Genomic DNA, 144,179 nt, shown 5'->3' with positions numbered 1-144,179 from the left:
ATACTACATTATCTGAAGAGCTACAGAACAGTTCTGGATTTACTGCAAGCAAAACATTTTACCAGTACTTAAATAACAATTACGGTTTTAGACTTTTCAGATGATGTAAAAAATAAAAAATAAAAATGTTTGTAAAAATCTTTTTTTTTTTATATATATATACATGTGTATATATAGATTATAGACAGTTGGTTTTCCCATTTGAATGGTTTTACACTAGTAATTTTGGGGCCCTTTATAGCTTGTTGTTCGGTGTGAGCCAAGGCTCCGTGTTGAAGGCCATACCTTTGCCTATTATGATTTACTTTTATAAATTGTTACTATACTTGGATGGAAAGTTGTCTCATTGGCACTCATACCACATCTTCCATATCTAATGACAAATATGTGTCATCTCTGCTATCGTTCACTGAAATATCGTCATTTGAGCTTTATGGACCAGCAACAGGTTGTAATTGAGGTTGGATTGATCGGTCCGACATCTCTGTTGGATCAGGATTCGTTACTATCAGAGCACCATCTACGTTTTTATCAGAAAAAGAAGGAATGGATTTGTATTTATATGGAACACGATGTTGACGTTATTGCTGAGAACGTAGTAAGATCGCGGTATGAACGTAGTATAATCGTGGTGAGAACGTGCTATATTCCAAGTAGAAGCGTGGTAAGATCGTGTTGCAGTCGGATAACTCGTTGTTGGGCGTAGTGAGAACGTGATTAGCGTAGAAGGATCTTGATAAGCGTAGTGAGGTCTCAGAATAAGTGCGGTGAGAATGTGGTGTAATCGTAGCGGGATCGTTGCAGAAGCGTAATGAGGACGTAGTAGCATCGTGAAAGCAACGAAAATTTACATTTGCATGCCGCTCATTCCACGACCTCACCACGATCTGAATTTAATTTAGATCGCGATGAGCGTGGTGCGATCGTGGTCTAGTGGGACTGGGGCTTAAACTGTTGGGACCAAAACTCCCAAAATCAATCCAAACCTTCCTTTTGTGGTCATAAACCTTGTGTTTAGATTTCATAGATTTCTATTTACTTAAACTAAAGTTATAGTGCGAAAACCAACGTGTCTTCGGACGACGACGACGACGACGCCAATGTCATACCAATATATGAACGCAAAAACTGTTTGCGGTCGTATATAAAAGGGGTGCAAACTTGGCAACGTTTAAAGTAGTTTATGCATTAACCATATATGTATATATATATATAGCCTCAGAAGGTGATTGGGTCTATGTCCCCTTTTTAGTCCGCCTCTGTCAAATTGGTCAATATCATAGGGGGATCCAGGGTAAAATTTGGTTGATTATATATAGGGAATCACTGAAGCATGACTGGAGCGGGCCCCCCTTAGGTCAGTCAGCGCACCCCCCCCCCCCCCCCCCCCCTTTTAAAAGTTCTGGATCCGCCACTGAATATCCATTTTCAGGTTTTTTGGTTGTTTTTGAAATAACATATTTATTTAGCGAATGTCCCAACTCCCTGCTCTGTTATATGTGTTGTAAAAAATAGAAATTTATAGAAAAGGATAGTTTTTGTAATGAATGAAATTGTATTCTTGCATCAAAATAATCAATTTTTACTAATAAGAATTTTAATATACTGAAATATAATTTACATCTGTGACATTCTCTTGTATATTTAACGGAAAAGCAAATATTCGATTGCCATTGATTATCATTGATACAATCAGCTATGTTTACCTGATAATAAATTTAAAAATAACCTTTTCTGACGAAGAATTGATTTTCTTAAAGTGTACGACATCATCTAATTTACTTCCTCATTTAAAATGGAGAAGTTCAGGAATTCTTTTAGAAGAAAAAAGAAGAAAAATAAGCAGAAAGATGATAATAATTACGGAATAGAAACCGCAGGGTTGGTATATGCACTTACAGGAGTTGAAATTATTGACAAAATGCATTGTGTTTACTTTCGGTTTTGTTAACCTGTAGCAATGTTGTTAATTTATCCAAATGCATTTTAACGTATACGATTGTACGTGCAACTTTAAATAATAAACTTATGACACATAGATATGTCTCTCCTGTATGTAAACCGCTATCCAAAAGCTTAATAGTTTACCATGGCTGTGTGAGAGTACAAGGCCTAATATTAATCTCCCTTGAAATGAGCTACTTGCCATACAACTGCATGCAAAATATCATTGACTTTATCATAAGCGGTCCCCCTTAAACTGACCTAATGACAAAGTTTAACATTTATACCATGACTAACAGGCCCGGACGAAAGCAAGGCAAAAACATTAGTGCTTCCCTACATCATTGGTCAAATGTCATCCATTCACATAATACTATATACCCGATTTGATTATCCATTTTATGCAAATTTTCATTACCCAAATTTATTTTTGGCTATTAGATTGCAGTGTTATTTCTTCCCTCTTCTTCTCATTTTATACATAAGGGAGCAACCATTTAACATCAAGGGGGAGGGGTATAGTTTTTTGTCTAAGTCATATTTTTTTTTTTTAAGTTTTCCAACGCTTTCAATCAAATCCTTTTTTCAAAATTCAACACTATGAGATATGGGGGGGGGGGGGGGGGAGGGGGCAGAACAATTTTTGAACAGTGCAAAACAGTTAATATATTTACACGTCTGCATTTCTTGTGGGATATTTTTTAAAAGTTCAAAGAACAAATAGTATACAAACAAGGAGGAACCTGGTGTTCAGCGATTGTCGTTTTTGATGTGGTTCATAAATGTTTTCTCGTTTCTCTTTTTTTTTTTAATATAAATTAAACCGTTTGTTTTCCAGTTTGAATGGTTTTACACTAGTCATTGTTAGGCCCTGTATAGCTTGCTGTTCGGTGTGTTGAAGACCTGTAATGGTTTACTTTTACAAATTGTCATTTGCAACTAATCACATCTACTTATATCTAAGGGCATCACAAGCTTTGGTGAGATTTTAACCAACAAGTTTGGAGTATAGATTTGTGCAACCACCTACGAGGAACATTGGAACGCTCTGAGATGAATTTTTTTTTAAAGTAGCAATATTTTTACAAGCCATGTTTATGTTTTAAACAAATGCTTTCGAACTGGTGATTATTTCAACCATGTATAGTATGTGTATAACAAACAGTCTCCTCGAAAGCAGATTGAAGCTAAAGTTGTTTTTAGCTAACTTAGTGAGCTTTTCTCATCACTTGGCGTCCGTCGACTGTCGTCGTCGACGACCGTTGTCCGTTAACTTTTACAAAAAATTTCTACTCTAAAACTACTGGGCCGAATTAAACCAAACTTGGCCTAAATCATCCTTAGAATATCCAGTTTAAAAATGTATCCGACGACCCCGCCAATCATCCAAGATGGTCACCATGGCTAAAAATAGAACATTGGGGTAAACTGCAGTTTTTTGAATATATCTCTGAGACTAAAGCCTTTAGAGCAAATATGAAAAGCGGTTTTGTACTTCCAGTTCTATTTGACCTGAAACTTTCAGACGCACCAGACAACCCGTTGTTGAGTTGCTGCCTCTAAATTGGTAATTTTCAGCAACTCTGAATCGGTAATTTTCAGAAACTCTGAATTGGTAATTTTAAGGACATTTTACAGTGTTTAGTCATAATTTTTTTTATATTATAACAGATAGAGATAACTGTAAACAGCAAACTTGTTCAGCAAAGGAAGCTCTACAAATAAGTGAGCATGACCAAAATTATCATTTGACCCAATCAATTTTTCATAAATATTTGTAAGTGCAGTTCTTGTGATATATCTCTGAAAATAAATCTTATGGGCCAATTAAATCTGACGTGGGATAACATGTTCATCAGGTCAAGATAAATCTGCCCAGATATTTTTTCAGACGCATCCGTAACTCTTTGTTGGGTTGCTGCCTCTGAATTGGTAAATTTAAGGAAATATTGCAGTTTTGGGTTTATATCTTGAATATTATATTAGATAGAGATAAACTATAAACAGCAAAATTGTTCAGCAAAGTAAGCTCTACAAATAAGTTAGCATGACAAAAATTATCAATTGACCCCTTCAGGAGTTTTACCCTTTAAAGTCTGCTTTTTACAATTTTTCGTAATTTTTTGTAATCTTTTAATAATTATAGACAGATAACTTTAAAAAGCAAGAGTGTTCAGTAAAATAAGATCTACAAATAAGAAAGCTTGACCAAAATTGTCAATTGACCCCATAGAAACACAAAAAGAGATAATTTTGTCAAGAATTGTATTTTTGTCTTTGATATTGTAGAGTGTCCTTTGTGTTTAATATGCACCGCAGCACATAGTCCAAGGTGAGCGACACGGGCTCTTGAGAATCTCCAGTTTCTTTTTCATGTTCTGTGCTTAAGTTCTTTCATTGCAAAAATACGTTTTCCCGTGCTAAAAGAATGCATACATGTAGCATATTGCAAAACAATACAAAAAAGTTTCTTTGTATACCAAGTAATGACAGAAATTGCTGTTTAATTCACGTGTTTGACTCTTTTCAGTTGTGTTTCCACTGAAGTTCGAGTTGTTGTGACAGGGGCAGAAGCTCAATCGAGAGTCAGTGAACTGAAGGCATGTGCAAAGAAACTAAAGAATAAATTAAAGAAAGATGGATCGGGGAAAAGGAGTCCTGTCAATGATTACAGAGATGAGTACAGTAGTTTACGTCAACAAATGGAGCAAGTTAAGCAGGTAAAATATATCATCTTTGTGTGCAACTAACCACGTAATTACAAGAATTTGACAATTGCCTTCTAGATGTTCTTGAATGTAACTAGTGCTAAGCTTTATTTGATAGACACCGCACGTTATGTTTCTAAGATCTTCTTCATCAAGAAGTGAAAAATCATCTAAAATATTATCAGGCTCTTTCCAAATTGTTTTACGCCTCTCCAAATTTTCTTCTTCTACCCTCTGTTTCAGTGTATTTACTCTTTTAGACAGATAGAGCATTTTTGCTGTCAATGCTTCTTCATTATCACATCCTTTTTAAGCAAGAAAATTTCAATCATTATACTAGTACATGTATATAGTTTTATAACAATGTTTTAATCAAATATAACAAAAACGGTGATGTGATTTCCAATGAGACAACAATTCACAAGTTTACCAAATAAAAAAAATACCACAGTATGGAGCATTGTCTCATTGGCACGGCACTCATACCACATCTTCCTATATCTATATACAAAAGAACAATAGTTTTATATTATCATGTGGTATTATTTTTCCTTTGTCTTATAAATTTTGTTTAAATTGCTTGTTTGTTTAATTTGCTATCTATTGAATAGTTAGGGAAAAGTGATTAATACTTTTTAGAGAAGGATTTTTTTTACATACATTTTCTTAAAAATAATTTTGTTTAACTAATTGGAAAAAGGCAGCTCTCTCAGTGTGAATTTCCTAGTGAAAAAAATGTCTTTAAAATATCGCAAATTCTTTTTGATCACTATTTATGATTTGATTATAATCATATACTAATCACAGTTACCACTACGAGCTATCTTAATAGTAAGAGTGTTTACCTGGAGACAACGGCGGCAAATATTTATTTGATATTCCACATACAATGCAAACATAATCTCCGATATATGGAACTTGTTTATTTGGTAAAACATGGCTCAGATACTTCCATCTCTTGATTCTTGCATTAGCAGACTCTACTACCCATCGGACCTAGAATGAGAAAAAGAGTCATTTAGACCTATTTTTCTAAAGCATGTAAAGTAAAGGTTTGGTTAGCTTGCTTGCTTTGTTTATATAGCTATCTGCTCAAACATTGTAATAAAGTTTTACTATTGCAATTAAAAGATAGGTAGGGTTTCAGCTTCAAACATTTATAAAAAAAGCAAGAAAGCCAACCAAACCTTTTCACTACATGCATTGAGAAAACAGCTCTAAACAAAATGTCTGAAATTCATTACTGGTTGCAAATAAAACTCTGTATGGCAATATTAATTATGTTATATAAATGGTCACTTTTGCGAAATGTAACAGCAATACCATGTAGGTTTAATAATATTAAAAAGAAAATAATTAAAAAAAAAAAAAAAATGCAGCCGCGAACCCTATCTGTTTAAAGCATAGCATCTCCAGCCTAACGCTGTAACCGCTATTCCACGTCGTCAAACGTATATGGATAGGAAAATAAGTGGTATATAAATTAAACTTGGTACTGAAGCTAGTCGTCTGCTTTTGTTTGACATTTCCTTTTTTGTGTTTAATAATATGAGTAAAGATGTATTACTGCTTTAGTGTAGTGAATAAATCTATTTTTAAGACGGTTTTCGTAGAATAAATTCGCCTTTAATCGAAAGTTGCCCTATTTTTTATTCATAACAAAGCTGACCAAGCCGGGCTTAAAAAATACATTTCAAAATCCTTTTCAAGTATACAATAACGTTAGAATTAAGTCCCAATTAATTTATTATTTACTAGTTATTTTTATTTTCCATTAATTTGTCCTGTTTGAATAAAAACAGTTGTTACGACGGGGAAAAAAACTCTGTCGGCAGTCGACAAATCTACGGAACTTTTTATTCCACTTTTTGCTTTTTATTTTAAATTCGTAAATTAATTTTGACTTACCTTAATACGTAATCTCCAAGAAAAACATACTTCAGTTGCACGATTTACATAATGGTTTACAGTCTATGTCAGAGAAAGTAAAAAAAATATCGAATATGTCACCGTCCGGCAAATGCCTGTACATCCATGTTTCTGCTTGGAAGAAGTGCAAAAAACATGCGCAATGTAATTTCAAAACACACACAAGAAAAACAGAAATATGATGAAATGTATTCAAAATATTATAAAAAGCTGAACTATATACATTGTTTCTATTTTAATGTAAGTTCGTGGTAAATGTATTAGACATTTCGCCACATAATCTATCGTACCTCAGAAATGACAGTGTCGAATCCGGATTTGCTTGTTTGCAAAAGTTTATTTTTCGATGTGGCCGCAGGCCTCGACCACGCTAAATATTGTTGCAAACGATTTCAAATTGTCAAACAATGAAAATGAGATACGAATTACTTTGGTCGAGGCCTGCGGCCAATGCGAAATTGGACAAAGAAGTGTGAAATTCGTCGAGAATTTTGATGTTTTGAGCGTTTCGGTTCGATGTCGGGTGTTACGTCACATTAGTGACGTCATCAAAAAAAATTTTTTTCAAATAATAACAAGCAACAATATTGGTAGATATGTTTTAGCTATAAAGGATCAACCTGGTTAATATTTATTTTTTTGTTATTTCATAGGGCCAATATATGCACTTCGTGGCCATACTCCTTTGCTTTCGCAAATTTTTTGTTCTTCCCTCGCCGGGATCGAACCCATGCTTCTGAGATATCGTGACACCAAATCGACAGACCTTACAAAATAGCCATCCAATTGTACCAAACTTATGGAAATAAATTAGTCCTTTAAGTCTAGCAAAACTATGTAGATGACGAACCCAATAAAGCCACTGAACTTGATGATAAGAGTATATGAACTTATTTCAACACTTGTGATTTATGCATATATTTTATCAGCTAATGATTGTATGTAATTTTGATATACAAAATTATAAGCCTGGTATCTTTTAAATATTTGTTTTAGACTAATATGAGACAGAATCTTCTTCCAAATGCTTTTACCGCCTTTCTATACTTACAGCAAAATGCATTGAGTGTGTAGGTAAAGGTAATATCTTCGACTAGCTTTATGCTAAGTATACTACCATCTCTTTTCGGAGAAAGATAGATTATCTGTCGAACTAGTCTACTCCTAAACGATTGGAGTAAAACTAACCTAATAAAAACTTCACGGTTCAGCTAGCAAACAAGCTAGTCAAACATTTATTAACCTTTACCTACACACTCAATGCAATTTACTGTAAAAGTCTTTCCTGTGTTCATGCATATTGCTGTCTAATGACCTTTTTCGAGTGTATAGCCACAATATCCTTTTATGCATTCAGCTTATTGTTTTCTTTTAATAAATTTGTCCTCCTCTACCAGTGTTTCCAATGTCCAGATGATGATGACCATGGGAGAGTTGATGAAGATGCTGGAGGATTCAAAAGACCGAGGTAAGGAAAAGTCCATTTGATTTAAAATGATATAGTTTGGTTATTTTTAACTAAAAAGACTATGCTGATCCTCAATTTTAAGAAAACAAATACTGTGATCAAGCAGATGGCAAAACAAACTGTTCTGAATCCAGATTCGAAAAATGTTAGCAAAGTACAATTTACGAATAAGAAAATTGTGTATGATTTCTAATTACACAAGTGTTCGCCAAAGACAAAATGACATATATAAAGGCAAATTTATGTCACCATACGGTTTTAGCAAATGAGCAAACCTTATACTGTAAATTTAAATATATAAAGCTTCGACAAGGCAAACAGTTCATACGATTTTATTTTCATTTTTTATTGCTATTTATTCACAGAACAAATTCTCCTACACATGCTGCAACAGTCCACAATAACGAACGTGAACCTATAGCGGATTATACATACAGTGAGAGACGGAATAATGAAAGGTATTTAGATATAGGAAGATGTGGTGTGAGTGCCAATGAGACAACTCTCCATCAAAATAACAATTTAAAAATTAAACCATTATAGGTTAAAGTACGGCCTTCAACAGCCTTATTTACTTATTAACATTTGTAAGGGATATATGCATAGAGAGCTATAAACGTCAACAAGACTGCGATCTAGTGACGACAAAAAACAACAACAGATGACATCTTGAGAGCAACTTTAGTCTTTTTATTAAAACTATAATATTTATTTGCATGTGGCTATACAAAATGTTGAGCTATCATATATCGTTAAGAGTCTCTAAATTTTTACATCAACTATAAACAGAAACAGTTTTTATTCTTAAAAAATAAACAAATTCCCAAAATGAAAAGTGAATTTTATTTATGACATAGGACACCTATTGAGGAATATGTAGGTTCTAGTAACTTTGAATACACGTATTGGATAAACACCGACTTGGAAATGATATCAACTTTAAAAATACCGATTATTAGTTTACTTGTCAGAAAAATACATTTAATTAAAAGAACGACAAAGTATCATTTACATTGTCAAAACGGTCATGTTGTATCAAGGTTTGGAACTCATTCTCACGATCAAGATCAGCTTTAAAAAAAATGAAAAGGTTAACAACTATATTATTTTAGGTGGTCTGGTCTCGTGATAACATTCTGTCTTGCGTGTTGAATTCCTGGGCGAGTAATACCAAAGACATTAATGTTGACAGAAATGGTTTAGAAAAATAGACTTATAAATGAAGTAAACCAAACCGTACAAATGTGACTGGGTAAGGCTACATGCTTCCTTTGAACATCCAGTCAGACTAAACCAATATTAACATGTTATTTACTATATATACCTGAAAAGCATCAATCTGCTTCAACAAAAAATTTTTTTTCTGGAATACAAATTAAGTGTTTCAACTCCTTAATATAACAATGAATTTGAAATGTATGATACAAAAGACAAACATTATATATATAATTTTCAGAGTAGACACCTCACGTGTACCATTTCACCGTTCACACAGTGTTGATGACAGAAAGACAAGGAAACTAGAGTAAGAATAAATAAATAAACACAAATAATACAAGCCTACGAGAAATTGCTTCCTCAATTATTGGGAAAAGGTGAATTATATACATTTAATAATCCATTTCTCAAGTTTTTTTCCTATTATTTAAATACATTGAGATATAAAACTATAGCGAGACAGAAATAATCCGAAATGGCACTTATTCTTCGCCTTACGAGAATAAGAGATAATACAATATTTTTCATATTTTAAAACCGATACGATTCTATACATTATACAAAATAAGTGGCGTAAGTAGTTAACTGAAACATTAGATATGTCCGCAAGCATCTTTCGTTTTAAACAATTTCGGGAAAGATTGATTATAACTTAGATATAGCATATAACATTTCGAACGTTAATATTACGAACGTATAAAACTAATTGCGAATGTATCAAACCATCACTACTATAGTGTCAAACAATACGAAGATACGATTGAGATATCAGTAATTATAATAATAATAATAATAATAATTTATTTTATTTAAGTGTCACATACTTGTCTACAGATTGTTTATACAGTTTATATAATATACATTGCACAATAATAAAATAAGACATATACCCAGCCTAGAAAGGCTTATGAGACACTATATATACAAATATATATCTATTTAACAAATACAAAATAAAAACATAATAAAATGTTAAAAATGTTTAAAATTATCCGGATATTACACATCATAAAAAAAATATATTAACATAAGTAGTTAAAAAAACAAAACAAAAAAAAACAAAAAAACAAAAAAACAAAAAAAAACAAAAAAACATATCTTTTAAAGATAGATATGACAAAATTAAGTATGACGTAAAAAATAAATAAATGATATGTGATAATTATAGTATAACTAATCGCCGTATTTGAATATAAAAAATAAGACAACGCGTGACCGAACGACGCATGGATTAAACGAGTGCGCAGCACGAGTTTAATCCATAGCGGCGTTCGGTCACAAGTTGTCTTATTTTTGATATTCAAATACGGCGATTAGTTATACTTTTTATTACATTGTCAAATTGGTTTTTTTTTTATGAAATTAATGTATAAAAATGTAAGGAACTATATGGTTTTCCTACGCATGTTTTGTTTCGACGTTATCGACGTCTTGACAACGCCTATTGTTGTATGACGTCAGAGAGTGAAATAACCACGTTTATTTCACATGTGAAATTATCGGATTTATCTAACTGGGAAATCAATGTAATTCATTGCAAACAATGTAATAAAAGAATATATTTTAAAGAGGTTATACAAACAGATTGCGAAGAATAAAACGAAGTAATCTTGTTTTATTAAAACCCTCTCAGTAAAATAGTCAATAAAAGAATATGATTGAAAAGAATTAAAAAAAAAATAATAATTAAAAAATAACTGTTACTTTGACTTTTACAGAAATATACAATCATGAATTAAAAAATAAATAAATTAAATATAACTTTGACTTTTACGAAAATATACAATTAAGACTGTAGATTACTTTTCAGAGCGCGACGTCTTCTTATCATATTATGCACCAAGATAGATAACTCGTATTGTAATTCAGCATTTTGAATTAAAAATACAAATTGATTAAAATCAGACTTTGTACAAAAAGAATTATCCATGACCATAGCTCTGTGAAACAAATTAAACCTTAAGTCACTGTAAATGTCACAATTAATCAAAAAGTGTATTTCATCTTCTACAGAATTATTACAAAATGGACAAATTCTTTCTCCTAACGGTATTGGTGGTTTCGTATAACGACCCGTCTCGACAGACAGAGGTAAAGTTCCACATCTAAGTTTACATAAATTACTTCGTAAGTGGCGTGGCATTGCGTTAGTAACATAGTGTTCAGGTTGAAGGTCCTTCTTATAACGTCTTTATAGCCTCAATTTGTTTCCATTCACATTCGAATTGTCATTCCAAAGTTTGGTAAACCACAACTGTTCGTCTAGTATTCGTAATTTACTTTTAATCACTTTAAAAAATAGTTCTTTGCTAATTCCGGGCTGCATTAAGTGTTCTACAGACATGTTGCGAAATAACTTAATCACATTACAGTTCCAGGATCTACGTTTTCGTTTCGACCATAAATGTATCTTATAGAAAGTACGAGAATTATCTGAATTTTCAAGTTTATAAAAGAATCTCAAAACTTCCAGTCTTTGTTTAGCATGACATGACAGCCATCCTAAATCACCCTGTACTGCCGTATTGCTAGTCAATTTAGTCACTCCAAGGAATATTTTACTAGCCCTATTTTGTACGTTATTAATGAGTCTTTGTTCAGTAAGTCCCCATATCGATGCACCATATAACAATATTGGTTGTACCAAACTTTCATACAGTTTTGTGAACACTTGATATGTCATACCACCATAAGCGTAAAATTTCACAGTCAAACAGCTCAAAGCTCGGCTGGCAGATTTAGAAAGTTCTTTGACGGTTTTATTCCATGTTACATGTTCACTGAACCAAATGCCTAAATATTTGTATGAATCTACATATACTAAACTATGATTTCCACAGAAAAAAATGAAAGTAGAACGTTCAACAGAGCTAGGCCTAAAATGTATGACATTTGATTTACTACAATTAATACTTAATCTCCATTTATGGCACCATGCATTAACACAATCAAGCATACATTGTAAACTTGCCTCACTTGGACCTAGTAAGACGATATCGTCTGCATATAGTAAGATGCTTACATTTATACTATCAATATCAATACCCTTATTCAAAGACTTAATTTCTGTAGCTAAATCATTGATATACAAAGCAAAAAGTGTCGGAGAAATCAGACACCCTTGTTTCACACCACATGAAACCGGAAACATTGACGTAAAGACGTTGTTAACACGTACAGAACATGTTGTGTTGTCATACAAAGATTTAACAGCATTCAAGATTTTTCCGTTAACACCAAACGTTTGTTATTTAAACCATAAACAGTCCCGATTCACATTGTCGAACGCCTTCTTCGGGTCAATAAAGCAGGCAAAAGTTGACAGGCGTGACAATTTACGGTCATTGATGATAGAGTACAGACTATATATTTGATCTAGGCAGCTTCGCTTTCTACGAAATCCACATTGTTCATCAACCAATACACCCGAATCTTCAATCCAATCTCCAAATCTAGAATTAAGAATGTCACAGTAAACTTTACATGGCACCGACAAAAGTGTTATCCCACGATATGACAAAGGAAGCCGAACGTCTGTACTATTTGGTTTCACTATTGGATTTATAATTCCTTGTTTCCACTCAAGTGGCGAAACACCGTTTTCAAAACAAAAAATTATAATATTTTGTAACATATCGATACAGGTTTTGTTTTTTAGAACTTCTGCTGGGATATTGTCTATGCCAGCTGCCTTTCTTAATTTTAATCTGCTCACCGCTTTCTCAACTTCGCAACGAGTGATAGGTACGTTTAAACAAGATGTATCAACGTGTTCCGGGTCTGATGAAATTACCCCCTTCTTTATTCTGTCTAGGTGACATTCATCATATAACATGCTGTCAGTTTGATCGTTGAACAATGTTTGATAGTCCGTTTTCCACTTTTGTAATGCACGTTCTTTGTCCGTAGTAACTTCGCCATTATCATCAATAACCTCCCACGGTATCTGATCCCGCCTGTCATTTGAAATTCCAATTTTGCCAATTTGTTTCCAAAAATCTCGAGAATTCGGTTTTTCAAGTTCAGTCATCAAATCCATTTGAAGTTTATTTTGATAAGTTCGTTTTGCTTTCCGTAAATGTTTGTCAAAATCGTTTCGGGCAGCACAATACTCTTGTTTTAATTTACGTTTAATCTTTGTGTGGTCACTACATTTAAGCCATAACTTTTCCTTTTTGCTTGCTGCGTCCCACTTCTGTTGTAGTAAGTCACTCCAATAAGGCTTTAAGAAAGTCTTTGCCTTACTTTGCTTCGATTTACATTCATATTTGATAGGACTGGTTACAGTAAGGCCGGCTAGATCCATTTCGTTCATTAAAAAGTTAGTGAAGGAACCATATGCTTCGTTGATACATCTATTTGATGAAAGTTCATTTTCAATACGGTTGACAGTTTCGCTGATTCTTTTAACACAATCTTCCGAATTCAAGAATTCTGTTGTTAACCTTGACGTATCATATCTTTTATTTCCCTTGAATTGAGTTTCAAATGCTGGTTCATCATTCGGACGTTTGTTCATAACAGCTAATTTCCATTCAAGAATCGAATGATCCGGTGTTTTATCTGGCACGTCCATGTTGTACCGGTCGATCAGGTCGGATATCATATTCACTTTAAAATCGCTCTCTGAAGGTATAGATTCATGCGGTACCATAACATAATCCACAACAGACTTTCCTTTCTTTGAAACGCATGTATAATTGTTTTCGTTTCCTATACGGCCGTTCAAAACACAAAAATTACTATCGACTAAGAAATCCACAAACAAATCTCCATAGTGATTCTCGGTTTTATCGATTACCTCACGAGAAGGGATGCGATCAACACCTTCAATAAAGTCAGTATTATATCCGATACGTGAGTTGAAGTCGCCAGATATACACACAGTTCCTTCATTTTGATACATATAAACCTGATAGAGAAGGTCGGCAAAAAAGGTTTCTGGATCACACCGTCTTGAAGAACCTTCCGGTGGTAAATAACAGACACACAAACAGAAACATAAAGTTGATCCCTTTTCTTGTAATTTAATCCATAGAATATCCTCTTTTGAACAATCTAGCAAAGTCACATCAAAAAATTTATATACGCTATCTTTGATAAGAAAACATACACCGCCTGAGCCTCTCTTAGCATTGCGATGCAACAACGAACGGTTATTCCCTACAAATCTATATCCAGGTACGCTTATGGTATCATAATTTCTTAAGAATGTTTCACATAAAGCTATAACATCATAATCGCCACATAGAAGAACGCTTTTCCTAAACGCTGAATTATCATTGTCATATATAGACCACCCATTTACATTCCAAGAACTTAGATGAAGAAATTCCTATTTTCCGTCGGTTCCGTCACGCTGATTACGTACGATTTTAGATCCAACCACTCTATATTTATCGGACTTTCCAATTTCTTTGAGAATCGTGCGGAGATTATTTTGCTGAGAGCGCACCTCCCATGGGATATCGTTTTCTATGTAAACACTGCTGAATGATTTATTTCCCTTTAATTTGGATTTTGCCTTCATTATGGACTTCTTGTCTTCTAAAGATTGTACCTTTGCAATAATCAATCCAGGTTTTGAATCACGTGACACTTTGCGCTCAGCCTTCAAAAACTTGATGTTCGACAGTTTTAATCCATCTCTTATTAAGGAATTTACTTTGTTTAATGTACATTGTGGATTATTCTCTTCGTTTTTGCCATGGGGCAAACCTTTAATAACAATATTGAGTTTCTTTTCATCATTTACTGACCGTTGTTTAACTACTGAGGCGTACGATTGTTCCATACTGTTAACTTTTCCCTCCAGCACATTGACTTGATCTTTAAAGCTGGATAGTGTACCGTTAATCTCCTTCTTTGCCTGACTGACTTCATGTTTCACCTTTTGTTCTATGAGCTGTGCTAAGTCTTTAGACATGTTCTTTTCCAAAGTATCAATGCGTTCTGTTAGTGAAATATGCATAGTATTCATACTTTGTGTCAGACTGTATACTAAATGTTGTAAATCACTCATATCTGTATTACTACAAACTTTAGTACCTATAGAATGACTATCGTCTGATCTCAACTTTTTGACACTTTCTTTATTAGAAGAATCTGAGTCTAGTGGTCTCTTCAGACTAGCACCTTTATTAAAGTTACTTACAAGCTCTGAAGTATTCGCTGCAGTTTCAATTTCTGCTGTGGTAACTTTGTTGATTTTTGGTGTCATAACGGACTCAACATAGTACTCTGCGGACTCGGTACACAATGGATCGAACTCAATAATGGCTAATCCTTCCATATTTTGGTATATTTAGGTGTAGAATGTATCAGTAATCACAAATATCACAGATGAAAACAAAATTGTTCACTTAAATCCAAGCAAAACTTGAAAAATATACGAATTTTATCAGTACAAAAAATATGCGACTATTCAAATTGGCGCATGCGTATATATTATCTATAATTAGGTAGTTTTTTAATAATTTATACAGAACATAAAAAAAATATTCATTTGATATGACATTTTCTATAATTAGTATTTATTTTTACATTATTAGTTATAGAATGCAAGAAGAATTAAAAGTACGAGAACAGGCTAATGAAAAGTAAGTTGTTAATTCAAATAAGCAAAGTATAAAAAAAGAAGATGTGGTTTTAATTCAAATAAGCGAAACTGTTTAACAAAACATGTTTCTGATGGATCATCAAATGAATAAGTAATATATATATAACTTCGACTGATGCATGTTTTAGACATTCCACCACAGTTTTAGTGGCAAACATTTTGATTTAAAGCAATAACATGTTTGAAATTGTGTTGTATCATACTACGTAACACACTACGCTATTTCAACTTATATAGATATAGGAAGATGTGGTATGAATGCCAATGAGACAACTCTCCATCCAAATAACAATTTATAAAAGTAAACCATTATAATTATAGGTCAAGGTACGGCCTTCAACACAGAGCATTGGCTCACACTGAACAACAAGCTATAAAGGGCACAAAAATTACTAGTGTAAAACCATTCAAACAGGAAAACCATTATACATTTTTTTTGTAAATACACAGACATCTTTTGATTATGTTTTCAGACTCCAACGTGATATACAATATTATAAGGATCAATTACAGCAATATAAAGACGATCTTAAAAGGAGCCAAAGGTATGTATAGGACCAAGCTGTCTGTTAATGGACTTAATCTCGGTACTTCTGAAGATACCTATTTCCTATGTATTAAATGAACATGAAAGAATTTTGTGATTCCCGACATTGTAATTATTTATGGAAAAAAGTCTTGAATTCTGATATTTTCTATTTTGATAGTTTGAATTTTGAATGTTTAACTAATGCTGATAAAATCCTACGTTCAAATTGTTTTTAAATATATTTTTCATTTCAACAAACGGATATATACATACTTTTCTTATATTTTTCGTAAATCGTAAATATACTCCTCAATTTACAACACCAGATTTCTGTGGGCGAGTGACTTCTTTAAATATATTTTCAAGGGAAATATGAAAAGGAAGATTTTGTATGGTTGTCAATGAGACAACTCTAAACAAGAGACACAGACAACTATATGTCACCGTACGGCCTTCAAACAATGAGCAAAATCAGAAATGTTTTGCAGAGATATTTTGCCTTATCTTCATATGAATAATGGAGAATACTGTGGGACTGAGAGTTCTAAAATTTGAACAAATGAATGCCAGAATTAAATCAATCAATCAATTATTTAAATAAAACAAATTAATCACCCTCATTTTAAAAGAGATTTTTAGTTCTTCATAAAGGAGAAGATGCGATCTGAAGTCGGTTTCACAAAATACCATTAAGATTGATCTTAAGTATTATGCTGTGCTCACACGTAATTCGAATTCGATTCGCATTAACTCATTCGAATTAATTTAATTCGCATTCGAAACGTTTTATGTCCTAATTCAATTCTAATTCGAATTGCAATGCGCGTCAAATTCGCTTTACTGTCCAAACGACGTTAACTTTTAATTCGTATTAACAAATTAACAAAAGCGTATATCTAATGCGAATTGTATACTTCGAATTAGCTAATTCGAATCAATTCGAATTAAAAAAGAAGAGTGTGTGAAAATGATTAGCGAATTCGATTCGCATTCGATTCGATTTCAATTCGAATTAAATGTACGTGTGAACGAAGCATTAGTTTAGTTAATTGTTCATTTCTTATGATCAATCATAGTCATAAGTTTTAAACAAACTTTAATGTCCTACTGTTTATGACCCCTAATGATATTACTAGTCCATTTAAAAAAAATGAAACTAGTCAAGTTGATGCATAAAGAAACATAAGAAAAGATAAATAGACCGTACACATAAACAGCATCAATACTTGTTCTGGTAATTGAGTTTTAAAGATTATCCATTAACAACAAAGTAAAAATATTTTTATATTTGAAACTTTCAGAGACCTGGATACAGAAATGAAAGCAAGAGAAGAGGCACAAAATAGGTACTGTGAACATTATGTATGTCGAATATATATATATATATATATATGGTCTCTTCTAAATAAAGGGAACAATTTTGAGTTGAAATTTTTACGAAATTTTCTCCAAAACAAAATCATACAATGAAAGGAAAATAAAAGGAATATGATAAACTGCAATCAATCTTAAGTATATTGGAGGAAATAAAGAGAATCAATCAAACAATCAATCATACAGCCCTCAACGACAGTCTCTAGATTGTGAAAAGATAATAGAACTACCTAAGATGCCTTTTAACGCCTTTGATTGACACAAACAGAACAGTACGGATAATGGTCAATACGATGCAAAATGAGAATCCTGGTCACATCATTGTTACTATAGATGTTCGTTAAATCACCTTCTTTCAATTTATAATCATTATAGGTTGAGTGAAATGATGGGAAAACAGCTGAAAAATAACAACCCGGCAATTACAGACCTAAGTGATCCAGATAGACCATTAAGTCTAGTAGAGAAATTTTCTAATGTATATGATAATGAATGGACGGACACAATTGAAGAAATAGAGCAAGTGACAGGAAATGAGAGAGAAGCAACAAAAATACTCCTTACTGTTGTAAGAGTAAGTATTAATTGAAGTCTGGAGCTGGCATGTCAGTTAACTGCTAGTAGTCTGTTGTTATTTATGTATTATTGTCATTTTGTTTATTTTCTTTGGTTACATCTTCTGACATCAAACTCGGACTTCTCTTGAACTGAATTTTAATGTGCGTATTGTTATGCGTTTACTTTTCTACATTGGTTAGAGGTATAGGGGGAGGGTTGAAATCTCACAAACATGTTTAACCCCGCCGCATTTTTGCGCCTGTCCCAAATTAGGAGCCTCTGGCCTATGTTAGTCTTGTTTTATCTTGATTTTAGTTTCTTGTGTACAATTTGGAAATAAGTATGGCGTTCATTATCACTGAACTAGTATATATTTGTTTAGGGGCCAGCTGAAGGACGCCTCCGGGTGCGGGAATTTATCGCTACATTGAAGACCTGTTGGTGACCTTCTGCTGTTAATTTTTTATTTGTCGGGTTGTTGTCTCTTTTACACATTCCCCATTTCCATTCTCAATTTTATCACTTCATTGATTACAACTTTTTGGACATAATATATTTTGGCAGTCTATTCAAAACAATATGTTCTCGTTTGAACATTTATTTCGCTTGATTTTAGTGTAAAAGAGAGTCGAAAGATTACAAAGGGACATTTAAATGCGAAAACAATCTGACAACGCCATGGCAAAAAACGCACAACGATGATAAGATGATAAGACAACTACGGTTCACTATAAAACACACTTTTGTAACAGAAAGAGGATATGCAGACTTAGAAGTTGGGTATAAAAAATATGAAATGTGGAATTCTGACATAATTGTATTTGTTGTAGAATTAATTACTCATGTTGGAAGATCTGTGCGTATATGATGGTAGTTGCTTCAATTGTACAATGTATATAGTAGCTGTAGCCTTTTAATTATATATATATATTTTGACATTGGGTTTTCATAGTTGGTTGATTGTTTAGCGGCCAATTACAAATATTTTTAAAACACATTAGTTCTTATCGTTTGGTTTTACAAATGTACCAGTTGTTCATCCGTGAACGTCTTAGGAGGACAGTAACTGTTGTTGGTTTGTACGATGAAGCATCGATGATACATTTTGTGAGAAAACTTATTTTGACACGGACTCTTTATGCAAAAAATAGCTGCAGCAATGATCCCTCAAGAATTTTCCTAGATAAAAGAAATTGTAATGCCGTAAAAATCTTATGTATACATGTTTCCAGCTGTCTTTCGTTACATTATTATTTTCCTCTAATTGGTCAATTCTATGACATTGTATTACATTGTAGGAAACATACTTAGAATGCTACGATCTGCGACACAAAGGAAATTATGCGCTGGAACTAAAAAACAGAAGTGCTACTGTGCAAATAAAGGTGAGATATGAAAGCACAATGATTTCGTTATGATCATGTCTGAAATTCAATCAGATTAAAAGAGGAATATCGCGAAACCTTTTAAGGGCATCATTGCAAAACAACTTCAGACTTTTAACATAAATCAGTGTAATCTGTCGCGATTCTACAATAATATCATTAGTACTTTTGACATTCGTGTTTTTGCATTTGTCCTTAATCTTTTGTTATTAGTCCTTTTTTATATGCTCTTTTGACATTATAATGTCTCTCGGTCAACGAAGGGAGACATTATAGTTTGCTTTAATTGTGTTCTCTTCTTGTACAGTCTATACATTTCTAGTTTCTGACATTATATTATGATATTTGACATGATCGAAAGATAAATACCAGTTTGTGGCATATCGCAATGTTCAAAGTCGAATTTGGGTGGCGTCAATTTAACTGTTCTTGATTTATGAAGATGGTGTTCCGTAGACACATTCTCCGTTCATGTTTTTACAAGTTTGAAAAATTAGAAGTCACTGAAATAAATCGTTTATGTTTATTAGGTTATTATAAATAAGATTTTTATTTCAGGTCAATGAAATAGCAGATGAATATAAAATTCAACTGAAAAAAATGAAATCAAATCAGTTACAGTTTCTAAAAGAGGTAAATTACACGTATTACATTTCCAATTTAAATTTTCAATTCATCATATATTATCTAAATACATTTCCTATCAATCAAATTTATCAACTTGTATAAAAAAAAACAGCAAGATATCTAAAAAAAAAAAAAAAAAAGAAAAAAAGAAAAAAAAAGGTATTACGACTATGTAAGATGTGTTGGCTTTGTATTATAGTACGTCATCATAGTATAGTAAAATCGAAATTCTTTTAGGTTTAACAAGCTTTTGTAAGTAAACAAACAAAGAAGGAGATGGCAATACAATTCAAACATATAAAAATGATAACATTTTCAAATGCCTATCTTATATTTCCAGTTTTTAAATTATGACATTATTTTAGAAAAAAAAATAATTAGTTACTAAATGGATAAAATTTACATGAGTTATTTCTAAATAATGTAATCTTTTGTAAACATTTTAGTATTTACACCCGTGGTTAACATTGTACTGATTATACATACGGTTACATTTAACTTTTTACTGATTACATTTGTGGTTAACATTTTACTGATTACACTTGTGGTTAACATTTTACTCATTACACTTGTGGTTGACATTTTACTGATTACACTTGTGGTTAACATTTTACTGATTACATTTGTGGTTAACATTTTACTGATTACATAATGCGGTTAACATTTTACTGATTCCTTATCTGTTACATTTTTCTATGTTACTGGTTACATATATATGTGGTTACCATTTTAAAGATTACATCTTCGGTTAACATTTACTGATTGCGGTTACAGTGTACTGATTACATTTGCGGTTAACATTTTTTATGATTACACCCGTGGTTAACATTTTTTAAAATGATCATAAAGTCATTTGCGATTAGATTTTACTGATTACATCTTCGATTACATTTTATTGATTTCATCCTTGGTTTACATTTAACTGATTACAGGGCATTATCCAGAAAATCGCCAAGAGCGTTGATGGTAAAGTACTGTCATGTATTTCTCAATCAAAGAAACAGTACTTGGAGAAATGCCTAGAGTTGTGTTGGATCATGGTTTGTCATTCTCCGCCTATTCACCTTGATTGGGAGTATAAAGGTCATTCATTTGACCTTCAGATTTTAAGACCATTCACAGAGTCAGGAGATGTCGTTGATTACATAATTTGGCCCGTGATGTTTTTACATAAAGATGGTCCGTTGTTATGCAAGGGAGTAGCACAGGGTCGCAGCAGTAGCAATGGAAATAAACAAAGTCGAAGTCGTAGCAATGAACATTATCAGGGCCGAAGTAGTAGCCAAAAAAATAATCAGGGACGAAGTAGTAGTAGCCAGCATACCCAATTTTAGTACATTCAATTTGTTTTAATATTTGTATATAAACCTGTAGGTACATTCCAGCTGCATGGGTTGGTAAACACCATATGGCAAAATACTCGATTAAAGTATAATACTTTATTTCTGAGATTTTAATCACGTGACTTACCATTTTTAATATTTCAATTCCATTAACCTACCCTTGTGTCGTTTGTATTCAATATTCGGAAAGTCAATTATTTTTCCGTCATATTAAAAAAAAAAGTTTCACGTGTTCTTCATAAGTTCCTGTGGCGGATATTTTAGAACATTTTGTGTAACTTTGTGAAATTTTTTACAACAATTGAATGTTGGCGAAATGGGAAACAGCCAAACGTCTGATTAAAACATATGTTGGCCTAATCGATAAGAAAATGGGACATAAAAGTTAAATAACTCGAAAATTCAACCACGATATGCAGACGAATAAGAACAATTTGGTAATTTTGTATTTTGTAAAATTACACATCAGATTAAGAATAAAAAAGACCTAAAGTATACGAAAGAGGTGGTACGCCATGGTTAAAAAAGAAAACAAAACAAACAATAGTATACAAAACAAAGAAAAGACTATTTGTAAGCAAAACGAACCCCGCCATTATTAAAAATGACATGTGACAACTGAACTCCCTAAGTAAGATCAAAGTTATAGCTGGCCGTTTGTCAGTCCCTTTTTAAATCTCAAGAGTAGAGAAGCTTTTACAAAAGGCACATTACAAAGGACTATTAGTATTAAAACAATTAAAAGATCGATTGTAAATGCAGAACACTTTATTTGACTGCAGGCAAACTTTTAGATTGATTCAAACATGTTGGCATCCTTTCGTAATAATTTTACCCCTCTTCAGCGAATAATATATAACATTCCGGTCTAGTCACGAAACCAAGCCAGCAAGTCATATGATAAATAAGGCTGACTTTTTCCGTGGACTCTTGTTAGCTGGTGATAAATTGAAGAACGATGCTTTAGACCAATCATTCCTTCGTATAAGTAATATGTCATTCATGCCGGTGGTTGTTTTCATGTGTTGTGAAATAGTCGTTTCAAGTATCATTTGCCCGTAAATGACGTCCTCGAGTATGTGTGATTTTGTCTGTAAAGAACTTGATTTTTTGGCGTTTTGTGCAATATACAATTTAAAAATACCGTTGAAAGTTCATCATCCATTTAAAATTTACATAGAACATCGTTTTGCACTTAGCGCAGGGAGATGAATGAGTTTCTCCATTCTCACCTTGAGATTCTCTTTTCTCACTTGAGATTCTCCTTTCTCATCTCGAGATTCCCCTTTCTTGTCTTATTTTTGGTAATCTTCCTGTGTTATTCAGGAGGTTTGAATACAAATATTTTTTCTGTTTTGAATTACGATATATGTTAACGTAGAACACCGCGGGTCGATCAATAGACGAGTCAATCATCGGCAATAATAATAGAAACGGAAAACTCCGACAACCCAATATCAAGATGTATCATCGTTGTTCAAGCAAACAATCTTCTGCAAAGACAGGAAATTTGACTTTCTTTTCGATGTCGAGGATATAATGTCAAGTATTGATAGATATATAGGTTCTAACAATGCCTGACACGATGAAAGAAAAACTTTTTCAATATAGGAAGCTTTTGACAAAAATTTTGTTATTGCTTTGTGTCATACTCGCCGATCTTTATAAACTGGATGATGGAATGAACTTTTAAAGGTGTTTTCATACTTTTTGTAGTTATTAAATATAATGTACATTTCATCGGGGAATTATGATGTTTTGTTAAAATTGGACCAGACTTAATGTATTGTTGTTTGTGTATCGTGTATTCAGTGCATTTGTAGAAAATTGTAGCCAAGTAATTTTAAAATTGTTAAAATATGTACTATATTAAATGATTATTAAAAGCAATTTAACCAACAATCATTATTCGTTTAAACCATTAAACAATGTTACCTTTAACAGATCTTCACAGGAACTGAAACCTAATGGGAAGACATGAAAAAAACCTGTTAAATAGTAAGGAAAAGGTGAAAGTCGTAGTATACATTGAACATTATTTTACAACCAGTTGTTTTTGTCCTTATTTTGTAGCTTACTATGCTGTATTGTTGAAGGTCATACAGTGACCCACACTAGTTACTTTCCGTGGGGAAAATTTGTTTGATTATATAGGGAATCACTGACGCATGACTGGAGCGGTCCCCCTTAGGCCAGTCGTCCCCCCCCCCGGGGGCCCTTATGAAAAGTTCTTGATCCGCCACTGAGAAGAAGAACCGAGCACTGTCAATTTTCACACGTATCATTGGTTAGACTTGATATATATTTTATTATGTTTCACGCAAATGATTAAAAATCATCGAAGAAAGTAAGTTTTACAAACGCAGTACTAATTTGAGCAGATAGACCTCCATTATAAACTCGGGGTTAAAATCCTCAATGTTTCTTTAACACTCATCTTCTGCCATTTTAACTTTTGTATTTGATTCTATTTGAATTTTCATTGTATTTTCTATGAACAAAAAAGTAATTCCATCATTCTTCATGACACATATTTACACAATCATTAATATTGTACATCAACAATGTTCTAGAAACCACAAGACAAATCAAATTTATTTATCACTGAGGAAGTCAAATCGGGATCTGAAGACTTCCCCGGTATTTTTCTCCTTAGCTTCAACAACCAATTCCGTGCCACCAAACTCGATTCTGACCTGAATATTGTTCCCGGATGTGACTTCCGAACTTATGTTGATCATCATTTCTCCAAGAAGTTTACAGCTATCGTCAATGACATGTTTTGGATCTTTCATGTTTGAAGTGTAAACACGAACTCTATTGTTCTGACCTTTGGCACTGAAAGGCATAGAATGTTCATCGCCTTCATTGATTGGTTGACCCTTTTCTACAAATTTGTGAAATACGTCACGACACAACACTGCACTACCTGACGCAAACCGCAATTCTTCGGGATCGCCTTTAGTAAACAGTCTGCTAATGCCTATTCCGTACGTCATGCGACTAACCCGAACAGATATAAGTTTCGGGCGATGTCCGAACAGGACGGCACCTTTCAGAACCGCCAGACCAGCATCTTGAGGCACGATGATCTTATGCTTTGGAAATCGCGCTTTGATTGTTTCCTGAACGATCGGGGACTCGGAAAATCCCCCAACTAACAAGAAGATATTTGTATCTTTAGCAACTGGTTGATTTAATATTTCTCTGATGTGTTCAACCAGATGTTCGAGAGGATCCCTAAAGAAACCCTTCAATAATTCTGAGTCAATTTTAAGCTTGTCAGCAGTTTGGGAAACACGGCTCATATACATCGATTGTTCAATCGCTTCTTTGAGAGTCTTCCCCTTCAACACAGTATACGTTTCAATAAGTGCCGATGGCAGTTTAATATATGTATTTTTGCTCATGCCTTCTTTAACTGTTCTCTTTTTTACTTCGAACTCTCTTCCCATATCGAAATGGTCCGAGGCATTTCTTTTCTGAAATTCGGCATATACGTCTTCTTCAACTATATCTATTAATAGTTGTTCAAACGCTTGGTCGACTTTGATGCCTCCCCACGCGCCGCCGCTCGCACTGTGGAGTTCCTTCAAAGTACCGTCTTCTGCAACCTGGTGAATTGTTATATCAGCAGTACCCCCTGTGAACAAACAGTTAACAATGAATCGTCAAAATATACATATTAAGTTTAATTTCCATATATATCGTACCAAGGAACACTTCATTGTCGAATCAGTTGTAAAGTCTACAGATTGCATGCCTTTTGGTAAACAGAAAATAATAACTCAACTAGATCATTGCAGATGTACACTCGGTATTTAGTCTATTAAACATTTATATCATTAAAAATAAAGTAACAAGAGCAATGCATTAGTCAATGATTATATTTTGTTGAAGAATTGTTTTTGAAAAAAATATTTTAACATGTTAACAATGAAAACTAGATATCATTGAGATGGGAGCCATCTCTTTGGGCCCCGCTGTCAATAACGTGGGGTAAATAAGTTGTATGGATAATCTGATATGAAGCATTATTTGAAGTTATTACATAGTCTCACGTGTGATTTTAATCTAAGATTTTTAGTTAAAACTGATAAATATTCTCAACTTACTTCCATAGTATAATAGTGATATGACTGCATGATGTGAACTCATTGTTGGCTACTCTAAGGTGACTGCTGGATATATGGATTGATGTTTGAACAATATGTTTAAAGGATCTGCCCAATTGATATTTGTCACATATTTTTAGAATTATGCCTTCAATATATTATGACCCACAAAGTATAAAGTATGAAATATTAACGGTTCTCGAGAGGTAGAGCGGACACAATTTGTTAAGAACAACGAACGGATGGACAGACCGACGGACTGACCTTTGACCTAGGATGCATACATTATGACACATTCTCTGGTGTTGGTTAATATATATGTTAAGTTGAAAATGTTTGTCAGGTATAAAGTATGAAATAATAACAGCTGTCCTCTCAAAATATAGTGTGGATCAAATTTGTTAGCGATGGACAGACCAACAGACAGACAGACCTTTGACATAGGAAGTGGTACATACATCATGACACACCCTCTGGTGTTGGTTAAAATGGATGTCAAGTATAATATTTGAAATCCTAACGGTTCTCAAGGTATAGAGCGGACACAATCTTCACAACAGAACACGGGGTTGTCAACTGAAACCAAAGTTTTTTTACGTTGACCTTTGACCTAGGAAGTTGTACATACATCATGACACGCCCTCTGGTGGTGGTTAAAATGGATGACAAGTATAAACTTAGAAATTATGGAGCGGACACGATCTTCATCACAGGACACGGGGTTGTCAACTGAAACCAAAGTTTTTGACCTTGACCTTTGACCTAGGAAGTTGTACATACATCATGACACACCCTTTGGTGTTGGTTAATAATCATGTTTAGTATTAAGTATAAAATCATAACGGTTATCTAGATATGGAGCGGACACAATCTTCACCAAAGAACACAGGGTTGTCAACTGAAACCAAAGTTTTTGACCTTGACCTTTGACCTAGGAAGTTGTACATACATCATGACTCACCCTCTGGTGTTGGTTAAAATTGATGTCAAGTATAAACTTTGAAATCATAATGGTTCTCAAGATATAGAGCGGACACGATCTTCACCACAGGATACAGGGTTGTCAACTGAAACCAAAGTTTTTTTACCTTGACCTTTGACCTAGGAAGTTGTACATACATCATGACACGCCCTCTGGTGGTGGTTAATATTGTAATATTTTAATGTTTTGTAAATATTGACCTCTAGTTAGTTTTGCTTTATAACTGTTTATTTGTGTACAGAGAAAATTAATGACGCAAGGCTAATTTGACAAGTTGCTAGTTAATTATCTGCAGTTAGAGTTGAACTGTCAGATGTGATTAAGACCAGAAAGATGTCCTGGTGTGTAGGGTAATAAAATTAGCTATGCCTATTTTGTTTGTCTAGAGATGAAGTAATTAAACTCTATTATAAGGTCAGTTAGTCAAGAGACTGGCAGATTGTGTATCAGCTGTGATACCGTAAGGATGTGTATTCCTTGAAGTCTTGAATCAGTTAGATTCTGGAGGACTTGTATTTAAAGTTTATATGTTTAAACTTTGTAGCTGACTTTGTCAATGTGCCTGAAGTAATGTACATTTGCTAATAAACTTGTATATATAAATACCGTATTATTTAGTTACTGGGAATTTACAACAGGATATATTGTCGTGCCATAGATGGCTATGTCCGTCCGTCTGTGTCGGTATTGACCTCCCCTCGATCACGTTACATTTTTTGGTGGCAGCGGTGGGATAATATATTAACATGGATTAATTATATTCAGTGGATTTATAATAATATTCCGATTATTTTGTGTGAGAGGATTATAGCAAATGGAATAAAATATATGTCTTGTGTGCGTAAATAAAGTAGCTGTTATTAAATTGTTATACAATGGATAAACGTGATTCTTCTGATAGAGAAATTTATTTCGGAGGTGCAAGACCTAAAGTATCAATGGATACAGGAATAGGATTTGAAATGATATCCGAATTAAATTGTTGGACGGATAATCAGAAAGCAATGTTTCTTGCGACAAGTCTAAGTGGGAATGCGCAAAGTGTTTTAGCCGATATTGATCCGATAAAGCGTAAAGATTATCAATCGATATGTTCAGCATTAACAAGTAGATTTGGAACCGAAAACAGAACAGAGCTTTTCCGTGTGCAGCTTAAGAATATCCGTAAAAGAAGAGATCAGGAATTGCCCGAATTGGCGCAACATATCAAGAGATTAAGCCGTAAAGCATATCCCAAAGCTCAACAGGAACTTCAAGAGATGTTGAGCCGATATCATTTCATTGATGCATTAGACATGTTAGATGACGCGGATACACGGTTGCGCATACACCAAGCTCACCCAAAGACACTCGATGATGCAGTTAAGTTGGCTGTTGAGCTTGAGGCTTTTTATATTGCGGATAAACAAAGGGACAAACCTTCAAGTGTTCGAAATTTTGCTATTACGGAAAATTCAGAAGTGTCTGGTCAAATTAAAACACTTACTGATGTGGTAGAAGATCTTCGACGTGAGCTTCAGTTTATGAAGAGCGATATGAGTCAACAGAGACACGGATTTAACAACAATAACAACAAGCCGGGAAAACGAGGATGTTGGACTTGTGGAGAGACAGGCCATATTAGAAGAAATTGTCCTAAATATGACAAAAGTAACAGAAATTATCAACAAAAAGAGAGAGTGAGAACCGGTCGTGTAGCGAGTGGCGATGGAGGAATGTATATTTCTGGAAAATTTCAAGGTAAAATCATTCAATGTTTAGTAGATACAGGTGCAAATGTGACAATATTGAATAGTAAGGTATACGATTCTCTGTCCGATGTAAACAAAGTCGTATTGCGACCAGCACATACAAACATGAAACTTGCAGATGGTAAACTAGTTAAAGTGAAAGGAATAGGTCAAATGAACGTGGAGATCGGAAGGACACTTCTCACACACGATGTGTGGGTAGCAGATATAGATGCAGATATAAACGGTATAATTGGTTATGACTTCATGAAACAAAATATGTGTTGCATTGATGTAGCTAACAATACAATGACTGTTAACAAAGAACATATATCGTGTGCAGTATTAAATACACAAGGTGTGCGATGTTGTCGGGTTGCTGTGTCAGAAACAACAGTTATTCCGCCAGGTGTCGAGCAGATTATTCCGGGGAAATTTATTGATATTGGTTATGCTCCAGATTGTAGTATGTTAGTAGCTTCAGATAAATTTGTGGAGAAGCATCAGCTCATGTTGGCTAAAGCAGTAGTGAATTCGTCATCAGATGTTGTTCCGATGCGAGTATTGAACGCAACAGATAAGTCTATTAAAGTATATGCAAATTCAATTGCTGCGACATGTGAAGCAGTAACTGTACTTAATGAGTCAGTTTGTTCTCAAGAACTGTCAACAGAAGATATTCCTGAACATTTATCTAGTTTATATACAAGCTCATGCGTACATTTAAATGAAAACCAGAGAGAAAGACTCAGAGCCTTACTTTTGATAAATCAGAGTGTATTTGCCAAAGATAAGTGGGATATAGGACGTACCGATGTTGTAACGCATAAAATTAATACTCAAAATACAGACCCGATTCGTCAAAAACCGCGCCGATTGCCGTTTGCTCAAAGATCCGAACTAGCTTCTCAGATTGATAACATGTTGCGCAGTGACATCATTGAACCGTCTGAGAGCCCATGGTCATCACCCTTAGTCCTTGTAAGAAAGAAAGATGGTTCTACGCGGATATGTTTGGACTATCGCAAGCTCAATGATATCACAAAGAAAGATTCATTTCCGGTTTCTCGTATAGATGATAAACTAGATGCATTGTCCGGAGCAGAATGGTTCCATGTACTTGATCTTCAAAGTGGTTATTTTCAAGTAAAATGTGATGAAAACGACCGTGAGAAAACTGCCTTTGTGACAGAAAATGGCCTATATCAATTCAAAGTGATGCCAATGGGTCTTTGTAACGCACCTGCAACGTTTGAGAGACTAATGAACAAAGTTTTAAAAGGTTTATCATGGAAAACTTGTTTGGTATACTTAGATGATATTATTGTCTTTGGAACAGAATTTGAATCTACATTACAGAGACTTCAGCAAGTGTTTGACCGTTTGCGTATGGCAGGGTTAAAACTTAATCCAAAGAAATGCACGTTGTTTCAAAAGAGTGTTAACTACCTGGGACATGTTGTTTCTAAAGATGGTGTTCGCGCTGATCCGTCAAAGACTGAGGCCATCAGTAATTGGCCTAGACCGACAACAGTAAAAGAAGTAAGGGCCTTTCTTGGAATATGCTCGTATTACCGCCGATTTATCTTTGATTTTGCAAAATATGCTCGACCATTGAATAAGCTTACTGAGAAGCAGACATTGTTTGAATGGACCGATCTATGTGAAGAAGCATTCAACATCATGAAATCAAAACTTTCTAGTCCGCCGATTTTAGCGTATCCGGATCCGTCTGGTTTGGAGTTTATACTTGACACTGACTGTAGTAATTCTGCGCTAGGTGCAGTGATTTCGCAAGTTCAAAATGGTCATGAAAAGGTTATTGCGTATTACAGTCGAGCGTTATCTAAATCCGAAATTAATTACTGTACTACAAGAAAGGAACTTCTTGCGGTGATTAGCAGCATCAAACACTTTCATTGCTATCTTTATGGAAGAAAATTTACTGTTCGAACTGATCATAGTTCATTGCGCTGGATTACTAAATTCAAGGATATAGAGGGGCAGTTGGCGCGATGGTTGGAAGTATTAGGAACCTACAACTTTGAAATTGTGCATAGGCCTGGATTAAAACATTCAAATGCAGATAGTTTATCGAGAAGGCCGTGTTTAGATTGTTCACACTGTGAAAAAGTAGAATTGAAATATGGTGTATCTAGCACACAGTGTAATGTTATTAGCGATAGTAAATCTAATGTGTCAAACTCAAATAGTTGGATTAATGGTTTATCTGATAGTGAAATAAAATGTGCACAACGGGAGGATAAAAATTTAGAATTGATTATCAATTTGATGGAGAATAGTGATCATAAACCTACTTGGCATGAAATCTGTTCGGAAAGCGTTGTTGTGAAGGCATTATGGTCACAATGGAAACGACTTGAAATACGAAGTGACATCTTATACAGGAGATGGGAAGACGACACAGGAAAGAAAATTTCGTGGCAACTAGTGGTTCCAGATAGTTTTAAAACGGACATTCTAACAAATTTACATGATGCCGTAACAGCTGGACATTTGGGAGTTAACAAAACGCTAGGACGAATAAGAGAACGATTGTATTGGCCAGGCGTTGGAGAAGATGTCAAAGAATGGTGCCGTCGATGTCATCAATGTGGTTCACGTAAAAGACCTCATAAAACGTTAAGAGCGCCAATGAAAACATATAATGTGGGAGCTGTTATGGAAAGAGTTGCTATGGACATAATGGGACCATTACCGCTCTCTGAACGGAATAACAGATACGTACTAGTTATCCAGGATTATTTTTCGAAATGGGTAGAGGCATACGCATTGCCTGATCAGGAAGCAGAGACTATAGCGCAAGTGTTTGTTGAACAATTTGTAACGCATTATGGTGTACCAATGCAGATTCACACGGACCAAGGTACAAACTTTGAATCAAGACTTTTCCGTGAACTGTGCAAACTCCTAGGAGTGGATAAAACGAGAACTACTGCACTTCATCCACAATCTGATGGAATGGTGGAGCGATACAACGCAACGATGGAAGCAATGCTAGCTACATGCGTAAATAAAGATCAGAAGAACTGGGATGTTCTACTTCCATTACAGATGATGGCATATCGTAGCGCGGAACATGACACGACTAAATACTCACCGAATGTGATGTTATTCGGGCGTGATGTAAGACATCCAATTGCCTTGTTATACGGAACTGTTAGTAATAATGAGAATTTTGATAACCTCCCGGATTATGTGATGCAAATAAGAACATATTTAGACAATGTACATGAATTTGCGCGAGAAAACATTAATAATGCCAGTGATAAACAGAAATGGTATTATGACTATAAAGTTAATTTTAAACCGTATTCTGTTGGAGACGCCGTATGGTTACACGATCCAAAGAGAAAAGTTGGGATTAGTCCGAAACTACAGTGTAATTGGGATGGACCTTATCTTATTATAAACAGTATTAGTGACTTAGTATACCGCATTCAAAAGTTGGAATCGTCAAAACCTAGAGTTGTTCATTACAACAGACTTAAACCATATCATGGAGATTTTGACAATTGGCTAATTAAAACTGTAACTCAAAGAGACACCGAGTCTCACGCTACCGCAATCGAAGAAACTAACATTGAGTCTGACATTGAATTGAGTGAAAATGAACAGTGCGATATGTCCAATTTTCCAACTGACAATATTGAATACGGTCGCGGACATCGTGTGAAACGTCCACCCAACAGATACGTGCCTGATTAGAACTTTGTTAAAAATTATGAACATTTAAAATTGAAATGAACATTGCATGTTTTCATGATTATGATTGAGTTATTTTGATTTAGTTTATTATTTAAATGTTGAAATTATTTTTTGATATATTTTGATTTTTCGTGTATATTTTTTATTGCATATGTTTTTGTTTTATTTTTGAAAAGTGGTCTTCCATACTTTGATAAGTTAAAGTTATTTTTGTTTACATGTGAGACACATGTTTTTCAAAGAAGGAGGCAATGTAATATTTTAATGTTTTGTAAATATTGACCTCTAGTTAGTTTGGCTTTATAACTGTTTATTTGTGTACAGAGAAAATTAATGACGCAAGGCTAATTTGACAAGTTGCTAGTTAATTATCTGCAGTTAAAGTTGAACAGTCAGATGTGATTAAGACCAGAAAGATGTCCTTGTGTGTAGGGTAATAAAATTAGCTATGCCTATTTTGTTTGTCTAGAGATGAAGTAATTAAACTCTATTATAAGGTCAGTTAGTCAAGAGACTGGCAGATTGTGTATCAGCTGTGATACCGTAAGGATGTGTATTCCTTGAAGTCTTGAATCAGTTAGATTCTGGAGGACTTGTATTTAAAGTTTATATGTTTAAACTTTGTAGCTGACTTTGTCAATGTGCCTGAAGTAATGTACATTTGCTAATAAACTTGTATATATAAATACCGTATTATTTAGTTACTGGGAATTTACCACAGGATATATTGTCGTGCCATAGATGGCTATGTCCGTCCGTCTGTGTCGGTATTGACCTCCCCTCGATCACGTTACAATATACATGTAAAGTATAAAGTATGAAATCATTATGGTTCTCTAGATATGGAGCGGACACGAAAGTGTTACGGACGGACGGACGGACAGACTGATCACTATAGGGCGACCCGCCTTTTAGGCGGGGCCCTAATACATATCTATGATAATTATAAATCCTTTTTTCGAACATAGACTTTTATAAACTGCGCTTCCTCTATTTCGTTTTGATAAAGGTAAGACTCGGACACGCACATTTTCCTTCATAACCAGTTCTTATGACTCTGAGATGAAAGGTTTAAATGTAATCAACATGACTCAATGTCTTAAGAGGATGCACACACGTATAAAATATAATACTAGAGGCTATAAAGAGCCTGTGTCGCTCACCTTGGTCTATGTGCATATTAAACAATGGACACAGAAGGATTTTTGTGATGGTGATGTGTTTGTAGATCTTACTTTTACTGAACGTTCTTGCTACTTACATTTTTCTCTATCTAAGGAAAAGATTTTTAAAAAATTTACAAAAAATTACCAAATGAATGAAAATTGTTAAAAATTGACTATAAAGGGCAATAACTCCTTAAGGGGTCATCTGACTATTGTGTTTATGTTGACTTTTTATTAGATCTAACTTTGTTGAACATTATTGCTGTTTACAGTTTGTCTCTATGTATAATAGTATTCAAGATAATAACCAAAAACCGACAATTTCTTTAAAATTACCAATTAGGGGGCAGCAACCCAACAACCAGTTGTCCAAATTCAACTGAAAATTTCATAGCAGATAGATATTGACTTGATCAACAAATTAACCCCTGTCAGAATGGTTTGGTTTCAGCGTTATAATATAAGCCAACATCTACATTTTATCCCTATGTTCTATTTTTAGCAATGGTGTCCATGTTGATTGGTTGGCTGGATCACCGCACACATTTTTAAAACTAGATACCCTAATAATGATTGTGGATAAATTTGGCCCTGTAGTTTCAGAGGAGAAGTTTGTAAAAATTTACAAAAATTGACGAAAAATTGGTAAAAATGAGTATAAAGGGAAATAACTCCTTAAGGGGTCAACTGACAATTTTGTCATGTTGACTTTTTTGTAGATCTTACTTTGCTGAACATTATAGCTGTGAAGTTTATTTCTATCTATAATAATATTTAAGATAATAACCAAAAGCGGCAAAATTTCCTAAAAATTATCAATTCAGGGGCAGCAACCCAACAACCGGTTGTCGGATTCATCTGACAATTTCAGGGGAGATTGACCTTGACCTGATTGACAATTTTACCCTGTCATATTTGCTCTAAATGCTTTGGTTTCAGAGTTATAAGCTTAAAAAATACATTTTACCCCTATGTTCTATTTTTAGCCATGGCGGCCATCTTGGTTGGTTGGCCGGGTCACATGTTTTAAACTAGATACCCCATTGATGATTGTGGCCAAGTTTGGTTAAATTTGGCCCAGTAGTACAGAGGAGAAGATTTTTGTAAAAGTTAACGACGACGACGACGGACGACGGACGCCAAATGATGAGAAAAGCTCACTTAGCCCAGGGCCAGGTGAGGTAAAAATTATGATAACGGTTACAGACGTTTTGGCCTAAGCCCGAAAAGTTTTCCAAAAATAAGGTCAATTGCAATGTACGAAGGGGAAGACACGATTACTTTAATGGCTTATATATTCTAGCTTTGATTTAATAGACCGAGGTCTAATAATAAAAAAAAAGTGATTTCGTCATACAATTCGGAATTGTTCATCCCCTTACTGACCTCCAAGATCCACAACCATGTATTTTGACCCGGATGTGAATATACTTTGTCCAGATGCGTCTGACGTATATCTACACAGGACCGAGGCTGCTTCTGGTTCAAGTGCTACCATCAGTTGGTCATTAAATATGTCTGCCTGGAATGTAAAAGCAAGTTTTAATTATAAAAACGTCTTAAACAATTTTAAAATTCAAAGTTTACGATGAAATGTAAAGCCTCGGTCACACCTTACCGGATAGCACAAACGGACGCCTAACGGATGAAAATAAAAGTTGTCCGTTGACAAAATTGTTATCCGTTGGGAATCCGTTGATGTACTGACCGAATAAAACGGACGCGTAACGGATGCATAAAGCCTCGGTCACACCTTACCGGATAGCTCTAACGGACGCCTAACGGATAAAAAATAAGTTATCCGTTGACAAATTTTTTATCCATTGGGAGTCCGTTGGTGTAACGGACACACAACGGACCTTGAACGTACGCGAAACGGATATGTCCGGACAGAACGGACGTCGAACGTACATCCAACGGACGAGTACCGGATAAAACGGACACCTAACGGAAGCGTAATGGATAAAACGGATGAAAATCTGAAAATTAAAGGCAATAAACCATCTAAAAATTATAGGCAATAAACCATTAAAATTTCAATTGGCATTTGTCCGTTTTACATCCGGTAGGCATCCGTTTTATCCGTTATCCTTCCGTTAATGTCCGTTTCACATCCGTTTTATCCGTTAGGCGTCCGTTGGGCGTCCGGTAGACGTCCGTTGGTGAATTGGTCTACCGGATCTCCAACGGATGCATAACGGACACGTAACGGATACAAAACGGACGGGTACCGTACAAAACGGACGCCTACCGGACGCCTAACGGACGTTCAACGGACATTTTATCCGTTGGACGTCCGTTCAAAGTTTTTAACATGCTCAAAATTTTCCACCGGACAGAACGGACGTCAACGGATGAAACGGACGCTTTACGGACATGCAACGGATATGGATGGACGCCTAACGGATAAGAACGGACGTCTAACGGACATGAACGGATTGAAAAAAAGTTATCCGTTAGGCGTCCGTTCGAGCTATCCGGTAAGGTGTGACCGAGGCTTAACGGACACACAACGGATATGCAACGTACGAGAAACGGAAACGTACCGGACAGAACGGATGTCGAACGTACATCCAACGGACGAGTACCGCATAAAACGGACACCTAACGGAAGCGTACCGGATAAAACGGATGAACAAGATAAACGGACAAATCAAAGGTGACAATAATAATACATGTAAATCGCATAAATAGTCAAAATGTTTCTGTGTAACTGGCTTTGGTTTGGTCTTCCAAATTCCGCCAAAGGACAGTGTATGGCCTGAATAAGAGCTGCTTAAATGTGAAGACATGCCTATACTCGAAGATCGATTATGAATAATAAGAATTCACGAACCTTAATAAATCTGACATACAAATAACAGGCATTTCTTACGCGAAATTTTCAATTAGCATTTATCCGTTTCAGATCCGTTCATCATCCGTTTTATCCGTTATACGTCCGGTTTGATTCCGTTTCTCATCCGTTCAACATCCGTTTTATCCGTTAAACGTCCGGTAGAAGTCCGTTGGTGAATTTATCTTCCAGACCTTCAACGGATGTATAACGGACACGTAACGGATACAAAACGGAAACGAAACGGACGAGTACCGTACAAAACGGACGCCTAACGGACATTCAACGGACATTTTATCCGTTAGACATCCGTTCAAAGTTTTGAACATGCTCGGATAAGAACGGACGTCTAACGGACATGAACGGATTGAAAACAAGAGGCTCTCAAGAGCCTGAATCGCTCACCTTATTTTTTTTGGTTAAATATCTCATCAATGATTATTTTGGGTTTTCAATTTATTTAAATGTTCTTTGAATCGTCCTATTTTCTTCAAAAGCAAAAAAAAAAAAAAAAATTCTCCTGTTCTATTTTAGCCATAGGAGCTATGTTTCTTGACATACAGGGAAATAAAATATAAAATTTATACTAGATACTCTGAAACTCATTTAGCCTAAGTTTGGCTGAAATTGATACAGCAGTTTCAAAGGAGAAGATTTTTTTAAAGTAAGTCAACATGATGAACAAATTGTAAAAAAACAACTTTAAAGGGCAATTACTCCTTAAGGGGTCAATTGACAATTTTGGTCAAATTGACTTATTTGTAGATCTTACTTTGCTTAAAACATTTTTGCTATAAACAGTTTATCTGTATTCATAATAATATTCAAGGTAATAACCAAAAACTGCAAAATTTCTTTAAAATCATCAATTCAGGGGCATTATACCTGAAAAACTAGTTACCCAATTCGGCTGAAAATTTCAGGACAGGTAGATCTTGACCTAATAAATACTTTAACTTCTTGTCTTATTTGCTCTAAATGCTGGAGTTTTTGAGATATAAGCCAAAAACTGCATTTTATCCTATGTTCTATTTTTAGCCATGACGGCCATGTTTTTTGACGAAATAGAAAATAAAACACAAACTTTATTTTATACACCCTACTGATCATTCAGTGGAAGTTTGGTTGAATTTAGTTGAGTAGTTTTAGAGGAGAACATTTTTTAAAGTTAGCAAATATGATCAACAAATTGTGAAAAATTGTCATTAAAGGACAATAACCCCTTAAGGGGTCAATTGAAAATTTTGGTTATATTAACTTATTTGTAGATCTTACTTTGCTGATAATTTTTGCTGTTTACAGTTTATCTTTATCTATAATAATATTCAAGATAATGACCAAAAACTGCAAAATTTCCTTAAAATTACCAATTAAGTGGAAGCAACACAACAATGGGTTGTTTGATTCATCTGAAAATTTCAGGGCTGATAGATCTCTACCTAATGAACATTTAAACCCCCATATCAGATTTGCTCTAAATGCTTTCGTTTTTGAGATATAAGCCAAAAACTGCATTTGACCCCTATATTCTATTTTTAGCAATGGCGACCATGTTTGTTGATAGATCAAAACTTCGGATACAATTTATAAACTAGATACCCTAAGGAACATTCAATTAAAGTTTGGAAGTATTTGGCCGAGTAGTTTCAGAGGAGAAAATTTTTGTAAAAGTTAATTAAGATTAACGAAAAATGGTTAAAAATGGACTATAAAGGGCACTAACTCCTAAAGGGGTCAAATGACAATTTTGGTCATATTAACTTATTTGTAGATCTTATTTTGCTGATCATTTTTGCTGTTTACAGTTTATCTTTATCTATAATAGTATTCAAGATAATGACCAAAAACTGCAAAATTTCCTTAAAATTGCCAATTAAGTGGCAGCAACCAAACAATGGGTTGTTTGATTCATCTCATTTGATTTATCCCTTGTCAGACTTGCTCTAAATGCTTTCGTTTTTGAGATATAAGCCAAACACTGCATTTGACCCCTATGTTCTATTTTTAGCAATGGCGACCATGTTTGTTGATAGATCAAAACTTCGGATACAATTTATAAACTAGATACCCTAAGGCACATTCAATTAAAATTTGGAAGTATTTGGCCTAGTAGTTTCAGAGGAGAAGATTCTTGAAATAGTTTACGACGACAGACGACGACAGACGACAGACGACGGACGACGACGGACGCAAAGTGATGGCATAAGCTCACTCGGCCCTTCGGGCCAGGTGAGCTAAAAAGTTATCAGTTAGGTGTCCGTTCGAGCTATCCGGTAAGGTGTGACCGAGGCTTTATATTTGCATTTGTTTTCTTCTTTTGAATTTCAAAACCTGAGGGATATAAGCTGTAGCAGAATATTTCATAAAATGGGTTGAGGGAAACGGATTTATATAAATTATTTCTTGTTGCCGAATCACTATGTTTCTGTTGTTTGTTGGTTTTCATTTAAAAAAATGAAATATTGTTAATGAACCTAGTAAGTTGTGCTATTTTTATCAAGATCTTACAGTCTAAATTTTTTGTTTTCAAAATGAAAAGCAACTCTCTATGAATTTTATAAAATTGAGAATGGAAATTGGGAATGTGTCAAAGAGACAACAATCCAACCAAAGAGCCCAAAACAGCCGAAGGTCTACCAATTGGTCTTCAATGCAGCGAGAAACACGAGCACCTGGAGGCGTGCTTTAGCTTGCCCCTAAACAAAAATATATACAAGTTCAGTGATAGTGAACGACATACTTAATTCTAAAAAATACATAAGAAACTAAAATTAAAAAATCTTACAAGACTAACAAAGGCCAGAGACTCCTGACTTGGAACAGTCGGAAACAACCCTTATACCACATCTTCTTATTCCGACGTAACCGGTATAGTTTCGGTTTGTGTCCTTTGAACTTAAGGACGCTTAACTATGGCAACAGAATACGCATGCCAGTGGCGGATCCAGCACTTTCCATAAGAGGGTGGCCCTCTGACTGACCTAAGGGGGGCCGCTCCAGTCATGCTTCAGTGATTCCCTATATAAGTAACCAAATTTTACCCCCCCCCCTCCTGGATCCGCCTATGCATGCTCGAAAATCCTTTCTGTGATTTTGTTTTGATAAACATTTGAACTAGATCTTACAAAGATTTATATTTTTATTAAAATAATTGTTTTTCCAATAGCTCTTTGCATCCATGACAGCTGTTTATTCGAGACAACTATATAATTTTCAATGTAAACTTTGTTGTACGAACGTACATGACTTTTAGAACGCACCTACGCATTTGAGATTTCCGCGGGGTTTTGGTGAACAGAAAGATACGAGGACCGAGAATACTGAACACCAACAGAGAAACGTTATTTAAATGGTAAATCGAAATGATAGTTTTAAACATATACTCAAATTTGAATACGTCGGATATCTTTTTTAAAGGTAGTCCTTTTTAAACTTACACGTTGTGCAGCCTCTCTCATGAACTGTTTGGCAGCGTCTGTCCAAATTGCAGGTACCGTTATAACCCATTGGACTTCATTTTCATCTATCTCCATTCCTGCGCGTTTGAAATTCTCTAGTGCGTGTTTTTTAAGAAAATCTATGCCATGTCCAAAGACTGCTTTCGCTTGGACCTCTTCTCCATTTGATGCTGCAATCTTTGTATCTCTGTTTAAACCCTATAATTATAAAACATAAAGAACAAATAATACCGGTTTTGCAAAACAAATATGTTTGCACTCAGTAAGTAAAATTTGTTTTGGGTATAAATATAGCATGTATTTTTTTCTTCTTTTTGGACTGCTATTATGTTCGAAGGTGATTTTTGTTAATTTTAACATCATTTGGATTTTTTTAATGATTTTTGAAATTGTTATACACTGTTGTTTCATTTACTAAGCACTGGGAAGATACATGTACCACAGATCGTACTGTTAATCCTTGGTGCTATTATTATCTCAGTGGTTAGTGATTCTGTACTGACTACATGAAACAAATATTTTATATTCAAGTGCTAAGAAACTAAGACTGTCATTAAGACAAACTTGACCATTTATGAGTTTTGCTATTCTTTGAGGTCCGTTTATATTATCATAAAACTCCGAATGTTTCTTAATTTTTACCAATACTAATACTAGGAACTTTTAACCCAAGAAATAAACTATTTATATATACCTCAGAATCTAGATGATAATGAATTTGGCAAAACCTTTAGGAATTTTGAATTCTTATTCCTCTTAAACTTTTTACTATACTTTCGGCCTTTTAATATATTAAATCGAGCGCCACTAATGAGTCTTTTGTAGGATGGGGAATGTGTCAAAGAGACAAAAGCAAAAGTGTATTTCAAATGCTTGGGTTTGAGTGTTCCGGATGAAGGTAAATCCCGAAAACGCTTCAGATGTACGAAATTTATAAAGGGTTAATTTCAGTTTTCAGTTTCAAGCTATTCCAATTTTCTGATTTGAATACAGGCATCTTTAAGAAAGATCAGATCATAACTGTTTATCATTTTTAACATTAATTAACTGACAAATTTTGGACGTTGTATTGAAACAAAAACATAAAGGTTTTACGCATTGTTAAAGGCCGTATGGTGTTCTTAGTTATTAATTTCTGTGATATTTGGTTTCTTATGGAGAGCTTTCGCATTGACAAGAGTACCACATCTTCTTTTTTTTTATATTGAACTGTTGCACGCTTTACAACAACAATATCATGGCAACATAAAAAAAAAACTTGTGGTATGGGCTTTGGTCAATTTGTGGAGAGTTATCTATTTTGCAATCATACCAGCTCTTCCTTTTTTGATATAGTCCACTTACCGGATTCCTATGCAGTAACATTTTAAATCTTCTGAAGAAAAGATAGTCATTGTGTTCGTTTTCCAGAGCCAGGTCAGTGTACTGATTCTCTGCATCATATCCGAATGCGACAAATTCTCTGTCCTTGTTTAGGAGGAGACATGTTGGTGCCTTCAGGGACATCAATGCTGCTGCACCAGCATTCCATACTTGGTTTGTTTTTATATTACTCAAAGGGTCTTTGATGAAGTCCGAGGTTAACTGAAAGGCATATCCGGAATACGTGGTTCCGAAATCTATAGCACACACGAGAAGTCTACCATGAGTAACGTCCGACATTTTGTCCTAAACTTTTTTTAATTGGATATCACAAGCTTCTGAAAGACAAAGTAAAGTAGGTTCTTTATTTGTAATTTCTAAATTAGAATGAGAATGAAAATGGGGTGCATCTCAAAGAGAAAACAACCCAACCAAAGAGCAGACAACAGCCGAAAGTAACCAATGGGTCTTCAACGCAAAAAGAAAATCACGCACCTGAAGGTGCGCCTCAGCTGGCCACTTAATATAAATGTGTACCAGTTTAGTGAAAAAGGGGCATCATATTACACACGAAAACATATAAATGAACTAAAATTTAAACAAAAAACATACAAATCTAACAAAGGTCATAGGCCCGTGACTTGGGACAGGCGCAAAAATACGGCGGGGTTAAACATGTTTTTTGAGATATAAACCCTCCCCTATACCTCTAGCCTATATACAATAAAGAAACACACAGCAATACGCACAATAAAACTCAGTTCAAAAGAAGTCCGAGTCTCATACCAGAAAAGGTAGCACCAAAACCCTAATTTAAATGGCAATGGTATATCAATCAACAAAGGACTACAAGCAGCCTAGTTACTGACATGCAAGCTCCAGACCTCAAATAAACTGATTGAAAGAATATGTCTCCATCATATGAAAATCAAGTACAATCATTAGAGGTTTAGTATCGTTTCATCATAAAATGTATGAGAACATAACCGTTTCATGTCAACAACTGGTTTTTAAATGAAAAATGTGTTTATTTCCCATGCAAACATATATTTCCTTTAGTAACAATTAAATGCTTTTTGAACTTGAGACTGAAAAGCTATAAATAGGAAGTTGAAAACGCCCGAAGAAATAAAGGACTAGTTACTAGAATGCATACATATATGTGTTCAACAAATTTACAACCCAAATAAATTCTATAGAATATTTACTAAAGCCCTGGTCACAATGAACCCACAACACATCTATGCAACGCCACGACATGAAATTTTCTCAAATCGCGGGTCATCTGTGATCGTCGTACGACAGTCGCACGATATTTTGAGCATCATGGCGCTGGTGTGTGTAGATGGACGAAAATTGGACATGCACCTTTTTTTCTCTACGATTTTTTTGTCGTGTAACTTTTTTGTGGCTGTCGTGTGGGTGTCTTATCAAAATCGTGCGACTGTCGTGCGAAAAACACATTGTCGTGGGTACCAACATAAACCATTTCAAGAACAAAACAATCGTACATTCGTGATACAGTCTTACGGTTGTCTCACCAATACCAAATTTCGTACGATGCTCGCACAACATTGATTGTCTGTTGTACGACAGTGGTACGTTCGTCGTGCAACATATCTTCGTTTTATTTTAGAAGAATACAATTCGGCGGGAATAAATGTTTGGAAAACATACCGTCTGACGTTTAATGAGTTGGCTATTCCACCAGAACGATTACGTTTGGCCCTGCTGAAAATGCGCCTTGCCGGACTCCAACAAGAGCAAAATATCATCCATTTTTTTTCTTTCGGGGATATCTGGTTTAAATTCGCTGAACAATTATAATATAAACTAATACAAAAAACGTCGTTATCTTGGACCGAACTTATAATGACACTTAACAACATTGAAAGCAAAAGGCAAATAACTTTCAAATTGTTTTACATTGTCTTATCGGGGCCTTTTATAGCTGACTATGCGGTATTGGCTTTGTTCATTGTTGAAGGCCTTACGGTGACCTATAGTTGTTAATGTTTGTGTCATTTTGGTCTTTGGAAAGTTGTCTCATTGGCACTCATACCACATCTTCTTTTTTATATATTCAATAAATATATATATGGAAGTGTTTAACGACCTTGACTGTCATAGCTGATGTGACCACTTTATTATTTTGCACGACAAAAAAAGCCCCGTTCACAGCAGATCAAAATAATATTTTGAGTGGTCACATCAGCTACGACATGTCCACGACGATTCTACGTTGGGAACACGACAAAAAAAATGTAATTGTACTGTCGTGGGTTTGTCGCAATTCGGTCGTGAGACAGTCGTACGACAATCGTGAGTTGTTTTGGGCTATGTTTTTAGGTTGTCATGTCATGGAATGCGTGTGTTACTGTGGTGTCACTGTCGTGCCCCTGTTGTAGGACTGTCGCAAAACAGTCGTTGGTCACTCGCCCGTTTGACTCCGAACTACTAGTATATAAAGAAGACCCGATTTATTGGGTTAGTGATGTTAGAGGCGACTCTCAGCTAAAGTTCTTGAAACATGCCAGGCTCCATCCACATGAGTCCGACGAAATCAACAGCAGATTCCCGCTTCAACTCTTGCATCAGTCAACTATACTGCTCAAACATCAGGCGCAGTTTGATCCATGGTTAACCCACCAATGTCGGTCGTTTCGCTGGTTCCTATGCTGTTCATGTGCTCGATTCCACGCTAACATATTTTGCTCTTTTTGGATTCCGGCAAGGCGACTATTTAGTAGGGCAAAGGGTGGAATAACTATCCTCTTTAAACGGCAGACGGTATATTTTTTTCAAACGTTCATTCCCACAGAATTGTATTCTTCTAAATAAAACGAAAATATGTTGCACGACGAACGAACCACTGTCGTACGACAAACAATCAATGTTATGCGAGTATCGTACGAAATTTTATATTCGCGAGACTGTATCACGAGGGTCTTTTTTTTTTTTTTTATAAAAATGTTGGCACCCACGACAATGTGTTTATCGCACGACATTTCCACGACTGTGATAAGACATTCCCACGACAGCCACAAGACAGTGACACGACAAAAAAAATCGTACAGCAAAAAAGGTGCATGTCCTATTTTCGTCCCACGACACACGACAGCGCTACGATGCTCAAAATACACGATCACACGACACAGATGACCCGCGATTTGACAAAATTTCATGTCAGGGCTTAAATGGGAAACTGAAACTCATAATTCTACTCTCAGTCTCAGACAATTGTAATTATGTTGATAGTTATTATGAATGAACATGCATGTAAAACATGTAAACATGGTGTTTAAATCCGAATTATTATTCTAAGCACATTTGTTGTGCACTTTATTTTACATGTTTAGGTTTTAACGTGTTTCAGTACATTCAATGTGTTTATGATCGTGTTTTTTATTCCTTAACACTTTCATTTTCATTTTTTCTTGCCTATGGTCGGGCGTCTTTTCTTGCAATCTATTTTTTAACACCACGAAATAGAAAATAGCATTTAACATTTATCTATTAATTGATCAATCGAATTTCAAGGGGGCAAAAATGATGCCTTATCATACATGCGAAATTGGGGAAGGGGGCTTCCATTTTTGTATTTTGTATTTTGTATTTTTTATTTCATTTTTCTCTTTTCTTTATATTTTACATGTTTTTGTCATTTATTCTCTAATCCCCTTTTTTAAATACTCTATTCCCGCCCCTTACATTCTGCATTCCCCATCCCCAAATATTATCTATTCGGTTAACCCCATCTAGAGCCTCATACACATACATGTACATTGACATTTATATTCATCAATTTATCTTATCAATAAAATATGTGTAAACAATTGTTGAAATTATAAGAGAGGCAAATGATAGCAAAGGGACACCCAAACTTGTAGATAGAAGATAAATTGACGTACAACACCATGGCTAAACAAATCACAAAAAGTAACATGCAACTTTAAATACTCGTCCCTTCAAGGATACACCGGTGAGAAGGTCTATGTTTTGCCCCCTCCTAGTTTGTTAGCACACATTAGCTACTGAAATTAGGAAATACAATGAAAATGAAAGATGGCTAGATGGCAGATCGACTTACTTCTATGTATCCTAAATTATTTGACTATATTTGTTTTACGCTTAATTGTCATCCACTTTCAGAAGTTTGACCCCTCCCCACTTTGTATGGCTTTTTTTTACATATTTAAACATCGCATACTTATCATAATAAATACATGGTGTTTTTTTCCTGAAACGGCAGTTTATGTTTTCTGTATATAAATTATAAATGCATGAATTATATCCTTATTTTTAATGATGACTTTCACATCGATACTCCAGTCAGAATCAAATCAAGTATTTATGACTCCAATTTAGGACCCCAAATGGAGCATGTACAAACAGAAATTACAATTGATATATTATAAAATACGTACATGTACTACATAATATATAATTGCAACACTCATGTAAAATTATACAGTAATGTATAATATAATGTGACAATGTCACTCGGTTCACAATTTGCACACAAAAAAAAAACGTATTCAAATATTATCTTACATTGGAAATTCATTGATTTAAATCAAGCATGTCAAGTTAAAAATAACTTTATTTTCAAAATTTTACTTCAAAAGATAAACTATTTGGACTTTGAATTTTAAAAATTTGAATTTGTGTAGATTATGATAACCATTAACTTATAAATAATAACATATAGGCCAACAACTTACTGTTTACCTTCTTTCAACAGAATTCTCCGTCGTTAGCTTATAATTACTTGGTTTAAACTTCCTCTTTCGTTTTCTGTTTGAAACATATGCTTGACTTGGTTAATCTGGTGTGAGGGTCTGGAAAGTTCCATTTCTGCTTTCAAAAGTGATTTATTCTATAATAATCCTTACAGAAATTTATTGTCTCCCATATTACTTTCTCTTCCATGTGCATGCAATAACTGTTCAGTGTTCTATTGTCATGGATTTCATTTTATTATTTCATTGTTATATAACACAAATCATTGTAACATGTGTCATAGTATGAAATTTAAAACCCACAAGGGTCCATAATTGGATTAATAATTTAAAAGTATTCTTATTCTTATACTTATTCTTATATACAGGACAATTTAGTTTCATTTGATTTCATTTTTTCTGTATTTTTCTTTAATTTTTCTGCCTATTATTATTATCTATCATTTATTTCTAAGCATCCTAGATTTTTTTTTTTTGCCAATTTTTTTTTCTTTAATACATGCTTCCTCAATTATTCCCTATAACTGCCCAATATTTGCTATTCTCTATCTCTTGTGTTATCATAGTACATAGTTATATAAGGCAATAGCCTGTGGAACGATGGAGGTTTCAAATATAACACACACACGTCAAGCTATTCCGTAACCTCTATCGATATTCATATGCACCTTCTCGGGTACCGGTACCTGGAATATATTTATTTTGATCTCGGCTCAGTAAGAATCTAAATGTCGTTACCCGAAACCCATTACATAAGTTCATATTTATATTTTCCTAATTGTTTTTATTTTTTTATCTTTTATCTATTTATATTTCGGGGGGGGGGGGGGGGTAAGAGGTCCTGATATTACATGTACATAGCTGTTCTTATCATGAAATATTGCAAATGCATTAACTTTCCAACCTAATTATCACAATAAAATAAATCTATAATAGGGGTGTCAGATCGGATTTCTGATTCCTGAATTCTGGCTTTAAAATTTGTTCTACACGAATTGTCATATATTAGTTGAAAAGCACAAATCATACTTTAACAGTTACAGGGGCATTTAAGCTAACTTAAATCAAGTCCAGATAAATATGTCGCAGATTTTGATAAAAATGCATACAACTTTGTTCCGTTGAACAAACTGACAATACCAAAAAGTCAAACATAAGTACACAAAACACAACATGAAAAAACTGAAGAATTAAGCTAAGGACACGAACCCCATCATAAACTGAGAGTGATATCCAGTGCTCTCGAAGTGTAAGCGTATCATGTTCCACATGTGGCACCCATCATGTTCCTCGTATAAGTTAAAACCTCATTATACATGCACGTCAAATTCGGTAGGTTACATTCGGTGAAAAGAGGACGGGATTCCTCACTTACAAAAAAATGGGAAAATATTATCTCTCTTAAGCGGGATTTTCTTCTGTCACATTTTTTCTTCTGAAAACTAAACTTTTATCTTATTGAAATTTTAATGATCTTTGTATATTTAAAAGTCACACAAGATACTTTTAACACATATTTATAGTAAAAGAAATAGTTTGTTCTGAAACAATGTCATAAAAACAGAACATGAATTATTTATCACTAAGGAAGTCAAAACGCGCTCTGAAGACCTCTCCGGTATTTTTCTCCATACCCTCAACAACCAATTCCGTACCACCGAACTCGATTTTGACCTGAATATTGTTCCCGGATGTGATTTCCGAACTTATGTTGATCATCATTTCTCCAATCAATCTACAACCATCATCAGTGACATATTTCGGATTATTCGAGTTTGAAGAATAAACACGAACCCTATTGTTTTGGCCTTTGGCACTGAAGGGCATAGAATGTTCATCGTCTTCTTTGATGGGTTGTCCCTTTTCCACAAACTTGTGAAATACGTCACGACATAATACAGCACTGCCAGACGTGAACTTCAGTTCTTCTGGGTCACCTGTCTTAAACAATCGACTGATTGCGATGCCATAAGTCACTTGATTGACTCTTACAGATATAAGTTTTGGACGATGACCATAAAGCACGGCTCCTTTCAAAACTGCAAGACCAGCATCTTGTGGTACGATAACCTTGTGATTTGGAAATCTCGTTTTGATAGTTTCTTGTACGATTGGTGACTCCGAAAAGCCCCCGACCAACAATAAAATATTGGTGTCAACAGCAACAGGCTGGTTTAGAATCTCTCTGATATGCTCAACAAGGTGTTCTAATGGATCGCGAAAAAGTCCTTTCAATAAATCAGGGTCCATCTTTAACTTGTCGGCGGTTTGTGCAACACGATCAGCGTACATTGACGCTTCTATTGCCTCCTTTATAGATCGTCCTTTCATTGTTTTATAATGCTCCATTAGGGAAGATGGTAGTTTGATTACAGCATGTTTCATCTTGTCATTAAATGTTCTCTTTTTAACTTCAAAATCCCTACCCATGTCAAAATGGTCACATGCATTCTTCTTCTGAAACTCAGCAAACACATCTTCTTCGACAATATCAATCAGCAGTTGTTCAAACGCTTGGTCGACTTTGATACCACCCCATGCACCACCACTTGCACTGTGCAATTCTTTCAATGTTCCATCGTCTGCTACTTGGTGTATAGTGATATCCGCAGTGCCACCTAGGGGTGAAAATGTAAGAAATTTTAAATACTTTTTTTCTAAATTACCATGAATTTCAAATGATGTGTCTTGTTTTTGAAAAGGAAAAGGCATTTGTCCCTTAAGATAAGAATCTCTTTTCAGGAACTGAATATCTCGCGATTCTTTACTTTGAGTTGTCCAAACATTACTTGAAAGGATTAAAGGATGGAATATGTTTGGTATGATACCTAGGAATTCATTAACCTATCCTTTTTACGTGAGATGCATACTTGGTATTATTGGCGAGAAACAAAAAAAATGCTGGGTAAGAATGATTGACGGACAAAAAAACATATTTGTATTTCCAACAAATGCTAGAGAACGTACAGTAGAAATATTCCTAGCAAAATCTATTTAATAGATTTACAAAACTGTATAACTCAAGTAATATCTTTTTCACACAGCTTTAAGGCTGAATTAATTCTTATGCATCACTATACTAGCTTGTTCTGCAGAATATTGTTTAAAAAAAATGGCAGACGGTGACCGTTGCTTATCAGTCTATGTTGTTCCTTTGTGCCATTTTACATTGACGAAAAGCTATTGTTATACGTATTTGGTGTCGTTTTGATTTTGATTTTATTGTGTTGAGTTGCTGTCTCATTGACGTTTATCCCATTTGTCTTACAGCACAATAATAAAATACCATTCAATCATACCTCCTAAGTCAATTACCATATACTTTGACCCTGGTTTAAACAGCTCATTACCAGATGCATCAGAGGTGTATCTACACAACAATGACGCAGCTTCCGGTTCTAATGCTATTATTAACTGGTCGTTGAAAATGTCGGCCTAGAATTGAATAGATTTAAAATACTTCTTACGTCATATTCTAGTAAATGAAATATTATGTTGAATGTCCCTTAATGAGACTGGAAGATAAAAAATATACTTACACATACACAAGTATTATATTTAATTCCCGCTACATTTTGCGCCTGTTCAAAGTCCGACTATCTCGACCATGTCTCGTTTGTTGTTGTTTGTTTGATTGTATTTGACCAAAAGGACCAAAAAGGAAATAGGCAAATTAATCTAAGGTCAACTTTGCCTGAGAGAGTATAAACACTATTTTCTTAACAATTTATTTATGAGGAATTTACGAAAAGTTTGTTATAATATACTAATAAAATTGAGAAAGTAAATGGTGAATATGTCAAAGCGACAACCACCCGACCATAGAGCAAACAACAGCCGAAGGCAACCAATGGGTCTTCAATGTAGCGAGAATTCCCGCACCCGTAGGTGTCCTTTAGCTGGCCCCTAAAATATGCATAATAGTACAGTGATAATGGACGTCATACTAAACTCCGAATTATATACAAGAAACTAAAATTTAAAATCATACAAGACTGACAAAGGCCAGAGGCTCCTGACTTGGGACAGGCGCAAAATTGCGGCGGGGTTAAACATGTTTATGAGATCTCAACCCTCCCCCTATACCTCTAGCCAATGTAGAAAAGAAAAGGAATAACAATACGCACATTAAAATTCAGTTCAAGAGAAGTCCGAGTATTTCAAAAATGGAATTTCGCCAGAGATTGTGTTTTGTTATTTTAAGAGTGGGATAATCTTGGTTCAATTTTTTCACTCTTCATTCAGACTCGGACGGGGCGATAAGAGATAGACCATCAGATTGATGTGGAGCAGGATATGCTTACCGTTCAAGAGCATCTAAGTTTTAAGTGGGGTTCTTGATGCTCAGTCTTTAGTTTGTTATGCAGTGTTTTGTGTACTTTTATTTGTCTGTTGATCTTTTCTTTTTTTAGCCATGGCGTTGTTAGTTTATTTTCGACTTGTGCGTTTGAACGTCCTTCTGAATTTCTTTCGCCTGTCTTTTCGGTAATACCTTTTGTGCAGCTTCTCTCATAAACTGTTTGGCAGCGTCTGTCCATATTGCAGGAACAGTTATAACCCACTGAACTTCAGAGTCTTCAACTTCGGTACCGCAACGGCGGAAATTTTCCAAAGCATGGTTCTTTAGAAAATTTATACCATGACCAAATATGGCCTTAGCTGGAATTTCCACACCATTAGATGCGGCTAACTTGGTGTCTCGATTCAGTCCCTATTATCCAAAATTAAAAAAAATCACATCAATTAACAAATTAAACTAAAAACTATTTTTAATTGTAATTTTGCCTCGTTCTGCAAATATCTCACATATATGAAATGTATGAACTTTTCGTTAAGCATAATGAAAGAGGGACCTTCTAACATTACCAAATATACAGTATACCTTTATTGCATTTTTAAGTACTTGTATAGCAGTAGGTTACTATTAGAACTGATTTTCTTTTTTTTAGTTAAGATAAAATCGTTAAATTATCTTCAATGTAAATCCGCATAATATCAATACAACAAACAATTATGGATAGCGCTATCAAATGATGTTAATCGAACAAAACCTCGAAATTAATATGCAAGAAAGAAAAGAAGATCAATTTGAAAGTTATTATACTATTCGTTACTCTAATTTTTAAGGCTTTTTAATATACATTTAATGATATCCACTACTGCATGTCTCTTAACTGAAGTCATGAAAAAGCAAAAATGGTATGATCACTGTTTTTTAAACCTAGTTGTATGAAATCGGTATCAATCTTTACTGTTATATTTGTTATTCTCGATGGATTTTGTCTGATGCACGGTCCGATTTTGTTTTTTGTCCATGTATTTATGAGTTTTCAACAGCGGTATACTACTGTTGCCTTTATTTATGTTATCCTAGACATCCCACAATCATCACCGAAATTTGTAAAAACCTGAATATATGATATGGACAGATAAATACACAGAACACTGTACAAAACTATATGTCCTACCGGATTTCGATGAAGCAACATCTTGAACCTTCTAAAAAACAAATAGTCATGATGCAGGTCATCCAACGCCAAATCACTGTACTGGGTTTCAGCTTCATAACCAAACGCAACGAATTCCTTCTCTTTATCCAGTAGTAAACACGTTGGTGTTTTCAGAGACATTAAAGCTGCCACACCCGCATTCCATACCTGGTTTGTGTGAATGTTTTTTGTAGGTTCCTTTAAGAAGTCAGCCGTTAGTTGAAAGGCATATCCGGAAAAGGTTGTTCCAAAGTCTATAGCACATACAAGCAATTTTCCATGAGTAACTTGTTCTCCCATCTTTTCCATTTTTTTCCAGCACTATTTATCTTTATTTCAGATGATGCATTGTGTATCAATTGTTAATCTTTGAAAAAAAGAAAGATACGAAAAACAAGACTTGTAATGTGGTATTGACGTTTTCATCCTTATTTTCAAAAGGTTTATACTATAACGTCTTTTTTCAAATATATAAGGTTTTATTTAATCGTTTGATTTGAAAGTTTTATATAAAAGAAGTTTACTATACTAGCATCTAGTTTCTCAAATATACTTTTTCACAATAATCAAAGAGTTTAATTTATATTTCAGTTTTAAGGTTTTTATTTGATTTGCGTTTTCTACATTCTGTAATAAAATTTTAGGGTTCAATTAGAAGATGGAAATTTAAGTAAAAACACTAAATTGTATCCGATGACTTCTAATACGTGTAAGCACGATAGACGAAAGTAAGAAAGTTAAAACGAAACCAATGAGATGATAGCTAAATACGTTAACAAAATAACTCTTTTTGTGAGTCACGTATATGCATAATTATATTGGGTGTATATCTTATTTACACCAAGATAAGGATTAATGCAAAATGAAAGATTTCAATCAGTTAGTAAGTACAGTCTTATAGGATCCTAGCAGATCTAGATATATGTTAAAGATCTAACATCAAAATACGCGATATACCAATCTGTTGAGTTGAATCCCGACTGTATGAAAATATTTGCAGCTCGACGTTTATCAAACAATATGTTAACAAGTTTTGCAAGTAATAACTCGGAATATAATGATAACAATCGCATATAACATTACAAACTTTGACAGTTGATGTAGATATATATATAAATTTTATCTCTAAATGTAAACAATGATATGCATAAGAGGTACGTTTAAACTTATTCATATACATATATCGAGCGAGCCAGCTATTTATACAAAAATAATTGGCAAGATACAAAGGGGTTTATCTATTACAAATATGTGTACATTCAAGGACAGACAATACCACTGCCATAACAGAAGTTAGAGAGATAGAAGGGTGTAGTTTATCAGTATTCAACATTTGTCATTTTTGTTTTGTTTTTGATATATCAAAGTGTGCTTTCTGCTGGAACCCTCTTCTGTAATATTTTGAAACACTGCACCAATACCTTACTTGAAGTACTCTAATGACAGATTTTTTTCCTTTTCTACATTTAAGAACTCAACAAACGATTCCGTTCTGTATTAATTTTGAAGATTCATCCTTACTTATTGTATAGTTCCACACATTTGAAATTGGATCACTATATAATTGAAAATGGATTAACCTTACTGTACTTCAAATGATTTATATAAAAAGTAAAAATCACAAACAAAATACTAAACTCCGAGAAAATCTCAAAACGGAAAGTCTATTATCAAATTGTAAAATCAAAAGCCCTGACACATCAAACGAATGGATAATAACTGTCATATTCCTGACTTGAAAGAAGTCCATGCTTGATATGTATTTTGTAGAAAATTAATGTATTTTCTATATTATGTTAATCATAATTGCTCATTTTAACGGTCATTGTTTTTTGTTCGACATGTGAAGTTTTCGTAAATTTCATTATTTGACCTTGCTAACTTATTCTATTGATATATGAAGTATGTCAGCGTTTTGTATATCTTTCAGAATATTTAGACATGTTGAAAGAAGTGCATAATGATTAAATGATAGAAAACAAACAAATTGTTTAGTCTCTTAGAGGAAAACATTTACGATGTATATGATAAGAATATAGTCGAAATAATAGTAGAAATTCGTCACATATACAACCCATCCCCTAAAATAAAATTAATTTATTAGAAATATTCATATAAACATATATCAACAACGTATCAAATTAAGTAAAGTAAGCTTAAGCAATAAGTTAGTTTTATCAACAAATCAGTAACATCGCAATTAAAAAGAGGTCCATGAAACAAACCTGTCTGACAAACTCCTTTAAAAAGTTTATTAAGAGTTCATCGATACATTTGAAAATTGTGAAATTTACATTATGCTTATTCACATTTCTAAATCTGAAAACTAATTATTTAATGTAAAGTAAACCTATAGTTTTACCTCATTCAACAAGAAATTCCCGTCGTTAACTTACTGTGTTTATACTTCTTCTTTCGTGTTCGGTTTGCAGACAAAAAGGAATTTGATCTGATTAAGGTTAATATGGTTACTTATGTATTTAATATATACACATAAAAAGATTGAATTTTAAAATTCACTTATGATATTCAGTGGGTTTTTTTCAAAATAGATTCTCATTACTTTTTTCCATCGTCCGCTGGGAACTTCTTTCTGGGGTCTTTAGGGGAGCAGGGTTCGATCGAAAAAAATACCATTTACTACAAGATGGTAGGGTTCTATCAGTTCGTAGAACTACAATTGAAACTTGAAAATTAATGCATTTATCTCTTTAATTTGATGAAAGATAACTAATTGAAGTCATTCAAAATCGGTTGATTGTATAAAAAGCAAATTCAATCGGATAAAATGTTTGGATTTGTCTTAAATCAAAATCATCAAATCTCCGAAAAAAACAAATAGATTTGTCCCAACAAATATATCTAGTGTTGATACTTGAAATTCAGTTTTAATGATGTGAAATCATTATACGGAAATTTTTGCACCAAAAACATTTAGTTTTGTACTTCGAAAAAATGGATCGAGTAATTGCACAAACGATGCTATCAATTCAAAACCACGACAATGAAAATCCGGTGATTAATAAGATACATCGTTTAAAGTTTTTAAACTCATCTGGAATATTCAAACAATCTGAAGGAATCATGTGATCTCCATACAGGGGAAGGCAGGGTACGAATCCATACCCAGTAACATAAGTTATTGATTCAATATTCTTGTTTGTTTCTTCTTACGTTGGTAGATAACGAGACAATAAGGTAATCAACAATAGAAATCTTAGTATTTTGTACTGTGACATGAATAAGAATAAGATCAACAAAAATGTAACAAACTAAAGTCAACAGTAATAAACATATGTTAAAAGTAATTCATAATGAAAGAAAATTAATAAAAATACCGAACTCCCATGAAAGTACAAAACAAATAGTCTTTTACAAAATTACGAAAACAAAAGCTCAAACACATCAAACAAATGGAAAACGACTGCTTTATTCCTGACTTGGCAGCATTTCCTTATATAAAAAAACGGAATATACATGCCAAGAACCAAAACCAATTATGATTTTTGGTTAAAGTGATAGTGGTCTACCGATGCTATTTGTTGGTCTCGTCTATTTGTCAAAATCTTTTTTCACCTTAAAATATGTGTAATACACATCACTTTTGTCTCCCTTTGTTTATAAAATTATGCAAATATCGTCAAGTTTTGTGTTGAAATTGTACATTTTTACTTCCTTTTTAAAATGCTAAAGCAATATTATAAATGGCAGGTCCGGAAGATTTGGGTTATCCAATAGAAACGCTATAAAATCTCCCAATTCACTATTCGACCGCTTTCCTTTTGGTTTATTTTAATTTCGTCTTCTTTCTTATATCTCACTGTATCTGTGCATTGTTATCGTTTTAACAATTCAAAACATTTCATTATTGAGTAAGATGGTGAATTTTTTCTACAGAATCGTTGGTTAAGTTTAATTTCAATAAAGTATCATACATGCATATTATAATGGGTTAGAATGTGTTAGATTAATTGGGATTAATAAGCATAAATTATGTCCTGAGTGTTTTTGCATGATCGTCACTGCGATGAAGACTTCGAAGTTGTGACGACTTACGAATACGTTCTAATAATAATAATAAAAAAAAATTACAACAGATTTTTAAAAAGTTCAACAAAACCTATCAAAGTCTATAAAGAATATTGTTTAGTATATGCTTCTATCAATAAGTTGATATTTTTCATTGCGTCTAAAGGCAATTGCAATTGTATTTTGTACAGTGACATACATAAATAAACTCACCATAGATACCAGGACTAAATTTAGTATATACGCCAGACGCGCGTTTCGTCTACAAAAGACTCATCAGTAACGCTCGAATCCAAAAAAGTTAATAAAAGACCAAATAAAGTACGAAGTTAAAGAGCATTGAGGACCAAAACTCCTAGAAGTTTTACCAAATAGCACTAAGCATATAACAAACTATAATTAACAGTAGTATATACTTAATAGGAGGAAGATCGGTTTCGTTGACAGGGTACGGGTTTCTTATTATGCATGCGTCAGCAGCGTCACCCTTCATTGGAATATTCGTGTAGGCAAAATATAACAATCAGTTATAGGACATAATAGCTAACACATCAGATCAGACTACTATATACTGGCATATTAAACAACTCTAACGAAATCTATAACAACAAAACATGAACAATATTGTAACTATGTGAAAATTATGCGTATGTGCTTTAGCGGAGATTCTCGGGAATGAAAAATGGAAAGCTAAATCAATAGTAGTTAATAATGCTTGGAAACAAAAAATGGGTCCGGAAAAACAGTTATCGTTCCCTGATTTCGGTTGTCTACAAGTAAAGTCATTAGTGTAAACAGCGTGTTACCTGCCTTTATCATACCCTTTCCAAATTTATTCATTCATGTTTTATGTTTCAAATACCAAGTTAGGGGATGTCATTACTCTGTTATATAAAGTGTGGTAATTAAGTTATCCATATTAACCAACAGGTTTTGACACAACTTTCATTCAAATAATCCTACTATGAAACATGTGAAACACGTATTCTATGTGCTACAAAACTTTTGACAAATTCGTTTATTATACATAAGTTTAAGCGAAATCCAAAACCGGGGTATTTATTGTGGATTCACTTTTTTTTAAATGGGCAAAGGGACAATTTTAGGAATTGGACTTGTAAAAAGCCTACGAGAGCCGTGGTGTAGTGGTTAGTGCATCGGACTACTAACGCAAAGGTTCCAGGTTCTATTCGCGTTTCGGGATGAAAATTTCAGGGACTGACACCATTTTCGAGTATGGTCTTGAGAAAACGATGATAGTCCGTTGGAAGGGGACGATTAAAGAGGATCGAAAGATACCAAAGGGACAGTCAAACTCATAAATCTAAAACAAACTGACAACGCCAAGGCTAAAAATGAAAAAGAAAAACAGAAAAACAATAGTACACACGACACAACATAGAAAACTAAAGAATAAACAACAGGAACCCCACCAAAAACTAGCGGTGATCTCAGGTGCTCCGGAAGGGTAAGCAGATCCTGCTCCACATGTGGCACCCGTCGTGTTGCTTATTGTGATTACAAATCCGGTAAATAGTCTAATTCAGTAGGTCACATTTATGAAAGGGAAGGGGATTGTAGTTACGACGTAAGCAACATATCCGATATCATTTGTGAAACGGTTATTCCATAACGGTCAACCAACTCGTGATGGCGTCCGTAAAATTTACGAAGGGATGATTTCAACTTCACCATTTGGAACTCTTGGTTTAATAGCTTCCTAGTGAGCAGTAACCCTCTATCCAGAAAATCATGATAGGAAATGCATGCACGGGAATATCGTTTCAATTGGGAGATATATACCCCGTATGCAGGTGCTGCTGGAATGTTGCTACTTAGAAATGGAAAGTTCACAATTTTAAAGCTGAAATCATCTCTTTTGTCGTAAAGTTTTGTTTTCAACCGACCCTCATTGTCAATTCTAGATGTAAGTCAAGATATGAAGCCGACTTAACTGTATCTGTAGTATCCTTTATATCCAATTCGATGGGATAGATGCGTTCCACATAGTCACCAAATTTTGAATTGTTTAGTGAAAGAACGTCATCTAAATAGCGGAAAGTAGAGTTAAAGGATGTTGCTAACTTCTTATCTTTCTTCCTAAGAAGTTCCTGCATGAAGTCAGCCTCATAATAATAAAGAAACAAGTCGGCAAGTAGAGGGGCACAGTTTGTTCCCATTGGGATGCCGACAGTCTGTTGAAAAACATGTCCTCCGAACGTAACACATATGCTGTCAATCAAGAAATCAAGCATCTTGATAATATCGGTTTCAGAGAACTTTCTGTTTGAATCAGAGTGATTCTTTACAAATCTTTAGGATTTATCCCTCCCTAAGACAAGATACTTGTCTCTACCTTGGCCATTCTTTTTTATGAAGCAAAGTAATACCAACTCTTTCAATTTGTCTTTTAGTTTGGAATGTGGAATACTTGTGTAAAGAGTAGAAAAGTCAAATGTTTTAATACTGTTACAAGATGAAAGAGAGTTAGATTGTATGTACTCTAAAAGATCTTTTGAATTTTTAAGTATCCACATCTGATTCACGGCGCCTCTAGAATAGGTAGTTTCACAATAACTTTGAAGCCCGTCTTTGATTGCTGATAAAATAGATGTTGTTTATTTAGAAAGAGGTTTCGTGGAGCACTTGGAAGACCCAGCAATATACCGTAGTTTGTAAGGACACTTATGTAGTTTAGGTATCCAATACAATGATGGAAGATCCAGTTCTTCATCTTTGGTTGAAATACCAAATAAGGAACAAAGAATAGACCTATGATTAGCCAGGCTTTCCTCTTTGGTAAGTGTCGTGAGGGTATATGTTGAGTTTCCAAGTGAATTGTCTATACCTAATTCGATTATCAAGCAATTAATGTAATGACTTTTACAGACAAAAACGATGTTTTTTGGGGCTTTGTCTGCGGGGACAACAACATATTTATCATGGAGGTCAGATAGGTGTTTAGCAACATTAGGATCTTTAAAGATTGACGTAGCATGGACATTGATGGACCCATGCAGTTTCTTAATTCTGATTTGTATTAACGACCTCACTGCCTTAATCCATTCGGATAGAGTGTCTACGTCTTCCTTCTCGCGCTTAGCCCATTGCCTGGCATAATCCTCGACTGAATCCATCAAAATTTTAAAGTTGTATTTCCAATTGATGGATTTAGGCTTACGATATTTCGTAGAGAGATGTTATTAACAATGTTAAGGTCACCGGAAATAACGTGGCCAGCAGGATTATATGTGAATTGGGAACTAGCACAAGTGCAATCAGGAGGTTTAGCCTTGAAGTCGTCAATATCGAGATCCTGCAAAACGCGTTTGTAATTGAATATTTTAGTTGCAATAGGTTTGGTATAGGTATAAGAAATTATTGGTACAGACTGGTCTTTGAAATAAGGAGGTATTTTCGATTGAACTAATTTATGATGAAGGATATTGCCTAGGTTGACGCCATCAAGACCTTTGTTGGCAAAGGAAAGATTTAGAAAAGATTTTTTTTCTTTTTCATCTTTTCAAATGCGAACTGGCTTGAAAAGTCTGTGACTTGTAATATCCGAAATTATAGCTTGAAGTTTGTATTGGTTTGAATGAGGGTTTGTAACAGTGGATTCCAAACATAAATTGAACAGAAAATGAAGTTTTGAAAGGGGTAATGAATAAAGTTTCGTGCGAATGTGATGAATACCTAACATTTTTTGTATGAATGGCAGCAAGTCATTAACAGAGACATCATGTAGAGAAGGTGATGTATAATGACGAGGACCATGACTGCGTCTACGTTGAGGAGTCGAGTTGAAAATATTCATCACATTCGCCGAGTTACACGAAGGACTAAATAATATACCTATACCATCAATTTTGTCATTGCAGCCATACGGTGTTGCAGTTCCCAATTGTCTAATCCATTAGTCTTCTTTTTGTCTACAGAGAGTCGATGAAAGATTAGGATTATTAGAGCTATGGTATATCTCTTCGACAATGCGAACTGTCATAGAAACGATGGAAGATACATGGCTGACCCTTGTAAAGAGAGAGCCATATCTCTTGCATGTAAACGACACTCTTGTAGATTTTGAAAAAGAGTAGGCTAATGTCGCTACAAGGCAGCACTCGCACCCGCAAAGTGGAAAAGGATTGTAAGTTGCAAAACTTATTTCCCAATCCACTATAAATAAATATGTTTAAACTAAACTACCAGCCTTTGCATTTACGATATATATAGGGGATAAGTTGGCTATGGCGCCGTGACATCATCTCAATTTTCCTATGGAAATTCACATATGTATTCTATATCAGTTTTTAATCAATCCACAGCTCTTTTACTGGTCAATTGAAACTGTGCAGACTGAAGTTTAGTATTATTCCACACCTAGATATGATTTTTTGTAACTTTGTTGCATAGCTATTGGTCTTATTTGATTTCTTTTAAATTTCTGAGTTTGCATATTTGATCATGATGTGTAAACTGTTTATTTTAGTGTTTACATTTCCGAAATGTATCATTATCAAACAATTTTGAGATGTTTCGTGTTGGTTATTAAGCGATTGATTTGGTAGATTGATTGCTAGTATTATCAAACTATAAAACAACAATCAAAATCGCAAAAATACTGGACACTGAGAAAAATTCAAAACGGAAAGTCCCTAATCAATTGGCAAAATCGAAAGCTTAAACACATCATACGAATGGATAACAACTTTTGGCATTTTTCATGTAGAATTAGTTGGACTGTACATGATTGTATAACCCACACAAACTAAGGGAATCAAATTAACTGTGAATAAACACTAAGTGAAACTTGCATAACTTAGAATAGCATATAAATCTTATAAGATAAAGATCAGGGGATCTCAATACCTGAGACATCGAGAAAAATGTTGCAATTCATGCTAGTGACCTTAAAACTAATGTAGTGTACATTTCAGGCGTTCTTCTAGTTGAAGGAGAAAGTGAAATGAGAAACAAAACAAACTACAAGGAAAATTTGTTTATGTCACAGCAATTTTATGTGAGGAGCATACCCCTGCTGATGAAACCTGTAAGGTGTAAAAATGAACGAGCCTAACGTTTCGCTTGATAATTGTTGAAACCATACGATGGAACAGAGGATATTTAACAAAGAGACATTCATACTCATAGTTTGAAAATAAACGGACATAATCAAGACAAAGAACGAAAAAAATAAGAGAAAAACATCAGTACACATAATACAACACGGAAAATTAAAGACTAAGCAACACGAACATAAACTATTTTCATATGTTCCCAATTCAAAGCAGAAGGAATTGCTGAATACAAATACAATGTAAAACTCTGTTTACTTATTTATTCGAATACTCCGGTAACATGTGATGGATTTCTGATGATCATCGATAATAGTGTTGAAGGAATCTTGAATTTATGATGCCATATGGCTGAATGCAAAATCTATATTTTCTGAAAATAGAAATTATATTATTAATTACCAACTCATATAAGATTTAAACGTACAAATGAACAAAAAAAGCTAAACTTTCATGTATAAACTAATCACCATATATACCAGTCTTAAACTTGTGTACGTTAGGTGCTAAATTCGACCACAAAGGATTGTCAGTCACACTCGAATAAAACAAATAAAGAAGCCCAAATTAAGTATGAAGATGCATGGCTTTGGGAGGTTAAATTCCGAAAGGTTTTTGACAAAAACCCAAGCTAATATAATTAATAAAATGGGTTATATTTCAAAAATATCTAAGTTTTGTAAACTGTTAATTTATACTCATGACCATGTCTATGATAATTCATGTCAATACAGAAGAACTTTTTATAATACCTTATACCCACAGTATACTGTAAGTCTATATATAGCATCTACATTTGACAGGATCAAATATCTGTTTAGAGGGGCACGTCAGTTCAATTGCTCCAAACGTTCCAAGAAATATCTTAAAATATTCTGGACCTGATGATGACGGGACCAATGGACATGCTAAAATATATGAAATCATTGTAATATCATGAACATTTTGCATGATCATTTTGTATAAGGTTCCATATCATAGTTAAAAAAAATGTGTCAATATATGATTACGGTTCAGAATTTTATTTAGTGTTTATGATATTGCCAGCCATCATAACAAGAGACTAGAAACGAATACATATGACATATTGATTCAGAAATATTCTTATAAGGAAATGATTAAACATGAATAAGAATAGTGTTAAAAGAATCCTAAAATGGTCTTAAATAAATGATACAATGTTACTTTAGAAAAAGAAGTCCGAAAAACAAACTGATGAGTCTTATGTAGATGAAACACACTTTGGCGTACACATTTCAATACTGGTATATTTGATGAGTATATACATGTATATATGTATATATGGTGTACTGTATAATATAATTATGTTATTGAGATGATAAATTTGAAAGAAAGGAACTTAAATCATATCAAATAAACAAACTCTTTTACTTGTTTTTGGTTGTAATACATTTTTTTTAATTCGAATGTCACTGATGAGTCTTTTGTAGACGAAAAGTGCGTCTTGCGTGCACAGTTTCAATCCTTGTATCTTTGTTGAGGTATTTATGTATCACTTGCAGTATAAGAAGTTTGAACTTCTAAGCCAATAAACAAACCTGTTTCAGTAGTTGTTGGTCTTACGCTTACTGTTGTCGATTCTGACTGTTTTGTTGTAGAAGTCATTGGTGTAGTTTTGAACAGCTTTGTGGTTGTTAACTTTGTTATGGGTAGTCTTATGGTTGTTGTTACTGATGCTGTCGTCCTTGTAGGTAAACTCTTAATTGTTGTCTTGATATCTATGGAAGATAATGGCATTTACAGACATTGAGTAGTGATGAAAAAAAACATTCAAAAAAGGAGAAGTCAATAAAATCTGACAAAATCAAACGCTATCAACCAAACGTAACAAGCTATCAACCAAACTTAACAAGTTATCAACCAAACATAACAAGCTATCAACCAAACATAACAAGTTATCAACCAAACGTAACAAGCTATCAACCAAACGTAACAAGCTATCAACCAAACGTAACAAGCTATCAACCAAACGTAACAAGTTATCAACCAAACATAACAAGTTATCAACCAAACGTAACAAGCTATCAACCAAACGTAACAAGCTATCAACCAAACGTAACAAGTTATCAACCAAACATAACAAGTTATCAACCAAACGTAACAAGTTATCAACCAAACATAACAAGCTATCAACCAAACGTAACAAGCTATCAACCAAACGTAACAAGCTAACAATCAAACGTAACAAGTTATCAACCAAACGTAACAAGTTATCAACCAAACGTAACAAGTTATCAACCAAACGTAACAAGCTTTCAACCAAACATAACAAGCTATCAACCAAACATAACAAGATATCAACCAAACGTAACAAGCTATCAACCAAACGTAACAAGTTATCAACCAAACGTAACAAGTTATCAACCAAACGTAACAAGTTATCAACCAAACGTAACAAGCTTTCAACCAAACGTAACAAGCTATCAACCAAACGTAACAAGCTATCAACCAAACGTAACAAGTTATCAACCAAACATAACAAGCTATCAACCAAACGTAACAAGCTATCAACCAAACGTAACAAGTTATCAACCAAACGTAACAAGCTATCAACCAAACGTAACAAGTCATCAACCAAACGTAACAAGCTATCAACCAAACGTAACAAGCTATCAACCAAACGTAAAAAGATATCAACCAAATGTAACAAGTTATCAACCAAACGTAACAAGCTATCAACCAAACGTAACAAGTTATCAACCAAACGTTACAAGCTATCAACCAAACGTAACAAGTTATCAACCAAACGTAACAAGCTAACAATCAAACGTAACAAGCTATCAACCAAACGTAACAAGTTATCAACCAAACGTAACAAGCTATCAACCAAACGTAACATGTTATCAACCAAACGTAAAAGTTATCAAAGAGGGACGAAAGATACCAAAGGGACAGTCAAACTCATAAATCTAAAACAAACTGACAACGCCATGGCTAAAAATGAAAAAGACAAACAGAAAAACAATAGTACACATGACACAACATAGAAAACTAAAGAATAAACAACACGAACCCCACCAAAAACTAGGGGTGATCTCAGGTGCTCCGGAAGGGTAAGTGTATTAAATTTATGATTCACGAATAAAAAGAAAACAATGATTCATGGCCATCTCGAATCCACTGAATCTCCATGTAAAAAAAAACCAAATATGAGTGGTCAGGGAAAGTCGTGCAAATCGCGACTACAGTAGTAAAACGATGTTTAAATTATGTAAATTGCTAAAAAGAAACAATTAAGATAAGAAATAAATAAGATAATTGCACGAGCTTCAAAAGGAACGAAAGCAGGGGTATTAACAAGCGAAGCGACTTAATGTTGATCACTATAATGGATCTGTGTACAATATAAAGAAAAACATGCCTTATTTTCTAGTGCAAGTCGTTGAAAAACTAAAATCATATCGGATTGAAAATAATAAAAACACATATAACCCAAGAACAAGATCCTGTTTGCAAATTTAATGATGCTTACATTGCTTGTAAAAATGATTTATATAAAGCATACTATTACTTTGAAAAAAAACCTTTTTGATGGGTCGTTGAGGTAATAACTTTCATAATGTTACGTCAGTTTTTTCATCTCACGTACATTTAGTCATTTTTTTTAAAAAGTAAATGTACGTGAGATAAAAAAAACTGACGTGGCATCATGTTTTTAATTAAAAACATGCATAATTTTAATTTCTACTACATAACAACTGATATATGTTATGTAGTAGAAATTAAAATTTCAAAAATACCGAACTCCGAGGAAATTCAAAATGGAAAGTCCCTAATCAAACAGAAAAATTAAAAGCGAGTGGATTTCAACTCTCATAATCCTGATTTTATATGTTAGATTTCTATTACATAGAATTATTTGAAAACTATTTATTTTAAATTTCAATTTGTTGATATGCTGTTTCATTGCTGAATACTGCATCATATTTTAATTCAAATTTTTACCAGATTTGAATATGCAGTCGCAGCTAGGAGGATGAAATATCTTTCCCGTTGGGCACATAAAGGTAAGTTCTCCCCATCTTGAGTCTACTGTCGTGTAATATCTCTCTCCAAGCCGTGACATCGTCTTGTCACAATTACCTGTAATGGAAAACAAAACTCAGTGGATCTCTTTGAATAAATTGAAAAGAAATCTGCTTACTCTTCCGGAGCCCCTGAGATAACACCCAATTTTGTGTTGTGTGGGTTTCGTGTTGCTTGGTCTTTATTTTTCTATTTTGTGTCTTGTGTGTGTTTGTCTTTGGTTTCTAAGCTATGGCGCTGTGAGTTTATTTTCGACCTATTAGTTTGAGTGTCCCTCTTGTACCTTTCTCCCCTTTCGTAGTAGATCTCACCTCTGGTTCTTTTTTTACTGGGGGGGGGGGGGGGGGCGGGGGTATGAAAAACCAATGACGAGAGATAAATTCTTGTCTTTTTGTATTTTATCTATCTTTTCCTTGAAGTGACTCTTTTAAGGAGTCAATCAAGACAACGCAACTGTAGCCTCATACAAAGTGTCCGTCGGAAATGGCAAGGCCAACATTCAACTGTCAGATAGTTTTCCCATTGGCAATCTTACAACATCGTTATCTAATGTCTAAAAGCTCTCTATGTAAGTTATACATACAGTTTATTTTATGTTTCGACGGTAAAAAATCCTATTACGTACTAATGATTTCTGACGTCGTTGTTAAAGATGGCTCTGTTGTTGTAATGCTGTCTGATGTTGATGGGACGGTAGTTGTCGTAGGTGCAAGCGTCGGCTTTTTTGTTGTTTGAACTGTTGTGGGTAATGGTTCAGTCGTTGTTGTTGTTTTTTCTGTTGTTGTTAGTGATGTAGTTGGTGGTGTTGGCTTAACAGACTGCGTTGTAGATAGCGTAGTTGTCAATACATTTATTGTCGTTTTAGTCTTTTGAGTGGTTGCTGTCGTCGTTGTCTTGGGAGAGGATGCTGTCGTTGTTTCGGGGGAGGCTGTTGTAGAAGAAGTAAGTTTTCTGGGCGTAGTAGCTTTACTTGTCATTGAAGACGGAGTGCTTGGTAATTCAGATTTAGCTAATGACGACAGTATTGTCACTTGTGAAGTCATAGAAGAAGGCACTGCTTTTGATGTCGTTGAAGATTTATCTGTTGTAGTTGATGGCTTTTCTGGTATTTTACTGATATCACCTGCAAAACACATTTGGAGATTATTTATTCACAATATTTGATAAAGGAATCATCAAATTTAAATCAACTTCCAAATAAAATTCGAAAAAAACGAATATAGAATTGGCTTTTTGGAAAGTCACCAAAATTTGCGAAATTCACCGTTAAAATAATTTTTAAATTCAAATTAGATTTAAAAATTAAATCAGGTCACACTAGTTGTGTTTAATATCATCCATGAAACCGAACAAATTATTTTAAAAAGATCATTGGGGCATCTTCTTACTCATACTTACTTTGAGACAGACATGTACAATATTCCACAACGAACCCGTGATCAATAGGACATGCGTTATTGAGCCAAATTTTTATTTCCGGTATATATTCTAGATATCCATCATCAGACTTCTTATAAGGACAATCTGTAATAACAAAACACAACATTTTGATGATTATGTCCTTAAAATTTTATTACAAGTTGGCTCTTTCGTAGCATCAGATACTATTTTTTCTCAGTTATAAATTAAATTTCAATTCCAATTCATGTAGGTACAAACTCTTGTCGAAATAAATAAAAATAAAAATAAATCGTCATGGCTAATAAAGTAGAAGACCAACAAGCAAACAAAAGTACACAAAAATATAATATAAAATCAAAATCACTGCAATATGACCTTTTGCTACTTTTAATAATCCGGTTTTCTTTCTGAAAACGTACGTAACTAAATTGCAAAATTTTGTATATATCTGAGTTTATTGTAAATATCAAAGTACTGTAAACCAACTTATTTTCGCGGATACTTTATTTCGCGTTTTACCCTTTCTTGACCACTTCGCGGCTATTTAATTACGCGATTTTCTGATTAACTTGATGAAGTAATAAGCAAAGATCAAAGGTTTACGTATTCGCGACGATTTATTTTCGCGTTATTTTTCTGCTCGCAAAAGTCGCGAAAATAAATCGCTCGCGAAAATAAGTTGGTTTACAGTAATTCATACATAAATTTATTTAAGGAATGACTGTTATGTTGGTTTTTTTCTTAAAAAATAACATTCAAAATGTGGTGCATATTAAATAACCCGCGTAGCATGTTATTCTAAAGTGTGCACCACATTTTTCCGTGTTTTATGTTATATATGAGACGATAGACAAAACACTATCAGAAAATCAGAAGACGTGTTTCATTCAAAATTGAATTATATCAAATATGAAACTTACTTGGAACTGTTGGGATGTTCAATGGGGGGACCGTTGTAATTGGAACAACAATGATATCAGCTGACCCTGTAATGAAAAGAATTGACACTTTTAAACAGCTTATATTTATAAGAACGGAAAACGACAGAACATATATATCTATTAATTTGAAACCAGTGGATGCTACAACTGTCGCCAACAAATATTGTTCCGCTTTCGATGGACACTTTGAACCATATTTCAATTTAATTTCAGTCATCTTTGTGATGTATGTTATAGACTTTTTTTATTCGAGCATGATGAATCTCATGTTAACGAAACGCGTGTATGTCGTACAAAATCACAAGCCTTGTATCTTTTATCAATCTTTTGGACGAATATAGTAAAACATATTGTAGCATGTTTGTTTTTGTTTCATTTCGGTATTACTGTTGTTCATGTGTTTTTCTCGGTTGTGGTTTGCAACACGGATTTGTTTGTTTTTTAAATCTATTTATGACTTTTGAACACCGGTCTACTACGGTTGCCTTTATTTCTATGACAGAGGTACTTTGACCTTAGTTTTTTTAATACTTGCTTCACTTTAGCATTTGGCATATAACATAGTAATTACCCTCAGGATGACAGGAGCACATGACAACATTAAACACCATATCCGATGGACAATCATTTGTTACCCATGCTCCTATATCAGCTACATACTCCTTGTAAGATCTCTGGTTCACAGGAACGTATGGACAATCTAAGAAATACGTAGAAAATTTATGTAAGTTATTTGTTGTGAATTAGTTATAATTTCAGTTTAATATTTTATACTCTTTTTTTTTCTTAACGTTTTACCGCCATATTAACGTAACAATAGGTCCGCAACGTCGTCACTTGCCGACGTCTCTTTGTATATCAAATACTCTAGTAAAGCATACAAAACATTGATGACGCTTTTGTGTTAACGTCCAAAGCACTATTTATTTAACCTGTTATGAAGGATATAAGCAATTGGTAGGGATAAATTGTTTCAATGAAGCAGTCGAATTATCATCTGAATCATACAACTTCTTTGGATGTATTATTATTCGTTGGATACCAATGTTCGTGGATTTCGTGGTACCGAGTAACAACTCATTGCAATGTCCAATGTGTAACATTTTTTTCAAGGAATACATACAAAACTTTGGCAAAGCCCTGAAATCAAAGAACCATGAAAATTGGTACCCACCCACTCAAGTACTACTTATCGTGACCATCAACAGCAATATGCAATATCATTCAAATGCCAAACATCATTTACTTGAAACACATTTTTCTGTAACTTTAAGGGAGGAATATTGAAAGCCTCTGGTCTTATGAGATACGCCACTCTGATTAAAAAAAAAAACAATCCTCTGAGACTGACATTATCAAGATGCTTGATTTCTTGATTGACCACATATTTGTTCCGTTTAAAGGACGTGTTTTTCAACAAACCATCGGCATTCCCACAATATCGATACGATATTTCCGCGCTTATATTTTCTATCATGATTTTCTTGATAGAGTTTTGCTGCTCACAAGAAAGTATCAGACAAGAGGTTCCAAATGGTGAAGTTGAAATCATCTCTTCGTACTTCAATATCGAATATATTCCAAATGTCGTGACTACAATCCAGTTCCCTTGTTATACTATTTACGGGTAAGTAATAACATGAGCAACACGACGGGTGTCATATGTGAAGCAGGGTCTGCTTACCATTCCGGAGCACCTGATATCACCCCCATTTTTTTATGTGGTTCGTGTTGTTAATTCTTTACTTGTAAATGTTGTGTCTTGTGTACTTTTTTTTTCTGTCTGTCTTTTTTTTCTTTTTTAGCGATGGTGTTGTCAGTTTGAATGCCCCTCTAGTATCAGTCGCACCCTTTTATGGTTCAACCACTTCATTTAAAAGTTGTGTTTATTCTTATGTATATTTTTAACAAATATACCAAACTCCGAGGAAAATCAACAACACAAAACGGTGAGTCCTTAATCAAATAGCAAACCAAAAGCTAAAAATCATTAAATAAATGGATAACAACTGATATATTCCTGACTTGGTACAAGCCTTTTTCTGATGTAAAAAAAATATAGATTTAACCTCGTTTTATAGCTAGCTGAACCTCTCATGTTTATGGCAGTCGCAAAGAGTGAAAAATTAGATCAATGAGAGAAGTACTTACTTGAGTTTGTAATTCCTGTGTACGATTTTGTACTAGTGGTGGGTAGTCCTGTTACAACTGTTGAAAATATCAAAATATTAATACAATAAAAGAAGAATATGATACACATAAAGTGGCAATGAAGCATTTGTCAACAGGTGACATACAACAATAATCCACAAAACACAGTACACAGAAAAACTAAAAATTAAGCGACTGAAACCCAATGAGAGAATACTGGCAAAGTCGAATGCTTCCGATGAGTGGTTGTAACTGTTATGAAATAACCGTTTCACAAATGATATCGGATATGTTCCTTACGTCGTAACTACAATCCCCTTCCCTTTCTTGAATGTTACATACGGAATTAGACTATTTACCGGATTTGTAATCACATAAGCAACACGACGGTGCCACATGTGGAGCAGGATCCGCTTACCCTTCCGGAGCACCTGAGATCACTTTTAGTTTTTGGTGGGGTTCGTGGGGTTTATTCTTTAGTTTTCTATGTTGTGTCTTGTGTACTATTGTTTTTCTGTTTGTCTTTTACATTTTTAACCATGGCGTTGTCAGTTTGTTTGAGATTTATGAGTTTGACTGTTCCTTTGGTATCTTTCGTCCCTCTTTTAAAACTTCTCTAGTGTGTCTACCTTATAGCCGTATTACTATGGCGTAAAGCAAACACAAATTTACTATGAATTACTTTTCCAACACTCTTTTTTCCTTTAAATTTATGAAAACGGTTCTTGTTTTAAAAAAAGGACAAAACATCAAGATAAATTGACAATATCTTACCAATTCCGTCTTTAACACAGTGGCATAACATGACATTAAAAACTAAACCAACATGGCAGTCCTCTGTCACCCAGGCATCAATCGCTTTCTCATATTTTTGGTAGGTGCTTTTTCCAACCGGTCGCAAATCACAATCTAAAATTAAAAAAATATAAAGAAAAACTTGATAACACATTATTTAATTATTGTTCACAGTAGATTATTGGACAAATTTGCTAAATGTATAATTATAACTGTTGCTTCAAATAAATTATAATTCAGCATTGAAATACAATTTTAGCTAGTCCCAATATGTTGTCCTGCTATGTGCAACACGCCATTTCTTATGCTTGGCAAACAAAGTATCTCATATTATTCGACTGAAACATGTCTGGTACCTATAAAAATTTAGAAACTGGCACGTACACCACTGTTCAAAACAAGAGAAGGTTTCAGCTGGCCATGTTCTGTATGTTTTGTTAAAGTTTTCAATTCATTGGTTGTTATGTGTTATATTTAACTGTGCCATTAAAGTGCGAGGTTTGGCATGCCATAAAACCAGGTTCAATCCACCACTTTTATTCCCCTTTAAAACTGTCCTGTACCAAGTCAGGAAGATGGCCATTGTTATAATATTGTTCGTTTCTGTGTGTGTGTGTTTCTTTTTAACGTTGAGTCGTTTGTGCTTTCTCTTATTTTTGAGATAAGACGTGGCACTGTACTTGTCTATCCCAAATTCATATATTTGGTTTTGATGTTATATTTGTTATTCTCGTGGTGTTTTGTCTGTTGCTTGGTCCGTTTCTGTGTGCTGTTGCGTTTCGGTGTTCTGTCGTTGTTCTCCTCTTATATTTAATGCGTTTCCCTCGGTTTTAGTTTGTTACCCCGATTTTGTTTTTTGTCCATGGATTTATGAGTTTTGAACAGCGGTATACTACTGTTGCCTTTATTTGTCATAGGTTGCTATCTGTTTCATTGTTAGTCATGTTGGTCTCTGGTGAATAATAACATCATAAGCAAACTCATGGCACTCTTCATAAATGATCTATAGAACAAAATATTTTGAGTTCATCTACTCGTCTTTGAAGCGCTTACAATTCTTAATCGAATTCAAATTGAAAACCTTTAATATTCGAAACAAAATAAAAAATTCAATCCAATAGCCAAAAGTAGATGTCGCCTTCTTTGAATCCATTGCCTGTATCTAAACATGAAATTGAGAATGGAAATGGGGAATGTGTCAAAGAGACAACAACCCGACCAAAGAAAAAAAACAACAGCAGAAGGTCACCAACATGTCTTCAATGTAGCGAGAAATTCCCGCACCCGGAGGCGTCCTTCAGCTGGCCCCTAAATAAATATATACTAGTTCAGTGATAATGAACGGCATACTAATTTCCAAATTGACATAAGAAACCAAAATTAAACAAGACTAAATTGGTTAATGACTCCTATTACTTTACAAGCAATGCAATAAACACGTTCTAACACGTTCAAGAGTTACTGCCAGTTAATATTATAAACCAGAATTACCTGGATTTGTGACGTATGTTGTATCAACTGCTAAAGTTGTTATTTCTGGTTTTTGCACCAAATCTACATAAGTAAAATTAATATTACGATATTTTTTTTATGAAACAAATAACAGTATAAGTAGAATGATGCTATCAATCATATTTGGGGGAAACTGGTATTAACATGTACATGTAACATAGTTTTTCATTGACTAAATGTTTCCTTTTACTTCATTTTGAGGTTATCATATATAAATGAAATTCAAGTGTTATACTTACCGACACTGTAAACAAATAAGTTTAATTTATGAAACATTTTCATTACAAATTGACATGTCTTTTTGGTCGAGTTGAGACATTTTGATTGATGCTTTGTAGTGATTGTTTTATGTTGCAATGTAACACTACTGTCTCAGACTAGGGTTGTGGTTGGTGTTTAAACTACTATATTTTATACACCTGTCTTAGATCTGTTGTTATCGTTTGTTGGTGTGTTTCTTATGTGTTTCTTGTTTTTCGTTTTTTTTTATATAATTTGTTGGTTCTCCTGTTTGAATTGTTTACGTTAGTTATTTTGGGGCCGTTTATAGCTTGCTGTTCGGTCTGTGCCCAGTCTCTTAGTTGACGGTCGTACATTGGCCTAAAATTGTTAACTTTTTATACATTATGACATGGATGAGGAGTTCTCTGATTGGCACTCGTACCACATTTCTTATGCATAGTTATTCATGGAACGTCATGGCTGTCTTGTGTGGCATATTCTAAATATGCTGTTCATATTTCATTATATGAAGGTGGATGTTTTTATAATAAAACGGTGCTTTTTTATTATGTGATGGTGCTTTCTTACTACAAGAAGGTGCTTTTCAATTATGTGGGGTTGCTTTTTTTATTATAAGACAGCTATGGCGGTCCATATTAATGATTGTGAGAAGACATTGTTTTATTTACTTTCGTTTACACAGGCACAATGTGGTTTACTGAATACTTTCCCTACAGGACAATCATTGGTTACCCAGGCAGCCAATGATGGCACATATTCATTGTATGACGTCAGACCGGAAGGTTGTAGCAAACAATCTGAAATCAAATTATATCGCATCATGAACATCCTTATGCTTACTGGCTAACATCTTCAAGATGATAAAGAACAGAAAGATTTTGATTTTAACAAAGTTTTACTGGTAATTTTTTTTGAAATAAACCATACAATCATATTATTTCTACATATACTTTTTTTACTTTAATCATTCATTCATACAGGTGTTTCGTGGCAACCATAAAACAAATTCCCCACATTTTTTTCTCTCAATCGATTTATGATTTTTAATCAGCGGTATACTACTGTTGCCTTTAGATTCCAAATTTTCAAATTGAATGAATAGTCTGTTATATATTGTACTACTAGTATATTAAAAGAAATGGGTTTTCAATTATTTTTAAACGATTGTTCCGCGTGAAAACTATTCGCAGATACCTTAAATCACAATTTAGTACACCCGTCGTGCGATTCGCTTAAAAAAGACTCACCAGATTCGCTAATATAAACACAGTGTAAAGGACAAATACAAATTGACAAAGGAGATTTATTTAAAACCAAAACTTTGAAAGGTAATATGTGGCTGTGATTAAAAAAAGAAATTAAGTGTTTTAAACGATAATCTTTTAAACATTTTTTATGTATTGATTAAAATACTCTGTTCAAGACCGTCTGCCGCAAATCATGAACACATTAAATAGGTTAACACTGACTATATGAAGCCAAAGTCGCGTACCGAAACCCGATGTAAGAACGACTCGATATACTTAATGAAACAAATATTGAGGAAATATAGATTTCATCACTGCAATAAGTGTGTTACGATATTTCTCGATATTTTGATAATTTAAATTTAACTGTTGGGAGAGGAGAAAGATACACGAGTTAGAGTGGTGAAATCTGTATCTCTGATGACTTTTTATCGTTACTTTTCACAATCGGCCATCCTCGGGTGACTCCGCTCGTATCTGTCTATGAGATATGGAATCGGTCGCATTGGGACGAAGTTGTCCTCTTTATTTGTGACGTAATCGGGCATGGTCGCCTTTTTTCATGACATCACAATAAGAAATTCAGAAGATCCTAAGGAAATCTGACGTCATAATTAAATTTCGACCAATCATTTGCCAAGGACACAAACTTCACTAGTGAGAAATATTACGAGAAATATTTTCTCACACCGATTAAGAAATGTGACAATATCACATGAAATAGAGAAAACTTACTTGCTACAAGGGGTGGTGTCGTCATGTAACCGGAGTAATCAGGTGTTTGACCTAGAAAATAATTAAAGGTCATTGTACCATGCTTCAAATTAAACATTCATTACTTCTTGTACTTACGTTTATTGATTATGTTTTTCAAATAAGCATAAATAATAGATGATGAATATGTATTTGTAATTGTCTATTGATTTTACTTTTCCATTAAAACTAAGTAGGTCATTCAATTCCAGTTAAAGTATACATCGGGGATGATAATTCAAGATTTTTGTAAAAAGCAGACGACAGATGATAATAGACAATAGCGTCCATTAATATTTAATATATATATATATATAATTAAACTTGATTTTTTAGATATGAAACAGATTTTAAAAACTGATATCTGTATTCATATTCAATGTTTAATTCATTGATTAAGCCTTCAAGCTCCATTTTGCAATTCTATTCAGAATTAAAGTAGAAGTGGGGTAAATGTTAAAATAAGGGGGGTATATACAATAGACATTAAGATGACAATTAACAGCCTTCAACAAAAAGTAAATTAACAAAAGGAAAATTCAAAAGCTCAAATAGAACAAACGAATGGAAAACAACTGTCATATTTCTGACTTGGATTATATATCGATTGATTAAGCTTTTAATCGTCTAGAGTCTATACAAATAGTGAATTTATTCAATAGTCACGATCTGCACTTTAAACCCACATAAAATTCTCGAAATAACACAACCCATTAAGATATAACAAGGTTAAATCATATTTTTTGTTTTGTTTTATCAGTTCTTTAGTTGTTTTAGTTTGATTTCAAGAACGGTTTTACATTGAGCATTATTGATAATACGTTTAAATGCGGATCTGATGCAGTAATATTGGTTCCGTCATTGTTTTACTTTATAATATTGAATTTAAAGCTCAGCCATGTTTGTTCCATGTGTAGTAGACCAATGTTTTAATGGTTTAAGAACAGAAAGGATGTGTCCAAACTGTAGCATGTGTACAGGGAATATTCTAGAATTTAAGCCCGCTGATCTTGAACAGGGTTTATATGACAAAATCCTAGTTGCCTATTACTGAGTGTCTACATGGAGGTTCTTAATTTCTGTATTCTTTCATATGTATGCCATGTTTCAATATTCTTTCATTGGATTTTTATTTTTCAGTACCCCATTACTCTGTACTTTATATGTTTGTCTATTTTTCTCTGTTCTTTTTCATTTACATTCTCTTTGTTTTGCTTATTATTTTCTTTTCTTTAAGCCCCATCAAAACCTAGTCAATCTCTCTTCTTTTAGCTTCCTATTATTCAATATTCTCCATTTTTTTTGGCCCATTTTCTCTATTCAGTTAATATTTTAAATTAACCGTTTTCGTCAGAAATATGGCAGTTGTTATGGTTATTTTTGTGGTCGTTTGTTTTTGTAGCAATTCAGTGTGTCTGTTGTTCTATTGTTTTTCTCTCATAGTTGATGCATTTATTCCCCTCGGTCTTTGTTTTTGACCAGAATTTGTATCAGTAAAATCGAATTATGATTATTGAACAGCGGTATACTACTTATGCATTTATTTTCTATTCCTTTTCGCACTATATTTTCTGATGACCCCATTCCTACCCTCATACATCGAAAGAAATCTTACCTTCTATAAGACAAGTACACCAGAGAGGACTATATATCTTCCCAGAAGAACAGTCATAAGTCAGCCAATTCCCAAGACTATCTATGTATTCCTTATATGATGATGGTCCATCCTGTGTGTATGGACAGGCTATATAATGAAAAAGGAGATCAGTTTAGTTCGACGCCGACCATGCAATGGCTGTATAGTCAGTCAAGGTCGTTAAAAACTTCCATTTGTTAAATGAAACTGAAAATACTGTGGGTTCGTTATTATTCGTTGAATACTAGTACCAATAATTGTGGTTTTCGTGGATACAGGTGAACCATGAATTTAGATGTTAAACGAATAACTAAACAGTTTCTATACACTTTTTTTGTATGCTGAAATTTGAAAACCATGATATCAAATATTCACGAAAATGCAAGTTTTCCTCGATCGATAAAAACTTATTCCCACGAAACTAAATGGATCCACTTGAGATAATACTCTAGTTGGTCTTTGTATACTGATTAAGTACCTCCGGTGGTATAGTTACGTATTGCATATTTCAGTACAGCAGAACTTTTTTTCTCTACCAAAGCACATTAGTAAATCCCTATATGTTTAGGGTAAGAGTTAGGAAGCGACCATTCAACTTCAAGGTTGGATTTTTTTCTGAGTCAGAAATTTTTTCTGACGCTACCAATCGAATGTTTTGGGAAAATCTGGATTCAGATGACTTTTTTTGTCATCTAATTGACCACTATGTATTTTGTGACATCAAATTGGGGGATCTTGTTTTAGGAAAAATACATATCCCCCTCCTCTTTGAAGTTAAATGGTAGTTCCTTACTCGATCTTAAGTTTAATATGTGATGTTTGTGAACTGTTCTTTCTTTGTCATACGATTTCCCTTCAATATTTTTTTTAAATTTCACAAATAATTTGACTTATGTTTTAGTTAAGAGATTATGAGAGTTTAAGTGTTTCATTGATTCCCTTCTAATGTGTTTTTTGAAATTTGCTCTCGGTATTTATTATGGTTCGATTTTATTATTATTCTTATTCTGTGCTATTTTGGTCTGTTTTGTAGCAGTATTACATCTCATTTGTCAACCAGCTAAAGACTTTGCATAGATATTGTTTATAAATCTTAAATACGTAACAAATGTAATGATATGTATTTGCATACGTTTGATTTCTATACAAAACATACATAGTTATCAAAGGTTCCAGGATTATAAAACCACCAAAATACTGAACTCCGAGGAACATTCAAAACAAAAAGTCCCCAATCAAATGACAAAATCAAAAGCTTTAACACATCAAACGAATGGACAACAACTGTCATATTCCTGACTTGGTAGAGACATGTTCTCATGTAAACAATGGTCGATTAAACCTGTTTTAAAGCTAGCTAAGCCCCTCTCTTGATTGACAGTCGTATACAATTTCATTATATTGATCCCGTCAGTATGATATTGTTCTATTATATGTCATTATGATATATTTCTTTTTTGAATTACTATATACGTTGAACCACAAACGTCAAAATCATTCAATCGCGTAGTGGAATTAAGTATTTTTGGATTCATATAAATTCTATATAATTCTTTTGGACTAGTTTAAATCTCGGTCTAATTCTGAATTTTATTCTTACATACTTTTGATTTTTTAACCCTGTAAGCTAACATTGCCTATGTAAATTTTAAAAATGTTTGTATGCACACTGAACGACAAATTTATGTGACGTATAAAATAATTTTCTGACGTCAGACATTCAAATCATTCAAGGTGTTCGTTGATAGTATATGTTTTTATCAATATATGTGTTCTGTTAAATTGTTCCTTTTAAAATTGTTATACGATGATGACTGATGTACCCATATTTTGACTATTTTATTTATTGTGTCTGTATATTTAACGCATCAATGTAAATATAACGGAATTTGATGAGCCTGTCATTAAAGTGAGAGGGTAAGCGCTATAGAACCAGGTTTAATCCACCATTTTCTACATTTGCAAATGTCTGTACCAAGTCAGGAATATGACAGTTCTTGTCCATTCGTTTTTTATGCGTTTTGTTATTTCATTTTGCCATGTGATTATGGACTTTCCGAATTGATTTTCCTCTAAGTTCAGTATTTTTGTGATTTTACTTTTTGATAACGTAGTTCTAGTTATGTTTTTTTTAAAGACGAAAGCTATAGATCTCCAGAGGACTACTGATGAAAAACTGTATAATAAAATCATCCAATAGTACATATACTTACTTGTAGGAGGTTGAAAAGTGTAAATAATCGGTGACGTTTTTTCTGTAGGATTTTGATTTGACTGCAAATGTGTCGATGTATCTGTTGGAAAAAAGTCACAAACTAAATTAATTCTGTCAAGCTAAAGTTTTGACTTCTTTGGCGGTAAGTAAAAGCAGCGTTGTTTTTTTTACAAATGAAATGAATTTAGTTAATTTACCCACCATTCAAACTTGTATAGTTTTGCTCCAACAAATATAATAATTCAAAGGCTTGCCAGTGGGGATATAAATATAATAAAACGGTAAACTACATGCACGAAAAAAAAATTTGAGTATTCAACATTTCAATCAACACACAAGGTTTAGCCCTCTGCTATTTTTTCGTTTAATTTGATTTATGCGTTTTGAACTTTTGGCGACCCCACAATGTTATAACACGTACGATTTGACAAGTGGGAGTTACACACGAACATTCACCTACATTATATTCTGACCCATTCAATTGAATACATGAGCGCGCCAAGAAATGGTCTTGACCACACTGTTATGAAAATGATTATTTATAGAAATTAAAAAAAACACTGAATTTGGATTTTTTTCTCAATCGATTAATGTATTTCGAACAGCGGTATACTACTGATGCCTTTTTTGATATAATCTGCCCTACGTTAGCTTAGGAGAAGTGGTAAACACATATTTATTTATTTTTTTGTTAACCAATATCTGTTTGTAACACTGGAATATTTTTGTTAAATCATTTACTGAGAATCTTCATGCATGATAATTAATTATCCCCTTTTTCTTCCATCCTTTATAGAGACAAAAGAAATACATTATTATACCTTGTGAAATACATTTACAGAACATAGCACTATACATTGTTCCATGTGGGCAGTAATTTGTGACCCAATCATCAACGGACGGGAAATACTCTTCGTATGACGACGGACCTTTCTGTCTATAAGGACAATCTGAAATATATAAATCGTAATAGTAATGATAGCTCGTATGACAACGGACCTTTTTGTCGATAGGGGCAATTTCAAATATATAAATCGTCGCTCGTATGACGACGGACCCTTTGTCTATAGGGACAATCTGAAATATATTAATCGTAAAATCTATAGCTATTTCATTCAAGAAATATTTGGTCCATAATCACAACAATTTGACTCATTGCAAGATATTTTAATTGCTGGTTTAGAATGCGATATTCACCTCTGTATATCATTTTAAGCTGTTACAAGTTTTATGGTTTTAGAGGTTTCAGTAGTGTCTTTTATTAAGATATAAAGATATTGTAAGTCTTTGTAACAATGAATGTAACTTTTTGTCAAAAAGTAAATAATCGTCGTCTGTTTTTTCGACATTGGACTGTTCTATTTTATATGTTGTGATTTGTGTACTATTGTTAGTCTGTTTGTCTTTTTTTTTTAAGCCATGACGTTGTCAGTTTATTTTTGACTTCCCTCTGGTATTTTTCGCTTCTCTTTTATTTGTGTTATATACTTAGGAACGTACAGTACTCTGATGTTTACCTCGAAATGTCTTTTCAGAAGTATTGGTCATAATAAATCACAATAGTCAGGCGGAAATTCGTCTGTAATGGCCTTAATCGCACACAACATTAACATATAGAGAACAAAGGATGGTTTCACGGAATGGTTTGTAGCTGTCTCATTGGAAAGATGTTTTTAGAATAAGAAATGGATTCGGGATATAAATTTCATTAAACAAAATGCTGAATACCCTAACTTAAATAAGTACAGCACCCCTTTCGACCATGTTAGAAATGAGTCAAATATAACGACTTGATTTTTCGGTTATTGAGTACCCCTAACAGAAAAACCTGTTGTGAATATAAAATCTGTGACTTACCTTCTGGTTGAACAGTAACCAGTAATGTTGCTGGACCCGGGGTCATGTAATCCTCTACAACAGTAATAAATGATGAGTCTGGTTTTATATTGGCAATTGTTTAATTGAATAAAAGTATACAGAAAGAACATGACCTAATCCCCGTTTTTTTTAAATGATTCGTGCTGCTCAGTGTTTAGTTTTCAATATTGCGCGTTTGTTTAATGTTTGTTTGTCTTGGCGTCGCTTTTTTTTTGTTTTAGGCAAGGCACTGTCAGTTTGTTTTCGTCTTATGAGCTTGAATATCTCTTCGGTATCTATCACCTCCCTTTTGCTCTGAAATATATTTATAGATTTTCTCTACACCTAGCTAGCTGTTTATCTTCGTGGGTATATCTTATGGTGGTTGATTCATGCTCCACATGAACTGTTTCTCCTATCTATCAATTAAGTTTGTCATCATTCATCATGGCTTATTGTTTCGGATTTCTTCATTTAGAGTTATAGCAGTATATATATAAAATGTTTGTTGATCTATAAATGGCTTCGAGGTATAATCAGTTGCATATACATGTTTAGCTGGAATAAAAACAAAGACGGGTCTTTTATAGCTGACTATGCAGTATGGGCTTTGTTCATTTGTGAAGCCCTTGTTGTGACCTATAGTTGGTAATTTCTGTGTCATTTTATCTCTTGAAGAGAGTTGTCTCATTGAATTGGTAATGATACCACATCCTCTTATTTTTATATCATTGACTATCTTAAAAGCAGTAAATTCAACTTGTTCAAGTTTTTGTTTTTCCGAACCGGAACAATATCATTATATGGAATGTCGAAAATAAGGTCCACATTGGTCAATTATAATATACATCTATATATATATATAGATATATGTTATTAATATCAACTTCACTTTTTAAAAAACATTCATCATGTATAGTTATGTTTCTTGTCACTTGTGTATATAATGTACTATGTTTGCATTTTAACCCGTCAGGGTTTCATGTTTTTTGCAATAAAGATTATTTTATACAAATTAAGTGACTATTATCTTCTAATAATAGTAAATACAATATTCAACTTACTTGGTAGTGTACACATGCAATAATCCGTTCTATATACCATATTTTGGGGACATTGACCTGTCACCCAGTCTTTAATGCTATCAATGTATTCCGAGTATGATGTAGGATCGTTTTCCATCACGGTACAGTCTATAAATTATAGAATTAGATATGATTGAAATATGTTCTTTCTGTAATTAAGTTGTACATTCTACAACTAAGAGAAGATTACAGGTTAGTGTTGTGTGAGTATTATTTCATCCTCAGATTTTAACGTTTCTAAAACATCAAATCATACTATGTATGCACTGCATGCTAAAGAGAGAGAAAAAGTTTTATGTGGTAGAATGTATGCTTCTTGCAAATATGATGAGTCGAACGATTTCCATCTGATTTTTACAGTGTTTTCAAATATTTTTATGCTACATTACAGTACAATTAATGAGAATTGGTTGTTAATCTTCTTGTAGATAGTTGTCTGATTGGCAATACCAAATTTTTTTCATTCAACCTCAAATAGAAAGATGTGACGTTATCTTTTAACATACATTTGCTTAATCAACTCTGATATCTTCTTTTCACCAACTCAAAATCGTAATACGAGAATTACACAGTAGCTGAGCAGTATGATAGAAGCATATACGTATTATACACAACTGCGTACTATACACGGCAAAATACGGTATATAATAAACATATTGTAGGCACCAAAAGAAAAAGCTTGAAGTTTCGATTCATTGTGGCTATCAAACTTACCTACCTAGCATTGCTTGAGAGAGCGAAGTGACTTACTTTTCTTTTCACAACTACATTCTCCCAGTTTAAACAATGTTCCTGTTGGACACGGCAAATCAAACTCAACTCCCCATGGTGTTGTTTTTCGGAAATACGTGTCCCCTAATGGGGATCTCTGTAAATCACAAGATGCTACAAAAACAAGTCGACAATGAGCTAGGTAATAATACTGATAGTAGTTTCAGCAATTACGTACATGAAAATCTATATATGGGATTTGAGCGACGGCTCTATGTTGAAGTCCGTACTGATACCAATAATGGATTACTTTTACAAATTGTTACTTGGGCGGAGAGTTGTCTATTTGACACTCAAACCACATATTCTTATATCTCTATGCATTATTATAATTGGTGTCAGTAAATTCATTCGTGTACCTCCAACCCCTTTTGAAAAATTATAATAAACTGTATTAAGAGTTGTTACTAAATTTTGAAACGGTGAGAACGGGTGGAACGAGCAAAACCATCAATTTGCCTTAATATATGCAAGTCTTGAGATGGCTTAAAATGTAAATTATTTTCAATAATTGTTTTGTATGCGTGTTGATGTTTTTAATGTAATAATCAGGTCTCAATATATGCAACTACATGAGGTACACTTCGAAATAGTCAATATCGTGATGTTTCCCCCGTGGTAATTTTCATAAAAACAACAAAACATGCATATCGTCGTGTCATATGTTTTCGTATGTCATATGTTTTCGTATCAACCACATTTCGTCGGTTTCGGCTGCATACGCGTACATTGTGGCGTGTTTTTCGGTTTCTATATTTAGAACAACAACACCACTACAACTTGACATATTTAAAACATATTCAACGTCGCTTTTTAAAGACGTTAGAACAAATTAAATAAAACTGACCTATTTAGCCATTTTTATTTAATGTCAAAAATATGCATCACTAGAATAGCTATAGAAAAAAATTCTGAAGGGTTAAAATAAAGTCCAGATATGTTTTTTGCAAGTCAGATACCGGATCTTCAAGACATATGACTGTCATGTGTTTTTTGGGCCGTTTTAATTACAAACCAGCGAGTTAAAATTAGTAGGGTTCTTATATAAAATGGTTGTTCAAAATCTAATTATTCAATATTTCATTTATAATTTTTTTGTATACATCCTCGATTCATGAAGATGAAACAGTCTTGACTTTTTATATTTAATCCTAAATTTTGAAAACTGCATTTTATTTTAGAAAAAATAATGTATTTTGTACAAACCAGGTGCCAATCTGAAATTAATCAAAATCTTAAAATTTCAGCACACAATTTACCAACCTAAAACTATTTACTAGTAATTTTTAGTACTGAAAAGTATTTATTTACTTTTTTTATGGTTCAAGCGAGCATTAGAACCACGACTTTAGAAAATATTAATTTCCGGATTTTGTAGTCATTTCCTGTCCGTGTACTGATCCAATTTTTATTTCATACGAAAACATATGACGCCGTTTTTTTTACATACAAAAATCGCAAAGTAATCGGAAACAGTAAAAATTCGTAGTAAGCATTGAAAAAAAATCTAGATACCTTAAATCAATCTACAGGACATGCTTTTTAAATTTGAGTAAACACCGGAATAAAAACTCAACAGTGAAAACTGTAAGCAGTGAAAATTGTTATTAGTACGAAAACACATTACACGATGATAAATGTTAATTTGTTCATGTTTTGCACTTTTTATTGTATACTTAAACATGTACCTTGGGTGTCAAGTGTAGCATGTTTAGATGATATTAAAACCATAGAAACTATTCAATTTATTTCTGTCTACTCCAATGAAAATGACCGCAACGGAATAGCACAAAAGCTGTTGAAAATGGCGTTTAACACCAACCAATCAATCAAACAAACAATTCATTCTTAACTAATATCAATTACCGTCTCTTTTATCTATCTTCTTAAATATCTCTGAAAAATAGATAAAATGTGTCCTTTTAACTATTATGGATCCTAACATTTCATCAATCATCATTATTATCATGGTTCAGTTTTAGCGTTTTTCAGGAAGGTTGTTCCAGAAAAGCGCTCTGACGCATGAAAGTTATTATGTGCATTTAAATCCCCATAAACAATATACTTGATGTAATAATGTGAATTTCCTTTTGAATGAGCTCAATTGTCAATACGCTCGAATTGGTATTAAATCACCTTAGAATAATTATCTTCACGGAGTACAGATGTATCAGAGATAAATAAAAACAAAATAAATGAAAGATGGAACCAACATAATATAAAAAGTAGAAACCTAAATCAGAGTATAGTTTGAATAGTTTTACTTTAATTTTGTCATTTCGATGCATTTTAGATTGAACGGTGACCTATAGTTGCAACATTCTATATTATTTTGATCTCATTTGTTGAATGTTGTCTTTGTGGTAATCATACCACATCTTCTTATTTTAATGATATTTTCTTCAATAAATGTTTGATAAAAATGTACAGCAAAAATGTGTTTTTCTTAATTTGTTTTTAAATCGACAAGAAACACTGCTGTTTACACATGTTTTTGATCTTATCTGGTGCTTGAGGTCAGAAATTACTTCTCCGCTAAGCAGTTAGTGCTTAACAGATTGGTTTTGAGTTTTCGGTTTGAATGATATACAAATATTATTGTACAAAGAGAATCCGCCTATGAGACTATATATTATAAGAAAAACACATCAAAAACATTAAGAGCTCAACATATGGACTCAAAAGTAGTGTCTTCACAACTAGACAAAATTTAAACCGTCCCGCATATACTTCTTATGAATAAATGTCTTCATGACTTGAGACATGGACGTATAAATATTTGTTTATGGATTGGATTGGTGCTTGCTTTACATCTAGTGTCAAAGAATTCGTAGCTGTTTAGGACGATTGTTTTCTAGTTTAAAGAATGAAGTATGAATAAATCATCGTATCTTAATGACAAAACATACTATAAAGTGGTACCTAACACTACAGGGAAATTACTCTGTAAAATCAGCAAAATGTTTAATTACGTTGTGTTGTAAAAGGAATTTTAAGCTTCTCAATGATCAAAATTAGTGTTTATCAAACTGCTTTATAACCAGTGTGTTTTTTCTGATAAATTGGTTGGTTCAAATTTTTTGATTTTTTTATATTTTTGTCAAAGGGTTAGAGTAAATATTTTGTCAACATTTTTTTTTTTAATTAAACCAGCCAAATTAATTTCAGTCATGGTGTTGGGTACCACCTTAATTTTACAAAATTTTACTTAAATCATGGACTGATGTAAAATAAAAAGAAATGAGGTGCAAATGACACTAATTCTCTGTACGTAAATCAAAGATACACTTTATTTCAATAGTTAAACACACGTAAAAGGAATAAGTATATATTCGGGAGTGCGTAGAAAATGTTTCAGTTCAAAATTGTAATGTTTTAAACAAACAAAAGTAGGAAGGGCATAAACTTACCATGTTTTGTATCAACTTGGAATGGTGCTGTCGAGATCACTTTAAGAAGATAAGTCAGTATCAGTAAAGTGTACATCTAGTATTCTTTCCTAAAAAAAAATATGATGCCGGTTCTAATTTTAAAATGAATATTGTAAAACTTTAAAATGAACGGACATTCAACCAAACAAATGCGTAAATTGAGAAACAGATGTTAAAGAAATCGGTGCCCATGATAAACATTTCAAGTATTCATATACAGATATATAAATATAAAGGTTTTTCATAGAGGACTATGCGGCATGAATTTTACTCAATGTTGAAGGTTTTTTTCTGATACGAGAGTCTAGATAGGAGATCCTTTTCTTCCGTATTTTTAAAAACTTTATATTTTTGGTAAGTAGACTATTCTGTATTCTATATTTGTAGGCATCCCATTATTCTCTATATTAAATATATGTGCACCCTATTATTCTCCATTATCTATTGTTGGCCCAACATTCTTTGTTCTGAAAACTCCATCCGCACCTTCTTATATCATCTCAGCTTTACATTCAGTCGCTAATTCATACTTCAAATATTAAATTCGAATAGGACTTAAATAATGATAAAATAATGATAAAATGAATTTTAGATTTATAAAAAAAATATAAGTTGAACAATAAATTGAAGAAACGGATTGTTTTACCTTTGTCTAGTTTAATCCAATTATTAAAAATACGTGTGTACATAAAAACATCGAAATCGAAATGAACAAGATGGGCCGGGGGTTAAACATTACTAAATAGTTGGAATACAATAAAATTTATACGATGATACCATCAGAAACATAACAGTTTTTGGTAGTAGATGCATATCACTAACCCCGCAGTCAAATATTTTGGTTAAATTTTAGAATTTAAATAAAATTCGTCATACACAAATTATCTTATTTTCAAAAGGTGTGGGGAACGATTTTATTTTTTTTAAGTTGTACTGAGTCATTGAATGAAATAGATTATCATTCCTAATTTCTGACCGTATAGAGTTTATGTTGCTTATATTTCAATATACATGATAATAAATAAGTACTTTAAGTTAATGAATATTGATTAATTGAAATCAATTAGGTCTATAAGAACTCCAATTATAAGAATCTTATACAATTAGGTCTATAAGCACTTTAAATATGACATTCTTATATAAAAGTCAGACTTAATTCTGAAGTTCAAAAGTACTTCAGATTAACAGCAGAACTAGAGTAGGTAAATAGTTATACTTTTTGACTATATCAATTTCAAAACTTTATGTTAGCCAGGAAAAAATCTATCTACTGCGGTTTATGTTTGTTGTATATTTTAGTGAATGAATTTAATACGAATGTAATTAATGATACTCAAAGATTTTTTTTAAGACAAACAATTTCTTACAATCCTTAAAGACACAGATTTATCTTCATACTTCGATATCACTGATTGATTCTTTTTTTAATATAGCGTCTTTTGTGAAAATAAGATTCATGACAAGATGTATGTCAAAAGGTTCCACTTGAACAGCATGTTTTGGGATATTATTTTTTCTTTTACTAATTTGGTTTTGTCTGTTGTTTTTGCTTGGCTTGACACATATGGATGAATATTGACAATTGAATTAAATAATCAATTCCGTTATTCTTTATTTGCGGTGATCAAGAGTTGATCCAGCATGAAGTTCGACCTACAGTACCACGCACACCACACCATTCTTATAGGTGTCACTGTCTCTATCCCTTTGAAAATCATAGATCTACCACTTGAGATTATTTCATTCTAGGAATGTTTGCAATAAATTAGTTGCAGCTAGTGGAAATCACTTCTAACCTCTCATCAAACCTTTCAGAACTTGTCAGGAGAACTGTTATGGGACAGTATGTAGAACTTTCGTTCTGAAACATTTAGACAGTTCTACCTGGAACTGACTCTGAAAGTTTTACCCTTGATATTTTTTAGACAGTTCTACGATCAACTAGAACAGTTCTACGACAAAACTAGTTTTACGATTAGAACTGATTTGGTCAGTTCTACGGCTAGAATTAATTTAGCTAGTTCTAGCCCTGGAGGACTTATTCTGACAGTTCTACTTAGAACATTTCTAGGGTTATATATTTCTCAATCTGCTATAGAATCTGCATGGAAATGCGAAGTTTGTATGAGGCCAATGAGCAATTTGCCATTTGTGTAATGTTTCACGGTACCTACACTGTAGATTTATGCGACGATATGTTGATGACTTTGATTTAAGAAATGAAATAGATTTCTGAATGTTTATAGCATCATCCTCTATTTAAAGATTTTAGGTGGCCGATATGCGGTTCGAAAAGCGTTGTACGGCGCCTACACTGTAGATTTATGCGACGATATGTTGATGACATTGATTTAAGAGATGAAATAGATTTGTTAATGTTTATAGCATCATCTCCTATTGTTTGTTTCCAGGTAACCCCGTGTCAATACCACGTGGACAGCCACATGTATATTACATTATCGATTTCTGTTGCTGGGACTTTTCATAATAATTACAGATGGAATATTAGTATTGAACATTTAATGATTTAATTTTTAGAATTTACTGGAAATAATTAAGGTAATTTGTGAAATGGTACACCACACATGGTGCTAGTTAATTGCTGATAGGCTTATAGTAGCTTTTATCCGGATATTGGAGACAGTTTAGTCACAAGGTCCTAATCCTATTCCAGTACGGAACAAGGGTTTATACATATAAGGAGTAATTATCAACGGAATTAAGGTCAGATATTACATATTGAAATAATTTGTCAATTTCTTTTTGTTTTAATTTGACCCAATAATTGAGATTTTGCATACTAAGGTTGGAGGTTTTCTTTACTGAAATATACGTTATACGATTTTCTTGCTAACCACTTATATTGATATTTTAGCTGTCACGAATTTGTTGTTTTGCGGCTTAATTTACTTGCATTTTATACATTTATAAACCTATTTTAAACAATTATAATTGATTACTTTAATATCTGGAATTAAGAATGATTTATATTGCGATAAAATATAAAGATATAGAAACATGATATGTGAATGATATTTTGTGGGATAGTAAATGAGAAACTATCAATTGGCAACACAAACTAGTGAAGAACTAAACTGTTCACGTCACAGCTTTTGACACTAAGCAAATCCCAAACCATACAACAAGCTACACATATAGAAGTTACACGTGTTACAAAATGTGAAACAATTGCGATACGAGGAAGTTTATAGTAGGAATTTAGCGAAGAATGAAGGTAATGGTGGAGGTTGATAGCCGGGGTAAGAAGTTGGACCAGCATTAGGAGAAAAACGAGATGACTGTTGTATCTGTGGGTTCGGGCATTCAAAGGTCTGGTTCATATGATTCGTAGGATTGTGATAATTTTGTTGAAATGTTCCCGATATTGTGTGAGAGTTCATTGGTGTACTAGTATATAACGTGTCGTGAGCTTGACTCAGTACATTAGAGAAACTTTGTTGTTGTTGATGACAGGGTGACGCCATATTGATTTGTGTTTTGTTTGGTGGGGTCAAACCTGTCTTGTTGTTATTACTGTTCCTCCTTTTCCCCATTTAGATCTCGTAATGTCACAAATGTCACAAATGTTCATATCTGGTTCAAATCACAAAATAATTAGTTGGAATATAACCACAACACATCCATATTGATCAATATGAGTAGACCTTCACTCATACCGTCATGCTCAATCCGCCATCTTTTCTTATGCCTTCTTGCAGAATATGCATTTATTTTGCCGCTGAATGTTGTTGAATAGCCTACAGTTTGGTAGAGGAAAGTTAAATATGTACATCATGTTATTTATGTATTATTGTCATTTTGTTTATTTTCTTTGGTTACATCTTCTGACATCAGACTCGGACTTCTCTTGAACTGAATTTTAATGTGCGTATTGTTGTGCGTTTACTTGTCTGCATTGGGTAGAGGTATAGGGGAGGGTTGAGATCTCACAAACATGATTAACCCCGCCGCATTTTTTCCGCTTGTCCCAAGTCAGGAGCCTCTGGCCTTTGTTAGTCTTGTATTATTTTAACTTTTAGTTTCTTGTGTACAATTTCCAGTTAAGTATGGCGTTCATTATTACTGAACAAGTATATATATTTGTTTAGGGGCCAGCTGAAGGACGCCTCCGGGTGCGGGAATTTCTCGCTGCATTGAAGACCTGTTGGTAACCTTCTGCTGTTGTCTGCTCTATGATCGGGTTGTTGTTTCTTTGGCACGTTCCCCATTTCCGTTCTCAATTTTACATCAACTTGTATACGCGAGCTATCTATTTATCGAAACTTTCGCGAGTAGAAAAATAACGCGATTAAAATTGTCGCGAATATTAAAAAATAGGATTTTCAAAACATATATTGAAAAATAAATATTCAATAAATAGATTTTTTTTAGGAATCATAAAAAAAGTAAGAAAATCGCGAAAAGAAAATATCGCGTAGCCTAAAAGAAGGTCTTAACGCGAATAAAACTATTTGGAAAAATAAATTTGCATGTTTGTGAGCATTCAACAAATTCCCAGTCTTTGGACAATGTTTTAACACAATAACAAACTGTAAAAAACCACTTGCAAATGGATTAGCTCATCAGGTCGGTACCATGCCAATTATAGCAAAATAGCAGGGCCTTGATACATGAACAAACAGTATGCATAATTTAAAAAGTTTTAGATTATAAACCATTGACTTTATTTGTAATTTATTATTTATAGTAGGGATATCAAGTGAGTTTCAACTAAATATATGTGCAAACAAAATGAAGGTTTTGTTTTGGGTTATTTCAAGTTTATGTCTTCGCGACATTAAATGTATGCATTATTTTATCTTTGTACATTTATCCTTCTTACAGTTCCAAATTTGGCTCATAGTTTGTCTGGATGACTTATAAATCTATAATGTTTACAATTCGTGTGGTTTTGGGGAATATTATCATTGTGGATATATCACCATGTGCATATTATCATGATTTTTATTACTTTACATATATAGAAATCCACAAATTACTGGTAATTGGTGAAAGTCAGATTGTGGTAAAATAAGTTTGTTTAGGATGGCCACAGACCACAATTAATTCCTCTATCAGTTCTTTATAACCTTTTGCATCATTAAAAAAAATTGCACCATGCACTTTTGTCAAATTTTTTGTGTGTTTAATGTATTGTCCTAGTCCAAATATATATCTAAAATTCAGAAAGATTGAAGCAATCACTTTTACAAATTTAGCCAATACACATCCATACCCCTATTGACAAGTCAAGAGATGTTCCGAAAACTGTAAATATCACCTTTTTGCACTTGACCTAATCACTCATTCCATATCAAAATCAGTTAAAATACAACATCCAAAAATTTATTTGACCTCTCTTCTTACATTTCCACCCAAAAAGATTTAAGGAATGAGTGAGGAAAGGAAACAAAAAAAATTAAGGAAAAATACACTCTAATTAAAAGGAACTATATCTTTTACAGTCATTCGGCAATCCTCGGTAAAATCCGCTACCCTCGTTCTATATCCTTAGATCGGCCGAGTTGAGACGAATGCCTTTACAGTTTTGATGCTTGAACTTTTATGTTATACAGAGTTGTCTTTTTCGATTATCATGTATACAGAGTCGCTTGATACTTTTCAAGTGGTGCTTTCACTTTTATTTTTAATATGAAATTCAATTGCATTAATTTGTTCCAGTCCCGAACACATGATTGAGACTTTCATTTGAATTGATTTTACATCTTGTCATTTTGAAATTGAGAATGGAAATGGGATGTGTGTCAAAGAGACAACAACATGGACAAAGAGCAGAAAACAGTCCAATGACACTAATGGGTCTTCAACCCAGCAAGAAAATCGTGCACCCGGAGGACTTTAGAGTTTTCTATGCGGTAAAGGTTTGGGTCGTTTTTGAAGGCTGTATTGTGGCTTTTACTTGCATCTACATCATGTGGTCTCTGGTTGATAGTGGTTTAATTGGCAATCGCGCCACATCTTTTTATTTCTTTATTTGCCACTGGATGTTAAATAATAAGCTATCAGTTAGTCTCCCTTTTCGAAAAAAGACAGGATCGGAAATCATGTATTTTCTTCCAATTTGTTTGAACTCTTAATTCAAATATTTTTAAGTAAGCTGATGAAATATTTTAGACAAAGATAACAGACTAATGATTTGGTGTCGCGAGCAGTGGCCACTGTCGATCAAATCTGTATGAGACAACACCTCATTGAAAGCAATAACTTATTAGACATGTTGAGATCAACAGCAGTTTCCATATATGGGTAGGATCTGCTCATTCTTCCGGGTCCTTTGATCTGTCCTTCTTTTTCTATTTCGTGTTTTGTAAAATGTTGGTTTTTTTATTTCGTTTGTCAGATTTTTTGCCATGACATTCAGCTCGTGTTAGAACTATTAATTTAGTATTCTTTAACCCTCTCATTCTTCAATAGAGGGATATCTATATAATAATCAAGCTTTAAATAATTGAAAGTCTATAAAAGTTGTGAATCAATCAAGTTTTGAAAAACTTTATTACAGACTTCCAAAGTCCTCGCACCAACACCAAACACAACTGTTAATGGAAGATCTTCTTGGATTTTTTCAAGTTCTGCCTAACCCATTAACATTTTTTTGTTTTAACTAAGGGCGATTAAGAGGATGACATGAGTTGAAAAATACATGAACATTGTGGAAAACATTGTTCCCTTCAGATATTTTCTATTTGCGTCTTTTGGGTTCACACACACTAAGAATGCCAACTTCCAGTACGGCGAATACATTAGGATAGGTGGTCTCGATTTCGTCAAGTTTTAGGACTTCCCTTTTTTTTTTAATTTACCATGGATTCGGAGTTCTGTAGTCTAATTAGCAGAGCTATATACATTTGACATACAAATGAGGGGTTTGGCTAGCTCTAAAACCGGGTTTCACTCGCCATTTACTTCAGAAAGTGCATGTACCAAGCATGGAATATGACGGTTGTTTTCCAGTAATTCTATTGGTTGATATAGTCGACCAGCCAGCGTTTGGTTTAGTCAGTTTTGGCTGATTTTCATTCGGTTACGAGTTCGGTAAAACAAACATATGATCTACTTATATTCATATCACTTAATTTTGACCTTTCAATACACCTTCTTTTATAAATGAAAAAAAATACCAATCTGGAAGTTAGATATGATTGGATACAGTGACACAATGCATTGTATAAAAGTTTCAGTAATTACATTGTATTATATGAAAAGCTATTTATTCCGGTTTCCAAGGGCGCTCTTAATGCAATATAAACATAATCAACCACACCTGTCAATAGCACTTATTTATTCACTTCGTGACTGTTTTAACGGATTCCATTTTCAATTATCAATTGGGGAATTTAACAATATTTCTTTTCAAACTCCAATGAAAACGTTAATTCAATAGTCTGGCAGCTACGTGTAGTGTTTTCATATTGTCAAAAACTAATGTAGTATATCTAATTGAAAATTTATTGTTTTATTGTTTAGTCGAATTAGTTTTATTCCAAGGGGACATGTAAGGGCGAATAAGAAATGTGACACTTTAATAAATTATTCTGATTAAGTTGACTTTTTTAATTGAAAGCTATTAAATTATTAACATGATTTTTTGGTAATATGACTTCTTAAGGTCCAGTGGCAAATATAACATACATATTCAGGACGATAACATGGTAATTATATGTTTTCAATATTCTTACATACTCTAAGACAACTCTTCACAAGGGATCAAATGACACAGAAATAAATAACTATATGTCATCCTACGAGCTTCAACAATGAATAAAACCCATATCGCATAATCAACTATAAAAGGCGTTGAAATGACAAATGTAAACAATTCAAACGAGAAAACTAACGGCCTGATTTATGTACAAAATACTGAACGAAACACAAATAGGAAATCAAACGACAACAACTGAAGTATAGATGAATCAGGGTCTATATAGAAAGTCCCTGGATGTATGCAGATACATCCACGGGGGGGGGGGGGGGGGTCTCGACATGGGATTTTGGGTACAGGTGTGCAGCTGGGATTTTAAAAACACCCCCCATTCATATATTGAATAATTGTGAAATCCCTACCTATACATATATTTCACAGCGAAATCATAACCCATTCATATATTTATCAGCTCAATATATATCACAATCGGTCAATTACTACCTATTGATATATTTCCTCGGTAAAATTGCACCCCATTGATATATTTGACGGATCAAAAAAGGGACCCATTCCAGCGGCACATATGTATATACCTTTAAATAGGAAGAGACCCCCCCCCCCCCCCCCCCCCCCCGTGGATACATCATTTTGTGTATTCTTTGGGAACAAAATTTCAATTTTTTTTCCTTGTGATTTTGTACACACAATAAGGTATGCATCCTTACGTAATCGATTTTCTTGGATTAAGCTTTATAAAAACTTTTTTCATTTACTATTGTTCATTCTATCCGTTGTTCGATATAGTCGAGCATTTCATTCGGATTTTCTCAAGGTTTAGTCTTTTCCTAGTTTGCAATTTTGGTCAATATTTCTTTTATCATTTTGTCGATAAACTCGTTTAATTTTCATATAAATTTGAAAAAATATTTACTTTGACCCTTTGACCAAAAAAAGCAGTTTGCACTAATTTCGATCATTGAGAAGCTTAATATATCCTTAATAATTGATCGGATTAAAACGTTCCGCTGATTTTTACAGAGTTATCGCCCTGTAGTGTTTTGTACCACCTGAAACGACTGTATTAGCTTTTTAATAGCTGACCTAGAAGACAGACAAAAGAACGACCCAGTTCTCAATTACTGAAATTGATTATGGAATTAACATTGATATATGCATTCTCACCTAACCATGCACATTATCTGCTAACTTAGACGCATCAGCTGGAATTACATAATCAATACAGCATCAAAGTATCAATACGTGCATTTAATTGTTGTTTCAGATAATGTATGACAAAATATATTCGAAATGAGACAAGAACGCTTCTCAAGGACATCTCTTCGGGATTCCATGAGGTAAGTTTTTAAAAGGTTTCTATATTTTAGGTTTGATACGGTAGTATTTAATTAAAGTCAGATTAATCCAAATAATTATGACGTCTGGCAAGGCTATTTTTTTTCTGGGACGCCGATAAAATAGCCTTGCCAGACGTCATAATTATTTGGACTAAAGTCAGATATAAGAACAAGAAGTCAACACATTTTACATAACTGAAAATAGAATATTAAGGAATATTTACTGAAACACAAATAACAAATAGATATAGAAAGATGTGGTATGAGAGCCAATGAGACAACTCTCCATCCAAATAACAATTTATAAAAGTAAATCATTATAGGTCAATGTACGGTCTTCAACTTGTGTATAGAAAGGGTCGTTGTGGTCCATTCCCAAAGCGCATTCGAGTGCATCAACTCAATGAAAACGGAGCAGGCAAATATTATTTTACTAACTAGAACTATTATAAGGGCGATTATTTAACGTTTACACCCGCTGTAACTGTTTGCACCTCTCCTAAGTCAGGAATCTGGTGTTCAGTAGTTGTCGTTTGTTAATTTGGTTCTTAAGTGTTGGTTTTTTTTATATAGATTAGACCGAAGTTTTTCCCGTTTGAATAGTTTTACACTAGTGAACTAGCCAAGTAGAATGTAATCTTCAAAATGTTGATGGTTTTCTGTAACTAAAGAAGAAGAAGGTTCCGCGTTGTAAGCCGTACTTAGACCTGTAATTGTTTACTTTTAATAAATTGTGACTTGGATGGAGAATGGTCTCATTGGCACTCATACCACATCTTCTCATATCTATATATGAGTCAATTCACAAACGGATGCAATTGTCCCACATCATCTATCTTTTCTTCTTTAACATGTTGGACCGGAATTATATTCCTACATGCATCCTTGTAGCTGCAAATGTTTAAAGTGTCAACAATTTCGAAAACAAACAAACAACGCCATGGCTAAAAAGGAACGTGCAGACCAACAGACAGCAAACTAAGCTTAAGTAAACAACAGAACATAAAACACAACAAAGAAAACTAAAAAATGTGTAAGGGTTCCGCGGAACCCAGTGTCTCGCCTACTTTTGCTGTAAATTGCAGGTTAAACAAAAATGAGGAAAAAAATCAATAAAAATAATCCTCTTGATACTATCTCGTGATTGTAAGAAGCTTATGTCCAAGTTTGGTAAAAATCTAGGATAGTTAATGAATCTAATAAATGATTTGAAAACTTTAACTGTATACATAGACTGTATGTAATGTTAACTGGAAGAAAATCTAAGTCCATTTAAAACTAAAAAACAAAAAAAATGGAATTATCTTTTTACGAAATTTACTTCTGGATACTATCTTATTATCATAAATAAGCTTCTGTCCAAGCTTGGTACAAACCCAGAATAGTTTATTAAAATTTTAAAAACATTAACCACAGAGTGAATGTAATGTTTCCCTGCAGAAAAACTAAGTCCATTTAAAAGTAAAATATGGAAAAAATGGATTTATTCTTTTACAAAATTTACTTCTGGATACTATCTTATGATCACAAATAAGCTTCTGTCCAAGTTTGGTACAAACCCAGGATAGTTTAAGAAAGTTATTAAAATTTTAAAAACTTTAACCACAGAGTGAATGTAACGTTTCCCCGCAGAAAAATGAAGTCCATTTAAAAGTAAAATACGGAAAAAATGGATTTATTTTTTTACAAAATTTACTTCTGAATACTATCTTAGTATGATCATAAACAAGCTTCTGTCCAACTTTGGTACAAACCCAGGATAGTTTAAGAAAGTTATTAAAATTCTAAAAACTTTAACCACAGAGTGAAAGTTATGTTTCCCCGCAGAAAAAACTAAGTCCATTTATAAGTAAAATACGGAAAAAATGGAATTTTATTTTTACAAAATTTACTTCTGGATACTATCTTATGATCATTAACAAGTTTCTGTCTAAGTTTTGTAGAAATCCAGTATAGTTTAAGAAAGTTATTCAAATTTCAAAAACTTTAACCACAGAGTGAATATTTGTGGACGCCGCCGCCGCCGCCGACGACGACGACGGAATGTAGGATCGCTTAGTCTCGCCTTTTCGACTAAAGTCGAAGGCTCGACAAAAATGAGCAAACCCACCAAAATTAGGATTTACACGGCATAAACAGACGGGAGAACAGTGTTATTCCTGCATTTTCCCCAAACTCTTTGTGTGTGGGGAGGGGGACTAAACACAGGCATTTGTTTCTATCCATAGGAAGTTCGACTATCTTTATAAATAGAAGCTTCTATTTATATGGATAGTCGACCTTCCTATGTATAGAAACAAGTTCCTATTTATATGGATAGTCGACCTTCCTAAAGATAGAAACAAGTGCCTGTAAGTTTCAAACAATAAGATATTACCATTTGAGTGAAGGGGAAACACTGAATAGTATCACAGCTTGTTGACTTGTGAGAGCACATTAAAATATGATGCGGTTTAACTTGTCTTTTGATGTCTTAATATAACTCCATTTCGAGAATACATTTTAATATTTTTGTAGATCCAGATCAAAACAATCCCCGCCATCGGACCCTGATAATGTTGGCACTCCCGACATCATCGCGTCTGTAGATATTGGTTCGACGTATTCTGGTTACGCGTTTGCCATTACAAAGGATCTGGACGAGGACCGGCACAGTATTCATGTTAATAAGGAATGGATATCCGGAAACGCAAAATTAATCACATACAAGGCACCAAGTTGTGTTTTATTTACTCCCGAAAAAAGACTGCATTCTTTTGGATACGAAGCTGAGTATAAATATGGACAGCTAGCCTTGGATAAAGTGCATACGTCATGGTATTATTTTCGGAGATTCAAGATTCCAGTTTTAGAGGATGAGGTAAATATTCGTTTTTATTTATTTTTTTGTATTTATGTAATCTAGTTGTTTTTTTTACTATAACCATCAGCAACACAACGGATGCCAAATGTGCCAAATGTGGAGAATGAAATGGCTTATCATGGCGTCGTTGAGCACCAGCCTTTTTCTATCATGTGTTTTGTAGTCTGTTGTTGGTCTTTTTGGTTCCCCCTTTCCACTTACATGTACTAGCTTTCATTCTCCATTTCTCCATTTCTCTCGCGGTAATATACTTCGGGATTTGTTTTACAACCTCAACCAACCGTGTCTTGTCTTTGGTAGTGATTCTTTGTAACAACTCAACAATATATTTAGACTGGAAATTTCCTCTTTTTTTAGTGTATTTTAAAATGGATTTATTCTAATTACCAAACTTTTGTCCCACATTTCTGAAATGCGTCAGAAATGGTTTGCTCGTTTCTTAAACTGAAATTCCAACTTTGGAAGTCAGACTGAACATCGGTCGTCTCTGGCAGTTCTGACAAGACCTTATTGGCATTTGTTTAAGAGTAAACAATTTGTGATTGTGAAATGGAAAAAAAAAATCTTTTGCAATTTAAACACCACAATTTTGCAATATAAACACGCACAATTATACCAATTTAGATCCAGAATCATCCCTCTCCTGTTTTTATTCTGAGTCCTGATTTAATCTAATTTTATTGTTTTAAGATAAGAATAAATTTAAAGAACAGGCTCTGTTATACATGATAAAAGATATACTGAATACCAACCTAGTTTCACGATGGGCCAGAAAAAAGGAAAACGTGTAATTATAAAATTTTACTATAGTACTCGTAGGTTTGGTGTATGAATGATTTCATTTCATATTATATATTAACTTATAAAACTGAGAAATTGAAATTGATACAACTGTTTACACTCAAAATTACAAGCTCAATGTTTAGAGATCTTGATAAATTTTCTTCAATTTGCTATTTCTTCCAAAATAGGGATGCAATAATTGTCGTTAGACGTCAAACAAGCAACATTCCATAAAACTTCCTCAAATAACCATCTTGTCAGAATGGTCTTAGTTTTTTTCTATGCACTGGAAGATCTCATTTATTTAATAAAACTAAAATGTAATCTTTCAAATGAAGGATTCTTTTGCTTTTGAACATCGGTTCATAGCATGAGAAAAATAAAATTTTAAAAAGCCGGAATATTTTAATTTGCTTGCGCCTGTCTAGGGGAACGGATATTAAACTAAAAAGTGTGTGGGGGTGGGGGGGGGAGGGGTTGGGGGGCTTTGGTTTTTTTTTTTTTTTTTTTTATATAAATATTCTTACCCCAATTTGATGAAAAAAATATTGTTGTCAGGCAGATGCATGAAAAAAAAATATGAATCACGATTTTCCCCATACCTTATAGGATTAAATTTTGAAAAAAATAATTTGATTAATTGCGTCGAAATACACAACAACAAAAAAAGCGCTTCGTGCAAAAAGTTGTTTTCCTAACTCGAACAAAACACCATACCCCCTCACCTTGAAGTTAAATAGTTGCTCCCCAAAGGATCTTTTAGCTTCACAGATCTATAACAATTTGTTTATTTTTTGTCTTTTCCAGACTCTAAGCACTGCCACCAATATAAAAGATGATTCAGGTAAACCACTCCGAGCCGCTGCAGTATTTTGTGGTATTCTAAAGTACTTACGGTCACACTTGATCGACGCTTTAGCCGGAATCCTAAAAGTATCAAACTCTGATTGGATAGTTGAAAAATTCCATATACGATGGGTCTTAACACATCCAGCCACCTGGACAGATAATGGACAACACTTTCTTAAAGTCGCTGCTAAGCAGGTAAGTCCAAACAATACTTGTGCCCTGTCCACCCCCTTCTCTTCCAATACATATTCTTGCATGGTAATGTAATGTTTCGTGGTCGTTACGGTAATAATCAAGTAGAATCTTGGTGTATCAATAGATATAGGAAGATGTGGTGTGAGTGCCAATGAGACAACTCTCCATCCAAATAACAATTTAAAAAGTAAACCATTATAGGTTAAAGTACGGCCTTTAACACGAAGCCTTGGCTCACACCGAACAACAAGCTATAAAGGGCCCCAAAATTATTAGTGTAAAACCATACATACGGGAAAACCAACGGTCTAATCTATATAAACAAAACGAGAAACGAGAAACACGTATATATTACATAAACAAACGACAACTACTGTACATCAGATTCCTGACTTAGGACAGGTGCAAACATTTGCAGCGGGATTAAACGTTTTAATGGATCCAAACCTTCTCCCTTTTCTTGAAACAATAGCATAACATCACAACATAGAAAAACATATGATAAAATATCAATTGGCAGACTTAACTCAATCAAAAAACGTATGATTAATGCATGGTTTACGCTTGAGAAAGAGTTAAACAGATTTAGACGTTTGGCGGGAGAGTCAGTGGTTGTGTCCATCGGTATGGGGTTTGTTTGAGATGTACTCCTGTGTTCGGTATCGGTAACATTTGGAAAACACTCCTATCAAGTAAATAGTATAGTCGCCCTGGGGTATATAAGAGAGTGAGAAACAGTATTCGAGGCTGTCGGTTGGCTTTCGATGAGCCGTCACAAGTCAACAGAGCGTACGTTGGTTTTATTAAGCGCTAGTAAAGGCCTTAATATTCAAAGGACATTTTGTACCGGGTACAAAGTAAACGTAAAAGTTGAACGGATTGACAAGGCAGACTGTCCCACTCGGAGGACAGGCTGTACCAGCCTGCACTGTCTGGTAGTAACAGGTTGTCCCACTCGGAGGACAAGTTGTTCCAGCTCGCACTGTCTGGTAGTGACAGGTTGTCCCACTCGGAGGACAAGTTGTACCAGACCACTCTGTCTTGTATTGACAGACTCCCATTCAGAGGACAAGCTGTACCAGCTATAATGTCTCTAAGTGACATTTCGTCCCATCTTGAGGACAGCTGGTTTATTGTATTATATTTGTATATATATAGTTGTCCGTTTATATCGACAAAGAGTCAATGTATATATTTTAGTTCATTGTGCATAATAAAGATAGTTGCATGTAGTTTTTAGTATTACTGTATTGTTTGTGGACAACTTGGATCCAAGTATTGACTGGAACACTTACGTATATATAGATAAAGATGTTTATTTCACTGTGGTGTATTTATTCGCGATACACATGAATGGATTGCTTGGGTTTCGATAAAGTTAAAATTCGGCCGAGAAACTCATAAAAATCGAAGTGCATAACAATTCTATTACTAGTATTCAGTGTGTGATTTATTATTTTTTTGCACATTATTAACCCCCTTAAAATACTTCTATAATAAAACATCGGTTTGTATTACAGGCAGGAATTGCGGACGTTATACTTGTACCGGAACCAGTTGCAGCCTCGTTTTATTGTCAGATCATGCCCCTTCACAGAATTAACACGAGAAATGGCGAGATTATATGTTTACAAAGAACAGGGATGCAATATTTACTGTTGGATTTGGGAGGCAAGTTAATTATTTTTGTTGTGTGTATGTGTGTTTTGTCTTTTAACACTGAATTAAGTCGTCAGACTATTTCAAATATGGCTTTAAAAGACCAATTCAACAGAAACAACAATGAAGTAATCAGTAAAACACTACATTTGTTATTATTTGATATACATTTTACCCATATTAAATAATTGTATTTGATTTCAAACAACGCATTTCGAACTAAATAACTGTCAAAAGGATTTCTTATACTCTTACTATATTCTTGTTTTGGATTTTTTTATTATGATTTTTTATTGAACTTCTTTTACTTTTTTTTTTATTCTTACGTGACAAATAGGTTTGTCTACTTGCTTTATATCCCATTTTCTAAAGCCAGTTGTTATATTGTAGGGGTTCTTCCGGTAGTATCCCAATTTTATTTGCCAGTCAAATATATCTGCATTCAATTTATTTTTTAAATTACTACTAGCTGTGTTCTTCAATGCAGCTATGTAGCATGTTTGACAACCATCAACCCTGAAAGCATAAAAAACTCGAATCTCTTAAACCGGAAGTGACGTTTGCGTGAATCCCTATATTGAAGTCCTAATATGCATTTTTTTAAAAGGCATTTAAAGCGCTGTTCATTTGCTCATATCCCAAAACATGAATATTCAACATGAGGAAGTATGGGTATATAATGAAATCACCCCTTTTATGTATTTTAAATTTTCTACTATATTGGATTGGTTGTTTTGTTTTACTTTCACGATGAGTCAAAGTCATCGAATGACTAAATGTTTGTTGACCTTGAAAATTTGATGTAATAAAAAAAGAGCGAAATGGAATCGATGTTTAACATGTTTAAGGAGAAAAGTCAATAACGTATTAAAATATTCCGTGTTATGAATGATTTTACATGTTTTGTTAATTATTGATATATGTAATTTGAAATGTCATGATACACTTTGGTTTGAAATCACACTGTGTCAAGCTTGGTAAATAAAACATTTGTGTAAAACGTCAGTGCAGTGACAACCAATCAAAACAAACATAACAAACAAACAAAAAAACATGTCGCCAAACGACCAGAACTACGCAGAATTAAACAAATATAAATAACAACAACCTATCTTTACAATTTGTTTTTATTTGCTTATAATGATCATAAATTAAACTATACTTGGTCATTTCTACGATGTTTGGTCTCTGCCAATCATATTATATCAATGTTACTGTGTGTCATTACAGAACCAATGCGATACCCCCGTGGACAAACTGTCTATCGACAGCTCTTTAGATATAATAAGCAAAATCTAGAATATATGGAATCGAACAATATAAGTCGATTTTTCGTATGTAAAATTCTACACAGTTTGTTCATTGAAATTTTGTTCTTTTATAATTTATTCTCAGAAGAAAATCGGAGATTTTTTAAAAAGTTTAAGATCTCGCTTCGTGAAAACATTTCAGATTGAGAAAAGGTCGTTGAACCGAACCTTTTTACCTTTTGAACAAATTAAACATTAAACAGGCGTAGCCGTAAAGCTTTGATGGCATTATTGTCATTTGAAAAAGGATTAGAGCGACGCGTTATAGTCTTATACTTCAATATGCTCAGCTTTATGGAACTAAAATCTAATGTGTACTAGGTATTCATCATCGGTTGATTATTTATTAATTATTACCTACTAGCAAGTTTTAGTTTGTTTTATAAAATTATTAATGTGTATTGATTTTAAATGTTTATTATATTTAATGCTGTTTTTATGCCCCACGCACGTTCATTATGTTTTTCGGTGTGTGTGTGTGTCCTACCGTCCGACCGTTCGTCTGTCTCGCTTCCGGTTAAAGTAGTTTTTGATGAAGTTGAAGTCCAACATGTCCAATAAACACATGCATGTTCCCTGTAACATGATCTTTCTAATTGTAATGCCAAATGTGAATTTTGACCCCCCACCCCAATTTCACGGCCCACTGAACTTAAAAAAGGATTGTTCATAGAAGACATAAACCCGGGGCTTTTCTAGGATATTTGGAAGAGGTAGAATAAAATCCTTTTTTTTCTAAAAAAAACCAACATGAAATAATTGTTAAATTCACAAATGTAACGGTTCCTGACTTAGAGCATGTGTATTTTATATATATTATTTATTTTTTTTAGAAAGGGGGCGTACCCCCATTTCGCCCTCACCTGGACCCGCCCAGTAAACCTACTCATGATACTGTTTTCCTATAACGTAAGGCGAGGGTTCCTTTTTCCTTTACTTTATAATCACCTATTGTATTTTGAGGTGGAGCACAAATTGGCTATTGTCATCGCTTGTAGTCCATCGTCCGTGAAGGTTTAATATTTTTATCATTTATCTTCCTAAAAAATCCTAAAACGTCTTGGTCGTTAAAAGGGCCACGACACGGTTGTTGCAGCCATCTTGAATTAGGGGCAGATCTTTTGGATAGAGAAGGGAAAAATGCACATATGGAAAATCCTATGAATGTTTCCAAGCAAATGTTTTGCTTGAATGATGTTTTCATGCATTTTTTTAAATCTTTTTTTTACTCTATTCTGAAAATATGCCCCCTTATTTAACTTGGTTCCAATAACCGTGAAAGGGCATACTAGTAATTTGTTGTTGTGGTTTGTAATGTTGTTGAGATAACTGCATACCATTTAATAGAGGATCTTTTAACTTTTTCAGGGGGAACAGTCGATTCTACTGTAATGGAACTTGATGTAAACAACGAATTAAAACAGAAACAAAGAAGTTGTGGAGCGGTTTTTGGTGGAATTCGAGTTGATGGCGCTTTTGTCGAATTTTTAATGAAATTGATAGGTTTTGATATCATGGACAAGTTCTTCCTAACTTGCAAACAGGAACTTTTAAATCTCCAGAAGGATTTTGAGATTAAAAAAAGAACTTTTAATCCTGCAAACGGACAAAACATTGTTATCAAACTACCACCTATGGTACGGAAAATTTATGAAGTAAACTATAAACAGCAACTGCAATTAAAAGTAGAAAATTCAGAGTACGGCGAGTTAGTTAAGCTTGTTGGAGACAACTTGCACATTGATGTTGAGATAGTTGAAAGTTTCTACACAATTGTGGCCGAGCAGATAACTTCACATTTAGTAAAAATCTTATACGCCGGTACAACAAAAGACATCAAAACTCTTGTACTTGCTGGAGGTTTTGCAAATTCCGTAATTGTTCAAAACGCCATTCGGAAGAAGTTTCCGGATATTACAGTCCTAATGCCGACCGATCCGGAACTTTCTGTCATGCAAGGCGGAGTTTTATACGGTTATGAATCGAACCCTATTCTTTATATGAAGGCAAAGTATTCTTACGGTATTGCTATTGCTATGCCTTACAATGTGCATGAACACAATGACGACAAGAAATTCTCGGCAGATGGCGTTCCGTTATGTGCAGACCTCTTTCATAGGTATATCGAAGTAGGTGAAGAAATTCGAATTGGAGAATTTGTAAGAAGTGGGGCAATATTTATCAATCGCAAAGACCAGCGTTATCTTAGTGTGCCGATTTACTTATCCACAGTTGCTTCCCCTTTATACACTTCCGACAATACATGTCATTATCTCGGACGAATTCGGATTACGCTAGTGTCAAACCGAAAAGAAAATTCTCAAATTACAATCAAGATGGCATTGACATACACGGAATTGATAGTCGAGGTAACGGATGAAGGAAGTGGGAGAACCGTGAGGGATGTATTTTTAGACTCTCCTGTTGATTGAGGACGTCGGTGAATTGATGAAGATCGTCTTCTATTGATTAAAAGCGTTGCAATCGTTATCATTTTTAGGAAAATAACCAACTAAATGAATGATGCTCGGTTGTTTTACTCGTTTGCTTCAGGCAATCAGAAACGAGGTGTTGTCTTTAAAGTAACGAAACAACAAGCGAAAGACCGATGCCAACTGGAGCAACAATGTAAATATGTTGTACAAGACAAATTCCAGACATGGTTTTCGTCTAAACAAATTCTATCGGACTATTGAACTTGGATCTTGTATGTTTTTTTAACCTATGTCGTGAATGGATTACACAGTTTTTGTTTCACCACCAACTCGCACACGTATAAAATATATCCCACACTTATATTAATTGATTTGATGCTAAATGGTTCAAGAACATTGTTGAACAGTTTGCCCTTTCTTATCCGCATTTTTTTTTTATTGAAGGACCGTTGACAGTATGGTTCGAATTTGACGAACTTATTTTATATAAATTTTATATTGTGATAGACAGAAGCTTAGAAAACGAGTACATCTATGATTTATACAAAGTCTTTTTCAAGTCCTTTTGCAGGTAACGTTGAGAGATATCATAATTCGTAATTCCAGACAGTATGTGTGTTTCCTCTTTACGGAATTGTGATTGGTCAATGAAAAAGAGATACGCAAAGTATTAAATTGTGATTGGCCAATGATAAAGAGACACACAAAATATAAATTGTGATTGGCCAATGAAAAGGAGACACGCAAGATATAAATTGTGATTGGCCAATGCAATAGAATACGCAAAATAATGAATTGTTATTTGCTAATGAAAAAGAAAATGCAAAGTTACTTATTTGTAAATTATTTAATATGTTTATAACTATTTTGTATTTTATACAGCTTGTACAATGTTCCAGTGTTGTTAACTTTGCGTCGAGCTTTCAATTTACTGTATATCGCCTCCCTTTGTTATGTTTTAATTCAAATTAAATCTATTTTCCTTACTCGCTTGGTTTTGTTTATTACAACTAAACATTATTTTAAACGATCAGTGATTCGTCAAGTCTGAAAAGTCTGAACCTTAAACCGTAAAGTCTTGTTATTTTTTTCCCCTTTCAAATTCAGTCCTGTTTGGACTCTTTGTTTGCATCTATCATACCAGTTCGGTTCAGTACCATTTAAAACAATTCAGTTTGTTGTTTTGTATATAAAATGAACTGAACGGAATGACCTTGATTGACCGCACACGTTTTGTGTAACCAACACAGATTTACCAGCGATAGTCTGTAAGGGGTTTACAAAACAGAAATTCAAAGGCCAAATCTACAGAAAAATGGTCGGAAAAAAGAAAAGACAAAAAGGGAATAATAGGACGGTATAAAAGTTCAAAGAATAATGGCAAAACATATGAAGAAAAGAGAAAAACGACTTTGAAAATAAAGGGAGAAAATAACGAAGGCCCCAATCCACCCATCCAGATCTTCAATTACTGCAGAGGACAAGTTAAAAAATAGATAAAAAAAATAGTCTATAATTGTTCAGGCTTTAATACCTGCTCAAATCAAAAATCCATTTCAATTCAAAACTACATCGTTTGCAAGTATTAACTCAATAATACCTCGTACAATTGACTTTATAGTTCAAAGTCTGTCATTCAGTCTGAATAATCTCCAACTGTCATCGATTTTATAAGCATGACATCAAAGTTCTATTGTTTCAATAAAAGCTTTATTTACAACTAGCTTAGACAAGCAAACACTAGAATAATAGTGTTTTAGACAAGCAAACATTAGAATAATAGTGTTTTTAGGATTTAAAACTTTATTTGCTCACTTGGAGTTTGATAGTTCATGTTGGAGTGTTGTTACAACAAAGGTGTGAATATGGTTATAGGACAAATCTTTGATATTCGTGGATTTGTTTAATACGTTTGTTTATACGTCCGTATGGATTGATTGATTATGCTGTGGTTATATGTCCAATTGTTTGACTAATTAATTGATTGAGCCGGTCGTGACTTGTGAACGTCAAGGGGGTTATTTTGTATTCCATTGATTGTAGTTTGCTTTTAAAATTAACAACACATATTTCATGATTAGAACAGTTAAGTTAGTAAAGAGGGCAGGAAGGTTCTGTAACATACATTGAAGGCAGATTGATTATAGGTCGACCGGGTGTTCTATAAGATACATTGTAGGCATACCGGGTGTTCTGTGAGATACCTTATAGGCAGGCCAGGTGTTCTGTAAGATACATGGTAGGCATACCGGGTGTGAGATACCTTATAGGCAGGCCAGGTGTTCTATAAGATACATGGTAGGCATACCGGGTGTGAGATACCTTATAGGCAGGCCAGGTGTTCTGTAAGATACATTGTTATCAGACTTGGTGTTCTGTAAGATACATTGTGGGCAGACTTGGTGTTCTGTAAGATACATTGTAATCAGACTTGGTGTTCTGTAAGATTCATTGTAATCAGACTTGTGTTCTGTAAGATACATTGTAATCAGACTTGGTGTTCTGTAAGATGCATTGTAATAAGACTTGGTGTTCTGTAAGATACACTGTGGGCAGACTTGGTGTTCTGTAAGATACATTGTGGGCAGATTTGGGTGTTTTGTAAGATACATTGTAATCAGACTTGGTGTTCTGTAAGATACATTGTAGGCAGACCAGGTGTTCTGTAAGATACATTGTAGGCAGACTTGGTGTTTTGTAAGATACATTGTAGGCAGGCCGGGTGTTTTGTAAGATACATTGTAGGCAGACTGGGTGTTTTGTAAGATACATTGTAGGCAGACGGCTGTGTGTTCTGTAAGATACATTGTAAGCAGACTTGGTATTCTGTAAGATACATTGTAAGCAGACTGGGTGTTTTGTAAGATACATTGTAGGCAGGCCGAGTTTTCTGTAATATATATTATAGGCAGTTCTATAATATACATTGTACGTTGACTGGGTGTTCTGCAAGACACATTAAAGATCGATTGGGAGCTCTGCAAGACACATTTTTACCCGACAAGAGATTCTGCAAGATTTATTATAGGTTTATCGTGTAAATGACATAACATTTGGTCTATTGCTAGAAAAACTTAAGTTACTTTTCTAAGGATTTGAAATATTGCCTATGAGTGGCCCACCTATGAACTCCTAAGACATTTGATTCAAACGTTCTTTTAACGTACAAAGAGCGTAGCACTCATCATACTCGAAAATTCCTCATTTCAACCGGATTTAGAAGCGTACTTATACATAAGACACAACCAAACCGTGAGTATTTATACATCCCACAATTCCAAACAGACTCCCGACTTTAGTAAGGTTTTTTGTTACAAGATGGGACAAATCCAGGTGATGTGTTATATCCCAGACATCTGAAACTAAAAGCAATTATAATCTTGGCAATGCACACAAAGAAGAAGCTTTAAAAAAAAGTTGTACTATAGTATCTAGATGTCCGGCATTTTGATAATTCTAATGTTTAGTTTTAGAGATAACATACATATCGTTTATCATGTTTATACTATTTGTCACATGATCATATGCTGCGACAAAATAAGTCAACTTGAGTATCTGACTCATATATACTAAAATTGATAAACTTACATTTTAAGATTAATCGTTAGAACATATTGATAAAACTATTTATCATATATTTAGTACAAAATACAGCTATTTTGTATATCTAATAAAGGTTCTTTTTTCCAGTCTGTATCACCTACCCTGTATCGCATACCCCGTATCGCATGGCTAAACCCTTATCGCATACCCCGTATCGCATGGTAAAACCCGTATCGCATACCTTTTTTTTTTTTTTTTTTTTTTTTAAACTTAAGTCAGTTTTTTTGGGGTTTTTTTTGCTGAAGAATTTTTTTTCTATTAAAATTTTTTTTTTTTTTTAAAACATTAAAAAAAAAAAAAAAAAATATTAAAAAAAAAATAGGTCAATTTTTAAATGACGTCATTGTTTGGTATGTAACGTCACGAACATCAAGTTTTTACAACAATTTTTTTGGCACACTAAATGCAACTATAAAAAATACAAAACACTCAATAATACAATAATAAACAAAATATTTTCAAAACAACAGATTGTAAGGTAACCTAGGTGTTTTGTATAAATAATTGAGCAGTTATTTTAAAGCTTTGAAACAAGACAAAAGCAGAACTGAAGGTAACCCAGTGCTATGGATCAGAAAACAGTTCATATAATATAAAACTCTTCTGTTGAAATATATGATAAAGCGTATAATACATGGCAAAATCCGTATCACATGCCGTATCACCCTCGACCAATATCATCCCTCGGGCCTAAGGGCCCTCGGGCTGATATTGATGTCTCGGGATGATACGACATATGATACGGATTTTGCCATGTATTATTCTCTATTTATCATATACTTATACTAAATAACATATGATTTTTACCGTATGATAATAGCATTAAATTAAAGTATTTTCCATTTTTTTAGAATTGGTGCTTAGCGGGCTGATATGAAAAGTTTATCACATACTTCGATTGTCATCACATGCCTTTCCGTAACGTTATTACATGGCATTCCGGTGATACTCGGCAAATGCGGGAAAATACACCTCAATGCTACGTTTTCAGTGAAAAACATTACAAAGTAGGGTACAAAACAATTATTTGAATACTGGAAAGTATATTGTGTCAAATAACTAAATTAAATTAAAAAAAAATGCATTTTTAAAGTTTTTCTGAAACATAATTTACAAAGTTACTTTAAAAAAGATGACTTTTCCAAACAATGTTCATTGTGTACATTGCTGAATTATTTTTTTGTCGGTTCATCCATATAGAAAATGTGGGTTTTTTTTCTCTGTTGAAGCATGTGATATGATAGAAAGATTTCATATTGAATGTATCAAATTTTGGGTCCGACGTCCGTGAACTTTTTACTCTTTCAACTTCTTTTCGGGAACCACGTAAAAGAATCAATATATGAATCTGTTATGTTTCTCTACTGTTGAAGCATATGATAAAACGATCATAACATGTAATTTTTCATATCGCATGTATTATCAGTCATGCGGCTCTTGGACTGATATTGAACCTAGGGCTGATAATACATGTGATATGAAAAATGCAATGTAATAATATGATAATACGTCGTTTATATACACACTTGTACCACTAAGATTTATATTGTATAAAGAATGAACTTCGTATCGCTCGTAAGTACTTACATTGCAGAAACAGAAAGCAGACCAGTTTCATGTTAAATATTGTGATATGGAAATAACATTACCTTACTGATACATATACAGTTATGGGGCCCTAATTTGGTGAATAAAAATATTCTGTTCTGTTCAATATATAAAATACTACTGTGCCAGGAGCATGTATCTTTATTTGATATTTTATTAAGGACAAACATTTTAATTAGAATAACAATGAACAGACTGAGAAACTATAAACATATATTTACAACAAAAAGGATAATTTTTCTTTCCCTATTGTTTATTTTCCATTTTTTGGACGGTGGTGTTCCTTTGGCACCGTCTTACGGTGTTTATATATCCCAACCCGTTCTCTATGCCCGTGTCTGTAGTGACGTTTTGAATTTTAATGAGCGTCATCAATGTATCACTAGTTAATTATTGAGTCAGGTATTACGTGACCACAAATTACTAAATATTTTCAATATTTTAGTCTTAGGTACATGTATGATTTTTTTAAATAGTTGTTCTTTGTTTTGAAATAGTAGCCACTTACTTCGATTATACTCTCAGAACTGTATTTTTTATTTATTTTTAGAGATGTATAATTACCCTTCCGTGTCCGGTCTATGTTTTTATCAGATGTTTTTTTGTTGTTGCTTTGAATCGATCTGACAATTAAGGCCCTTTTCAAATGATGTTTACAGTTGGTTCTTATGTCATACTCTTGTCCCCTCTGTCCCAGGTCATGTCAGGGTTTGCACCTTTAAACATGTTTAACCCCGCGACACTTAATGCGTTCATGTCCCAAGTCAGGTACCTGCAGTTCAGTTGTTGTCGATGGATCATGTCTGTCATATTTTTTTTTTATTTTTTTTTTTATTATAAACTAGTCCCTTAGTTTTTCAATCAAAATTGAGAATTGAAGTGGGGAATATGTCAAAGAGAGAACAACCCGACCAAAGAACAGACAAAAGCCAAAGACCACCAATGGGTCTTCAACGCAGCGAGATAATCACTAATGCGGAGGTGGTGCACTGGGCCTCAGCTGGCCACTAAATACATGTATATAATTATGTACTAGTTCAGTGAAAATGAACGTCGCACTTAACTCAAAAACCTTTAAATGAACTAAAATTTAAAAAAAACCCAAGTCTAACAAAAAACAGAGGCTCCTGACTTGGTAGAGTCGCAAAATCGTATCGGGATAAATCATTGAATTGTTTCATAGTTTTCATATCGTTGTCATTTAAAGCGGACTGCCTATAATTCATACCACATTATCCAATTCTCGTCATGCATTCAATATGATCCTGGACGGTAAATAGTATAATCATCCATCCATTCATCCAGTCTGCAAGAAAATACGCACAAGAACACTCTAAAATCCACAAAACACCTGAATATGCATAGACCAACTTCAATCTATACAATACGAACAGATTGATACACACAAGAATATACGAACACATAGGGGCCCTACATTATTATAGCTTGCTGTTCGATGTGAGCCAATACCCTGTGTTAAATTCCTTACGTTGACCTATAATGGTTCACTTTTAAACGACTTGTGACTTGGATGGAGAGTTGTCTCATTGGCACTCATACCTCATTTTCTATGTCATGAAATGTCATAAAATAAAACGTAAAACGAAAGTATACAACATGTACTTGTACATTGTAGTGTTTTCTCAATGCTTACGGAATATAAAAAAAGTTTTGTTCAGTTAAACAATACAAAATAGCCACAATCGTTAAAAATGTGCTCTGGCGTCTACAAGTATTTATTCAAAAGAAATTATATCTTTCAAGTAAGTGGTCAAATCTATCATGCGACCTTTCTGGGGTTAGGCGATCAACCTTGCGATATAACGGCTCGTGTATCCCTATTGACGCCTCAAGTACATGTAGGCCAATAGTACTTTCGATAAATTATTACTTCCGTTACGTCAATTCAAGTATATGCATCCCGCTGTACATTGGAAAATAGTGTTTTTTTTTATTAACACAGTAGATTTACAAAAATGGGTCTTAAAGTAAAATCAAGTTTATGGTAAGACAAGCTTTTTTGAAAGCTAATAAATATTAGATCTACATCCGGGTTGAAGAATTTCAGCTATAAAATTGACCTGTGTTTTAAAAGTAAGTTTCATTTCCTGAACTGTGTCCATTTTTTATTGTTTGTATTTTTCTTTCCGAAAATATATAATTTATTGGAAGAAAGGGGGCGTTTCCCAAAGGCCAAGTAAAAGTCCAGCATTATGTATGTAAAAAGTCAAATAGGCCTAATTATTAATTTAATCTTGACTACAATGTATGTGCATCGTTTTATGTGATGTCTATTCTGATGTCTGTAGTGTAGTCTAGTGTTTGGTGGTCGAGTGGTCTGTATAAATGTCCTCATATGCAAGTTATTTTTTATGTATCTGTTGCATTTATTTTTATCAGTTCTCTTAAAATATCGGCGGAGTTATATTCCTTACAACAGTCACGTGACAACAGTACGTTATTTTCGAACTGTGTCCTGTAGATCCCTCCTCTACCAGGAGAACCTGAAATTGTTCCAGTCATTTTGTTTTGATTATGTTAACAAACTCTCAATTAGGCTGACAACGTACGAATCGGGATAGACATTAGACATTAGACATTTAGGAATCTGATGTACAGTAGTTGTCGTTAGTTTATGTAATATATACGTGTTTCTCGTTTTGTTTATATAGATTAGACCGTTGGTTTTCCCGTTTGAATGGTTTTACACTGGTAACTTTGGGGCCCTTTATAGCTTGTTGTTCGGTGTGAGCCAAGGCTCCGTGTTGAAGACCGTTCTTTAACCTATAATGGTTTACTTTTTAAATTGTTACTTGGATGGAGAGTTGTCTCATTGGCACTCACACCACATCTTCCTATATCTATTTAGACATTATTTTATTATACCAATCAAGGGCCCTTGTCGGGCAAGATACAAAAAACATCATAATACAATGATTATATACTATATAATCATATTGAAATAGTCAATACGTAATACTGATAATATGAGCAATGTAGGATTTAATTATGGTAAGAGGCATTGAGTGTAATATGTAGATTGTTTTTTTTAAAAGTCGTATATATGTATTCACAAATGTATTATAAACAACTATTTAGTAAATAACGTGTTTTTTTATTATATTGTAGAACTTTCAAGCAACCCTTTTTATATTGTCAATGAATGTGACGTTGAAATAACGGGACGGTTTATGACCTTACGTGTACCTTACCTTACAATCCGACTGGCACATGGTGGATTTATCTAGATTTTGATATCTTATTGATCATGTTGATAGACTGATATTGAAGAAAAACACACTGAGGAGTTGTCACAGTCGCAATTAATTATAATATAAAAAACTTAATTATGCGCTTACTGTTAATACTGTGCGTCCTCTGTAGTGGACTTTTAGTGACCGAGTGCAGCCGGAAGAATGTTTTATTCCTCGTTTCTGATGATATGCGTCCGCAAATAGGAGCCTATGAAGGACAGGATTTTCCATCATCCATTCACCCTCCGATGTTCACGCCAAATTTAGATGCACTGGCGTCCAAAAGTTTGCTATTAAAACGTGCTTATGTACAGCAAGCTCTGTGTTCTCCGAGTAGAACGTCACTTCTGACCGGACGTCGTCCGGACACAACACATGTAACCGATTTAGTTCATTACTTCCGTAGAGTTGGCGGGAATTTCACAACCATCCCAGAATATTTCAAAATGAACGGATATGAATCAGTTGGAATGGGGAAGATATTTCATCCTGGGTACCTTGCGTCTGATAATGACGATCCAATATCATGGACAATGCCATATTTTCATGGAACACGTAATTTTGAATCAAAGGCAAACAGCTGGAAAGCAATATCAGATGATCTCTTAAAAAACAAACCGCTTATTGATAAGCAAATAGCCGACCATGCTCTTTCTACATTACAAAAGCTTGCACCTGCAGCAAAATCAGGACAAAAGCCTTTCTTTGTCGCTGTTGGCTTCCATAAACCGCATCTTCCGTTCGTTTTCCCGGAATCTTTCCTGCAACATTATCCAATAAGCGAAATTAGACTTCCGAATAATGAATATGCACCAATTAATATGCCGAAAGCTGCTTGGTTTGATTATACTGGTTTACGATCCTATCATGACATTAGCGCATTGAACGCTACCGGTGCAATTAATTCAACGCTGCCTCGGGATGTTGTCCTTGACCTTCGTCGTGCCTATTATAGCGCTTTAAGTTGGACAGATTCATTGGTCGGTCTTGTTGTGAATGAACTCTCGAAGTTGGGTCTTGAAAACGATACAATAATATCCTTCTTTGGCGATCATGGTTGGCAGCTAGGAGAACATTCCGAATGGTGCAAACAAACAAATTTTGAACTGGCAACGCATGCGCCAATGATGGTACATATCCCTGGTCTGACCGACAAGGGAATAGTGACAGAGAAGCTAACAGAATTTGTTGACCTCTTTCCAACCTTGGCTGAGGCAGCTGGACTTGACCTTTTACCTTTGTGTCCGGACGACTCTGCAAGCATTGGACTTTGTCGTGAAGGAATGAGTTTAATACCTTTAGTTCAAAATCCAAATGCAACATGGAAGAACGCCTCATTTTCTCAATATCCAAGAGCAATAAATGGAACGAGCATCATGGGATATACGATTCGAACAGACCGTTATAGATACACTGAGTGGGTAAAGTTTATCGGAGCCCCAACATATAAGCCTCAGTGGAATGTATCGTTTGGTGTTGAACTTTATGATCATCAAAAAGATTCAGATGAGAACTTTAATAGAGCTTTTGATCCGTCTTATGTAAAAACTGTTAAACAGTTAAGTTATTTACTTCATGCAGGATGGAGGATAGCATTGCCATCAAGTGAAAAATCGTAACTATTGTGAAAAATGGAAATTTTATACAATGAAATTTTGCCACTAACTGAAAATGGTGACTTCACTGAAAATTCGTAACTCTAAATAAAATTAAAAAAAAAAACTATATTGTCTTCATGTTAAGTGCTTAGGGTTTAATCTATTTGCATTATGTAAGTAACATAAATAAAATAAAAACGTACATTTAAAGATTTCCTTCGATTTGCTTTATTTTGTTCTTTTGTGCCCCAACTTGGAGCATTATGTTTTTCGGTCTTAGCGCCCGTTCGTTCGTCCGTCTGTCGGTCCGTCTGTTCCGCTGCAGATTAATATTTTTAGTAAGGTAGTTTATTTTAATACGGGAAGGATTGTGCCTGATGTTCATATGATGAAATCATAATCTTTCAGTCAGTTTAATTGAAGTCTGGAGCTTGCATGTCAGTTAACTGCTAGTAGTCTGTTGTTATTTATGTATTATTGTCATTTTGTTTATTTTCTTTGGTTACATCTTCTGACATCAGACTCGGACTTCTCTTGAACTGTATTTTAATGTGCGTATTGTTATGCTTTTACTTTTCTACACTGGTTAGAGGTATAGGGGGAGGGTTGATATCTCACAAACATGTTTAACCCCGCCGCATTTTTGCGCCTGTCCCAAGTCAGGAGCCTCTGGCCTTTGTTAGTCTTGTATTACTTAAATTTTAGTTTCTTGTGTACAATTTGGAAATTAGTATGGCGTTCATTATCACTGAACTAGTATATATTTGTTTAGGGGCTAGCTGAAGGACGCCTCCGGTGCGGGAATTTCTCGCTACATTGAAGACCTGTTGGTGACCTTCTGCTGTTGTGTTTTTTTTTATTTTGGTCGGGTTGTTGTCTCTTTGACACATTCCCCATTTCCATTCTCAATTTTATATTTTAAGTTTAATTTCAATCAACTTGAATCTTAGTACTCATGTTCCCTATGATATGATTTTTTTCTGATTTTAATGCAAAATTAGAGTTTTGACCCCAACTTCACGGTCCACTGAACATAAAAAAAAAATTTTTTTGTTTTTGTTTTATCTACATAATAATTTTATTCATCAAATACAGCTTGTTACATAAACCATCAAGATTCCAAGCTTCTCTTGACGTACCCTGTTACAATCCACTGACTACCCAGGGATTGACGATCTTAATTATCCCATTGACTGGGACAGATTAGGTGAACGTTTGTCGGTAACAACCACTGCTCACTATGTACTTGTTAAAGACACTGAATCTGTGGGGTCACAAAAGGTTCTCAACACCTAAATAAAGCAGTTCGAAAAACGAATCCGGACTAATACAATGTGTTGATTTATATCAATAATATAAATCAAAACATAAAGGTCATTCCTGAATAATTTTTCGAATTCTTTTATTATTAGAGGCGTTAAGAACCTTTGGTGACCCCACAGTTTAAATTCAATAATAAGTAAGAAGTGAGCAATGGTCGTTACAGACAAACGTTCACCTAATCTGTCCCAGTCAATGGGATAATTAAGATCGTCAATCAATGACCAGGACCACACTGTTTTGAATATGATTCTATATATGATTTCATCAGTTGATAGAGGATTGCTGCTTCAAAGGAAAATATTGAACCAGGAGCTCCAAGTGATGAAATTGAAATCATCCTTTCGAAAATGTTATTGACGCGATTTTGAATTGGTTCACCGTTATGGAATATCTTTTTCACTGCTGACGACGTATTTTTACTAAGATAAGGCCACACGACGCGCGCAACAGGTGGATCCGAACCTGCTTACCCTTCCGGAGCACCTGATATCACCCCAGTTTTTTTTTGTGGGGTTCTTGTTGCTCAATCATAAAGTTTCTACTTGTGTTTAGTATACTTTTGTTGTCTTTGTCTTTCTACCTATAAATTTAAATTTCCCTTTGTTATTTTTCGCATCTCTTGAAGATATAACTGTACAGACAAACTAGAAAAATCTTACACATGTAAGGTAGAAACATAACACAACTTCAAAGCAGATGAATGAATCTAATAGTTTTTTATTTTGCTGTGTCCGACGCGCTTTTTAAATTTTATCAGGTAACGCTCAAACCAAAACATTTGAAAGGCGAAGATAAATACCTGAATATGCGAGAATCTATATAACCAAAAGGAACCTCAAAGACATCGGTTGCTCATTTTTGAGTGTCCGACTCATTATAGACACTTGAATCAACAAGTTCAAATTGCTAAATGTTGTTCTTTAAAAGACAGTTTGGCCTTTTTATGAATTTAGGCAGTGTTTATTTAAAATATGAACAAAATCGAATTTTCATGATCAACCATACTAATTTTTTTTTATATTGTCCTGATTTTATTATAAAACGGAGTAAATTCAGAACACGCGAGCAGTGCCACATATTGTGTATAAAAGGTAAAATCACAAAAAACTGAATTCCGAGGAAAATTCAAAACGGCATGTCACTCATCAAATGGCAAAATCAAAAGCTCAAACACATCAAAAGTCAGTTAGAATGGATAACAACTGTCATATTCCTGACTTGGTACAGCCATTTTCTTATGAAGAAAAGGATGAATTGAACCTGGTTTTACAGCTAGCTTAACTTCTGACTTGTATGACAGTCGCATCAAATTCCATTATATTGACAACGATGCCTGAACAAAACAAACCGACATAATAGGTAAAAATGCACGGATTTTAGCCAAAATTAAAGACAAGAATACACCATTTTACCATAGTACAATAACAAACTGACAGGATGTAAACAATTGTTACAGTGTAGAATGATCTGATGTTAATTTCATGAGAAAACGATTAATTAATGCAGAATTACTTTCTCAGCCTTATTTAAAGATAGCAATTATTCCATATACTAGTACTACTATAGTACCGGTCTATTTTATATATGCCGTCCAACCGAAATGTCAATTCGACATCAGTAATAATATTGCTAGAATATTTAAAAGGGTAAATATCCATAAAACTTTCATTTTAACTACGGACTTAATGTCCAGCTTACAAGCCTGTTGTGTATGGTCAGATAAGGAACTAAGATCATAGTTGACATAACTATTCTAAGTACATGGACCTTGACCTTTATACTGACCACTGTACATGTTTGAATCACATGCTTTTACAAGACTTGAAGTGGAAGTTAAAATGTAGTAAACGATAGGAATTTCATACCCTGCGTGATCCGTTGTCACTCAAGATTGTTGCATGTGGTCAGATATTATAACGATAGTAGATAGTTGATATGACTTCGTTAAAGTATATATACATGGTTGTAAGTTTGACATTTAAAAGGGTTAAAATGTAGGAAACAATAGGAAATCCCTACCATGCGTAATCTGTTGTCACTAGTAAATGCATTTTAGTCTTCGTCAGTCATGCTGATCTTAACATCATCTGCCCCAAGTCTGAAACTTTTATTCATGATTTGACCATCAGTTATGTTTAAGACATTTTCTGCTTTAACTTGCAGTCAATCCAGATCTGTTCACACATTTTGCTTGCAGTCAATCCAGATCTGTCCAGACATTCTGCTTGCAGGCAATCCAGATCTGTTTAGACATTCTGCTTGCAGTCAATCCAGATCTGTTCAGACATTTTGCTTGCTGTCAGTCAAGTACTGTTCATTACTTTTTTTTTACAAAACAGCTACTGCACACTGTGAACATACATGTAACTAATCTTAATTATCTGCAAGCGAATTATCTGAACAATACTGATTTAACAATAAAGGGTAGGTATGAACGGTTACAGAAAGACTGAACATGACTTAATAATTTATTGTTCTGTCTTTAGGAGCGGTTTAATTCAAAATTACAGTTTCAGTTCAGAATTGGTTTACTAATGTTTAGTATGGTTCATGTACGTGTAGTATTACATAGTCGAATGACTTCAATCTAAAAACTGATATAATAATCTGAAGTAGTTGTATGTTTTACAACCAGTTAACTACCCACAGTGGACCCTATGATGTATATGTAAGAAATTAGTTGTCATTGCAAATTAATTTTAAATTTTTACTATCTACAGATTATTTTCATTGTTCTTTTATTTAAAAAATTGTTTAATAGGATCGTACACTTCCAATATATCTTGCTTTGATAGGTGATTTTAATAATTTTTTGAAAACATTGATTCAACTAGCATCTTCTTTCGTGAAATTGCAATGTTTACAGGATGGTTTTTTTAATGACATTACTTGCATTCTAGTTTAAACATATTTTTTTTTGCAACTTATATTAATCCCTTTCCACTGTACGGGTGTGAGTGCTGCCTTGTAGCGGCATTATCCTGCTTTTTTTTCGAAATCTACGAGGGTATCTTTAACGTGCAAGAGATATGACTCTCTCTTAACACGGTTCAACCATTTATCGTCCCCTTCCGACGGACTAGCATCGTTTCCTCAAGACCATACTCGCAAATGGTGTCAAGGGAGAGCCGAAATTTGAGTCCCTGAAATAGTCCACTTTTCATTGAGTGCTTACATATCATTTATCAAAGTTGACTTCAGATTTGGATGTGTATACTAGCTAGTGTTGAAGTCTCAGAAAAATTATTACTTATTCACGGCTTTAAACTAGTCCAAATAATTATGACGTCTTGAAAGGCTTTTATAAATTTTTTAAGACGTCAAAGAAAAAAATTATAATAGCCTTTCAAAACGTCATAATTATTTGGACTAGGCTTTAAACTACCTTTCGTTAATTGCAAATACTCCAAGACAGGTTCTTTTGTCATAAGTCTTTTCGTTTGTTGCCTTTTTGTGGTGCATTTTTAAAACATTTTTGAAGTCGGTTATTTTTGTTGTGCTGTTAAAAATACAAAACCGGTTTGTATGGTTTGGACGCCCGCACACATGTAAGTGGTGTCCCAAAAAACAACAACACATAACCACAACAAAAAGATAAGCTGCCTTGTTACAAGCACAAAATTAAGGTGGTACCTAACACTACAGGGAGATAACTTTGTAAAATCAGCTTAACGTATTAACTACCTTGTGTTGTAAAAGGAATATTAAGCTTCTCAATGACCAAAATTGGTGTTTGTCAAACTGCTATATAACCAGTGTAACTTTTCTAACAAAACGATTGGTTCAAATTTTTTGAAATTTTTATATTTTGGTTTAAGGGTCACAGAAAGTACTTTGACAAAATTTTATGAAAATTAAACGTCGGAGCCAAATTAATTTTAGTGCAAGTGTTGGGTACCACCTGAATTAATCCCTTTCAGACCATTTTCAAAAACACTCAAAAACATATTTTTTGTCAATTCTTGGTTATTACACATCATCTTCATACTTCATTTGGTCCTATACCTGTTTTAATTCGAGTGCCATTGCTCACGATGAAACGCGTTTTTACATTTTGCTGGAATAAATACTTCTCTATAAAACTTGAATCTACTTGTATCATTTCATTGTTGAGAACAAATACCGCTCTCAGATAAATGATGAAGTTAAAATATATTTTTTAGCTACATTCTTCTGAAGATGATGATAAAATTTGAGAAAATATCCTTAATTATAAAGGTACAACCGTACTTCGGTACTGGCATGAAAGTACGGATGTTTAGTCTTATTAAAATTTGCTATTACAAAATGTTAGAAATTATTATAAATTAAGGAAACGTTTCCCTTTTGCAAAGCTCGGATTCCTTTCACGGATTTGGCTATACTTTTTTGGACCTTTTGGATTATAGCTCTTCATCTTTTATATAAGGTTTGGATTTCAAATATTTTAGCCTCGAGCATCACGGAAGAGACATGTATCGTCGAAAATTGGTTATTACTGAAACGCTTAACGCCACGTCCATTAGAATGAGCAATTACTTTTATCACAAACAACAACATGAATAAATCATTTTTTTTTAATTAATGAATGGCTATTATTTATTTTGATTTTATTGAACCATAAAACTAATTTTTGACTCTTCACATTGAATAATCCGCGAAGCGGATTATGTAAAATGTGAAGAGTCAAAAATTAGTTTTATGGTTCAATAAAATCAAAATAAATCATTGCCATTCATTATAAATAAATTTCTATCAAAAATAAGGCTCAAAGAACTTTTTATATTCTTTATATTAACAATAACAAGCGTACACACATGTTGGCGTATGAATACTCAACGTCAGAGTGGGCGTGTCGCCATAAAATTTGACAACATTGAAAATAAAACTAATAATTTTAACCAATCAGAAGACAGTAAAAACACCAAATTTATTTATTTATAAATATTTTTGCCCGATATATATAAAGCACGAGTTTCAACGTCCAAATCCATGTGATATTGCACTGCTTGGAAGTGTATCTCTCCATCCAGCACGAAGCTGTTGACTCAATTGCATTTTGATGTTAGATTGACTATGATAATGGACTTTGTTGATGTTTTCATTGGGGTCTACCTGATGATCGTATAGTTCAGAGTTAACAACAGTATTCCAGTCGGGTTTATAAGTAGGTTTATTGAATCTAACCCATTCTGTGTATCTATAACGTTCAGTAGTAATTGTATATCCCATAATATCGTGGTGACTATGCCTACGCGGGTATTGAGAAAACGATGCATTTTTCCATGCAATATTTGGATTTTTGATAAGTGGAATGAGACTTTGTCCCTCGTGGCATACGGAAACAGTGGCAGAGTTTTCTGGACACAATGGAACTGGACTCACTCCAGCGGCTTCAACTAAAGTCGGAAATAAATCAACAAATTCTGTTAGTTTTTCACTCACAATACCTTTATCAGTCATGCCAGGTATCTTTACCATCATTGGAGCATGCGTATCTACGTTGAAGTTCGTGTGTTTTGCCCAAGCTCCATGCTCACCTAGTTTCCATCCATGATCCCCAACAAATGACACTACAGTATTGCTGTCGAGTCCTAGTCTAGAAAGCTCGGCTAACACATTACCTATTAAAGAATCTACCCAACTAACAGATGTATAGTAAGCACGACGAAGATTTATAACCGTAGCGTGTGGAAGAGTTGTATTGATGTCACCAGTGAAATTCGTATCCTTTATGTCTTGATAACTCCACAATTCATTAGAATGAGTCCAAGCAATTGTTGGCATTGATCTTGGAGCAAACTGATTATCCGGCACATGGACGTCACTCCATGGGTAATTATGAATAAAAGATTGAGGGAAAACAAATGGTAAATGTGGTCTATAAAATCCTACAGCTAAGAAAAATGGTTTATGACCGGATTTGGCGGCCGGTGCGAGATGCTGCAAGGTCGAGATCGCATAATCAGCTATCTGTTTATCTACTAAAGGTTTGTCTTTTAACAATGAATCTGGAATGCCTTTCCAACTATGATTTTTATCCTCCCAATTATGATCTCCTCTCAAATATGGCATACTCCATGATAAAGGATCGTTATTGTTAGAAGCGACACCTGGATGATAAATTTTTCCCATTCCAGCAGTTTCATAACCTTTCGATTTGAAATATTGTGGAATCGTTGTAAAATTACCCCCGACGCTTCTGAAGTATGTGTGTAGATCATACACGTGTGTGGTATCTGGCCGTCTACCAGTCATAAATGATGCTCTACTTGGTGAACAAAGTGCTTGCTGAACGTAGGCCCTTTTTAGAAGCAGACTTTTGGAGGCGAGGCCATCGATGTTCGGGGTATGCATCTGTGACTGACCCGATCCTGGGAAATATGGCCCATTATATGCTCCAAGCTGTGGTCTTAAATCATCCATCACAATGAATAAAACATTTTTCCTGCCTTTTGAAATTGCCAAAATATTAACAATGACAAATATCCATAACCCTTTCATTTTAGCTCAGTTGTTTACGCCAAGTTCATCAGATATTGATAGTTCATATATTAATAGTCAGATCATGGACTATAATAGATGAGCCTTGCAACAAGTACATGTATACATAAGAAATACTTAAGTTATTATCTCCACCACGTGTTCAAGTCTCACGATTCTGTGAACTATGTACTTCAAAATGAGAATAAGAAATTGACATACTAATAGTTTAACATCTTCACATTTTCACGTATCTATCTGAATATAAAAATATGTTGTATGATTGTTAAGGAGACAGCTATCAATCAAAGAATGATGAGGACTACAATAGATATTACTTTTGGCTTTTAACATTGGGCACAAACCATAACGTATACGTAAACTTCGGTTAAACAAAAACGCTCCGACCCGACATTAAAAACGTGAAAACCGACAATCCTAACTAAAAACAGTAAGTGGGAAACCAATAGACCACTTTCGAGTACTCCTTCACCGGAAAAAAACTCGTCAATTATACGCGCCTCTATCACCGTCATTTGTGCGTTTAGGGGCGTCGTCACTTCCCTTCCAATGTTGAGCGAGTGGTTGGAAAACTTTAATGATATATTGTACGAATTATTCGGCAAATTGAATTCACTAAATTGACAATCAACACTGCTGTCATTAGGGAATTGTCAGTAAGTACCTACAGAGCAACCATTATTTCTAGTTTATCCTGCACAAAGACGACCACTAAGACGCTTGATGAACGTAAATAGTGCAGGGATACAGGCGACCCCCTCTATCTGGTAAATGACGTCATAAAGGCGTGCATAATTGACGAGTTTTTGCCGGTGAAGGATGAACTCGAAAGTGGTCTATTCGTCAAACAGGAACCGCTGAACAACAGAATCCTAACGTGTTTTACAACAAACAATCGGCATTACCATGGGAAACAACTGTGTCCCTTGAAGCTAACTTCATATACTAGTAGGAACTTCTTAGGACTTTTGATAAATATATAAAGTGTTAGCTATTTAATGAAAAAAAGAACACTTTTGTTCATGTCTTGCCTTACTTCTAGAAATTGACAATGAAAACAAAACTTTACAACAAAATAGATAATTTCAGCCTCCCAATTGTGAACTTTCCATTTCTATGTAGCAATATTCCAGCAGCACCTGCATACGGAGTATAAATCTGGCAATTGATACGATATTCGAGGGCTTGTATTTTATATCATGATTTCCTTGATAGAGGCTTGCTGCTCACAAGGAAGGTATTAAACCAAGAGTTCCAAATGGTGAAGGCGAGATCATCCCTTTGAAAATTTTATGGACGTCACCAAGAGTTGTTTGACTGGCGTACTAAATTATAATCCTGGTACCTTTGATAACTATTTACACCACTGGGTCGATGCCACTGCTGATGGACGTTTCGTCCTCGAGGGTATAACCAGGCCAGTAGTCAACTCTTCGGTGTTGACATGAATTTCAATAATGTAGTCATTTTTACAAATTTTCAGTTTACAAAACTTTGAATTGTTCGAAAAACTAAGGATTTTCTTTTCCCAGGCATAGATTTCCTTAGCCGTATTTGGCATAACTTTTTTGGAATTTTGGATCCTCAATGCTCTTCAACTTTTTGCTTATTTGGCTTAATAAATATATTGATTTGAGCGTCACTGATGAGTCTTATGAAGACGAAACGCGCGTCTGGCGAACTAAATTATAATCATGGTACCTTTGATAACTATTGACTGGTATGGAATACCCGTTGCACAGGTGATATCGAATATGTTCCTTATGTCGTAACTTAAATTCCATTCCCTTTACACGAATGTGACCTACTGCATTGGACTATTTACCCAGTTTGTAATAACATGAGCAACACGTCGGGTGCCACATGTCGAGCAAAATATGCTTACCCTTCCTGAGCACCTGAGATCACCCCCAGTTTTTGGTGGGGCTTGTGTTGCTTAGTTATTAGTTTTCTATGTTGTGTCTTGTCTGCTATTATTTGTCTGTTTGTCTTTTACTGTTTTAGCCATGGAGTTGTCAGTTTATTTCGATCTCCGAGTTTGCCTGTCCCTCTGGTATCTTTCGTTCCTCTTTTACATTTATATGGGCTGTTTTTTCACATTAAAATACACATGCACTAGGTACTAGCATAAATAATTCATTTGCTTGTGTTTTTGTCGAAAATTAAAGTGTCCTCACTTTTGTTTAGTCTTAATATTTGAGTATATCTTTTATTTGATGATGATACACAACATATATCATGAAAATACGGATTTTTTTTTTTTATTAAAATTTGCTGTTACAAAATGTTAGAAATTATTATAAATTAAGGAATGTATCTCCCTCATGCAAAGCTCTGATTCCTTTCACGGATTTGGTTATACTTTTTGGACCTTTTGGATTGAAACTCTTCATCTTTTATATAAGCTTTTGGATTTCAAATACTTTGGCCATGATCATCACTGAAGAGACATGTATTGTCGAAATGTGCATCTGGTGCATGAAAATTGGTACCGTTAATGTTATTAAGGTCCAGACGTTATGGACAGTTTAACTAATTCTCTTCCTTTCAAACTACAAGTATCTTAATCAGCCTGTCGGCGCCAAATCAAGAAAAAAAACAATATAAGATAACTTCTATGGTGCCAAGATGGAATTGGAACCTAGAAATCTCAAAAATACAAATAGTAGGTGCATCTCATTCCTGATGGTAAATATGAAAAATTTAAAGATACAAGCTGCTTCCAATGAGTTGTTGACTAAACAGTGTTTGGACTCTGATGGATAATTGTGTCATTGACATTAAATATAGCAATAAAATGTGATGCAGAAAAGTACTTCAAAGCATTATGGGTGCTGTGATCCAGCCATTCTTATTTTTTTTATATAAATCAGACCATTTTTTCTCTCCACATCTTCTTACTTCAAAAACATGATAAACATTTTTCAATTTAATGAATTTGATAAGAAGACAAGGGAATCTGCAAAAGAAGGTTTAATTTAATGATCATTGTAGACAAGCTTAAAATATTTCCAGTAACAGGCATTTAATATGTACCCTTTTCAAATAAAAAAAGAAACAAATTACTAAATTTAATGATTTCTATTATCCATTGCAATAAATACATTTCCTCATTTCAAATACACATTAACAAATATCTTATATCTTAAATAGCAATATAATAAGGAATAAACAACATGAAAGAATAATTTATGCAACTTTAATTCATGATTTCAAGCAAATCAAAGATAATAGTAAAATTAATCAATCTTAATTATTTATTAATATCAGATGATAATGACCTGATTTAACAAATAAAATTAATCCCTGTTTGAATTTTGATATAAATCTTATTGGTTGCCTTTCTTTTTTGACAAATAAATTTTAGAGATACACTATAGCTCAGATGGATTTTGATTTGTCCACCAGCCCACAGTGGGAGTAGGCAATGGTTGAGCAAAATTTCTAGATTGTCCACTCTGCTTTCCAATGGTATAGAGTGGGTATGCAATTTCTTTTGATAAACACTTGTAGGTAAAATCAATTGAAAAGGTAGTTAATCATATGTATCAATATCTTTACAAAAAAAAGAGAATAGGCACAGGCGAGCTGTAAAAACAAAATATAAACATGATAAAAGGGCTGTTGTGTATAAGACATTAAATACATCATTAATTGCATGGTATCTCCTAAATTAAGAATTCTACAACATCTTCAAATCTGGAGTGATGACACATAACCAGCAAATAGGATCCAGATTTGTCAATAGAGCTTTGCTTACAGGCATCACAAAAAATTTGGAGCCAAACCAATCCGAACATTGCAACAAAACTGATAGACTCTATCATGGCAATCCATTTTAACTTTCTTCTCATTGTGAAATAGGACCTCTGCTTCGAATAGTAGATAAGTACATGTATGTTTACAACAACAATGTCAAAAACTTTTTCTAGAAACAGTTACATTTTTGGCTCTTATTTTAATCCTTGTTCTTTCAACTAACATCTTTCTGGTCAATCTTCTCAGCCCAACATTGATGATAATATTTCAAACTGCAAATACATAATAATACACATTTTAGGATTGAATAAAATCTTTTATAATATTTAACACTGGAAATTCAGAAATGAATGCAATAATGGGACTGATTGGGTATCACAATAATAAGAATTTGCCTCCTGAAATCTGATACTGATATCTGTATGCAAATTTTCAGGAATTTTTGTCCATTCTTGAAAAATTCCTATAATACATGCCCGTAACAATTTTTCAATTTACACTAATACATTTTGTAATAGGTACATTTTTATTTCATTTTCTTTAATTTCCACATGTTCCATATATCTTTACATTTACCTCAATATAAATATTACTTAGAATGTATTAGACCTACAAACTGCAAAACTTTAGAAATAATCCAGGGAGTGTAGAACACTCATATCTGTAGTTTTATTTTATTTTACATTTCCTTCAACCCTAAAATCTTGACATCTAAACAATGCTTTTTGTTCTCCTTTATATTTGAAAATGAAAATGCAAAAAGCATATTGTGGATTCATTATATACATATGTACCAATTTTCTAGCATTGAGGAAACTTCATGGTGCATATGTTCCATTTGAAAATTTGTAATTCTTTTAACATTTAAATATGTGGTCCGAATTAATTCCTGATAAGTACACTCAAATTTACAAAAAATTGTTAGCCAAAGAATATTAACAAATTTACAGTAATATATAAATTGAATTCTGTCTCTTAACAACAAACCTCTTTGCCTTTCTCATCCTCTTCTTTAATGGTTTTATTTAACATTTCCTGCATAGTTTGCTGAAATTAACACAAAACAATTTCATTACACTTTGTACAATTTATATCACATGTAAATTCTGACATGCACCTAACCAAACAAAATATTCTGAGTCCAAGATGAGCAGTCTTAGCTCTTACTCATAAACTTTGTATGCCATGAGAAAAAGCACAAACAACCAATTTTCATGTCTTTACAGGTCAGGATGCTCACTGTCATACTGTTTAATACAAAAAAGCAATCAGTTTTAAGAAAATCATGTTTATTTATTAAGTGCATTAATAAAAAAGTTAGTCCCTCCATGTAAATGTAAACGCATAACCATTGCACTGGTTTCCTTCTTTAGTGTCAAATCTAGTGTAATTCATGTTACTAAACATGTATGCCTTCATGATTTTGTACTTCATTTTAAAATATTGTTCTGTATTTGTTTACCGTAACTATTGTAACTGTATTTATATTGTATGGTTCTCTGTAAACTTGTATATAGTTTTATAGAGAATAAATTATCTATCTTTCTTAATTTATAGGAGATCTTAGAGGCAATAGGATAATAAATGAAAATTTATCTTGGCTAATACAAGAAAGATAACTCCTACCTTTAACATTGGATTTTCTAACGTTGCCACTCTATCTTCCTGAGATTGTCTCCTTCTCCTGATCTCCTCCACTTGTCTCTTTAACTCTGTTAATTTACCCGCCAATTCTGCTGATTCTGTGTCATTCATGGCGTCCTGACTCTCAGAATTCGCCATGTCCAGACTGGCATACGATGTCTGTCGAGGGATGAAGGAACTGCTCCGGGACATTTCATCTTCTCCACTATCCATGATGTTTACATCTTTTTCATCGTCTTCATCTGAACTGCTTAATTCTCCAAATATGGCTGAAAAATTACATTGTACATAATTTCTTGATAAATTTAGAAACAGAAGTGAAAATAAAATTTAATATATAAATTTTTGAAAAGTTTCATTAAAAATAAATTATACGTAAAATTCCTCTTCTTGAAAATCTGCAAGTATGTTTGTCTTATAACTTTATAATACAATGTATTAATATCAATATTATCATTTTTCTGCTCTTGAAAAATCATGCACCCAATAGTCAGTACTTCGGGGTTGACATAAATATCAATAATGTGTATTTTTTATAAATTTACTGTTTGCAAAAGTATAATTTTTTCAAAATACTATGGATTTTCTTATCCCAGGCAAAGATTACCTTTGCCATATTTTGCACAACTTTTTGAAATTTTGAGTCCTCAATGCTCTTCAATTTTGTACTTGTTTGGCTTTCTAACTATTTTGATCTGAGTGTCACTGATGAGTCTTATGTAGACAAAACACACGTCTGGCGTATCAAATTATAAGCCTGGTACCTTTGATAACTATTGAATATATACTACTCAGTGCTCACTATTATCAATTTTACACCTAAAACTGTGTATCAGGTGTTTTATTAATACTCACCATAATCTAGGCTAGTGGTTGTATCAGATCTATGTATCAGGTGTTTTATTAATACTCACCATAATCAAGACTAGTGGTTGTATCAGATCTATGTATCAGGTGTTTTATTAATACTCACCATAATCTAGACTAGTGGTTGTATCAGATCTATGTATCAGGTGTTTTATTAATACTCACCATAATCTAGGCTAGTGGTTGTATCAGATCTATGTATCAGGTGTTTTATTAATACTCACCATAATCTAGACTAGTGGTTGTATCAGATCTATGTATCAGTGGTTAGTTAATACTCACCATAATCTAGACTAGTGGTTGTATCAGATCTGTGTATCAGTGGTTAGTTAATACTCACCATAATCTAGGCAAGTGGTTGTATCAGATCTATGTATCAGGTGTTTTATTAATACTCACCATAATCTAGACTAGTGGTTGTATCAGATCTATGTATCAGTGGTTAGTTAATACTCACCATAATCTAGACTAGTGGTTGTATCAGATCTATGTATCAGTGGTTAGTTAATACTCACCATAATCTAGACTAGTGGTTGTATCAGATCTATGTATCAGGTGTTTTATTAATACTCACCATAATCTAGACTAGTGGTTGTATCAGATCTATGTATCAGGTGTTTTATTAAAACTCACCATAATCTAGGCTAGTGGTTGTATCAGATCTATGTATCAGGTGTTTTATTAATACTCACCATAATCTAGACTAGTGGTTGTATCAGATCTATGTATCAGTGGTTAGTTAATACTCACCATAATCTAGACTAGTGGTTGTATCAGATCTGTGTATCAGTGGTTAGTTAATACTCACCATAATCTAGGCTAGTGGTTGTATCAGATCTATGTATCAGGTGTTTTATTAATACTCACCATAATCTAGACTAGTGGTTGTATCAGATCTATGTATCAGTGGTTAGTTAATACTCACCATAATCTAGACTAGTGGTTGTATCAGATCTATGTAATAGTGGTTAGTTAATAATCACCATAATCTAGGCTAGTGGTTGTATTAGATCTATGTATCAGGTGTTTTATTAATACTCAACATAATCTAGGCTAGTGGTTGTATCAGATCTATGTATCAGGTGTTTTATTAATACTCACCATAATCTAGACTAGTGGTTGTATCAGATCTATGTATCAGTGGTTAGTTAATACTCACCATAATCTAGGCTAGTGGTTGTATCAGACCTGTGTATCAGGTGTTTTATTAATACTCACCATAATCTAGACTAGTGGTTGTATCAGATCTATGTATCAGTGGTTAGTTAATACTCACCATAATCTAGACTAGTGGTTGTATCAGATCTATGTATCAGTGGTTAGTTAAACTCACCATAATCTAGACTAGTGGTTGTATCAGATCTATGTATCAGTGGTTAGTTAATACTCACCATAATCTAGACTAGTGGTTGTATCAGATCTATGTATCAGTGGTTAGTTAATACTCACCATAATCTAGACTAGTGGTTGTATCAGATCTATGTATCAGTGGTAAGTTAATACTCACCATAATCTAGACTAGTGGTTGTATCAGATCTATGTATCAGTGGTTAGTTAATACTTACCATAATCTAGACTAGTGGTTGTATCAGATCTATGTATCAGTGGTTAGTTAATACTCACCATAATCTAGACTAGTGGTTGTATCAGTGTTTAGTTAATACTCACCATAATCTAGACTAGTGGTTGTATCAGATCTATGTATCAGTGGTTAGTTAATACTCACCATAATCTAGACTAGTGGTTGTATCAGTGTTTAGTTAATACTCACCATAATCTAGACTAGTGGTTGTATCAGATCTATGTATCAGTGGTTAGTTAAACTCACCATAATCTAGACTAGTGGTTGTATCAGATCTATGTATCAGTGGTTAGTTAATACTCACCATAATCTAGACTAGTGGTTGTATCAGATCTATGTATCAGTGGTTAGTTAATACTCACCATAATCTAGACTAGTGGTTGTATCAGATCTATGTATCAGTGGTAAGTTAATACTCACCATAATCTAGACTAGTGGTTGTATCAGATCTATGTATCAGTGGTTAGTTAATACTCACCATAATCTAGACTAGTGGTTGTATCAGATCTATGTATCAGTGGTTAGTTAATACTCACCATAATCTAGACTAGTGGTTGTATCAGATCTATGTATCAGTGGTTAGTTAATACTCACCATAATCTAGACTAGTGGTTGTATCAGATCTATGTATCAGTGGTTAGTTAATACTCACCATAATCTAGACTAGTGGTTGTATCAGATCTATGTATCAGTGGTTAGTTAATACTCACCATAATCTTGACTAGTGGTTGTATCAGATCTATGTATCAGTGGTTAGTTAATACTCACCATAATCTAGGCTAGTGGTTGTATCAGATCTATGTATCAGGTGTTTTATTAATACTCACCATAATCTAGACTAGTGGTTGTATCAGATCTATGTATCAGTGGTTAGTTAATACTCACCATAATCTAGACTAGTGGTTGTATCAGATCTATGTATCAGTGGTTAGTTAATACTCACCATAATCTAGACTAGTGGTTGTATCAGATCTATGTAATAGTGGTTAGTTAATAATCACCATAATCTAGGCTAGTGGTTGTATTAGATCTATGTATCAGGTGTTTTATTAATACTCAACATAATCTAGGCTAGTGGTTGTATCAGATCTATGTATCAGGTGTTTTATTAATACTCACCATAATCTAGACTAGTGGTTGTATCAGATCTATGTATCAGTGGTTAGTTAATACTCACCATAATCTAGGCTAGTGGTTGTATCAGACCTGTGTATCAGGTGTTTTATTAATACTCACCATAATCTAGACTAGTGGTTGTATCAGATCTATGTATCAGTGGTTAGTTAATACTCACCATAATCTAGACTAGTGGTTGTATCAGATCTATGTATCAGTGGTTAGTTAAACTCACCATAATCTAGACTAGTGGTTGTATCAGATCTATGTATCAGTGGTTAGTTAATACTCACCATAATCTAGACTAGTGGTTGTATCAGATCTATGTATCAGTGGTTAGTTAATACTCACCATAATCTAGACTAGTGGTTGTATCAGATCTATGTATCAGTGGTAAGTTAATACTCACCATAATCTAGACTAGTGGTTGTATCAGATCTATGTATCAGTGGTTAGTTAATACTTACCATAATCTAGACTAGTGGTTGTATCAGATCTATGTATCAGTGGTTAGTTAATACTCACCATAATCTAGACTAGTGGTTGTATCAGATCTATGTATCAGTGGTTAGTTAATACTCACCATAATCTAGACTAGTGGTTGTATCAGATCTATGTATCAGTGGTTAGTTAATACTCACCATAATCTAGACTAGTGGTTGTATCAGTGTTTAGTTAATACTCACCATAATCTAGACTAGTGGTTGTATCAGATCTATGTATCAGTGGTTAGTTAAACTCACCATAATCTAGACTAGTGGTTGTATCAGATCTATGTATCAGTGGTTAGTTAATACTCACCATAATCTAGACTAGTGGTTGTATCAGATCTATGTATCAGTGGTTAGTTAATACTCACCATAATCTAGACTAGTGGTTGTATCAGATCTATGTATCAGTGGTAAGTTAATACTCACCATAATCTAGACTAGTGGTTGTATCAGATCTATGTATCAGTGGTTAGTTAATACTCACCATAATCTAGACTAGTGGTTGTATCAGATCTATGTATCAGTGGTTAGTTAATACTCACCATAATCTAGACTAGTGGTTGTATCAGATCTATGTATCAGTGGTTAGTTAATACTCACCATAATCTAGACTAGTGGTTGTATCAGATCTATGTATCAGTGGTTAGTTAATACTCACCATAATCTAGACTAGTGGTTGTATCAGATCTATGTATCAGTGGTTAGTTAATACTCACCATAATCTTGACTAGTGGTTGTATCAGATCTATGTATCAGTGGTTAGTTAATACTCACCATAATCTAGGCTAGTGGTTGTATCAGATCTATGTATCAGGTGTTTTATTAATACTCACCATAATCTAGACTAGTGGTTGTATCAGATCTATGTATCAGTGGTTAGTTAATACTCACCATAATCTAGACTAGTGGTTGTATCAGATCTATATATCAGTGGTTAGTTAAACTCACCATAATCTAGACTAGTGGTTGTATCAGATCTATGTATCAGTGGTTGGTAAATACTCACCATAATCTAGACTAGTGGTTGTATCAGATCTATGTATCAGTGGTTAGTTAATACTCACCATAATCTAGACTAGTAGTTGTATCAGATCTATGTATCAGTACTTGGTTAATACTCACCATAATCTAGACTAGTAGCTGTATCAGATCTATGTATCAGTGGTTAGTTAAACTCACCATAATCTAGACTAGTGGTTGTATCAGATCTATGTATCAGTGGTTAGTTAATACTCACCATAATCTAGACTAGTAGCTGTATCAGATCTATGTATCAGTGGTTAGTTAATACTCACCATAATCTAGACTAGTGGTTGTATCAGATCTATGTATCAGTGGTAAGTTAATACTCACCATAATCTAGACTAGTGGTTGTATCAGATCTATGTATCAGTGGTTAGTTAATACTCACCATAATCTAGACTAGTGGTTGTATCAGATCTATGTATCAGTGGTTAGTTAATACTCACCATAATCTAGACTAGTGGTTGTATCAGATCTATGTATCAGTGGTTAGTTAATACTCACCATAATCTAGACTAGTGGTTGTATCAGATCTATGTATCAGTGGTTAGTTAATACTCACCATAATCTAGACTAGTGGTTGTATCAGATCTATGTATCAGTGGTTAGTTAATACTCACCATAATCTTGACTAGTGGTTGTATCAGATCTATGTATCAGTGGTTAGTTAATACTCACCATAATCTAGGCTAGTGGTTGTATCAGATCTATGTATCAGGTGTTTTATTAATACTCACCATAATCTAGACTAGTGGTTGTATCAGATCTATGTATCAGTGGTTAGTTAATACTCACCATAATCTAGACTAGTGGTTGTATCAGATCTATATATCAGTGGTTAGTTAAACTCACCATAATCTAGACTAGTGGTTGTATCAGATCTATGTATCAGTGGTTGGTAAATACTCACCATAATCTAGACTAGTGGTTGTATCAGATCTATGTATCAGTGGTTAGTTAATACTCACCATAATCTAGACTAGTAGTTGTATCAGATCTATGTATCAGTGCTTGGTTAATACTCACCATAATCTAGACTAGTAGCTGTATCAGATCTATGTATCAGTGGTTAGTTAAACTCACCATAATCTAGACTAGTGGTTGTATCAGATCTATGTATCAGTGGTTAGTTAATACTCACCATAATCTAGACTAGTAGCTGTATCAGATCTATGTATCAGTGGTTAGTTAATACTTACCATAATCTAGACTAGTGGCTGTATCAGATCTATGTATCAGTGGTTGGTAAATACTCACCATAATCTAGACTAGTGGTTGTATCAGATCTATGTATCAGTGGTTAGTTAAACTCACCATAATCTAGACTAGTGGTTGTATCAGATCTATGTATCAGTGATTAGTTAATACTCACCATAATCTAGACTAGTGGTTGTTTCAGATCTATGTATCAGTGGTTAGTTAATACTCACCATAATCTAGACTAGTAGCTGTATCAGATCTATGTATCAGTGGTTAGTTAATACTTACCATAATCTAGACTAGTGGCTGTATCAGATCTATGTATCAGTGGTTGGTAAATACTCACCATAATCTAGACTAGTGGTTGTATCAGATCTATGTATCAGTGGTTAGTTTATACTCACCATAATCTAGACTAGTGGCTGTATCAGATCTATGTATCAGTGGTTGGTAAATACTCACCATAATCTAGACTAGTGGTTGTATCAGATCTATGTATCAGTGGTAAGTTAATACTCACCATAATCTAGACTAGTGGTTGTATCAGATCTATGTATCAGTGGTTGGTAAATACTCACCATAATCTAGACTAGTGGTTGTATCAGATCTATGTATCAGTGGTAAGTTAATACTCACCATAATCTAGACTAGTGGTTGTATCAGATCTATGTATCAGTGGTTAGTTAATACTCACCATAATCTAGACTAGCGGTTGTATCAGATCTATATATCAGTGGTTAGTTAAACTCACCATAATCTAGACTAGTGGTTGTATCAGATCTATGTATCAGTGGTTGGTAAATACTCACCATAATCTAGACTAATGGTTGTATCAGATCTATGTATCAGTGGTTAGTTAATACTCACCATAATCTAGACTAGTAGTTGTATCAGATCTATGTATCAGTGCTTAGTTAATACTCACCATAATCTAGACTAGTAGCTGTATCAGATCTATGTATCAGTGGTTAGTTAATACTTACCATAATATAGACTAGTGGCTGTATCAGATCTATGTATCAGTGGTTGGTAAATACTCACCATAATCTAGACTAGTGGTTGTATCAGATCTATGTATCAGTGGTTAGTTTATACTCACCATAATCTAGACTAGTGGCTGTATCAGATCTATGTATCAGTGGTTGGTAAATACTCACCATAATCTAGACTAGTGGTTGTATCAGATCTATGTATCAGTGGTAAGTTAATACTCACCATAATCTAGACTAGTGGTTGTATCAGATCTATGTATCAGTGGTTGGTAAATACTCACCATAATCTAGACTAGTGGTTGTATCAGATCTATGTATCAGTGGTAAGTTAATACTCACCATAATCTAGACTAGTGGTTGTATCAGATCTATGTTTCAGTGGTTAGTTAATACTCACCATAATCTAGACTAGTGGTTGTATCAGATCTATGTATCAGTGGTTAGTTAATACTCACCATAATCTAGACTAGTGGTTGTATCAGATCTATGTATCAGTGGTTTATCACTTCCTCCTTTAGTCTGACTTGACGAAACTTTCTCTTCCTCAGTAATTAACTCCCACTTAACATCTATAGCCTCAGCATCCTGTCTGAACAGTCGCTTTACTTCTTTCTCAATGTCTGGTTGTTCCATGTACTAAAAATTTAACAAGACATTAACAACATGTTTAGATGACACTACAGGGAGATATCTCGTTAATATCAGCTGAACGTTTTAATCACATTCTATTGTTACAGAATAATTAAGCTTCTCAATGATCAAAATTAGTGTTTTGTCAAACTACTATTTAGCCAATGAAATTTTTATATTTTTGGCAAAAGGTCAAAGTAAATACTTTAAAATTTTATGAAAACTAAACAAGCCATATTAAAGTTAGTATTCTGTGTGAGCCAAGGCTCTGAGTTGAAAACTGTACTTCTTTAATTTTTTTATATAAACATGACAAATAAAGGCTTTAAGTTTTCTCGTTTGAATTGTTTTACATTGCCATAAGGCCAAAAAAATATATATGTCTGTTTCCTGTTTCCCGACCGACCCTAACTCAAACCCCCCGACCCTAAATCTTTTTATTCAAATCCGGAAAAAAATATAACCGACTGCAAATCTGACAGGAAGTGCAAAAAAAAAAAGAAATCCCGACCTACCGACCCTGATTTTTTGGCCTTGGAAGCAGGAAACAGACATATATTTTTTTTTGGCCTAAGTGACTTTTATAGCTGACTATTTGGTATGTGCTTTACGGTGACCTATAGTTGTTAATGTCTATGTCATTTTGGTCTCTTGTGGACAGTTGTCTCATTGGCCATCATACCACATCTTCTTTTATCTATATACACAGGTAATACTTAATGCCCCTTTCGCTAATGCGGGGCCATTAAAATGGTATGTATGGATGGGTGATCAATATCCAGTTGCAAATAGTTCACGCATATTACATGTATATAGATATAAGTTTATGTTTTTATAGTGATATTAAGATGATAACACAATATTGACTGCTGTACCCCTATTTTTTACATTTTTACTCTTTGAGTATGTTTGTTTTGTTCATACATCGTTGACAATGGAATTTGATGCGACTGTCATACAAGTGAGAGGTTTAGCTAGCTATAAAACCAGGTTCAATCCACCATTTTCTACATTAGATAATGCCTGTACCAAGTCAGGAATATAACAGTTGTTATCCATTCGTTTGATGTGTTTGGACTTTTGATTTTGCCTTTTGATTTTTGATTTTCCTTTTTGAATTTTCCTCGGAGTTCGGTATTTTTGTGTTTTTACTTTTTACATTCTGTATTACCTTTTTCTTTAATGTTTTCCTGAATCTTCTTTTCTTCACATTTTTTAAAGGTGGAGTAACTGAAAAGAAAGAAAAAAAACAATTCAAAACATAGTTTCCTCTTATTATGTATTTTAAGGATGTAATCAGATAAAAAATATGTTCTCTCTTATCCTCTCAAATGACAATTTATCCGAGAAAAGGTTGCAATCCTATCTAGTATTTGAATTTGATTCCCTGGGCAAAACCCCTTTTCTGCACAATTCTAGTAACTACATGTATGAGAACATTCTTGAACATAGGATTAGTGACTACAAAATCAAAATAGAGTTTCCCCTCGTTATATCATACCTTATATTCAAAGAAGGATTACAAAAATGTGAAACAATCCAAACTAGAACTATAGGACTTCCATTCCAAACATGAAGTACAGTATAACAGTTATTTTTGCTTATTTTCACTGATACCAACTTAATAATGCACATACAAAGGTATTGATAAAAGTTAAGAATCCCTAAAAATAACAACCGCCAAAATAATTCACGAAAATTGCTCAATTTAACACCTGCAAAAATAAACTGCTATAGGGTAATTTTTGTACTGCATGCTTATTTTTATTTTCTTTCTGTGTCTTCTTCCTAACATTACCATTTATATAACCGATTTAACACTTTCATGTCATTTAAGGTGGTACCTAACACTACAGGAAGATAACTCTGTAAAGTCAGCTAAATGTTTTAATTACGTTGTATTGTAAAGGGAATATAAAGCTTCTCAATGATCAAAATTGGTGTTTGTCAAACTGCTTTATAACCAGTGTAATTTTTCTTACAAAACATTTGGTTCAAAATTTTTATATTTTTGTTAAAGGGTCAAGGTATATACTTTGTCAAAATTTTATTAAAATTGTATGAGCTAAATTAATTTTAGTGAAAGTGTCAGGTACCACCTTAATGAATAATCTGGTACCTACTGCCATGAATATACTGATACTTTTTATCTTTATCTTTTTTCTTAAGACTGTCATTTTCATCTGACATGGGTTCTTCATCATTTGTACATAACAACATCTGAAAAGATTATAATTTTTTGCTATTAGAATCCTTACAATCACATAAAAATATATATAGAAAAAGGTGTTTGTTTGATTAACTTGATTCTCTTGGAAGTGCCACGCTCTTTGCATGTTAAGAACCCCTTCAACAACTCTTTGAGGGGTCCGTAGGTGGCCTGTTGCAAGGCAAAATTTCTGTCCCTATTCAATATACCCTCATTTTCAAGTGGCAGTCCAAAGTTCTCCCACCATCATCCGGCATGGCCTCTATTATAACAAGACCTACCCATTGTATTTATTGTTATCTTGTTCTCGTCCTGAACATGCATGATATATTTGCCAGTGGACGTTAAGCAACCAATAATTAATTGATTGTCTTGGATATTGATTTGCCTGTCTTTTTATGTCTAAGATTTATGATGTATATCCCCTTTTTTTCTGAACAAATATGACCTAGTTGGAGAAACTAAAATGAATTATTTAAACAAGACTCAAGGTGCAAGGTGCAAGCTCAATTAAATTTCATGGGCCCATTCCCAGAGCCTTATCTAGGATTTTTTAGTGGTAAATAAAAACTCATCTAAGATACATGTACTTGTAACAGGCATATAGTTTTGTACCCCCAGGCGCACATTTGTCATGGTTAACTCACATACCAAAAATCAGCCCAATATCTGAAGGCATTTAGGAAAAATACTCTGTATAATGGTTTGTTGCAGAATGACAGAATTTCAGAAAAGGGTAAAACTATATGGCACCGACAACTTCGTAACGGGGTTAATGAGTCCTCTATTAGAAATCAAATTTATCTATCTAAAATCTAACACTTATAAATAATATCCATACCTGGCATAAATCTGCTGTTTTATAAGCTGTTTTGTTATCAATGGTTTTATAAGATTCTATTACACAAGGCAAGTCCATCAGCTAAAATAAACAAAATTATTACAATTAGATGATGCATATATGCTTTTTTAATGATGCTTTCACTGTCGTGTGTAGGACTAACATGATTAGAATTCCATTATCAAAACTTCCAATTTCAATTTTTTAAACCATATAAAAAGAGTCATTTGAATGCAGAATTTCCTAAAAATCACTACAATATACAACATTGTACAAGGCAGGTCAGAATGATTTATCATTTCCATCTATCCATGATGAGCATCACTGCAAATAGTGTCATAAAAACTTGTAGAAAGTCCCTGTGCTGAGAATTGAATGAAATGACAGAATGTCACATGAGCAAACTGAGACCAAACTCAATCTCTTAACGACATGTTTCATAGCCATTAAACTACACAGTAACACACAGGGTCTTTCAGTTAGTGACAAATTTCTACAGTGAATCTCTGTACATTTATATAAAGGCAGATTTTTTTAAGGGGAGCAACCGTCAGGGATGTTAACCTTCTCCATAATTCAAATCATTGTTTGTTTTTTCAGATAGCTAGGGAAGAAACTCCCAACATGTCCAAGAAATTAATATTTTTGTAGTATTCAACTCTTTTGTTATATATATATAAGTTTTTACCTTTGCATGAAATATATCTGTTCCATATCTAACAGCTCCATGTCTATGGTCCTGGTTTAGTTCTATACTTATTCTATCTTTAAGTGTCATGGACCCTGATTGGACCTCTCTCCGTAATGCCATAGCAGATCCCTGAAATTCAAAAAGTCTTTAGTTATAGGTCTTTAGATCCTCAGCAGCTTCAGACTTCTAACAGCATGAACAGTGATTTATACATGTACTGACATGGACGTTATCTCAAAAATAACTTAATTACAGCATGTACAGATGGATTTTTAATTATATTGATTTCTTTTATATATCATTTAATATCACAGTTTTTAATTTCGGAAAAAATATATTAAATGGAAAGACTTATAGGATTTTTTTTCCAAGGATTTGTAAATGTAGATAATCTTCTTCTTCTTCTTCCGAATACGGGAGTAGACTCCTAGGTAGGAGTGTAAAACTTCCCGGAACTTGTGTGCTATGTACATATGGACTTAATTTAAAAATAATATGACAAAGAAAAATCGTTATCAATAACATATATACATTATGTACAGTGGCTTTAAAGTTTAATAAGTTGCTGTGGATCCTTCAAATGTTAGAGTGGATATGCCACTTTTGAAGGATTCCAGGGTGTCAGACATACCTATTGCTTCAGGTAGTGAATTCCAGTCCGAAATAGTGCGAGGATAAAATGAAAATTTATAGAAATCTTTATTTGTTGATATTTGCCTAAATTTATGTTTCCCCCTAGTGCGTCTATCAGATATTGTTAAGTTGTCCTTAGGAACTTCAACTAACCCCCAATTTATTTTATACAGCATAGTTAATCTAGCCTTTACAATACAAGAGAAAATGGTCTCATATCAAAGCCCTGCTAAAAACTTCATGTACCATTCTGATGAATGGGTATAAGTGAGCCAACCTCTGGATTTCGTTATGGTAAATGGTGTTTTTAAATGGTTAAAGGAAGAATTTGATGACAACAAATGAAACTGTCATACAGACAAAAGCATACGAACACGGCCGTATTTGCAACTACACAATATTGATAATTACCGGTGGAAGACGTAAAATAAACTGTTGTTCTAAGTCGTGCAGTGGTTCACCAGCTCCTTCTTTTTTCTTTGCCTTTGAGCTCATTTTAGCAGTGTTGATTGTTTTTGTTTTTTTTTTCACCTGACAAAAGAGACGGAAGTCAAACGGTACAAGTAAAATACAAACCAATTTCCGAATCCCATAAATTTACGGAACGTAAAATGCGCTTTGTTGTAATTTACAGAAAACTGAGACTACTATAACTGTGTTATAGCAGGAACATATATATTAACTTAGATATACTGTTCCCAGGTTATAGTAGTCTCAGTAGAAAAGTACTTTTTCAAATATATACGTAACAATATTGTTTTATTCAAATGTTACAAAAAAAATTCAATGAAAATATTGGACAAAATGCAATAAAAAAGAACATCCTCGAGATTGATAAAATGGGACTCTTAACAACTTGTTTGTTGTAAAAAAAAATTGATGCTGTTGTTTATATTGTGAATAATAAATAATATATGTCCAGAATACTTTAATTTGTCTGAAACAGATAGATTACAATTAATTCTATCTTCATTTGATATTATGTAGCTTACTGTTCCGTTCATTTAAAAAGTCATTTGCATAAATATTAGTTTTACCACTTTATATATGATGTTTAATATGTTAATTTTTCTATTGTGTACATTGTATTGTATTGTTTGTATACGCCCTCAACCCCCAGGGGTATAAATGTGCATTTTATAAAATAAAATTAATATGTATGTGTATGTATATATGTTTATTGTGTTTATTGTGTTAATATATGTTGGTCACAAACTGTAAAGTTTATATGACAATAAAATATTTAATTTGATTTGATTTGAATAAAGGGGTAGATGAGATACTCATAATCTCAACTATACTGAAAGTGTCACAAATATGCTAATATTAAAAACACATTTGGATTTAAATTTTAACGGGTTCATCAATGCAAGAAAAAAACACTTAAAAGTAGATTGAACAGAACAAACAACAACAAATCTGTCATACCATGTGTTGACATATACATGATATATACAGCTATATAAAACGCTAAAAATATCAAAATTCGGGAATATTCAGTGGCGGATCCAGAAATTTTCATAAGTGGGAGCCCACTGACTGCCTTAGAGGTGATCTGCTCCAGTCACGCTTCAGTGATTCCCTATGTAAAAAACCAAATTGTTTCCCAAAAAGGGTGAAGCGGGCCCATGCTCCCCTTAAATCCGCCTCTGATTTTTTTTTGCATTTGCAAGGATTTCTAAAGTGAAAATTTTCTTACTACATGTACGCACATAAACACAAATAAAAAAATTGTAAAAATTGATATAAACAAATAGCGAATGTTACGATCTTTAATATTTTTTGTATTGCTGATAATATTTTTCTATTAACAGTTTCTACATAGATTTAATGTTGTTTTTTTAATTCAAAGATAGTCAAAAATTGTGAACAACCTGAGTATATAAGCATATCAATATAAACAAGTATAGAAACAGAGGCGGATCGAGGGGAGATGGGGGTTACCCTCCCCTTTTGTGGGATTGAAAAATTTGGTGGATTATATAGAGAATCAAAGAGGCAGGACTGGAGCAGGCCACCTCTTCAGCTAATTAAGTCAGTTGACCGTCTGACACTAGTCTTGTGAAAAATTCTGGATCCGGCACGGAGATACAAATATCATCAGTGACTGATCTGGATAGTAAAGTAGAATTTGATACATTTGTATCAATGTATCACAGAAAAACCCCCAAAAAATAATGATTTGAAAAATATATATAAAAATAACGGATTTTTTTAAAAGGGGGTCAAATTGAATTCCTCATAAAAGATGTTTGTTTAAATTCACTACTTTCAATAAATTCTAGTGTCCACACATGGCATTATTTACTCATTGTGACCTCGTGTTTACAGACAAAACGTTCAATATAGGCCATCAAACCATTGATTTGTGTAAGTCCTACAGGTATCTTGGATTTGAAATATGTGAAACAGTTGAATTTACTAAAGGAGTTAAGCTACTACATGAAGCTGGCGGTAGAGCTCTTGGTGCTATGATTTCAAAACATTTCCGTATAAAAGGACTAAGTTTTCCAGTTTATGAAAAACTATATTATAATACAGTTATCCCGGTGGCAGATTATGCCTCAGAAATATGGGGGTTCAAAAAATATGACTTTGCTGATAAACTGCAATCTAGAGCTGCAAGGACATTTCTAGGCGTTGGTAAAAGAGCACCCATTCCATATTTAACAGGAGAAACATGCTGGATGGAAGTTCAACTCAGACACCATTTGAACATGATCAGACTATGGGCAAGAATAATTAACATGTCAAGCAATAGACTACCAAAGATTGCCTATCTAAGTGAAAAAGAAAAGAACAGGAGAAATAGTTGGGCTTTAGAAATTAAAACAATATTGGGTAAATGTGATCTTCTAAACCACTACAATATGAGTAGCTTACTCGGTATGAGTAACAAAAACTTTCTTGGTCTAGTTAAACATAGATTAACAACTATAGCAGCAGAAAACTGGAAAGCGGAATGTGCAGGAATGCCTAAATTAAGAACATATGTAAAAATAAAATCTGATTATTGCCAAGAACCAACACTTCTGAAAACATTATCAACAAAAAAACGTGCTGTGCTTTCAAAACTGAGAAGTGGAACTTTTCCTATAGAAATTGAGAAAGGGAGATATAGGCAACTACCAGTAGAAAGAAGGATTTGCAAACTTTGTACCAAACAAGCAATAGAAGATGAGATTCATTTTGTAATTAAATGTCCAGCGTACGACCAAGAAAGACAAACTATGTTTAACATTGCCAATCAGAAACTTACCATTGACTTACAAGAACTAAGTGACGAAGAACAATTTAAAACCCTCTTGACATCGCCAGAATCAATATGTGCAGTTGCAAACTACCTTACAGTTTCCTTGGATGTTAGATCAGCAAAATATTAACAATATTAACTTACCTACTGTTACAGTTATTTTTTTTACTATCAATAGACTGTTGGTATGAACCTTTATTTCAATTATAAATATATGTACTTCACACATTATATCTCTATTTTTTATAAAATATTCTTTATCACTATACTATATTTACTCTATTTTTTGAAGAATAAAACCCTTTGCAACTTTACATGATCATGATGATATATATTTATTCGAAAAGAAACAATAATTTTTAACAGACATAAATTCATATTACATTAATAAGATAAAAATTCTTTTCCAAGTTGAAATGTTTACTAGATGAGATAATACTTGAAAACCATCATATTGCTTCTTTTTTTTTTTTTTTTTAAATATACATGTTTTGAGCTTGTAACTAAATAGAAAACTCAATTAGCATAGTTAGAAGGATAGCTTCAGAAACATATGTATGTGTGTGCTCAGATAGAATGTAATATTACGTACTATCTGTAAAATAATTCATTATTTTATCACTTGTATGATTTTTTTAATATTATTAGAATTTACTATTTTGCTTTTTGTCTAAACAATAGTACTTGGGACAGGGGAGATAATTAGTGTTGATTATTTCCCCTACACATGGACACACACTCACTTCAGTAAATTTCATTATTATATGTAGAACATGAAAGGTATATCTTGAAGAATAATAACTTGCTCATGCACCTAAAAGAGAAGCATATAAGGACTCAAGTATATTAATAGTGTGGTGCACAGTGTATAGAACCAAAAGAAATTTTGAGAAACATAGCAAATAATATTTATTTTTACAATATACAATGTGTTTGTTGTGCAAACATTAAAGGTAGTGAAATAGCCATAATGATGACATCTATTAATTTATAATATATGAGCTTAGTAGAAATGCCATGCTATATTTATATTTTTTCTATTTTAAGTATCATATTACTTAGAAATATTGTAAACAGCATTTATAAGAAAAGTATTACTGTATTTATATAATATAAGTTGATTGGCATATGATATCTATACCTTTTGTATTTTGATATTTCCTGGGCTATTTTCTATATCACTAATTTGATTTTAAACATTATACACTGATGATGACAGAAAAATGCAACATAACAATAAAAAAAAAAAAAGACAATATACATGTATCAAAATAACATTTCTCTGTGGCTAAGGGAAGCAACTCATATTGATATGTTACATACACTTTCATATGAAAAACATCCACTTTTTATCCTTTCATTTATGATATATTCTGAAATTGATTTGATATTCGAAACAATTTGTGCAAACAGCAGCTAGTACTGAACACATACCGAAAATTTATATGCATACTTTAATTGAATTCATCATCTAAATTATTTTTGCTCTTGATTTTAAGGGAAGCAATTTCAGCTTAAAATGTTTTCAAATTATACATATTTATATTATTACAGATCTATTTTAAATGAGAATTTCACAATTAACATATTAAAACCACCACTTATGCAATGATGTAAAAGAACAAACACTAAAAAAGAGAGAAATATTTTTATAAAAACTTAAAACAACCTCAGATCTCAGAATGAATAATCGAGTTAATATATATTCTTTGTATGTTTATAATCTTGTATGAATATTGTTAGTGTTTCATAAGCCTCTAAAGG

At 33.7% G+C, this 144,179-nt stretch overlaps 8 protein-coding genes across 13 annotated transcripts; 3 read left to right on the top strand and 5 right to left on the bottom strand.

The window, feature by feature from the left end:
- Positions 1 to 1,754: 1,754 nt before the first annotated feature.
- On the top strand, positions 1,755 to 21,801 carry LOC134697128 (uncharacterized). The gene is made up of 12 exons (XM_063559181.1): positions 1,755 to 1,881; positions 4,475 to 4,664; positions 7,979 to 8,049; positions 8,415 to 8,507; positions 9,506 to 9,574; positions 15,819 to 15,866; positions 16,360 to 16,431; positions 17,717 to 17,761; positions 18,165 to 18,363; positions 19,646 to 19,732; positions 20,291 to 20,365; positions 21,292 to 21,801. Exons 1-12 carry the CDS (start codon positions 1,796 to 1,798, stop codon positions 21,691 to 21,693), a joined length of 1,437 nt encoding a protein of 478 aa, XP_063415251.1. The 5' UTR covers positions 1,755 to 1,795; the 3' UTR covers positions 21,694 to 21,801.
- A 2,185-nt stretch (positions 21,802 to 23,986) lies between these two features.
- LOC134697127 (heat shock 70 kDa protein 12A-like) lies at positions 23,987 to 45,996 on the bottom strand. Of its 2 annotated transcripts, none has more exons than XM_063559180.1 (5): positions 45,812 to 45,996; positions 41,063 to 41,418; positions 39,698 to 39,916; positions 34,811 to 34,946; positions 23,987 to 25,345 (listed from the first exon to the last, which is right to left on the bottom strand). In XM_063559180.1, the coding sequence occupies exons 2-5, from the start codon at positions 41,378 to 41,380 to the stop codon at positions 24,297 to 24,299; spliced, it is 1,722 nt and encodes a 573-aa protein (XP_063415250.1). In that variant the 5' UTR covers positions 41,381 to 41,418; positions 45,812 to 45,996; the 3' UTR covers positions 23,987 to 24,296. The 2 variants fall into 2 exon arrangements, with proteins under 2 accessions (XP_063415250.1, XP_063415249.1); XM_063559179.1 differs by having other exon boundaries at positions 45,805 to 45,995.
- A 1,342-nt stretch (positions 45,997 to 47,338) lies between these two features.
- On the bottom strand, positions 47,339 to 53,728 carry LOC134698061 (heat shock 70 kDa protein 12A-like). Its single transcript, XM_063560351.1, has 5 exons — positions 53,674 to 53,728; positions 51,291 to 51,678; positions 50,315 to 50,533; positions 49,122 to 49,257; positions 47,339 to 48,440 (listed from the first exon to the last, which is right to left on the bottom strand). Exons 2-5 carry the CDS (start codon positions 51,618 to 51,620, stop codon positions 47,395 to 47,397), a joined length of 1,731 nt encoding a protein of 576 aa, XP_063416421.1. The 5' UTR covers positions 51,621 to 51,678; positions 53,674 to 53,728; the 3' UTR covers positions 47,339 to 47,394.
- A 6,919-nt stretch (positions 53,729 to 60,647) lies between these two features.
- Positions 60,648 to 85,227, bottom strand: LOC134696250 (mucin-5AC-like). 3 transcript variants are annotated; one of them, XM_063557935.1, is made up of 22 exons: positions 85,147 to 85,227; positions 84,480 to 84,568; positions 82,936 to 82,965; positions 81,049 to 81,183; positions 80,278 to 80,406; positions 79,214 to 79,267; positions 78,178 to 78,306; positions 77,355 to 77,435; positions 75,121 to 75,249; positions 73,488 to 73,538; positions 72,174 to 72,302; positions 71,242 to 71,304; positions 69,730 to 69,864; positions 68,956 to 69,012; positions 67,376 to 67,504; positions 66,784 to 66,849; positions 65,861 to 65,986; positions 65,088 to 65,585; positions 64,382 to 64,519; positions 61,975 to 62,154; positions 61,168 to 61,323; positions 60,649 to 60,788 (listed from the first exon to the last, which is right to left on the bottom strand). In XM_063557935.1, the coding sequence occupies exons 2-21, from the start codon at positions 84,553 to 84,555 to the stop codon at positions 61,193 to 61,195; spliced, it is 2,466 nt and encodes an 821-aa protein (XP_063414005.1). In that variant the 5' UTR covers positions 84,556 to 84,568; positions 85,147 to 85,227; the 3' UTR covers positions 60,649 to 60,788; positions 61,168 to 61,192. The 3 variants fall into 3 exon arrangements, with proteins under 3 accessions (XP_063414006.1, XP_063414005.1, XP_063414007.1); XM_063557936.1 differs by lacking the exon at positions 71,242 to 71,304 and having other exon boundaries at positions 60,648 to 60,788; XM_063557937.1 differs by lacking the exon at positions 72,174 to 72,302.
- A 1,712-nt stretch (positions 85,228 to 86,939) lies between these two features.
- LOC134696251 (heat shock 70 kDa protein 12B-like) lies at positions 86,940 to 104,604 on the top strand. Of its 2 annotated transcripts, none has more exons than XM_063557939.1 (6): positions 86,940 to 87,059; positions 93,449 to 93,521; positions 96,039 to 96,381; positions 97,975 to 98,211; positions 99,732 to 99,882; positions 102,549 to 104,604. In XM_063557939.1, exons 2-6 carry the CDS (start codon positions 93,475 to 93,477, stop codon positions 103,610 to 103,612), a joined length of 1,842 nt encoding a protein of 613 aa, XP_063414009.1. In that variant the 5' UTR covers positions 86,940 to 87,059; positions 93,449 to 93,474; the 3' UTR covers positions 103,613 to 104,604. The 2 variants fall into 2 exon arrangements, with proteins under 2 accessions (XP_063414009.1, XP_063414008.1); XM_063557938.1 differs by having other exon boundaries at positions 86,948 to 87,224.
- Positions 104,605 to 110,867: 6,263 nt separating this feature from the next.
- Positions 110,868 to 113,863, top strand: LOC134696253 (iduronate 2-sulfatase-like). 2 transcript variants are annotated; one of them, XM_063557942.1, is made up of 2 exons: positions 110,868 to 110,920; positions 111,956 to 113,863. In XM_063557942.1, the coding sequence occupies exon 2, from the start codon at positions 112,176 to 112,178 to the stop codon at positions 113,697 to 113,699; it is 1,524 nt and encodes a 507-aa protein (XP_063414012.1). In that variant the 5' UTR covers positions 110,868 to 110,920; positions 111,956 to 112,175; the 3' UTR covers positions 113,700 to 113,863. The 2 variants fall into 2 exon arrangements, with proteins under 2 accessions (XP_063414012.1, XP_063414013.1); XM_063557943.1 differs by lacking the exon at positions 110,868 to 110,920 and adding an exon at positions 110,964 to 111,041.
- A 6,052-nt stretch (positions 113,864 to 119,915) lies between these two features.
- Positions 119,916 to 121,576, bottom strand: LOC134696252 (iduronate 2-sulfatase-like). The gene has a single exon (XM_063557941.1). The coding sequence runs from the start codon at positions 121,482 to 121,484 to the stop codon at positions 119,958 to 119,960; it is 1,527 nt and encodes a 508-aa protein (XP_063414011.1). The 5' UTR covers positions 121,485 to 121,576; the 3' UTR covers positions 119,916 to 119,957.
- A 3,289-nt stretch (positions 121,577 to 124,865) lies between these two features.
- On the bottom strand, positions 124,866 to 139,737 carry LOC134696254 (transcription initiation factor TFIID subunit 7-like). The gene is made up of 9 exons (XM_063557944.1): positions 139,574 to 139,737; positions 138,527 to 138,658; positions 137,839 to 137,919; positions 136,912 to 137,008; positions 135,960 to 136,018; positions 134,614 to 134,794; positions 126,870 to 127,156; positions 126,231 to 126,290; positions 124,866 to 125,515 (listed from the first exon to the last, which is right to left on the bottom strand). Exons 1-9 carry the CDS (start codon positions 139,655 to 139,657, stop codon positions 125,486 to 125,488), a joined length of 1,011 nt encoding a protein of 336 aa, XP_063414014.1. The 5' UTR covers positions 139,658 to 139,737; the 3' UTR covers positions 124,866 to 125,485.
- Between the last annotated feature and the right edge of the window lie 4,442 nt (positions 139,738 to 144,179).

The sequence above is a fragment of the Mytilus trossulus genome, chromosome 14, assembly GCF_036588685.1.
Source record: "Mytilus trossulus isolate FHL-02 chromosome 14, PNRI_Mtr1.1.1.hap1, whole genome shotgun sequence".
Lineage (NCBI taxonomy): Eukaryota > Metazoa > Mollusca > Bivalvia > Mytilida > Mytilidae > Mytilus > Mytilus trossulus.
Note: the sequence above shows the minus strand (reverse complement) of the source record. Positions and strands in the feature narration are given on the sequence as shown.

Coding starts and splice junctions, on each gene's coding strand:
- LOC134697128 (XM_063559181.1), top strand. CDS start 1,796: ATGGAGAAGTTCAGGAATTCTTTTAGAAGAAAAAAGAAGAAAAATAAG. Junction 8,508..9,505: donor GAGAGACGGAATAATGAAAG/GTATTTAGATAT, acceptor TATAATTTTCAG/AGTAGACACCTCACGTGTAC. Junction 17,762..18,164: donor AGAGAAGAGGCACAAAATAG/GTACTGTGAACA, acceptor TAATCATTATAG/GTTGAGTGAAATGATGGGAA.
- LOC134697127 (XM_063559180.1), bottom strand. CDS start 41,380: ATGTCGGACGTTACTCATGGTAGACTTCTCGTGTGTGCTATAGATTTC. Junction 39,917..41,062: donor TGTTACTGCATAGGAATCCG/GTAAGTGGACTA, acceptor TTATAATTATAG/GGTTTAAACAGAGATACAAA. Junction 25,346..34,810: donor CATGGTTGTGGATCTTGGAG/GTCAGTAAGGGG, acceptor GTTTGTTCACAG/GGGGTACTGCTGATATAACA.
- LOC134698061 (XM_063560351.1), bottom strand. CDS start 51,620: ATGGAAAAGATGGGAGAACAAGTTACTCATGGAAAATTGCTTGTATGT. Junction 50,534..51,290: donor TGTTGCTTCATCGAAATCCG/GTAGGACATATA, acceptor TTTGGATAATAG/GGACTGAATCGAGACACCAA. Junction 48,441..49,121: donor TATGGTAATTGACTTAGGAG/GTATGATTGAAT, acceptor TTTCACCCCTAG/GTGGCACTGCGGATATCACT.
- LOC134696250 (XM_063557935.1), bottom strand. CDS start 84,555: ATGTACACTTTACTGATACTGACTTATCTTCTTAAAGTGATCTCGACA. Junction 72,303..73,487: donor GACACCACCCCTTGTAGCAA/GTAAGTTTTCTC, acceptor ATTTGATTTCAG/ATTGTTTGCTACAACCTTCC. Junction 67,505..68,955: donor CACAGGAATTACAAACTCAA/GTAAGTACTTCT, acceptor CGTATTTCTTAG/ATTGTCCATACGTTCCTGTG.
- LOC134696251 (XM_063557939.1), top strand. CDS start 93,475: ATGAGACAAGAACGCTTCTCAAGGACATCTCTTCGGGATTCCATGAG. Junction 93,522..96,038: donor TCTCTTCGGGATTCCATGAG/GTAAGTTTTTAA, acceptor ATATTTTTGTAG/ATCCAGATCAAAACAATCCC. Junction 99,883..102,548: donor TTTACTGTTGGATTTGGGAG/GCAAGTTAATTA, acceptor TAACTTTTTCAG/GGGGAACAGTCGATTCTACT.
- LOC134696253 (XM_063557942.1), top strand. CDS start 112,176: ATGCGCTTACTGTTAATACTGTGCGTCCTCTGTAGTGGACTTTTAGTG.
- LOC134696252 (XM_063557941.1), bottom strand. CDS start 121,484: ATGAAAGGGTTATGGATATTTGTCATTGTTAATATTTTGGCAATTTCA.
- LOC134696254 (XM_063557944.1), bottom strand. CDS start 139,657: ATGAGCTCAAAGGCAAAGAAAAAAGAAGGAGCTGGTGAACCACTGCAC. Junction 138,659..139,573: donor TTATTTTACGTCTTCCACCG/GTAATTATCAAT, acceptor TTTGAATTTCAG/GGATCTGCTATGGCATTACG. Junction 137,009..137,838: donor AAACAGCAGATTTATGCCAG/GTATGGATATTA, acceptor TAATCTTTTCAG/ATGTTGTTATGTACAAATGA.